The sequence below is a fragment of the Schistocerca gregaria genome, chromosome 2 (assembly GCF_023897955.1).
Source record: "Schistocerca gregaria isolate iqSchGreg1 chromosome 2, iqSchGreg1.2, whole genome shotgun sequence".
Classification (NCBI taxonomy): domain Eukaryota; kingdom Metazoa; phylum Arthropoda; class Insecta; order Orthoptera; family Acrididae; genus Schistocerca; species Schistocerca gregaria.
This window is the reverse complement of record NC_064921.1, coordinates 735,703,486-735,847,664: the sequence shown is the minus strand read 5'-3', so window position 1 is coordinate 735,847,664 and position 144,179 is coordinate 735,703,486.

The window sequence follows — 144,179 nt, the reverse complement described above, 5'->3', positions numbered from 1 at the left end:
GGCTGGTCATAGAGGACTATATACATCGATAGTGACTAGTATCTTACTATTAATAAGCTGGGTGTTGTGTTCTACGATAAGTACATGTGGCGGCCATAACAGATATTCTGTATATTTTATTTAATAGCAACCTACGCGTGTTACAGTCGCAGTTGCAGTGATAGAAAACAAAATGCATAGAAGTACAGGAACCTGGTAGTGGTGAGACGATTCAAACTGGTTGTGTAAGTAAAGAATCCCGCCAGCAGTTCAAGGCAGCAATATCACAATTTTTAATTACATGATTTCGTTAAAAATGCTCAACACTATCCTTTCCCCGATTACAATATCTTTTCTATCTGACTGCTACCAATAGTATAAATCTACACAGAAATAAAAAGTTAAACATTTTATGCTGAACATATTTCTGTCAGTCTTCTGACTGGCTTGATGCAGCCTGCCAATCTCTTCATCTCAGGCCTAGCGCCGGCCGGAGTGGCCGAGCGGTTCTAGGCGCTACAGTCTGGAACCGCGAGACCGCTACGGTCGCAGGTTCGAATCCTGCCTCGGGCATGGATGTGTGTGATGTAGTTAGGTTAGTTAGGTTTAAGTAGTTCTAAGTTCTAGGGGTCTGATGACCATAGAACTTAAGTCCCATAGTGCTCAGAGCCATTTGAACCAATCAAGCCTAAAACTTACACCACGTACTCACTTACTTGTTGGATCGATTCCAATCTCTCTCTTCCCCTCCAGTTTTCGTTCTCTATGGCGTCTAGTAAAACTGGAGTTATTCTCTGCTGTCTTGCCCCCTCTTCTGTTCTGTTTTGTTTTCTCATCGATTCTATGGACTACCGCCTCATTTCTGGTATTAAAAGTCCGCTTAATTTTCTGAATCCTTCTGTAACACCATATCTCAAACCCTGAGAGTCGGTTCTTTTCCGGGTTTGCTACAGTTAATGTTTCACTTGCATACAATGATGTACTCTAAACGTACATTCGCAGTAATTTCTACCTCGAATTGAGACCTATGTATGATACTAGCAGACATCTTTAAGTGAAGAATGGCCTTTTACCTTGCCAGTTTATTTACAATGCCGAACTACTTGTACTCTTAGGTACAGGACGTTATAATGGTCGCCTAGTCGTAGATATTGCTATAATCGCACTATTTCACTCCCATTTACGGAGCTTGTTAGCACTTGATTTTAGGTTGGCGCTATTAAAATGCATTGTGGTAATCACTGCTGCTTGTTGGATCGTTGCTGTGTCTCGATGCTAATGCTGCTCTAAATCTGGTTGTCTAGGGGTAAGAAGATGAGGTGCCGTGTTTCTCATGTGGTTTTGATGATAAATAATGAGCGAAGCCAACAAATATTTAAACTTCAAATATTTATTACTCTGGTGGCCATCTTAATTCCACTGTCCACCAAAGACAATGACACAACACAAAGTAACACTTCTTTTACATGTTCTTTGCAATGTTTATCCACCTCGAACAATAACACACATACACTTTACCAAAGTGACATTCAGGCTCCGCTCCCGACGCTTCTTGCTGCTTGTATTTATAACCTTGTTAAAGAACTACTAAAAAGAGATATAGTTTATAACTCATATTTAGATCTCTTATCATAATTTGTGCAGAAAAGTTATTAATTTATATCGAGTGACAAAATTTAACAGGTTATTAAAATGATATACAGATTTGTTGACTTGACAGAATAATTCTTTGTTACACAAGGGCCGTTATATAGAAGTTTGTCAATTGACTTCTCTAATTTAAATAAATAACTAAATAACATGAGTTATTAAGAATTACATTGGTTTTCGTCTAAAATAGGAGTGTTTACGTGAATACTGAGTGAAAACGGTCCTAGTGAACAAATAGGTTTCACTGGGTGATTTTTATTTAAGGAGATCCAAAATACGTAAGTTGGCAACTATTTTTCGTACTTGATATTAATTATTTAAGATGAACTTAGTGTTTTTACATGATGACATTTGCTGCGTCAGTGATCAAGTGATATTAACTTTTGTGTGGGTCAGTTACTCGGTATAATTTAATGGGTTGACTGTTTATGGAGACATGTTATGCAATCATTCTTAACATACACAATAACTTTTCTATATCCATACATACTTGTTAAACTGGTTGAATTTGGAGGGTATCGCATACTTCGGTAAAGTAAAGCCTTTAATAGGTTCCGTTACAACCTACTGGAGCCAACATTCGGTTTTAGGAATCTCTTGAAGGAGGAAAGAGCGTGGGTGAGTATTTTCTTCTTTGCTTGGGCAGCAAGACTGTACCCAGGAGAGAAAGACCGCGGGCTTGATTTGTCTACAAAGACGGATTGCGGGGAGCCTGGCGAGTGATAACCGCTCGTCCTTCTGGTTCCTCTTTTTCCTTTAACAGAAGCCTCCCTTCGCTAGGAATGGACGGGACTGGCTAATGTTAAGAGAGCTATGAAAGAGCTGCAATTCCCAGCCTGGAAGTTATGGAGCAATAAACCGCTAACACCGCACTGCCAAGAAAATGACACCCGTAAACCAGCGACACGTGGCCTGCATGCGCCCTCTCCAGGCCGCATGAGGCGCCGCTGGAGCACGAGTTAAATCACCCGGCCCTTCACTAAAGTGCGCAACCCTGTGAGGTACCCACACCGCTCACTGCTTCCCGTCCTTAACCAAATCAAAACGATATGTTGTTTCCCATTAGATTACAAAGCAATAAACAAGAGTTAACTTTAGCTCCAGCGGGATAACTTCTAAGATTATTCATGGGTATTTTCTTAGTATTTTCATATAAGGGACCTGCGGTCCCTGATGGCTTGGCATAGCGTAATATTGTAGGAGGTGCGTTCAGTTGAGCAACGCTAATCTTTTTTTTTTCGGCCAGTTTCCGTTGAAGAAATGTGGAATTTGTTGTAGAACATTGTGGAATATTTCCTCTTCGGTCTGTAAAGTTTGATAGGGTTCCGATAGGTGGCGGCGTCGCCATTCGTAGCCTTCAAAATGGCGTCTGTAACGGAGATGTGTTCCAAGCAGAAACCTGTCATTGAGTTTGTTTTGGCGGGAAGCCAGAGCATCGCAGATAACTTCCAGTACGTCTACGTAAACCTGGCAGTAATCAAAAGCACGACGAGTCGTTGAGCGAGATGCCTGTCATCATCACAGTAAGCCCACGCAAACCTGTCCAATCTTCTGCGTGCTGGCCGGCTGCACACAGCATTGACTCCTGCAGTGTTGGAACGTGCGGATACTCTCATTAGAGGTGATCGACGAATCATAATCAAACACCTCGCTGCTCAACTGACTTCTCTTTTGGTACTGACACTCTCGTTTACCATTTGTGTTACTCGAAGGTATGTGCCCACTTGATTCCTCGCCGTCAAACAGAAGACGCTAAAAAGCAGCGAAGGACCTTCTGTGGGGAATTGCTTGCCCTTTACGAGGCTCATGAGGAAAATTTTTTCTCGAACATCATTAAGGAAATGAAACATGGGTTCATCACTTCGAACGGCAGTACGTGGAGTGGCGCCACACCACTTCTCGTCTGAAGAAAAAGTTAACAAGCGCGCTCAGCTGGAGTAGTAATGGCGACGGGCTTCTCGAACTCTGAAGGCGTTAACCTGTTTGATAAAGTCCCTCACGGTTCAACGTTCAGCTCTGAAGTGTATTGAAACTATTTCAGCGTGTGCGTCGCCACAAAAATGCAAATCAGCTTCTCCTTCTAAATGACAGCGCAAGGCCTCATACGAGTCAGCGCGTCCGAGAGGAGCTCAGAAAACTTCATTGGATTGTTGTTCTTCATCCCAGACTTCACAGCTTGTGACTTTCATCCGTTTGGCCTAATGAAGGATGCTCTCTGCGGTGAGCAGTGTGTGATGAGGAGGTTACTGACGCAGTAAGGCTTTGGCTCCGACGTCGACCAGTAGAGTGCTACCATACAGGCCTCCTCAGTAAGTTGGTGTAAGGCCGTCGCAGTGAACGGACATTATATTGAAAAATAGGGGTTCGTAGGCGAAAGAGTGGGGGATAATATGGTGTATTGTAATACCGAATAAAGCTTACCTGCTTTTAGAAAAAAAAGGTGTTGCATTCCTTACAGAATTTGCGCCATAGGCTGGTGGGGTTTCGGGTTCCGCTGGATAGGTCAGGAGTCCACTACACGCAGCAAGCGGCTACACGGGTAGCAGGGGCTGTGTGGCGTGGACTGGGCGGTTTTTTAGGTTAGATGGCCTCGGGCAAGTACAGAAATGGCAACAGCTTCAAAGGGTGCGGGGCAAAGTCAGGACATGCGGGAACCAAGCAGCAATCGGTATTGTAATTGTAAACTGTCGAAGCTGCATTGGTTAAGTACATGAACTTCAAGCGCTGATAGAAAGCACCGAAGCTGAAATCGTTATAGGTACAGAAAGCTGGCTGAAGCCAGAGATAAATTCAGCCGAAATTTTTACAAAGGCACAAAGGTGGTGGCGTGTTTGTCGCTGTTAGTAGTAGATTATCCTGTAGTGAAGAAGAAGTGGATAGTTCCTGCGAAATATTATGGGTGGAGGTTACACTCAACAACCGACCTAGGTTAATAAATAGCTCCTTTTACCGACCTCCCGACTCAGCAGCATTAGTGGCAGAACAGCTGCGAGAAAATTTGGAATACATTTCACATAAATTTTCTCAGCATATTATTATAGTCTTAGTTGGAGATTTCAATTTACCAGATATAGACTGGGATACTCAGATGTTTAGGATGGGTGGTAGGGACAGAGGCTCGAGTGACATATACTTAGTGTACTATCCGAAAATTACCTCGAGCAATTAAACAGAGAACCGACTCGTGGAGATAACATCTTGGACCTACTCATAACAAAGAGACCCGAACTTTTCGACTCTGTAAGTGCAGAACAGGGAATCAGTGATCATAAGGGGGTTGCAGCATCCCTGAATATGGAAGTTAATAGAAATATAAAAAAAGGGAGGAAGGTTTATCTGTTTAGCAAGAGTAATAGAAGGTAGATTTCAGACTACCTAACAGATCAAGACGAAAATTTCTGTTCCGACACTGACAATGTTGAGTGTTTATGGAAAAAGTTGAAGGCAATTGTAAAATGCGTTTTAGACAGGTACGTGCCGAGTAAAACTGTGAGGGACGGGAAAAACACACCGTGGTTCAACAACAAAGTTAGGAAACTACTGCGAAAGCAAAGAGAACTTCACTCCAAGTTTAAACGCAGCCAAAACCTCTCAGACAAACAGAACCTAAACGATGTCAAAGTTAGCGTAAGGAGGGCTATGCGTGAAGCGTTCAGTAAATTCGAAAGTAAAATTCTATGTACTGACTTGACAAAAAATCCTAGGAAGTTCTGGTCTTACGTTAAATCAGTAAGTGGCTCGAAACAGCATATCCAGACACTCCGGGATGATGATGGCTTTGAAACAGAGGAAGACACGCGTAAAGCTGAAATACTAAACATCTTTTTCCAAAGCTGTTTCACAGAGGAAGACCGCACTGCAGTTCCTTCTCTAAATCCTCGCACAAATGAAAAAATGGCTGACATCGAAATAAGTGTCCAAGGAATAGAAAAGCAACTGAAATAACTCAACAGAGGAAAGTCCACTGGACCTGACGGAATACCAATTCGATTCTACACAGAGTACGCGAAAGAACTTGCCCCCCTTCTAACAGCCGTGTACCGAAAGTCTCTAGAGGAACGAAACGTTCCAAATGATTGGAAAAGAGCACAGGTAGTCCCAGTCTTCAAAAAGGGTCGTCGAGCAGATGCGCAAAACTATAGACCTATATCTCTGACGTCGATCTGTTGTAGAATTTTAGAACATGTTTTTTGCTCGAGTATCATGTCGTTTTTGGAAACCCAGAATCTACTCTGTAGGAATCAACATGGATTTCGGAAACAGCGATCGTGTGAGACCCAACTCGCTTTATTTGTTCATGAGACCCAGAAATTATTAGATACAGGCTCCCAGGTAGATGCTATTTTCCTAGACTTCCGGAAGGCGTTCGATACAGTTCCGCACTGTCGCCTGATAAACAAAGTAAGAGCCTACCGAATATCAGACCAGCTGTGTGGCTGGATTGAAAAGTTTTTAACAAACAGAACACAGCATGTTGTTATCAATGGAGAGACATCTACAGACATTAAAGTAACCTCTGGCGTGCCACAGAGGAGTGTTATGGGACCATTGCTTTTCACAGTATATATAAATGACCTAGTAGATTGTGTCGGAAGTTCTATGCGGCTTTTCGCAGATGGTGCTGTAGTATGCAGAGAAGTTGCAGCATTATAAAATTGTTGTGAAAGCAGCGGATAGGCACTTGGTGCAGAGAGTGGCAACTGACCCTTAACATAGACAAATGTAATGTATTGCGAATACATAGAAAGAAGGATCCTTTATTGTATGGTTATATGATAGCGGAACAAACACTGGTAGCAGTTACTTCTGTTAAATATCTGGGAGTATGCGTGCGGAACGATTTGAAATGGAATGAACATATAAAATTAATTGTTGGTAAGGCGGGTACCAGGTTGTGATTCATTGGGAGAGTCCTTAGAAAATGTAGTCCATCAACAAAGGAGGTGGCTTACAAAACACTCGTTCGACCTTAACTTGAGTATTGCTCATCAGTGTGGGATCCGTACCAGATCGGGTTGACGGAGGAGATAGAGAAGATCCAAAGAAGAGCGGCGTGTTTCGTCACAGGGTTATTTGGTAACCGTGATAGCGTTACGGAGATGTTTAGCAAACTCAAGTGGCAGACTCTGCATGAGAGATGGTCTGCATCGCGGTGTAGCTTGCTGTCCAGGTTTCGAGAGGGTGCGTTTCTGGATGAAGTATCGAATATACTGCTTCCCCTTACTTATACCTCCCGTGGAGATCACGAATGTAAGATTAGAGAGATTCGAGCGCGCACGGAGGCTTTCAGACAGCCGTTCTTTCCTCGAACCATACGCGCCTGGAACAGAAAAGGGAGATAATGACAGTGGCACGTAAAGTGCCCTCCGCCACACACCGTTGGGTGGCTTGCGGAGTATGAATGTAAATGTAGATGTAGAATGCCTATCATGGTTAATTGGTTTGTTGTCCCAATTACATTTGTTGGTGTGAAACTATCTTAACAGTAGCAACGCCTCTAATATTCCATCAGCAAAACGTGCAATAATAAACACAGAGTAATGCAATAACCCTTATACTTAAAAGTGCTGTAATGTAGTCGCCACCCCTCCGGTAACTGCTCATCATAATTTCGTTGTGGTGATGTTCCATTCTGTCCAGTGATTCATCTAGTGAGACGAGAATATTGTTGCTATTTCAGTCTAACGGATCCTGTCCTATAGGAACATGCACTAATGCTACTAGGAAATTACAACCCCCCCCCCCCTCCTGCCCCCGACCACCTAAACATTTCCACAATAAGCAATAGCACTTCTGTGAATTTTCGAAGGTAAGAGGAGAGGTGCTGGCGGAGGTGAATCAGTGACGGCAGGTTCAAAGTCATTTTGGAAATCTCAGAAGGACGGGCACTTGCCAGCAAAAGGCAAAGGCCCCAGGCCTGAGACCAAGTCCGACAAACAGATTTGATCTTCCAGGAATTTTCAAATCAGGGCCCAATCCCTTCTGGGCCCTAAATTGTTAATCAAGTGTTTGAACGACTTTAGAAGATAGATGGAATGAGTGTAACTTACGAATAATATACACTGGTACAATGAAGATCTGTTAATAAAAGTTCAGTTTATTTACCAAGTATGTCTACGAAGTTCCTATACCAGCGAAAAGAAAAGTATTGTCTATTAATGAAGGTGGTGAAATGGTTCAAATGGCTCTGAGCACTATGGGACTTAACATCTGAGGTCATCACTCCCCTAGAACTTAGAACTACTTAAAACTAACTAACCTAAGGACATCACACTCACCCATGCCCGAGGCTGTATTCGAACCTGCGACCATAGCAGTCGCGCGGTTCCAGACCGAAGCGCCTAGAACTGCTCGGCCACTGCGGCCGGCGAAGGCGGTTATCAGCGGAAATAAAATATTGTGATACGTTTTTAAATAACCGTAGTCAACTTGAGAGTTGCGAGAAGACTGTCAACTTCTATTGTTTTGTAAAATTTACGTTTTAAAACTGCTTTCGAGATCACTCAAAATGTAAATATAATCGTTTAAACTGCAGCCTCTTGTAATGAAGTTTGAGTGAGACACAGGCACTACACCAAAACCCACTTCGCACCTGAGATAACTATGAGGGACGTTCAATAAGTAATGCAGTATTTTTCTAATCGTCAAGTTTCGGTTGTAAAATTACGAAATTTGATGTGGAACATCGTGAAACATTCCCCCTTCAGCCACTGCAGCTTCATGAAGTTTGAATACCTGGCGGGGCTATACACGGCCTTCAGAATGACTGTTGGAACGAAGGGCCATTTCAAGCACCGAGATCAGTCATTGAATTTCTTTTGCAAGAAAACCAGAGCATCACAAATTTTCATAAATGCTTACAGAATGCCTTTGGAATCTTGGCAGTAAACAAAAGCGCGACGAGTCGTTGAGCGAGATATGTGCCATCATCGCAAAGAGCCCACACAAACTTGTCCGATCTTCCGCGGACCGGCTGGCCGCTCGCAGCTGTGTCTCCTGCATTGTCGCAACGTGCGGACACGCCCATTCTCGAGATGAAGGACGGATCACAACCAAACAACTCGCTGCTCAACTGGACGTCTCCGTTCGTACTGCTGAGATACTCGTTCACCAGTTGGGGTACTCAAAGGCGTGTGCCCTCTGGGTTTTTCGCCGTCTAACAGAAGACCGTAAAGAGCATCGAAGGACCAACTTAGAAGAATTGCTTGCACGTTACGTGGCTGATCGAGACAATTTTTTGTCGAAGATCGTCACAGGCGACGAACTAAGGGGTCATTGCTTCGAACCGGAAACAAAACCGCAGTCCATGGGGCAACGCTACGCCATCTCTCCTGCGAAGAAAAGGTTTGAAGTCGCATCCCCCCGCCGGTAAAGTCATGGCGGTGGTATTCTGGGACTCTGAGGAGGTTATTCTGTTTGATGTGCACCCTCATGATGCAACGGTCAACTCTGAAGAGTACTGCGCTACCCTCAGGAAATTGAAGAAAAGACCTCAGCGGTTTCGTCGCTACAAAAGTATAACGAACTTCTCCTTCTCCAAGGCAACGCAAGGCCTCACACAAGTGTGCGCACCAGTGTAAACCTCACAAAACTTCACTGAACTGTTCTTCCTCATCCACCCTGCAGCCTGGATCTGGCACCGTCCGACTTACATCTGTCGGCCCAATGCAGGATGCAGTCCGCGTGAAGCATGGGGAGGTTACTGAGACAGCAAGATGTTGGCTTCGACGTCGATCTTTTGAGTCGTACTATGCGGTCATACAGCCCTTCTTAGTAAGGTGCCGTAAGGCCGTTGGGTTGAATGGAGATTATACTGTAAAGTAGGGTATTGTAGCCAAATGAGTGGGGAATAATCCTGAATAAAACAAATTGTTTTCAGAAAAAATGTGCTACATTACTTATTGAACGCCCCTCGTACTAATTACCGGGATAAGGCGCTCTAAAAGGAAAGAAAATGAGAACACCATTTTGTCCGGTAGCACAATAATTTCAACCCCTACTTACCCCATTTGTGAAAAGTGCTTGGGGAGCACGACTACTGGTAACACTCCCTGTGAGACTTAATTTCTCTGATTTTATCGCTGTGATCGCTTCGTGAGACGTATGGATTTGGAAGTGATAGTTGCCGGTCTCTTCTTGAAACGTGCACGCTCGGAATTTCAATAGTAAACCTCTCCGTGGAGCGCAACATCTGTTTTAGCGTCTATAAGTGAAATTTGTCGAGCAGCTCCATAACATCCGCGCACGTAGGACTCCTTGACCGAACTGTTGTGTCGTTTAGTGATATGTGTGTTCTAAGGCAGAAAGCAGAGAATGAGAGACACAACAACAGTTAGGTAAAGATCTTGTACTTCAATGGGTTGCGAAACACAATTGCTGTCAGATTCAAATACAACTGAAAGTATCCAAGTCCTTAGCCAAGTCCAGAGAATGAGTATTTGCAGGCGCATATCACAAGACCAAAACGGGCTGTTGATGGCTTGTGGCGGCCTCTTATTGACTTCGATAGCGGCTCTGCTTTAAGAAACTGCAAAAAGGTGGGACTTTAAGGAGATGGGACCTGGATAAGCTGACTAAACCAGAGGTTGTATACAGTTTCAGGGAGAGCATAAGGGAACAATTGACAGCAATGGGGGAAAGAAGTACAGTAGAAGAATAATGGGTAGCTGTGATGGACGAAGTAGTGAAGGCAGCAGAGGATCAAGTAGGTAATAAGACGAGGGCTAGTAGAAATCCTTGGGTAACAGAAGAAATCTTGAATTCAATTGATGAAAGGAGAAATTATAAAAATTAAGTAAATGAAGCAGGCAAAAAGGAATACAAGCGTCTAAAAAATGAGATCGATATTAAGTGCAAAATGGCTAAGCAGGGAAGGCTAGAGGACAAATGTAAGGATGTAGAGGCTTATCTCACTAGGGGTAAGATAGATACTGCCTTCAGGAAAATTAAAGAGACCTTTGGAGAGAAGAGAACCACGTGTATGAATATCAAGAGCTCAAATGGAAACCCAGTTCTAAGCAAAGAAGGGAAAGCAGAAAGATGGAAGGAGTATATAGAGGGTCTATAAAAGGGCAATGCATTGAGGACAATATTACAGAAATGGAAGAGGATGTAGATGAAGATGAAATGGGAAATGCGGTATTGCGTGAAGAGTTTGACAGAGCATTGAAAGACCTAAGCCGAAACAAAGTCCCGGCAGTAGACAACATTCCAATAGAACTACTGACGGCCTTGGGAGAGCCAGACCTGACAAAACTCTACCATCTGGTGAGGAAGATGTATCAGACAGGCGAAGTACCCTCAGACTTCCAATCCCAAAGAAAGCAGGTGTTGACAGATGTGAAAATTACCGCACTATCAGTTTAATAAGTCACACCTGCAAAGTACTAACGCGAATTCTGTACAGACGAATGGTGATGCCTCAGAACATGTCCTACCAACCGATCCCTTCTTCTAGTCAAGTTGTGCCACAAACTCCTCTTCTCACCAATCCTATTCAATACCACCTCATTAGTTATGTGATCTACCCTTCTAATCTTCAGCATTCTTCTGTAGCACCATATTTCAAAAGCTTCTATTCTATTCTTGTCCAAACAATTTATCGTCCATGTTTCGCTTCCATACATGGTTACACTCCATACAAATACTTTCAGAAACGACTTCCTGACACTTAAATCTATAAACGATGTTAACAAATTTCTCTTCTTCAGAAACGCTTTCCTTCCCATTGCCAGTCTACATTTTATATCCTCTCTACTTCGACCATCATCAGTTATTTTGCTCCCCACATAGCAAAACTCTTTTACTACTTTAAGTGTCTCATTTCCTGATCTAATTCCCTCAGCATAACCCCACTTAATTCGACTACATTCCATTATCCTCGTTTTGCTTTTGTTGATGTTCGTCTTATATCCTTCCTTCAAGACACTGTCCATTCCGTTCAACTGCTCTTCCAAGTCCTTTGCTGTATCTGACAGAATTAAAATGTCATCGGTGAATCTCAAAGTTTTTATTTCTTCTCCATGGCTTTTAATACCTACTCCAAATTTTTCTTTTGTTTCCTTTACTGCTTGCTCAATATACAGATTGAATAACATCGGGGAGAGGCTAGTACCCTGTCTCACTCCCTTCCAAACCACTGCTTCCCTTTCATGTCCCTCGACTCTTATAACTGCCAACTGGTTTCTGTACAAACCCTTCGCTCCCTGTATTTTACCCCTGCCACCTTCACAATTTGAAAGAGAGTATTCCAGTCAATATTGTCAAAAGCTTTCTCCAAGTCTACAAATGTTAGAAATGTAGGTTTGCCTTTTCTTAATCTAGCTTCTAAGATAAGTCGTAGGGTCAGTATTGTCTCACGTGTTCCCATATTTTTACGGAATCCAACCTGATCTTCCCAGAGGTCAGCTTCTACTAGTTTTTCCATTCGTCTGTAAAGAATTTGCGTTAGTATTTTGTAGCCGTGACTTATTAAATTGATAGTTCGGTAATTTTCATATCTGTCAACGCCTATTTTCTTTTGGATTGGAATTATTATATTCTTCTTGAAGACTGAGTGTATTTCGCCTCTCTCAAACATCTTGCTCACCAGATGGTAGAATTTTGTCAGGACTGTCTCTCCCAAGGCCGTCAGTAGTTCTAATGGAATGTTGTCTACTACCGCGGCCTTGTTTCGACTCAGGGCTTTCAGTGCTCTGTCATACTCTTCACGCAATATCGCATCTCCCATTTCATCTGCATCTACATCCTCTTCCATTTCCATAATATTGTCCTCAAGTGCATTGCCCTTGTATAGACCCTCTATATACTCCTTCCACCTTTCTGCTTTCCCTTCTTTGCTTAGAACTGGGTTTCCATCTGAGCTCTTGATATTCGTACAAGTGATTCTATTTTCTCCAAAGGGCTCTTTAATTTTCCTGTAGGCAGTATCTACCTTACCCCTAGTGTTACATGCCTCTACATCCTTACATTTGTCTTCTAGCCATTTCTGCTTAGTCATTTTTCACTTCGTACCGATCGCATTTTTGAGACGTTTGTATTCTTTTTTGCCTGCTTCATTTACTGCATTCTTGTATTTTCTCCTTTCATCAATTAAATTCAATATTTCTTCTGTGACTCAAGGATTTCTACTAGCCTTCGCCTTTTTACTTACTTGATCCTCTTCTGCCTTCACTACTTCATCTCTCAAAGCTACCCATTCTTCTTCTACTGTAGTTCTTTCCCCCATTCCTGTCAGTTGTTCCCGTATGCTCTCCCTGAAACTCTGTACAACCTCTGGTTTTGTCAGTTTATCCCATCTCCTTAAATTCCCACCTTTTTGCAGTTTTTTCAGTTTTAATCTACAGTTCACAACCAATAGATTGTGCTCCACATCTGCCCCTGGAAATGTCTTACAAATTAAAACCTGGTTCCTATATCTCTGTCTTACCATTATATAATCTATCTGAAACCTGTCAGTATCTCGAGGCTTCTTCCATGTATACAACATCCTTAGGTTAGTTAGGTTGAAGTAGTTCTAAGTTCTAGGGGATTGATGACCTCAGATGTTAAGTCCCATTGAGCTCAGAGCCATTTGAACCATTTAGACCGCCCGCCATAGCAAGCCATCCTGGGCATACATTTCAGCAAGATAATGTCCATCCGCAAATGACGAAAGGCGCTACTTCTTCTCTTTGTGTTTGCCAAAACGTACCTTGTTCAGCAAGGTGGCGGCTCTCCTCAGTTCGTAACGTGTAGAGAATTATGGGCAGGGTCTTTCGACTAGCTGGTGATTTTGACGATCTAACGCGCCAGTTAGACAGAATTTGGCTCGATGCCCCTTGTGAGGACACATAACTACTCCATCAAGCAAAACTATGCCGTAAAATTCTTGCTTAAGGGCCAGAGGTAGACCAACGCGTTATTAATTTGCTCAATTGGTGAAGTTATTTCTCTTGAATGAATCATCCAGTTTTCCTGAAACTGTAATCGCTTCTTTGGCTGTAGATGTACATCACACCTACCGATTTCTGTCACATCCGGATAATGTAGAATTTTAGAACATGTTTTTTTTTCGCGTATCACGTCATTTCTGGAAACCCAGAATCTACTCTGCAGCACTCAACAAGGATTCCGGAAACAGTGATGGTGTGAGACCCACCTCGCTTTATTTGTTCATGAGACCTAGAAAATGTTAGATGCAGGCTCCCAGGTAAACCCCATTTTCCTTGACTTCCGGAAGGCGTTCGATACAGTTCCGCATTGTCGCCTGATAAACAAAGTAAGAGCCTACGGAATATCAGACCAGTTGTGTGGCTGGATTGAAGAGTTTTTAGCAAACAGAACACAGCGTGTTGTTATCAATGGAGAGACGTCTACGGACGTTAAAGTAACCCCTGGCGTGCCACAGGGGAGTGTTATGGGACCATTGCTTTTCACAATATATATAAATGACCTAGTGGATAGTGTCGGAAGTTCCATGCGGCTTTTCGCGGATGATGCTGTGGTATACAGAGAAGTTGGAGCATTATAAAATTGCAGCGAAATGCAGGAAGATCTGCAGCGGTTAGGCACTTGGTGCAGGGAGTGGCAACTGACCCTTAACATAGACAAATGTAATGTATTGCGAATACATAGAAAGAAGGGTCCTTTATTGTATGATTATATGATAGCGGAACAAACACTGGTAGCAGTTACTTCTGTAAAATATCTGGGAGTATGCGTACGGAACGGTTTGAAGTGGAATGATCATATAAAATTAATTGTTGGTAAGGCGGGTGCCAGGTTGAGATTCAATGGGAGAGTCCTTAGAAAATGTAGTCCATTACCAAAGGAGGTGGCTTACAAAACGTTAGACCTATACTTGAGTATTGCTCATCAGTGTGGGATCCGTACCAGTCGGGTTGACAGAGCAGATAGAGAAGATCGAAAGAAGAGCGGCGGGTCTCGTCACAGGGTTGTTTGGTAACCGTGATAGCGTTAGGGAGATGTTTAGCAAACTCAAGCGGGAGACTCTGCATGAGAGATGGTCTGCATCGCGGTGTAGCTTGCTGTCCAGGTTTCGAGAGGGTACGTTTCTGGATGAGGTATCGAATATATTGCTTCCTCCTACTTATACCTCCCGAGGAGGTAAAATTAGAGAGATTCGCGTGCGCACGGAGGCTTTCCGGCAGTCGTTCTTCCCGCGAACCATACGCGACTGGAACAGGAAAGGGAGGTAATGACAGTGGCACGTAAAGTGTCCTTCACCATACACCGTTGGGTGGCTTGCGGAGTATAAATGTAGATGTAGATAATTTCGTCGTATTTTTTTGTCTTAGAGCGTATTTTTAACATACGTACTCATGACGCATTAACGTGACGATGTGCCAAAATCTTGAATAACCACTTTCTGCAGTGTAGGGGTACAGGAAGACAGCCAGTGAACTTTTAGATGGTACCAACACGGATGTGGACCCACGCTGACTCCAGTGCCGTGGCCAGCTGGGCTAGGTTTCTCGACTGAGGCTCCGTGGCCCGAACAGCCCGATCGAAGTTGTTCCATATATTCGCCACTGGGCTTAAATCCGGGTACTTTGATGACCAGGGGACTACGGTAAATTCATCCTCGTGCCCTTCGGACTATGCAGGTGCACTGAAAGCTGTGAGGCACTTTGAATTGCCCTGCTGGTGACTGTGATCGTGCCGATGAAAATACAAGCTGCATACATTGGAGGACACGATTGCACATTTGCGTTGATCTATTGTGGCTCCCTGAATGATGAAATTACCCAGGGAACTCCACGAAAACATTCCCCAGACCTCAATGCCCCCTCCTCCGGCCTGGACCCTTCTGATGATTGTTACAGGGCCATACACACCAACAGCTGCCTGTCCCATGGAGCACAGAACGTGATTCACCTGAAAAGGCCACCTGTCGTCACTCAGTGGACGTCTAGTTTCGGTATCTACGTCCGAATTCCAGCCTTCGTCGCCTACGAGCAGCAGTCAGCATGGACTCGCGAACCAGACACCGTTGCAGAGGCCCATACGCAGCAATGTTCGTTGAGGATACACTGTTGGTAGCCGCTTTGTTCATCTGGGCGGCCAGCTTCTCAACAATTGCACGTCTGTTCGCCCTGACACATCTCCGCAGCTGTCGTTCACCGTGTCATGGCGCACCACAGTAGCCTCAGCACCGGTTTTGGACGGCGCCATTTTGCCATGTGTGGTGTACTTTAACCATGGCGGAACGCCAACAGTTTACAAACTTGGTCGTTTCGGAAATGCTTCCACCTTTGATTCGTCAGCCAAAGATCATGCCTTTTTTGGACGTCAGATAAATCGGTCCGTTTCCATATTAAGACAAAGACTGCACTGTTTTCCGCGTTCCCCAGCTCCACTAGTAGTGCTACGACCTACCGCCTATGAGTGGTAAATGCACGTTGATGTCGAACATAGACGATGGGATCATTAATGTGACTGGATCGTGTATTTAAAAAGTCCATCATTAAACGAGAGCCCAAACTGAGGTTTTGCATATTTGTGTGAGTACTCACAGAGATAACGTGTTTGTCGTGATGTGGAGTCTCTGCCTCATGCTGCAGTGCAGTGATATGTTCGAATTATTCACTCTCTGTTGGAGCAAACCGACGTGCAGCAAAATCCGACAATTCTAATGAGATGTCCTCGTTCACAGGTGCTGCTGTGCAGCGTTACCAGTGGACCCACAATGCATAATCTTAATTAACTCGTCCTTGATGATTCAAAATCCCACACTGATTAACTGACTCGGGAATCATACAGACCTTAATTACCTGAAATGCGCATTTTTCCTCTCACCTGCAATTATTAAAGCAGAACAGTCTAGCGGTTTTGAACGATTTCAGCACTTCAGACCTTTTGTGCAGTAGATAGAGAAAACAACATAAGCTGTTTTTTACGCGATATAAAGTTCGCAGTTCAGTGCAGTCTTCTCTTCAGTATTTGACAGCGGTACAGGAACAGAATTCTCCTCCAATTTCTTCTCTATCCGTGTCAGTTTAGAGTGTCTATTCCTCCTCTCTTCTCCCTTCCTCTCTGCCGTATTACATTAATTTTCCCTGTTTACTCATTGAAATCACAAGTAAAAATTAAGCTCGATTAAGACAACTGTAAACAAGTGATGTATTAAAATCTCATAACCGCTAAAACCATTTTAAATAGTTATTAGAATTCTAAGTAAAAGCACGATTCAGATATGAAACGAAACATCGACACAATGATGGAGAGAAAGCTTTCCAGATTACAGTCACGTAACCTCTTAAAATTTTCGTCATACCAGTTTTTTATTGACATCTGTTGTTATTGACATCATGTCGTAAGATGTCATTCGGTAAAATATTTTCATGGTCGTTTAATACAACCTCTGATAAGCTACCTACCCTATCACAGAAGCCATGTTGTCTAGTTCCAACCTTACTTTTTACGATATTTACATTCTGAGGTTTGATCAGTTTACTCAACTTTGTCTCTTTGAGATTTTCTCAGCAGTACTCCTGACCATATTAGAAAGCTCTTGCTATGCAAAATGAAACTGAGTACAAGAAGTTGATTAACTGGCTGCAAATTTTCTAAATATGTGTTACTTAACAAGTCTTTATGTTCATACTTTATGTACAGACGCCGATGCAAGGGAAGGCCCATATGCCTCAGGTAATTTGGTCTTCTCCAAAACGTACATCCGCGATGTTTAACTATCTCAACATATATCTAATTACAGTCTTATTTAGGGGATTGAACAGTCTGATCTTGGCGTCTTCCATGCTTGCTGATTTACATTCATTCCTTTAATAGTTCTTCAAGTACTGGATTCCTGCATGTCTAAGATTTAAAAAAATGACTTCATACAGAGCTGATTTGAATTGCATGTTCGATAAAGTATTTTTATTTAGAATCTTTATAGTTACAAGGAGGATTAAATTTAACATGCATGTCGGTTATGTATACCAGACCCAGCAAAACACGGCTCGCTTGCCGTCACACTCCATCGAGCACTTCTCCCTCCAACTCCTCTCGGCCTATGTCGTCACGGCATGGCCGCAGCCTCAGATACGCTTCTGCGACGTTTTACTCGCGACAGACGTGCAACGGAAATGGCAAAAGAGAAATGGCAATGTTCAACAATGAGCGAAGTATTGGAAATATCCCCTCCTGAGAACTGTGGTTCTGGAAACATAAATATCTACAGCCTCCTTTTAATTGGACATAATTTTCCTCGTAAAAAATCCTTTCATTCCCCTTACGGCTATCGATTCGCTGAAATCGCAATTTTCCACGTGAAATCCAACTCTTCTCTACGACAGGACATGATATTTTCTTTGAACTTGTCGGAACAATGATTAGAGTAACTTTACTCCCCAACACATGCTTTATAAGCCTGCTTATCACTGTGAATCTGTCACACATCCCCTGCTAAGTATTATACTTCGCCAGTAACGCTGATGACACGAACCAATACCGAGCGAAAATTCGCAAGGGATGGACATGCCTCATTTGTTCTTCTTGCGAGTAGTACCAGTGCGTCTTCGGAAGGAAGACATAATCCTCTGATAAGCGACGAGGTATTAACAACACGATCGCAATGGCTGTGTTACTGTCAACCTGCACAAAAAAACGGTTTTGCTTTTACAGGCACGTACAAATGTCGCTAACGATTTTCATCCGAATGAAGTGGTCTTCCGCAAAAAAAACTACGACATTGAACATTGACGGTGATTGCTGGGGTGTGTATTAATAGAGCGAAAGCGCGGGTGCACTTCGCCGGCGGGGTGACCTCGTAACAAAATCACTATTCTCAGCGAAATTAGAAAGGAGATTCAGTTAAGCAGCGTGGCATGAAGCCAGTATTTGCAACTCCCTCATGTTTCTGCTAGATATTTCTTACGCTAACAAACAGTATTTGTAACTCATTCTATCTCGATGTCATGTCAGAGGTTCTGCGATATATCCACTGGTTATAGTTGAGGGTGGCTGATGTTTGATTGACGATGCACATACAGTAGGTGGTGTGATATGTGATGAATCACTTTAAAAAATGCAACGCTATATTAAGATCATAAGAAAGGTACAAAATCCTATGACCAATTCAATGACTGTTCAGATCTATCAGATACTGGGGCATAAAATCGAGTCTTCAGTTTCATAACTACAGTGGAAAATTGCAGTTTCAGCACATCGATAGCCGTAAGGGGAAAGAAAGATTTTTTAAGCGACAAATTACATCCACTCACAAAGATATTTGTATTTCCAGAACTACAGTCGTCAGGAGGGGGTATTTCCGATACTTCACTCATTGTTGAATGTCATGAGATTGAGGCTCCAATCGTAATATTTAATTGTAATTACAGTGATAAATATGTGGCCGGTTTCCTAGGATGATTCACGGGAGTGCGTTGTGGAGGTTGCCTGTGGCCAGAACGATTGACATTTCTGGCTTACGGAGCGAGCCGTCTGTGAGCCATCTGAACTGGAGCGGCTGGGGTACAAAAATGCAGCTGACCTAGCCGTGTCGCCCTCTAAGCGGCTGAATAGCGAACTAATAGTATGTATGGGACCGCATTTGTGATCTCGTATGTTGCGAGAATTCTCCATATAAATGTGAGAAGATTCAATATGGGCAAGTGTGGTCGCTGAAGAGTTATTCAGTCCTATGTAAAGTGAATGGTTGACTGCTTGTACAGCCATTCTGCACATTTTCTGTCTTTATTTGATTAAGAGAATATCGACTGTAATGTGCGTTGTCAGACGGTTGCTAGTTCTCTGGTCATGACAGACACAAAGGATTATATATATTAAGACCTTAGTTGACTTTGAAAAGCCGATGACACCGCCTTACTTGCCCTTGCCCCCACCCTGCAGCGCTCCCAACACCTTCTCCAATCCCATCTTGACCGGTTCACCGCTTGGTGTAACCAGTGGTTGCTCAAGGTCAATCCCTCCAAAACCCTGGCGATCATTGTAGGCAAAACCACCCCTTCCTTCCGCCTCCTCGATTTCTATCTAACCATCTATGGCCGTCCTATCGCCCTACCCCCACCCTTAAGTACCTTGGCGTCACCCTCGGCTGTTGCGGCTCCTGGACCCCGCATCTCCAGACAATCCAAGCCAAGGTTTGCTCCCGACTCCGCTCCTCAAGCTCCATTCCGGCCATATGTGGGGTCTGGACCCCTCCAGCATACTCCACACCTATAAATCCCTCATCCGCCTTATCCTTTGTTACGCCCATCCGGCCTGGATCTCTGCCCCCCATACCTTTTATAAATCCCTTCAGATCCTTGAACATCATGCTCTCTTCCTCGCCTTTCGCATCCGTCTCCTCTCCCCCATGCGGATCCTATATGACCTCATTCCGTTCCCCCACCTCCTCCTTTTCCTTGAAAGGATACAGATCCTGTACACCTCCCATAAACTCGATCCTCCTCACCCACTTGTCTCACCCATCCTCTCCCACCCCTGCCCGCTGCCGCGCCTGTATTCCCACGTCCCACCCGGTCTCCATCTCTCCACCCTCCTTACCATCTCCCAAGGTGGCTTCCGCCAGCTCCCTCTCCGTGATGATGTCCTCCTCCCCTCCATCTACCCCCCCTATCAACTTTGATCCTCCCCTCCCATATCCTGTGTCACTTTTCCTTTGGGCACCCTCCCTCCCTTCTCTCTTCTCTCTCCTTTCCCCTCTCCTTTCTCCACCCCTCTTCCCCCAGGATTCCCCTCCCCCTTCCTCCCTTCCCCCTCTCTCCACTGCCTGTGGCATCTCTGCTCTCCCCACTCCCATCCCCCCTCCTCCTCCCTTGGCAGGTCACTGGACTCGTACACACTTAGTGACCATTCGTGCGCCGGATATCAATGCCTCATGTTACTGTGTGTGCCATCATTTGTGCTTAAGTGGTTCAGTGTTATTCATTTTGTGCAGCTACATGCGCATGTGACAATTTTCGTCTATGTGTGTGTCCAAGTGTCTGAACAAATTTTATCTTAGACTCTACGCCCATGAACGGCTCCATGTATTTTAAAAAGTGTTTGTCTGCATTTGTATGTCCACCGCTTTTTTTCTCTAATTGTCTTCATTTGTATCTTTTGTGTTTTTCTGTGGCCAAAGAGCGGCGTAGTATTCTGCTGCTAGCCTGCCTGTAAACAGGTTTAAAAATAACAATAAAGTAAAAAAAAAGGCTTTGTAAATACCCTCTCCCAAGGTGGCTTCCACCAGCTCCCCCGCCCTGATGATGCCCTCCTCCCCTCCATCTACCCCTCCTGTCAACTTTGATCCTCCTCTCCCACTTCCTGTGTTTATTCCTTGGGGCACCCTCTCTCCCTTCTCTCCCTCCTCCCTTCCTTCCCCTCCTACCCCTGGGCTTCCCATACCCTCCATTCCTTCATTCCTCCCCCCCATCTCCTCTGCCATTGGCATCTCCGCTCTCCCCTCTCCCTCCCCCCCACCTTTTTCCCCTCTTGGCAGGACATTTGCGCACTGGAGATCATCGCTATTGGTTTGTGTGTGTGCTGTCGTGTTTGTGCTTTAGTGTTTTTTGTCACTCACGCTCCATCGTTCACGTGTCTCGTCTCCATCATCAGTTTTTGTGCACAGTGTTGAGGGTCTTTTGTATTCTTCGCGTGTGAATGTCTCTGTGTTCTTTATTTACTGTGTCCACTGTTATTTTGACCAACATTATGTTCTGTTACTTATGTGTCTTCATTGTTTATCTCTATTTGTACAGTCTGAGGCTGAAGAGCGGCGTAAAATTGCCGCTGCCAGCCCACCTTGTATAAGGTGCAAAATTACAATAAAGGAAAAAAAAGACTTTGTAAAGGGCAAGGATGACCTGGTAACCGCTATATGATTTACATCAGTATTCGCTAAAATATGAGTGGAACTACCAGTTTCCTCTATGTTCGCGTTTTCTCGTAAATATCTTCGCAGATGAGATAAAGTTCTAGTTACTCACTGGTTTGCAGCATGTCAGACATAATGACCTCGCTAAGTTTATATTCGGATTGTACTGTGCTAGCGATCGGTAACACACTGATATGCGGCTGATATCGAGAACCATCGCTCGAATGGTATGATATTCTGGCAACTCTTGTAATATCAGAGCCTGGATATGATCGCAACTCGTTGAAGAAACAACGACAGCAAGCAGATCAGAATGGAAACAATACTCTTGGAGGGTGTCTTTGTGACGGGGGAACCAGCAAAGCCGTTGTACACAAGCTGAGAGAGTGACTGTGTCCATGGAGGGCGCTCTGATTGCGCATCAGACAAGCGTGTGTTGTGTGTGTGGAGGGGGGGGGGGGGGGGCTGTTATCTCGTCACCATTCATCGCGGTGGATGGCCGTCCAACCATGCATGAAATATCTAGTGCTGCGACTATATACGGTGCATAAGCCTATGGTTTTCTTTGTTTTGATCTATCTGTCTTCTCAGTATATGTATGAGTACAAAATTCTTAAGGCTTTCGTGGCCACTTGTTGACAAACTGCCTATTGGCTTCTGTCTCGGGTTCTTCAACCGATGTTCATCTAATGATTTTTCTGAGGTTTCGCCAGCACGAGTGGCTGGCATTGTCAAAGCTTCACCCTCCATTGCCGGTGGTGAACTGGAGCCGAGCTCGCGGACGCAGACTGTATGTACCTGGTGCTCCAACGTCCCAGGGCTTCTCCGCGGTCATTTGCGTTGCGGTTCTCCTCTTGCTACCTGCAACGGTCGTTCGCTGCAGTACGGTAAGCCAGGATCCGTTGACCTTAAGGCTTTCCTCTTTCTTGTTCAAACTGTTCGCGTGTTTTTGTATTTCTACAGCTTCTCTGAACAAGCGGGTGTGATAGTGCTTCTCTACACCCAGAACTTCAGTGTCGGCGAATTTTATTACGTGGTCGGTCTCATTCAGTGCGTGCTCTGCCACGGCCGATTTCTCCACCTGCCCCAACCTGCAATGTCTGCGTCCGCGAGTTCGGTTCCAGTTCATCACCGGCAATGGAGGGTGAAGCTTTGACAATGCCAGCCACTCGTGCTGGCGAAACGTCAGAAAAATCATTAGATGAACGTCGGCTGAAGAACCCGACACAGAAGCCAATAGGCAGTTTGTCATATGTATGAGTGTCTGATGGTCGATAACTATACGCATGTTGCGCAGTGATGATTTTGTATGGTGCAGAGCGCTTGCGTCAGAGTGGGTCAACGTCATGCCTCTAGCTCTTCAGAAGACTGACTGGACTTTTTCAAATGCTCTACAGTTATTACACACGCATTTATGAGCATGTGTGACGAAGTGTAATGTAGTCTGTCCCCGCTGCATCTTCATTATTTGATCAAGCAATTCGTCTTCTTCATACATTCCCCAAATATCATTGCTTTCCAACCATTGTACAGGTATCTATGGACGCAGTACTCAGTTGCGTGATATAGCTAATATACCCATTAAACTCCTGCTTCTGCATCACAGACATCTCATACAATGAACACAGTTATACAATAAACAATTATGTACGTTCTCTCGGAAACCTCAGCACAGACTGAGTGAATTTTCTGCCATTTTTCCTGGACTGAAAACTTGGATTACGTAAAAGGAGGGGAGAGAGTGAGGGCCAATTGCATTCCCTGGTATTTTTGTTGTGAAATAAGTCAGTTGGTCTCTGGACCTCAAGGAGAACACACTATATGGAGACACTGTCTAGTGCTTGATCAATGACAATTCAAATTGTTTAAATAAACAACATACTGCAGGAAGACAAAATAAAGTCTTATGTCCATCCTATCTGGCAGCCCAACACAGGCTGAGTCATTTTTCTGCCAATTTCCAGATGGAGATGGAGTGGGGAAAGGAGGGGAGGGGTGGAAGTATAGCCCTAGGTTTGCGGAGATAGCCCAGTTGACCCATTTTAACGTCCCATCATGACGTCATGGTGACATTCCCACTTGTATGGCCGCCATCTTTGATCCGCCCTCTTTCGTAAATTTGGCAAAAATGCGGAGTGGGGTGATGCCGCCATTGTCCCGCTCTCACAGCTTCAGTTGCAGGTACCCTATCTAGCGCCTTTCAGGGTCAACAAAAATTTGATTCTGAATATTTCGAATAATTATTTTCTAATTTAAAAGTTTAAAATTCAGTCATAATCTAATGACTAAGAGGTAATTTTATGTCAAATATTAAACACAGTAATACAAATATTAAGAGTTGGAAACTTGATATACTCGTACACTGAGGTGAAAAAAGACATGGGATTGGTGTATGCGCATATTCAGATGTCAGTGGTATACCGAACGCAAGGTATAAAAAGGCAGTGTATTGGCGGAGGTGACATGTGTAGTCAGGCGATTGTTTTGGAAAGGTTTGTGACGTGGTTATGGCTTCACGACTGGAATTAATAGACTTTGCACGCAGAATGGTAAATGGAGCTATACGCATGGGATATTCCATTTCGGAAATCGTTAAGGAACTCAATATTCTGACACCCACAGTGTTAATAGTGTGCCGAGAATACCAAATTTCAGGCTTTACCTCTCACCACAGAAACGCAGTGGCTGCCGGGATTCACCTAAAGACAATCTGCAGCAGCCATTGTGTAGAGTTGACAGTGCTAACAGGCAAGCAACTCTGCGTGGAACAACCGCAGAAATCAACGTGGGACGTACGATAAATATATCCGTTAGCGCAGTGCAGCGAAATCCGGCGTTAATGGACTGCGGCAGCAGACGACCGACGAGAGCGCCTTTGAAAAGAGCACAACATCGCCTACAGCGCATCTCCTAGGCTCGTGACCAAGTTGGATGGACACTAGACGCCTGGAAAACGGTGGCCTGGTCAGGTGACTTCCGATTTCAGTTGGTAAGAGCTGATGGTAAGATTCAAGCGTGGCGCAAACCCCTCGAAGCCACGGACCCAAGTTGTCAACAAGACACTGTGCAAGCTGATGGTGGCTGTCTAACGGTGTGGGCGGTGTTTACATGGAATGAGCAGAGTCCTCTGGTCCAACTAAACAGATCACTGACTGGAAGTGGTTATGTTTGACTACTTGGAGACCATTTGCAGTCATTCATGAACTTGATTTTCCCAAACATCGATGGAATTTTTATGGATGACAGTGCGCTATCTCATTGGGCCACAGTTGTTCGTGATTGGTATGAAGAACAGTCTGGCCAGTTCATGTGAATCCAGATCGCCTGACATGAATCCCCTCTAACATTTATGGGAGATAATCCAGAAGCCAGTTCGTGCACAAAATCCTGCACTGACAACAATTTCGCAATTACAGACGGCTATGGAGGTGGCATGGCTCACTATTTGTATAAGGGACTTTCAACGACTTGTTAAGTACATGCAACGTCGAGTTTCTGCACTACGCAAAAGGAAGTCCGACCCGATATTAAGAGGTATACCACGACTATCGTCAGCTCAGTGTAAGTCCTGAGGCAGTGTAACTCACTCTGTGCAAATACCCAGGATAAAACCATCCAGTATTTGAAAATGAGAGCACAGAGTGACTTTCAAGAAACTTCACACATAATTTCAAATATTTTCTGGCACAAAATAATGAACGGAAAAATATTTTTCGCTTACTACAGTTTCGTTGTTCATGCAGCAACATCTTACCATCTGGCATAACGTTTTAATTTGCTACTTCTTTACTACTAAATCCATTCGCAGCACATTTTGCAGACAGTACCCACATATTTTATTGAATGTACCTGCGAAATTATATCACTGATGACATATAGTACAGGAGATATACATCATAAACATTGAGATGCGTTTTATACATCGGATTCGATTTTTTAAGCAGACTCGTCACGTTAGCCGACAGAGATAACGCACTGTTTCCCGGACTCGGGTAGGCGCGCCGGCCGCGGATCGAATCCGCCTGGCGTATTAACGACGTGGCCAGCCTGGATGTGGTTTTTACGCGGTCTTCCACATCCCACTAGGTGAATACTGGGCTAGCCCCCACATCCCGCCTCAGTTACACGATTCACAGACATTTGAAACACGTTCGCACAATTCCATGGTTTACACTGGACGCAGACACCTGCAGAACAATGATTCCATCCCAGGGGGTATGGGGTGGCGGCAGGAATGGCATCTGGCCACCCCTTTAAATTAACCATGCCAAATCCGTCGTAACCACGCCGAACCTGCGAAAACTGAGGGACAAAGGCGCAAGCGAAAGAAGATTCAATTCTTTAAGGAGTCAGAGGCGGGGGGGGGGGGGGTCATGGTCAATGGTATGTATATAATTCGGTTATTATCCGCAAGCTAGTCTTCAACGTACTGGAAGAAGTGCCCGATCTGTGATAACAAAACGTCTTGAGGCATGGACCCCTGAATGAAATCGGATTTATGCCAGGAAGAAACAAGTTGTTTCAGTAAATATATCATTACACGTAGTGTATTGGAAACACGTGGCTCGATAGTTAGACGGAAATGAATTTCGTATGAGTGAGAACGATTTGAAGACAATGTCTCAGTTCCATTCTCGGTATTAATCTTCACCACATGATTCACTTTATGCATTCGTTTACAGTATCAGGAGATAAGTTCTGGTTTAGTTTGCTGTACAGTACTCCGGCGAAGTTGAGACCTGTCCCGTGTGTGTGTGTGTGGTCAATAAATCGAGCCGAGTAATCAGGCCAAGTATCGACTGGCGTTGAAATGGCTCCTGCTACGGGAATTTATGCTCCTCTGAGACCGTTCTCGGCTGCAAGGCCGTGCGCTGAGGAACGCTGCAAAGTGCTCGCACGACTCTAGAGGCGGACTTTAAATCCTAATCCTGTTTGAGATCTAGGTTATATACGAAGCATAGTTTCAGGGTATTGTTATAACAGGAGCATTCTATTTCAGTCTAAATCCCCGCACACTATTATTGCATCTCTCGGCGTATTATATTCGGCTGACTTTCTTATTACTTTTAGTGTAGATTGGTTTTATCTCTGCAGTTATTTAAGAGGTACGGTTGTTTTGTAGGTGATACCCTCTCTCCTTTCTGCGCTCCTTGAAGTGACGCAGTCAGTTACAGAGACACTTAGCTTAACGTTCGAACAATGGCATTAGTTTGCATTTTTCATGTATACAGATCTCTGCCATTCACGGAAAAAGTGACAGATAAGATAAAAATTTATTAGGACAAAATGTGGGTTGATATTTACATATAATGGGGAGTGTTGTACCTAGAAGATATTGTGCCTACGAATACACGACGTTTTCCGGTCGGTACTTCAATCCACTCCTAGACATGAGGTTGCGTTTTACGCAGCATTTGTAAATGTTTCGTATTATACCCATTTAAGTGCTGTATAATACATTAAAGCTACATGGAATATATTGCTAATTTTGTCGTTACAGATTTTATGGTGAGCAAACAGGATCTTGTTCAGAAACTAAATGCCGCTTTATTTACCATTAGAACAGTATCTGAAATAAGTGACATTTCAACACGAAAAGTAGTCTACTTTGCATATTTTCATACGCTTATGTCATATGGTATTATTTTTTGGGGTAATTCTTCTGATTCAAAAAGGGTATTTTTGGCTCAAAAACGGGCTGTTCGAGCTATGTGTAGTGTAAGTTCGAAAACCTCTTGTCGACCCCTATTCAATAGTCTGGGAATTTTGACATTGCCCTCACAGTATATATTTTCTTCAATGTCGTTTGTCGTTAGCAATATTAGCTTCTTCCCAAGAGTTAGGAACTTTCACTCAGTTAATACTAGACAGACATCAAATCTGCATGTGGAATGCACTTACTCTTGTGCAGAAAGGAGTGCAGTATTCTGCTGCATCCATTTTCAGTAAACGACCACAAGAACTAGAAACTCTTAGCAGTAGCCCAAACACTTTTAAGTCCAAACTGAAGAGCTTCCTCATGGCTCACTCCTTCTATTCTGTCGAGGAGCTCCTGGAAGAGCTAAAAAATTAAGCAAATTCCAGTGTTACATTCTTGGTTTTCTTTATTTAAACTAACGACTTGTCGCCTGAATATGTTTCTTATATTTCATTTTATCTGTTTCTACAATCTACAACTGAATATGTTTCTTATATTTCATTTTATCTGCTTCTACAATCGTGTTATAATTTCATGTATTGACTTGTTCCATGACCATGGAGACTTCTCCTTAATACGGTCCCACCGGAACAATTAATAAATAAAAAAACTCCTACATATTTTAGAGCTATTTATGTAGCACATTGACAGGTAAGGCATACTTTGACGAAGGTGCACTATGATGTACCTTGGAAAAGAACGTCTATTACCACGGAACACAGCATCATAATACTGGCAAATAGACCGAGTTTCATCAATGACTTAACTATTTTACTTACCTTGACCATGGAAATTTGTGTTACTTTCCAGTGGCTTCTATTTTAAAAGGTGTTTAAGTTCTAACTTTTTTTGATAGTTCTTCTGTTTAATTTGATTTCACCTACTCATTATTGGTGTGTAGTAGAGTAATAATGTAACAGATTTGCTATTAAATATGGCAATGATAAGATTTCCTCGATTGCGAAGCATTTAAATTTCACTTGAATCCTTTTTCCTTGGTGCATGACCATACTGTACATCAGAACATGTCTTCTCACTCGAAAAAACCTTGAAAACTTTAGGCTTAATGATTCTGATATCCTTGTAAGCTTCGACTTTTCGCTCTTTTTACCAGAGTGCCCTGACAAGTGTCTTTGCAACGTTTTGGTCCGAAATTTGACATAGAGACGACCAACCTTTTTAGGCATATCTTGAAGTCGACACACTTTCTTTTCGACAGTAGTTACTAAGCACTAAGAACGGAAGCAGTGGGTAGCCATGGGGACTTCACTTTCGTCAGATGTGGTCGACATGTATATTGAGAATTTCGAGGCGGAATCTTAGGAATCTACTTGTTTCTTCAGGTATACCAATGACACCTTTCGGCCTATGGCTACATGGAAGAGCAAGCTGAATGATTTCTCGTACACCTCAGTTCTATACAACACAACATACAATTTAATATGGAAGTCGCAGTGGACGGAGTGCTCCCCTTTCTGGGAGTCCTGGTAAAAAGAAATGCTGCGCCACGTTACACCGCAGCGCATACCGTAATAACACTGAAGCGCCAAAGAAACTGTTATAGGCATGCGTATTCAAGTACAGAGATATGTAAACGGGCAGAATAGGGCGCTGCGGTCGGCAACGCCTATATAAGACGAATAGTCTCTGGCGCAGTTACATCGTTTTCTGCTGCTACAATGGCAGGTTATAAGTATTTAAGTGAGTTTCAACGTGGCGTTATAGTGGACGCACGAACGATGGGACACAGCATCTCTGACGTAGCGATGAAGTAGGGATTTTCCTGTACGACCCTTTCAGAGTGCACGGTGAATATCAGGAATCCGGTAAAGCATTAAATCTCCGACATCACTGCGGCCGGAAAAAGATCCTGCAAGAACGGGACCAACGACGACTGAATATATCGTTCAACGTAACAGAAGTGCAACCCTTCCGCAAATCGTTGCAGGTTTAAATGATGGGCCATCAATAAGTATCAGCGTGCGAACCATTCAACGAAACATCATCGATATGGACTTTCGTAGCCGAAGGCCCACTCGCGTACCCTTGATGACTGCACGACACGAAGCCTCACACCTCGCCTGGGCCCGTCAACACCGACATTGGATTATTCACAACTGGAAATACACTCCTGGAAATTGAAATAAGAACACCGTGAATTCATTGTCCCAGAAAGGGGAAACTTTATTGACACATTCCTGGGGTCAGATACATCATATGATCACACTGACAGAACCACAGGCACATAGACACAGGCAACAGAGCATGCACAATGTCGGCACTAGTACAGTGTATATCCACCTTTCGCAGCAATGCAGGCTGCTATTCTCCCATGGAGACGATCGTAGAGATGCTGGATGCAGTCCTGTGGAACGGCTTGCCATGCCATTTCCACCTGGCGCCTCAGTTCGACCAGCGTTCGTGCTGGACGTGCAGACCGCGTGAGACGACGATTCCCAAACATACTCAATGGGGGACAGATCCGGAGATCTTGCTGACCAGGGTAGTTGACTTACGCCTTCTAGAGCACGTTGGGTGGCACGGGATACATGCGGAAGTGCATTGTCCTGTTGGAACAGCAAGTTCCCTTGCCGGTCTAGGAATGGTAGAACGATGGGTTCGATGACGGTTTGGATGTACCGTGCACTATTCAGTGTCCCCTCGACGATCACCAGAGGTGTACGGCCAGTGTAGGAGATCGTTCCCCACACCATGTTGCCGGGTGTTGGCCCTGTGTGCCTCGGTCGTATGCAGTCCTGATTGTGGCGCTCACCTGCACGGCGCCAAACACGCATACGACCATCATTGGCACCAAGGCAGAAGCGACTCTCATCGCTGAAGACGACACGTCTCCATTCGTCCCTCCATTCACGCCTGTCGCGACACCACTGGAGGCGGGCTGCACGATGTTGGGGCGTGAGCGGAAGACGGCCTAACGGTGTGCGGGACCGTAGCCTAGCTTCATGGAGACGGTTGCGAATGGTCCTCGCCGATACCCCAGGAGCAACAGTGTCCTTAATTTTCTGGGAAGTGGCGGTGCGGTCCCCTACGGCACTGCGTAGGATCCTACGGTCTTGGCGTGCATCCGTGCGTCGCTGCGGTCCGGTCCCAGGTAGACGGGCACGTGCACCTTCCGCCGACCACTGGCGACAACATCGATGTACTGTGGAGACGTCACGCCCCACGTGTTGAGCAATTCGGCGGTACGTCCACCCGGCCTCCCGCATGCCCACTATACGCCCTCGCTCAAAGTCCGTCAACTGCACATACGGTTCACGTCCACGCTGTCGCGGCATGCTACCAGTGTTAAAGACTGCGATGGAGCTCCGTATGCCACGGCAAACTGGCTGACACTGACGGCGGCGGTGCACAAATGCTGCGCAGCTAGCGCCATTCGACGGCCAACCACGCGGTTCCTGGTGTGTCCGCTGTGCCGTGCGTGTGATCATTGCTTGTACAGCCCTCTCGCAGTGTCCGGAGCAAGTATGGTGGGTCTGACACACCGGTGTCAATGTGTTCTTTTTTCCATTTCCAGGAGTGTATGTTGCGCGGTAAACGAGTCTCGTTTCAAATTGTATCGAGCTGATGGACGTGTACGGATACGGAGACAACCTCACTAATCCTTGGGCCCTTCGTGTCAGCAGGGTATTGTTAAGGCTGGTGGAGGCTCTGTAATGGTGTGGGGCGTGTGCAGTTGGAGTGATATGGGACTCCTGATACGTCTACATACGACTCTGGTAAGCTTCCTGTGAGATTACCGGCATTCATTAATGTCTATTGTGCATTCCGAAGGACTTGGGCAATTCCAGCAGGACAATGCGACGCCCCACACGTCCATGGTTGCTACAGAGTGGCTCCAGGAACAGTCTTCTGAGTTTAAACACTTCTACTGGCCACCAAACTCCCCAGACATGAACATTATTGAGCATATCTGGATGCCTTCCAACTTGCTGTTCATAAGAGATCACCACCCCTTCGTACTCTTCCGGATTTATGGACAGCCCTGTAGGATTCATGGTGTCAATTCCCTCCAGCACTACTTCAGACATTAACTGAGACCATGCCACGCAGTGCTGCGGCAGTTCTACGTGCACGCGGGGTCCTGAACACTACTAGGCAGGTGTACCACCTTCTTTGGCTCTTAGGTGTAAGACGCACACCGACTTATATTTACATGCGGACAGCTGCCATCATACGGCGCAGAGGAACTGTGTGCTCGAAACGTTGGTACGTAGGGCTCGCGTCCTCTCCGACGATCAGAGCCTCAACCAAGAACCTCAACCAAGAACCTGAATATCTGAGACCGTGTTTCGGAAAAATGGTTACACGAAGTGGCAAATTCAGTGAAGTCTATGATCTGCATCGGCTGTACAACTGGCGGAAAAAAGGGAAACCTGAGGAGGATGCGGTTATTGCATATGTTCAATTTTGCGGCTTATTATGTGGAAGATTGGACGAATTGTTTGAAAACGTCAAGGGAATTCTGCCATCCAACCCATTGGCTACTACTCAGGAACTGCCAGGTAGTGTCAAAGATGACCTCGAACTACTGAAGTAAGGTGTCTATCAGATCCCATATCGATGTGGCATCACTTACACAGGCCAAACTGTGTGTACTGTCAAAATTCTTTGCCGAGAACACCAACAAGACAACCAGATTTCAGCATCCCAACAATTCGACAGTCACGGATCATCGCCTACCGGAATTACATCGAACGGATTACGACTGTGCTATAGTTCTGAGACAGACATCTAACGTCTGGGACTTCGTAACTAAAGAATCAAAGTAATGGAGCGGCTGATAAATAGTGACAGTGGCAGCATCCTTAATAAGGCCAGGGAAACCGCATCGAGTCTGATTAAGAAGAGGAAAGAGATACCCCACAACGAAGTGTTTTGTTTTGTTTCAGGGCGCAAAAACAGCTAAGATCACACGCGCCCATGCCAGAACCGTAGAAAGTGAAGACTAAAAAGGAGTTAAAAACGCTACACGCTAAGCCCAATCGACGGAAGGAAAGACGGCTAAAAATATGCACTTGGAGGAAGGTCCATAAAGTACTCCACAGAGACAACGGAGGTCCAGAACTAAAGTGTAAATGTTCTTCGCCATATTGCTACGACGGATAAAAATGGCGCGAAAAGTGACAGTTGACCCTAAATAACGAAAAGTGTAAGGTCATCCGCATGAGTGCTAAAAGGAACTCGTTAAACTTCAGTTACACGATAAATCAGTCCAATCTAAAAGCCGTAAATTCAATTAAATACCTAGGTATTACAATTACGAACAACTTAAATTGGGAGGAACACATAGATAATGTTGTGGGGAAGGCTAACCAAAGACTGCGTTTTATAGGCAGGACACTTAGAAAATGTAACACACTTACTAAGGAGATTGCCTACACTACGCTTGTTCGCCATCTTTTACAATACTGCTGCGCGGTGTGGGATCCTTACCAGATAGGACTGACGGAGTTCATCGAAAAAGTCCAAAGAAAGGCAGCACGTTTTGTATTATCGCGAAGTATGGGAGAGAGTGTCACGGAAATGATACAGGATTTGGGCTGGAAATCACTAAAAGAAAGGCGTTTTTCGTTGCAACGGAATCTTCTCACGAAATTCCAATCACCAACATTATACTCCGAATGCGAAAATATTTTGTTGGCACCGACCTACATAGGGAGGAACTATTACCACGATAAAATAAGGGAAATCAGAGCTCGTACTGAAAAATATAGGTGTTCATTCTTTCCGCGCGCTATTCGAGATTGGAATAATAGAGAATTGTGAAGGTGGTTCGATGAACTCTCTGCCAAGCACTTAAATGTGATTTGCAGAGTATCCATGTGGAAAACGCGGTCGACAGTCCGTGTGTCGTTCGCTAAAACGGCAGATAACTCTGTCGGCAAACATAAATGAGAACGTAGGTGGTTAAAAAAAGGCCATTCCGTCAGGAAATGGGGAACCGTCAACGGTTGACGACAGTGAGCACAAAGTGGTGGGGAATCACCTCTTAACAAATGACGATGGATGAAAAGAAAGTGCCTAATACGCAACCTAGGTGAAATTTTATCGCGGGGAGAGGCCCGAGAAGAGGTCGGCCAAGCCGCTGGGAGAGATTTAATTCGCCGGATCTTGTTCCCAATAATGGAAGACCAGTGGTGATGCCAAAGCGGCACCACCTGCTGACAGAGGGCAACAGAGCGATCATCTGAGGGAATGGAAGAACTAGCGAGCCGAGGTTCAAGGACTGCAGCCATGGCAGAAGCATCAGCAGCCTCGTTGCCCATCAGACCGATGTGACCAAGGACCCACATAAACATCACAGTGGCTCCATCAAGAGTGAGCAATTGAAAGCATTCCCAGACCCGTTGTACAGAACACGGTGTACAGCACATAGAAGCTCTGAAGTCCATTGAGAGAGACGGAGAAAATGACACAATTTGAAAGGCTAAGTCGCGATACTGAGCAGTGTTCCGGTAGCCGATACCGAAAAGTGTCGGTGCGAACGACGAAGGCACCGTCGACACCACGGTTAGTCCGAGAGCCATCAGTGTACACAAAGGCATCATGGCCAAGTTTCGTGAGAAGATCCAGAAACTTACGGTGATAGATACGACCCTGCTGTAGTATTCTTACGAAGCATGTGAGTACAAGGTAAACACAGGCTGGTGCACGAACCCAAGGTGGTGGAAGGTTTTCATCCGCTGGGAAAGTGGGAGGTAGCATGAAGTTATGCCTCCGGAGCAATAGCTGAAAGCGAACTCTAGGAGGTAACAGAGAAGAGAGATACTGGCGATCAAAGGAGTCACTGAAGAAGAAAGTTTCGAACGGACAGTCCCCAGGAAGTACCGCTGAGGACACGTAGGACCTTGAGGTACCTGGTACAGTGGGCGGCCAAGTAAGACACGTGAAAGGCCCATGCAAGTTTCCTATCGAGCATGAACTCCAGGAATTTCGTAGTTTCAACGAACGGAAGAGCAACAGGCCAAGATATAAAAACGATGGAAGAAACCAACTGCATCGCCAGAAATTAACACAGACGGTTTTGTCAGTGGAAAAGCGAAAGCCATTGTCGATACTCCACGAGCAAAGACGATCGACACAGTGCTAAGACACCGCTCAAGGAGATAAGTCCGTGGAGAACTGCAAAAGATGGCAAAATCGTCAACGAAAAGGGAGCCAGAAATGTCCGGTAGGGGAAGGGGCATAATAGGGTTAATGGCAATAGCAAAGAGGACAACGCTCAGGACGGAACCGTGAGGCACACCGTTTACCTGGATAACGGTGTCTGACGAGGCAGAACCAAATCGTACCTTGAAAACTCTATCTCCTAAACATTTATGAAGGAAACGGGGCATGTGGCCTCGAAGGCCGCATGTGTAGAGAGTATGGGGGATACCATTCCTCCAACAGTGGGCGCCGGTGACATGGAGGTCGGCCAGGTGAGGGTTTCACGTGGCGACCCCATCGAAGAGGATCGCTGAGTTGGAGATGGCAGATTACAATACAGGTGTTTTTTGGCAGGAGGGACGTAAGAAGACATCGCAGGAGTATTCCTTCTGTCCTTTCTGGCGACAGGGTGGTGTAGCAGGTGAGGCGAAAGTTTGATTACCTGTCGCACAGCTGGAGGAGGAGGAGGAGGAGACAGGGATGCTACAGTGACAATGGGCGATCTTACAATCACGGTGCTGAATTGGAGATCGCATGACTGCGTGGTCACGTCCTTAGTGGAATGAGATGTCACAAGGACAGTATTGTAAGTGATGGATGGTAAAACGCAAGGTTTCCAACTAGCCAACAACTTGCGAGCAACAGGGCAATGTACCTTTTTCTTCACCCAGATCTCCTGGACGGCCCACTCGTCGAGATCCATAGGACAATGTCGGGAGGAGGCTGAAAGGTCGCCATTACAATTGATGCAGTGGGGAGAAGGAGGTGGACAATCACCTTGTTGAACATCTCTACCACAGGTTACACAATTGGCCAGATGTCGAGAGGACATTCGAGTACGGTTGTAAAAATGACAATGGTAGCAGTGCATTGGGTTCGGAATGTATGGCCAGACTTTGGTAACTTCATAGTAAGCTTGGATCTTAAAAGGAAGCACTAGTCCCTCAAACGTCAGAAAAAGAGTGCGTGTGGGCATTGAGAATGCATCTACCTTTTTCATCACCCAATGGACTATAATGACACCCTGATCAGAGAGGTACGTTTGGATTCTGCCTTCGTCAGGCCATCGAGTAGCCTAGTGTAAAAACACTACGTGAAGAATTCAACGTACGATGGGCCTTGACACGAACAGCATAGCCATGAAGGAGCGAAGCTGTAAGCAGTTGTGCTTGAGAATCAGAAGTCGTCTCCAAAAGCATAGTGCCATTGCATGAACGAGAACAGAATTTCACAGGGCCTGCAATTGCATCAACATCTTTTTGAGTAATAAACGGATTTACTATTGAAAAGGACTGACCGACTTCAGTATGTGAAACCACAAGGAACCGTGCTGCAGCTGGGACAATCTTTGAATCGTTAGCCTTATTTCGTTTTCGTTTAGTAGACGTAGAGTGTGAAGAAGAGGATTGGCTCACTGCAAAAGAATCTCCCATGATTACCAGCGTCTCCGATGGAGCGCCCGTTCCAACTGCCCCCCTCCCCCTCCTCAGGAGGAGCACACCCATCTCCCGACTTGTGGAGTCGCGAGGGAACAATTGGCGATTTGGAAAGGTAGCAGCTCAGGCAATCACTTCTCACTGGGTCTGGCCTGTACCAGGGGGTACGTGCGAACCTTACCTGTTAACCTGGGGCTGGGAATTATGCGTTACCCAGTCACCTGTTATTCATCAGACGCATGGGCTGGCCTTCAGGAGCGCACAGGGAGGAAGAAGAAAAAGAGGAGCCCCAAACGCCGAAGCGAAGGAAGGAAGGGAGAAGGGGAACAAAGAAAGGAAAAAGGAACAAAAAACAGTGGAGAGACTGTTCCGTAATCGGTTACTGGATATGCAGAACACTATTCCAAAAAATCCCAGATATGTTCTACGAATACGAAGAGGATAGACATGCAACACGGAAGGGAAAAGATGCTGCGAAGGCTAGGGGTCCGTAGTAGCCAAATACGAACCAGCCAAGAAGCAACGAGCCCCTGTGAGACCCACAACGAACTGATTTCAGGGGCAGGCAGAGCAACAACAGAGACGCGGCCAGCACGCATCACCCGCCTTAGTGGTGGGAGGAGCGGGTAGGAGCTGCAGGACACACGCCCGGCCGTGGGCGCAGTCGTCGTTAGAAGGCGCTGTAGGAAGAGGGGAGGGGGGCAGCGACAGAAGACAAGACATAAGGCCTACTGCAGCTCAGGGACACTCAGTTAGTCAGCGAATCTTACGTTGGCAACGTGGACGTTTGCCGTAATATTGTGCTTTTTTGACACTGGCATTCAGCCGTTCACCCGTGAACTGTTTCGTCAGCCTTATACAGGGTGGTCGGAAATTCCCGTTACAAACTTCTGGGACATGTAGAGGACAGTGAGTACATAACATTTTGAATACGAATCCATGTCCGGAAACGTATCGTTTCCGTTCTACGACAGTTTCAATGCAGATAGTTATCTCATCCACACCCACATGAGGAATGTACCTAGACGTGAGTCAGTACAATTGTTGCAATCCATTTGAAAAGAATACTGACTCGTTCCGTTATTGCATTACAACTTACCCCTTACGGTTTACATTAGTCGACAACAAGAAGAATCCAGCATCTACGGCACCAACCGCAACGTACCGATGCATTACAACAGCGGCTCGATGTGGCGACCACCAACGTTGTTACACACATTGTACCTCCGAAGCATGTTCTGGTACGCTGTCTCCATCCCACTTGGTGTCTCTTTAATGTCTTGTGCAGCAGACAGAACTCGTGCCAGCAGATCTTCCTCTATCTCTACAGGTCTCTCATAAATTAGGCTCTTCATATGACCCCACAAGAAGTAGTCCATAGGCGTTAAATCCGCCGATCGTGGCGGCCATGCGGCTGGACCACCACGGCCTATCCATCTTTCACCATACCGTCTGTTGAGATGTCTCCGGACAACCAGTGAAAACTGAGGTGACGCTTCACCATGCTGAAACTACATTTACTGACGGACATTCAATGGCACAGCTTCCAAGAACGGGTCCATTACGTGTCGTAGGAACACTAATTATGCGGGACCCGTAAGCTTGGATGGAAGGAGGTATGGTCCAATCATATGACCGTCCAGAATACCTGCCCTTACGTTAATTCCAAACCCTGAACATGAGCGGTATGAGGGTTTTCATACGCCCAGACATGGCTATTTCGAGCATTCAGAACACAATCCCTTGTGAACCTACATTCATCTGTGAAGAGAACTCGACGTGGAAACGGGCGCGTCGATGCAACGGTGCAGGAACCATGTGCAGAAGGCGACGCGTTGTGGAAAGTCTGCTGGACCCATAGCGTGTACCCTTTGTAAGTGGCATGGACGTAATTGCTGCTCATGATGGACGTCCAAGACGGTACTGTGACTGACAGCCATTGCACGCGCAATTGTTCGCGAATTCGTTGACGGGCTATCTTCAATGGGACGCAGTACACCTTCAAATTAGGAAGTGCAGCGTTGCCGTGGAGCACCACAGTCCTGCCTCCTCACAGTGAAGGTACCGGTTTCTCGTAGCCGTTGTGTAACTTGGGCAAACAGTTTGTGCGATGGAGTGTGACGGTGTGGAAAACGTTCGTGATACAGCCGCCCCAACAGCTCTTCCGTTACCTCCAGCTTCGCCATACACAAGGAGCATGTCTGTATATTCCGCAAACGGGTACTGCACCATGTTTCCTCTGTCGGTGATGCACAGGTATTGACTCGGTCTGACAGCAAAGCAGACAATAAGTGACATCTGGGGATCGTTTGACGTAGTACATGTCTACCTTTCTGCATACGAGGACAGGGAACTCTGAGACGTTTTTCTTGCCCCAAGCAAACGTTGACTTGGTACACATCTGAAATGAAACTGTCGTAGACAGGAAACGATACGATTCCGGACATGGGTTCCTATTCAAAATGTTCTGTACTCACTATCCTCTACAAGTCCTAGACGTTTGTAACGGGAACTTCCGACCACCCTCGTGGTGGAGACCTTGATAAATCGTTCATGTACATTGTAAACATTAGAGGGAACGGTATGCTTTGTTGTGGCGTACCTGTTGTTACTTTCGTTTCTGCTGAATATTCGACATTTAAAAAAACCTGCTGGGTTGTGGATCTCAAATATTCATTAATGCAGGGTGTAACGTTGCAATTACGTTACGTAGTAGTGTACAAATGTCCCCTCACCTATCTTATTACTTTCACTGAAAACCGCAAGTAATTTTTTTGGTAATAATAATAATTGAAAGGCTTCACGAAAATTCAAAGAGAAGAATTTCATACCACTCGTAAGGCTACGTGAATAAACTATTTACTCTGTGTGGTGTCTTTTGAAGAGCAGGGTACCAAAACAAGGTTAGCATCTACCGCTGAGGCCAGACAAGAGTGCAGTAGCTGCAGGCCGTACCAACGAATGAACAACGCCGGCGTAGTCACGCCTCGTACAGATTCGCTACGGCACTGCAGTCAATGGTCTACTTACGGATGAGCAGAGAAATGTACGCCCCAGCTCACAGTCAACGATCAATAATACAGCATCATCAGAGACAAGCCACCAGAGTATTAGATGTCTTAGGCAGAACTCACGTGAACATTATGCCACTTATTCGTCAAGGAAGAGACTTATAAAATTGTATGTATTAAGTGATACTTTAATATTCAGTTACAAGTGTAAATTCGCAGAACATTCATGTGGAAATGGGCTGTACAAATAAAGAGAACTAATATTTCAGATGGTGTAGTTCCACTGTCCCGTCCTGGAGCAAACCAGAGAACCCACCGCTGTGCCGGCTAGTGCAGTTTCGTATGGCACAACTCTTTGTACACCAATTAAAATAAAAGGAGCACTTGAAATGACTGTAAGCGAGTAGACGCTGGACGTTACGTATTGTTGGCGGTGAGTTGCGAAGAGCGGGAAAGTGCGATAGTAACGCCAGCAAAAGTTATGTGGGTGTATAATTTGCGCACGAAAGCAGAGAACATCTCGAATATTCTTGAACAATATTCTTGTAGGTGGACCTTTCCATCAGCTTAATAGCATGCGGAAATGATATGTCAGATGCGAAGCCCTGTACTGGTCTGCTATCCAATGGCCCGACCTGTCGCAAAAGACACAAAATAGTCCCTAGAGTTCTTAACCTTTCAGGATAATAACTATTTATTTCAATAGTAATCTAAAGCAGGCGGTAGGGGTCGTTACCTAAAGAGTTAGATTACTCTGTTACAATTCTTAGGCTTTCATACACTTCCACTCCTTCCATCTTTACACAATCCCTCTCGAAAAAAACAGTTTGCAGTGCAATGTGAAAAAGGACGGCGCTCTTGACAAATTTTCTCACTGCAGACACCCCAGGACGATTCAACCCTTTTCTAAGGACATCCCAGTGCTGCAAGACCGTTGAATGTGATGTTACACCTTTGGAGAGAGGCGCCACTGTATGTTTTGGTTTTATATACAGACTGGAACAACTACGGGCCGTTGAAAACCATTCTACGAAATTTTAATGTGATCAACAAAGAAAAGTGTGTTTATGCTATTTCATTCTTCCTTTTCTCCGCCCTCATTGACATGTAAATAGAGGGGTGCGACATTGACACACATGTGAGTGAATGAAATGGCAAAGGGTCTCTCTAAAACCTGCGTTTGGCGACACCTTTGGTGCTATTCGATAAGCTTCGTTGGGCATTTTACAAATGTCGCTGTAGAAAAATTCTCATTCATCGATACCTTTCCGCGGGGTGGACAGGCAAACTACTCCTCACTAGCGCCTGCTGGTCACATTCGAAATCACAGAGCTGTCGAAAGGGTTACCTACCTGGACGGCTGGTAGAGACCGGTATATGGATGTGAGGCCCTCTTTGTGTTACCCTTCACCGTTTTATTCACGTCTGTGTCAATGCCGCATCTTCCCGTACACACGCCACAGGAGGGCGTGAAAGAGGATAGGTGAAAGTCACGCTACACTCTGAAGGAATGAGATCACATCCACTGAGGCTGCAGCCCCACGATGTCCTTAGAATACGGCTGAATCATCCTGGGGGTGTCAGCAGTGGGAAAATTTATCAAGAACGTCTGCTTTACGTTTATCGCAGTGCAAACTGTCGTTTTAGAACGCGAAATCTGTGAAAACGAATACCCCTAAGAAAGAAAAATGGTTCAAATGGCTCTGAGCACTATGGGACTTAACATCTGAGGTCATCAGTCTCCTAGAACTTAGAACTACTGAAACCTAACTAACCTAAGGACATCACACACATCCATGCCCGAGGCAGGATTCGAACCTGCGACCGTAGTGGTCGCGCGGTTCCAGACTGACGCGCCTAGAACCGCTTGGCCACACCGGCCGGTCCCTAAGAAAAGGCTGGTTTCATTGATGCCCTTTAAGCCATCTTGAAGCTTTTGGTATCCGCTATGAGCGGCGGTCTGTTTGAAATAATTTCCTCGGTCGCCAAGGAGGAGTCCACGTGATTTCAACTCTAGGCATCGCGGTTCTCACCTTCATCGCAGAGCCGTCAACAGATGCATCAAACGAAGGGGTGAAATGTGCGTAAGAGCGGATGTGAAGTTATTCCCATCGTGTGCAAGGCCACGGTGGCGTCGGGCAGAACTGTGGAGAAATTTGGTGACAATGCGATATCATTAACCCGCCTCACAGTTCACATGAACTTCTGAAATCTGGTGCTTTTTTTTTCGACACGTTGCTGTTTAACGTATTGCAGGAGGTTGACGTCGCAGGGCGACACTCTTTTGCATCGTTACAGAGGAAGGTTGTGGACATCTCTGAGCCATGTTTGTATCTTCTGCGTCCCAATGAGAGACAATTATGGGGTTTCAAAAAAGTGATCCTTTAATTGTGTTGATAAGTGTAACTATATAACACAATTCTCGCGTGTCCAGAAACGGCATTTGTTTCCTGTCTAGCAGTGTAGCAGAGCTTTTGTAGTCTACGACACTTTACTAGGAATTAGTTTTAATAAATGCTGAAAGTGTGAAAAAACTGTGCCCAGTAGCTTTTTTACCAGAAAATGATGTACACACCATGGCGTGTTGGTACAGGAACCACTATGTAGAATGTGGTGAATGAACAGTCTTGGTTGCAGAACTGATTTTTTTGCTTTATTTATTTATGACACGCCTTTCACCTAATACAAGGCAACTTCAGAGTGACCAACATAGCGCTGGTAAGTGGGCTTTGTATGAACGATTATGGCATCGGCAAAAATATACTGCCCACGAAATACATAGTAAAATAAATCTAAGTACGTATGTGGCCACGTCAAATGTTAAAAGCGTAACACCCAATAACCTTGCAGGCCTCTGTAGCATAGACCAGTGAATACAAGGCAGGATCAAGCCTGTGCGTACTCCGTCGCGTGGTGAATGAGCTGAAGGCACCGTTCTTCGCTCTGATACACTATGTTTTAACGTATGATGTGAGCACAGCCTTGCTTCGATTTATTTTCGCTATATACGACGAGGGCAGTCTATATTTGCCGATGCCCTAATCATGGCACTCAAAACCCACTTATTAAAAACATACTGGTCAATGTGAAGAGGCCTTGTTTTAAGTGAAACGCGCATCGCATATACACTCCTGGAAATTGAAATAAGAACACCGTGAATTCATTGTCCCAGGAAGGGGAAACTTTATTGACACATTCCTGGGGTCAGATACATCACATGATCACACTGACAGAACCACAGGCACATAGACACAGGCAACAGAGCATGAACAATGTCGGCACTAGTACAGTGTATATCCACCTTTCGCAGCAATGCAGGCTGCATTTTCCCATGGAGACGATCGTAGAGATGCTGGATGTAGTCCTGTGGAACGGCTTGCCATGCCATTTCCACCTGGCGCCTCAGTTGGACCAGCGTTCGTGCTGGACGTGCAGACCGCGTGAGACGACGCTTCATCCAGTCCCAAACATGCTCAATGGGGGACAGATCCGGAGATCTTGCTGGCCAGGGTAGTTGACTTACACCTTCTAGAGCACATTGGGTGGCACGGGATACATGCGGACGTGCATTGTCCTGTTGGAACAGCAAGTTCCCATGCCGGTCTAGGAATGGTAGAACGATGGGTTCGATGACGGTTTGGATGTACCGTGCACTATTCAGTGTACCCTCGACGATCACCAGAGGTGTACGGCCAGTGTAGGAGATCGCTCCCCACACCATGATGCCGGGTGTTGGCCCTGTGTGCCTCGGTCGTATGCAGTCCTGATTGTGGCGCTCACCTGCACGGCGCCAAACACGCATACGACCATCATTGGCACCAAGGCAGAAGCGACTCTCATCGTTGAAGACGACACGTCTCCATTCGTCCCTCCATTCACGCCTGTCGGGACACCACTGGAGGCGGGCTGCACGATGTTGGGGCGTGAGCGGAAGACGGTAGCCCAGCTTCATGGAGACGGTTGCGAATGGTCCTCGCCGATACCCCAGGAGCAACAGTGTCCCTAATTTGCTGGGAAGTGGCGGTGCGGTCCCCTACGGCACTGCGTAGGATCCTACGGTCTTGGCGTGCATCCGTGCGTCGCTGCGGTCCGGTCCCAGGTCGACGGGCACGTGCACCTTCTGCCGACCACTGGCGACAACATCGATGTACTGTGGAGACCTCACGCCCCACGTGTTGAGCAATTCGGCGGTACGTCCACCCGGCCTCCCGCATGCCCACTATACGCCCTCGCTCAAAGTCCGTCAACTGCACATACGGTTCACATCCACGCTGTCGCGGCATGCTACCAGTGTTAAAGACTGCGATGGAGCTCCGTACGCCACGGCAAACTGGCTGACACTGACGGCGGCGGTGCACAAATGCTCCGCAGCTAACGCCATTCGACGGCCAACACCGCGGTTCCTGGTGTGTCCGCTGTGCCGTGCGTGTGATCATTGCTTGTACAGCCCTCTCGCAGTGTCCGGAGCAAGTATGGTGAGTCTGACACACCGGTGTCAACGTGTTCTTTTTTCCATTTCCAGGAGTGTAAATAAAGCAATAAAACCAATTCTGCGACCACATTATATTATGATATTTAATTTTATTTTATAAGTTTCATGCTGGTTTGTCGTTTTGCTGGGAAGGTCTAGCTTAGACTCACAAAGAAAACGAACGTGAAAGCGAAAAACGGGGTATGGTGACGTAGCTTAGACCGAGGTCCAGGTTACGTCGTAATGTGACAGTTCGTAAGTTCGCGAAGCCAACAATGTGAAAACAAAAGCATACCTGCACTGTCTTGGGCTCTGCAGAAATGTCAGCACATTCCTTATCTGAAAAAGTGTCACTCGACACTCTTGTCACAGACTAGACATGTAGAACATGACAGAATTGTCACATCCGCAATGTGATCACTAGAGTACATCGCAGTAACTGCACTACATTAGTGCCGGCGAAATAAGATCCCTGAGAACTTCTGGCGCACTGTTACCAGCTTTTAACTGCAAAGCACAAACTGCTGCATGTGAAACAATAATCTTCTATAGAGCTGCCACAACAATGAAATGTTGCCATAGAGACATATACAGAAAAACGTTACGTGTTTGGTTGGGGTACGCGAGCGGATCAACTGTCAAAGAACTTCTTTCTCTGGCTCTACCATAGGTGTCCACAGCTGATGGAGAGCTAGACACCTGATGGAGAGCTAAGCAAGTTCATTCTAGCATACTGATGTTAATTTCTGTAAGCGTGTTTGAGAGCGACTCCATGGAAGAGAACCGAACGATGTTACAGTGTTATACAAATTGCTTAGCATTTGGTGTTTTAAGACCTGAAGCAGCGACGTTGTCGCGGCAACTGGCTGCAGAAAGCCATTTCAGCGCTCAGCTCTTCACGGTGGTAGAAAATCGATTCAGTCTCCTACAAAAATCACAGAAAAATGTCTGAAATTCGAGTATGGTATATATCTCCACACTACCTCTATTCGTGTCAAAAATCTTAATTTGAATTAGAGATGATGCTACGCTAATTTCCTTTGAAACTGATGACTTTTCAGGTTCGGCCAACTGTTTCAAACTTATCGAATCGTATCCATAAAGTAATTAAAGTCACGGAACACTTTTTTCATTGAATATGAAAGTGTTGCTCTTCAACAAATCTTCCCAAAATTACTAATCCCATCGCCTTTGCTATACATAAGCATCGCTAAATGGTTTTGTTTTGTAATTTTCTTGATTTTTAAGTGTAGCAAATATGTACTTAAAATTGTTTGTGTCTTACAAAAGGAGCCAGGATGGCATTGGTAAGAGACAGAATTCGTTATACTAGGTGAGAATTAGAGTTTCCAGCAGCTTGCTTTCACTAGATGTGAATATCTCACCGCGTCTGTCAGAGGATTCCTGGGAGTGGGTGGACAGCTACGTGGCCGCTTTCGGACTGAACGCAGCAGCAGGCCGTGGCTCGTCAAATTTCCAAGTGCCCCCAAGAGCACGCCAATCATCGCAAGAATATAAACCACGGAGACGTACTATGTTTAATTTCACAGATAAACAACTGTGGTACTCTGCGATACCGGTATTGGAAAAGGGACTAAATTTCTGGCCCACTCCAAAGATCTTGCCTATCAAGGAGAGTTTATCAGCGCTATTGAGCAAGATGTCTAGAAACTTCCGAGTGAGACTGCTGAAGAAATACGGCGAGAGATTTGCAGACCCACAATCAGTTTGCCCGCACCTATGCAGAACATCAACACTGAAGAAGGGAAATCTCTCCATGCCTTAAAAAAAGACACAGAAAATGTGATTGTGCCTAATAACAAGTGAAACGCTACTGTTGTTATGCGTGCAACATCTTACTTCGACAAGGTGAGGGATTTACTGGAGAACTCAGAGTGTCGTCGTCTCCAGAAGGATCCAACTGATACAGTACAACGGAAGACAACCGCGCTCCTAAAATCCAGCTAGTTTCCTGAACACCTTAAAAAGAACTTAGGAGTACAAGCGCCATATCCAGCATGACTTTATGGGCTACCTAAGATCCATAAGGAAGGGATGCTGCTTCGTCCCATTGTGAGCAATACAGGAGCCCCAGCACATTATCCACCAACACATGTGGCTTCTCTTCTGCACCGTTTGGTAGGAAAATGCGAACATCACATTCGATACTCAGAAAATTTTACACAACGACTGAAGACTTTGCGTCTCTAACCGGCTGACGTATTAGTGAGTTTCGGTGTGGTCTCTATGTTCACACGAGTACTTCTGGTGGATTCATTGCAGCTCATAGGAACTGAGATGGAGGATGCCATCTTATATCTATTCAAACATGTACTTCCCCCGACTTACTTTATTTAATGAAAAATATTTTGAGCGAAATGACGGTGTTAGTATGAGTACCCCTTTGTCTCCCATAGTAGCTAATTTTTACATGGAAGGCGTCGAGGAAAAAGCACAGCAGTTAGCATTGTTGAAACCTAAATGTTGCTAGTGATATTTGGACGGCATCATCGTACTTTGGCCACATATAGCAGCAACGCTTCCTGCATTTCTGGAACACTTTAACTCCCTCCATTTGGTTCACCATGGAAATGGAGAAAGGTGGAGATCTCCAGTTCTACATCTATATCTACATACATACTCCGCAAGTCACTGTATGGTGCGTGACGAAGGGTACACTGTGCCACACTTTCCTGTTCCACTTGCAGATAGAGTAAGGGAAAAACGACTTTCTATATGCCTCCGTATGAGTCCTAATATCTCGTATCTTATCTTTGTGGTCCATACGCGAAATATATGTTGGTCGTAGTTGGATTGTTCTGCAGTCAGCTTCAAATGTCGGATCTCTAAACATTCTCAGTAATGTTCTTCGAAATCAATGACTTCTTCCCTCCACGGATTCTCACTTGAGCTCCCGAAACAAATCCGTAACACATGCACGATAATCGAACCTTGTAATTTTTCCTCCTATCTATGTAATTATGTCGTTATCTAGTTCTCAATTCGTTCGAGCAATCAATCATTCATAAAAGGAAACACAGTTATAACTCAGTCACTCAAAATGATTCAGAAATTTTACTTGTTAGAATGAAATCAGGCGATGATTCTTCTTTTCTGCAGGCTCGTGCTTTGCGGCAGTCTGCTAATCTGTACAAATAAAATGTCTCGTATTTTTGGGAGCGTTGTATAATCAGTCGGGAAACCTCAGATCAAGCGGATATTTGACTCTGATGAAGTTTAACCTTCCGAAGAAGCAATGGAGCTATTGGATTATTAAATGCAGGTTCGTATCCAGTCTTTCGGAAGTTCCCTTCTGATTAACAACTACGCAATATATCGATGAATATCATTAATTCTCAAATGTCAAATAATGTAAATTATTACAGACCTTTTGTATGAAGGAGCATATATATGTCATTCAACGGTAGAATCGTATCAGAATAATTCATCGAATATAAAGGGATATTACACGCTAACAAATCTAGCAGCTCGCCTCTGAATTTCTTCGATGTCTTCTTTTAGTCTGACTTGGTGCGGATCCCAAACACTCGGTCAGTATACAAGAATAGGTCGCACTGGTGGCCTGTATTCGGTCATCTTTACAGATGAACTACACTTTTCTAAAATTCTCCCAAGAAGGCGAAGTCGACAATTCGCCTTCCCTTCTACAATCGTCATATCGTTTCGCAACGTTACGCCCAGATATGTAATCGATGTGACTGTGTCAAGCAGGACACTACTAATGCTGTATCCGAACATTACGGGTTTATTTTTCCTACTCATCCACATTAACTTACATTTTTCTACATTAAGAGCCAGCTGCTATTCAACACACCAACTAGAAATTTTGTCTACGCCATCTTGTATTGACTCACAGTCACTTGTCTTCGAAACCATCCTGTACACCACAGCATCATCAGCGAACAACCGCAGACCGCTGTCCACCCTGCCTGCCAGGTCATTTATGTACGTAGAAAATAGCAACGGTCCAATCATACTTCCCTGGAGCATTCCTGACTTATCTGTTACCTCTGTCTCCGAAGAACACTCGCCGTCGAGGATAACTTACTATATTCTATTACTTAAGATGTCTTCGAGCCAGTCCCATGTTGGGAGCCTGTTCCGTATGCGCGTACCTTCGTTAACAGTCTACAGTGGGGCGCCGTGTCGAACACTTTTCGAAAATCTAGAAATAGGGACTCTCCCTGTTGTCCTTTATCCATAGTTCGCGGTATATCATGCGAGAAAAGAGCACGCCAGATTTCGCACGAGCGGTGCTTTCTAAACCCCTTGCTGATTCGCTGACGTGAGCTTATCAGTGCAAAGGAAATTTGTTGTATTCGATCTCAGAATATGCTCTAGAATTCTGCAGCAAACCGATGTGAAGGATATCGATGTACTTTTGCGGGACTGTTTTATATATACACTCCTGGAAATGGAAAAAAGAACACATTGACACCGGTGTGTCAGACCCACCATACTTGCTCCGGACACTGCGAGAGGGCTGTACAAGCAATGATCACACGCACGGCACAGCGGACACACCAGGAACCGCGGTGTTGGCCGTCGAATGGCGCTAGCTGCGCAGCATTTGTGCACCGCCGCCGTCAGTGTCAGCCAGTTTGCCGTGGCATACGGAGCTCCATCGCAGTCTTTAACACTGGTAGCATGCCGCGACAGCGTGGACGTGAACCGTATGTGCAGTTGACGGACTTTGAGCGAGGGCGTATAGTGGGCATGCGGAAGGCCGGGTGGAATTACCGCCGAATTGCTCAACACGTGGGGCGTGAGGTCTCCACAGTACATCGATGTTGTCGCCAGTGGTCGGCGGTAGGTGCACGTGCCCCTCGACCTGGAACCGGACCGCAGCGACGAACGGATGCACGCCAAGACCGTAGGATCCTACGCAGTGCCGTAGGGGACCGCACCGCCACTTCCCAGCAACTTAGGGACACTGTTGCTCCTGGGGTATCGGCGAGGACCATTCGCAACCGTCTCCATGAAGCTGGGCTACGGTCCCGCACACCGTTAGGCCGTCTTCCGCTCACGCCCCAACATCGTGCAGCCCGCCTCCAGTGGTGTCGCGAAAGGCGTGAATGGAGGGACGAATGGAGACGTGTCGTCTTCAGCGATGAGAGTGGCTTCTGCCTTGGTGCCAATGATGGTCGTATGCGTGTTTGGCGCCGTGCAGGTGAGCGCCACAATCAGGACTGCATATGACCGAGGCACACAGGGCCAACACCCGGCATCATGGTGTGGGGACCGATCTACTACACTGGCTGTACACCTCTGGTGATCGTCGAGGGGACACTGAATAGTGCACGGTACATCCAAACCGTCATCGAACCCATCGTTCTACCATTCCTAGACCGGCAAGGGAACTTGCTGTTCCAACAGGACAATGCACGTCCGCATGTATCCCGTGCCACCCAACGTGCTCTAGAAGTTGTAAGTGAACTACCCTGGCCAGCAAGATCTCCGAATCTGTCCCCCATTGAGCATGTTTGGGACTGGATGAAGCGTCGTCTCACGCGGTCTGCACGTCCAGCACGAACGCTGGTCCAACTGAGGCGCCAGGTGGAAATGGCATGGCAAGCCGTTCCACAGGACTACATCCAGCATCTCTACGATCGTCTCCATCGGAGAATAGCAGCCTGCATTGCTGCGAAAGGTGGATATACACTGTACTAGTGCCGACATTGTGCATGCTCAGTTGCCTGTGTCTATGTGCCTGTGGTTCTGTCAGTGTGATCATGTGATGTATCTGACCCCAGGAATGTGTCAATAAAGTTTCCCCTTCCTGGGACAATGAATTCACGCTGTTCTTATTTCAATTTCCAGGAATATATATATATATATATATATATATATATATATATATATATATATATATATATATATATATATGCAGGAGTCACTTGCGCATTTCTGAAACTTTGCGCTGATCGATAAATTCGCGGTAAATGCAAACTAGGTAAGGGGTCAATTACGTAGAGTACTCTACATAGAATCGAAGTGGGTTTCTATCCGTACATGGCGACTTATTTGTATCCAACTCTCTGCGCCAAGGATGCTTATTACCACGTCGTCCATCTGTGCGATGGTGAAACGACGGTACGTTTGTGCGATCCTCCTGCGTGAAGGATTTCTTAAACTTGGAATTTAAAACTTTGGCCTTCCTTTCGTTATCTTCTACTAGCAAACCAGATTGGTCAACGAGCGACTGGGTGGAAGCCTTAGACCCGCCTAGCGATTTTACGTAGGACGCGAATTTTTTTCTCGTGCTCCGCGAGAGCTTTAGTCAAGGTAGCTGTTGTATGCTTCGTGCATAGGTCTTTTTCACAGGCGCACGAATCTCTAGTAAACTTTGCCTGTCGTCATTTCCACGTCCTCTTTGGAACCGAGGGTGCAATAGCCTTCGCTTTTCAGCACTTTCGAAATTCCTTATTAAACTACTGTGTGTCTTTTCTGTGTTTAATCCACTTAATAGACACATACTCGTCCAGAACACGATTTACAGTATGTTTAAACTTTCCCCATAATTCCTCTATGTCCATCATTCTGGAACTAAGTGATCGCGGTTTGCTTTTTAAGTGAGATGCTAACAACTGATTATCTGCTCTTTCCAGCAAAAACACGCTCCTATCCCTCTTGGCTGATTTATTAACTTTCGTAAACATAGTCACTATAATGGCATCATGATTACTAATCCCCATCTCTATACTGATACCATCGATAAGATCCGGCCTGTTTGTTGTTCCAAGGTACAACGTGCTTCCACTGCGTGTGGGATACCGAACTAAGGGCTCAAGACAGTTTTCGGTAAACGTGTTCAAAAGTACTTCACAAGACTGTCTGTCTTTGCCCGCTGAAAAGAAGCCGGTTTCTTGGATGACAGTGTGTTTCGTGAATCATCTCACATAGACCTGCATCTAGGAGCTACGTGCTGCCATCAGCCATCTCTACGCAGTGGCGTAGATTCCGTTCATGGGGGTAGAGTTCTCATGTGCAGGGAGCTTAGCCATCTTCACTCTCTGTTTGTACAATACAGGTGCTCTGACAAACAGATCCGTTATGGATTTCAACTTGCACGCACTAAAGCTCGAGAACAGCCAGAATGCTTCAAGAGGATGGCTTTTCTACCGTATTTTGGTGGTGTGTCCTTTACGATTGGCAGGTTGATCAAGAAACATCAAATAAAAGGTATCTTCCGCACTCTTGCACGATTGCAAACTACGCTGGGTTCTGTTACAGACTACGTAGGAATAAGGAGGCTATGGATATATAAAATCACGTCTCGATGTGCGAAATCATAGGTTGGTCAGACATGTCACTCCTTTAGAGATACACTACTGGCCGTAAAATTGCTACATCAAGAAGAAATGCAAACGATAAACGGGCATTCAATGGACAAATATATTATACTAGAACTGACATGTCATTACATTTTCACGCAGTTTGGGTGCATAGATCCTGAGAAATCAGTATCCAGAACAACCACCTCTTGGCCGTAATAACGGCCTTGATACGCCTGGGTATTGAGTCAAACAGAGCTTGGATGGCGTGTACAGGTACAGCTGCCCATGTAGGTTCAACACGATACCACAGTTCATCACGAGTAGTGACTGGCGTACTGTGACGAGCCAGTTGCTCGGCCACCATTGACCAGACTTTTTCAATTGGTGAGAGATCTGGAGAATGTGCTGGCCAGGGCAGCAGTCGAACATTTTCTGTATCCAGAAAGGCTCGAACAGGACCTGCAATATGCGGTCGTGCATTATCCTGCTCAAAAGTAGGGTTTCGCAGGGAATGAATGAAGGGTAGAGCCAGGGGTAGCAATACATCTAAAATGTAACGTCCACTGTTCAAAGTGCCGTCAATGCGAACAAGAAGTGACCGAGACGTGTAACCAATGGCACCCCATACCATCATGCCGGGTGATACGCCTGTGTGGCGATGACGAATACACGCTTCCAATGTGCGTTCACCGCGATGTCGCCAAACACGGATGAGGCCATCATGATGCTGTAAACAGAACCTGGATTCATCCGAAAAAATGACGTTTTGCCATTCGTGCACCCTGTTTCGTCGTTAAGTACACAATCGCAGGCGTGGCTGTCTGTGATGCAGCGTCAAGGGTAACCGCAGCCACGGTCTCCGAGCTGATAGTCCATGCTGCTGCAAACGTCGTCGAACTGTTCGTGCAGATGGTTGTTGTCTTGCAAACGTCCCCATGTGTTGACTCAGGGATCGAGACGTGGTTGCATGATCCGTTACAGCCATGCGGATAAGATGCCTGTCATCTCGACTGCTAGTGATACGAGGCCGTTGGGATCCAGCACGGCGTTCCGTATTACTACCCTCCTGAAGCCACCGATTCCATATTCTGCTAACAGTCATTGGATCTCGACCAACGCGAGCAGCAATGTCGCGATACGATAAACCGCAATCGCGATAGGCTACAATCCGACCTTTATCAAAGTCGGAAACGTGATAGTACGCATTTCTCCTCCTTACATGAGGCATCACAACAACGTTTCACCAGGCAACGCCGGTCAACTGCTGTTTGTGTATGATAAACCGGTTGGAAACTTTCCTCATGTTAGCACGTTGTAGGTGTCGCCAACCTTGTGTGAATGTTCTGAAAAGCTAATCATTTGCATATCGCAGCATCTTCTTCCTGTCTTTTAATTTCGCGTCTGTGGCACGTCATCTTCTTGGTGTAGCAATTTTAATGGCCAGTAGTGTAGATGGGCTGAACACAGACCTCACACAAGACTGGGTCAGCCAGAAAAGGCTGCTGTGGCTGAACACTGTCTTGACACGGCACACAACATGAACTACTGTGAAACAAACATCCTTTCGTCCGCTTTCACGTACTGGGACTCCATCATTAAAGAAGCAGTCGAAGTAGGGAGAAGTAACGACCTAATTAACAGAGATACGGGATCTCAACTCAGCAAGACATGGGAGCCAGCATTAGCGGTACTAAAGCACCGTCGGCCGAATCTGAATCCATGCAGACGGGGAATCGGAGTTTGCACACTTCAATTGGGCGCCAACCCTCTGTACGCACGCGGAAAAGACCGCTATTTGTGGCCGCGGTTTCCTCGCGTCTCGCTTGGGAAGACCGTGGTCTGTTTCTTCGGCAGGTAGCACAGGATGTCGCTGTGCTCTATGAGTCGTCTACGATAATTTTATAGCCCCAGCCTTTGGCGCATGCGCTTTTCTAGCAAGACAGAGTATATATTGGCGAGCTACTGCAGCAACACGTCAGTAACCATCTGGAGATGACTAGCAGCAATCCCGTTGAAATGTAGTGCAGCTTCCACGACAGTATCCGACGCGATGGCCGTGAACCGATGAAACTATAAGGCAGGTATCTCTCTCCTATTGAGCTGGCGTATCTTCTGTGTTACATTTTCAGTATGGGGTCGTACGTTATCACCGAAGCAGCAATAGGGAACAAGTCGCACCATACCACAACGATGATTTTCAACAGACGTGCTGCCTCATGCACATTCTTCGTTCTCCGACTGATGTCTATCGGTGGCAGGATTTCGACAGCCAAGATAAGAACAGCGTGTTGACCCTGTTTGAACGTATTTGGTAATAACATCGCCATACTTCACCTGTCCTCATTTACCTCAGGCACGTGGGAAAGACAGGAATGCCACACTAACCCCCTGCCTGTATGTCAGTAATTATTGTGTACCCCCGTCGGAGTCGCGCTACGTTGGGCATACGCTCCAGCACGCCCTCGAACGAAAACTTTCTGATCGCCTCTTATATATTTGACTGCGATTCATCGTCCCAGAATAAAATTAAAAATAGTTCATATCGCCTGGTTCTGTCTAGATCTCCATGAGGTTTCACGTGGTTGTAAGGCAGATGCCAGAACCAGATAGGCAAATCACAGATGGAAACATTTGTTTATTGAAAAAATCGTCTGTTCCCTGGGGGTTTTCACAGCTCTCCTGAGCAACGTCAGTCCGTCATGGAACGTTCCGTTGCTCGGACGCTGGCTTGAATCTGCCGCCACATACCCTCGATTAGATCATCAAGTCAGCCCTGGTCCAGATTCTCTCACTTTTCAATGGCAATTCTACGTAAGCCGTGCAGAGAACGTGGTCGTTGTTGACATCCAGAAACACGTCGTTTAAATTGATCCCACATATCATCGAGTGTGTTCGTGTCCAGGAAACAGGCAGGCCACTCCATTCTGGAGATCGCAGCTTGCCGAAGGAACGTTATCACGAGGTTGAGAAGACTGGTTATCATCCATCATGATGAAATTGTCATCAACCTGTTGGTGAGACGATATGACTATTGGATGCAGAATCTAGTCTCTGTACAGTTCAACAGTGACATTCCCTCAACAACCACTAAAAGTGCATGGTGGCGGCATATAATGCCATCCCAGAACATCACTCTAGCACCACTTGTTGCACAAGAGGGACACAGTGTTGGAAGCATTCAGTATTACCGAACTTTGTCAAAACACGTTGTCTGCGATTATTAGGGCACAAACAGGCCCGAGTTTTGTCTGCAAACTACACCCGGCACCAATCCTTGGGCGTCCATTCTGCGTGATTTCTTGTCTATCCGTAACGGAGGATATGGTGTGCTCGAAACGGTCGTGTGAAATGGAGATTCACATCATGAAATAATTTTCTAACAGTTCGGTGCGATTCACGAAGCCCTGTGGCCTCTTCGAAAGCCGGATTCAGTTGTGGAGTGCCCAGCCCACAGTTCCTGTGAGTCTAAAATCGTAAATATCAATCTTCCGGAGGACCTGTCGAAAATGTGGATTACCAGTGCGGTGTAAGTTCTCAGCACTAAATGTCAATTGGAGCCGATTTCATGTCCGCGCCACATCGCTTTGATGCTGGTGCACACGTCGAGCAACTTCCCTGGTTGATAAGCCTTCTGCGCGGAACTTGTCTACCCGATTATTGGTCGCAAATTCCTTCGTGGCATGATGAATGTTCCCTCTACTGTTTCACAGACGTCTCTGGTGGACCCCTATTGATGCTTAACTTCCAACTGCAACGCTGCAGTCCATTTGAGTGCGGAGTCATACCTGAAGGAAGCGCTCACGGAAACTGTGTCGTGTTTACAAACTATGTCGGAGGTGACTTTCAGATCGGTACAGGAACAGTCACAGTAGCAATACACCTGCAAAACATATCGAGGTGGTGCAAGACTTCTGCTGATGTGTATAAAAGACATGTCAACACTTGGTCACCAAGAATAATGAAACAGACACCCATATTCATTTTCATGGAAACGTGATTGAGTGGGCCGAAGTCATGGTGCGTAAAACATCTCCAAAATATTAGAAACTCCCCTGAGACCTGAACTACACTCTCCTTATATTCCGTATTAAGCATCCCATCTACCCCTCACCGCACTCGACACATTTCCTCATTTGGAAAGAGGCAACATAGCGTCTCGTCAGAACACAACACACGCCACCAATGAGTTACTGTCAAGTTTGTGAGTTTTGGATTCATTGAAGACATGCCATTTTATGTGCCCAGTGTAAGCAATAGCCTCATGCGAGGTATCTGTCTTCGAACACCCACTGCGTGCAGTTCCTCTTGAGACATCCGCTCGGAAGTTTCTCTCAGGTTTGGAACGCATTATCGTTAACAAGGAATGACATTCGTTTTCACCGGCCGCTGTGGCCGAGTGGTTGTAGACGCTTCAGTCAGGAACCGCACTGCTGCTACGGTCGCAGGTTCGAATCCTGCCTCGAGCATGGATGTGTGTGATGTCCTTAGGTTAGTTAGGTTTAAGTAGTTCTAAGTTCTAGGGGACTGATGACCTCAGAAGTTAAGTCCCATAGTGCTCAGAGCCATTTGAACCATTTTGACATTCGTTTTCGATGCCTGTCAGTTAGATTCTTTTCAAGACCACTATTCTTACGCCGTATTAGCGCGTCTGTCCAAAAAGTATCAAGACTGGATGAATGAAAAATACAGAAACGTTAACATCTTGGTCTTAATGCTTCAGGTGTCCCAAACGGCTCCTCCACTTGAGCACAAACGACAAAACGTCCATATAACTACGTGAAACTGTCAGAAATTTTGAATTTTGTTCAACTGTCACGTCACATCCACACCTCTTTCGGTCTGGGTGAACTATCAGAAACACATTCTGCACTTTATCGTTTTGTAGTACATTCGTATTGATAACACCAAGCTTCGCCATCGGTGAGCATTTTTCCAGAAAAGAAATATCCCCATTTGCCACTTCAGTCTAGTCACCTCGTTGCTTTTGTTCGGGAATCAAAGTGTGCTGCACAGATTCTGCATATGCTTTTCTGTTCTTCCAAACATTCTGGAGGTAGTCTTGAACACGTGATTTAGAGACGTTCAGTCCGTTGCACCACTGCGATTTGTGACAACAGCTGCACGTCCACTACTTAACGCTGCGTGCTCACATCTGCCTTGTCAAATGCACATCTGTTGTTTGCAGTTGTCAGTTGAAACTGCCACCATAGCTTGTGCGCCAGCAAAGAATCACTCTCAGAACTTTTTGGACGGACAGTGTACCTGGCTGCCGATTTTACACTATTGTTTGTCGACACTTTGGACAGCCCGAATTGATACAACGTCAAACCGATCAACTTCTTGGACGGTTTTGGCTAAACACAGTAGCTTCTTTCTGCCATTCTGTTCCGTCTCCACGCCGATCCTTCTTACTGTGTAGATTCCATTCTACCGACTGTCTCACACACACCACTTCACTGCCATATCTTAGTCGACGTTGGAAGATCACGTGACCGCCTCGGACCAGATCTACAACGAATACAGCTCTCCGAAGAGGCCAGTGCGCTCTTTTAAGGCAGTGACTAACATTTTGACGGTGAGCGTATTTCATGGCGCTGCTTCAGGAAGCTATAACAAGTCACCTCACACTAACAGGCTGGAGTTGTTACTCTGCAGACTAGACCGTTCCGCGCTCATATGCGCTAGCCAGTGACATTGGGCGCTACTGTGTCTAACTGGATTCTGTGACGCCGTCTCTGAGATCGGGAGCACGTGGCTGGCGGCAATAATCCCGCCACGTCCTTGTCGCCGCTTTAGTGCGCAAGTTTCTTTAGTGCCACATCTTAGCGGGATATTGCTTCATAACTCCGCCACAGAGAATTACGATTGCCTCGACTCGCCTTTAGTGCTGGCGCTGTACGGCTGATAACGCGACGAAGAGAAAGCAGGGCCGCGATGAACAGCCAATATGTGTCACAACCGCGCATCTCTTTTATTAGGCGCTCCCCTAATTCTTCCCAGCCGAAATAAGACAGACATCCAACAATTAGGTACAATCGGCAAATGATCGAAAACATGTTGCTAATTATTGTTGTAGTCACATTTTCTCGCAAGTCATCGGACACCACGTTGTATATTGCCTGTTTAATTACGAGAGTTCCAAAACTATTTAGTTCTGTGTTTCAACAGTAGCCTCTTACTTCCCTCATAGTTCTAGTTCTTGAATGGAAACAAGTTTTATTTCCGTCTGTTTGGCAGAGATACTAACGGACTACAGGACGCCACATCTACTCTAATTTTACACCATTCACATAATTTTACTGTCCATAAAAACCATTAAGTCTCAGTAAGTTTTTCCGTGCCTCCTGCTTTCAAACTAAACTCTGGACGCAGTTCCAGCCATGAACGGAAAAAACATTCTGTCGAAACCGCACGTTAACTGGACAATCTCCTTTTGGATGCTTTAAACTGAAACATGAATCATCGATCTTGCCGAGGTGGGGCGGCTTGCGTGCTTCAACAATACAGGCAGCAGTACTGTGGGTGCAACCACAACGGAGGGTTATCTGTGGGGAGAACAGATGAGCCCGTAGTTCCTGAAGAGGAACAGCAAACTTTTCAGTAGTTGCATGGGCAACGTTTGGATGGTTGACTGATTTGGCCTTGCGGTTTTGGTACTTTGGATAGCTGAAAGAAAAGGTAAACTACAGTAGTTGGTGTGTGTGTGTGTGGGGGGGGGGGGGGGGGGGGTGAGCGCGCAGCTGTAGTGCATGGCTTAAAGATGATGACATACTTTTGAGTAAAATATTCTGGAGGTAAAAGAATCCTCTGCTCGGATTTCCGGGCGGGACTAATCAGGAGGATGTCGTCATCAGGTTAAGTAAAACTGGCATTCTATGGGTAGAGTGTTAGATCCCTTAATCGGGTAGATTGGTTAGAGAATGGACATGCTGAAGTTAGATATAATGAGAAATAGTTACGTGTAGTGGAAGGAGAACAGGTCTTCTGGACACGTCAGTACAGTGTTACCAGAACAGAATCAAATAGGGATAAAGCGGGAGCAGACCTAATAACGAATAAGAAAGTCCGGCTATTGGTAAGCTACAATGGATAGCATAGTCAACGCACTATCATAGTGAAGACAGACGTAAAGCCAACACGCACTTTCCTGTATTCCAGCTAGCTCTGCAGGTGATGAAGAGATTGGAAGAATGCATGATGACGTAGAGGAAATATTCAGATAATTAAGGGAGACGTGAATGTAGTTGTCAGGCTCGCTGTAAATCGGTAACAGGAAAAGGAAGAGAAGGAAGAATAGCAGGAGAACGTGGATAGGAGGAAAGGGATGAAAAAGGAAGCCGCCCGGTAGAATTTTGCGCAGAGTGTAATTTAATCGTCGCTAACACTTGGCTTAAGAATAATGAAGGAAAATGGCAAACATGGAAGAGGCTTCGGGGCACTGGAAGGTTTCAGACAGATTATATAATAATAAGACAGAGATTTCAGAACCACATTTTTATCTTTAAGCTATTACCAGCGGCAGATGTGGACTCTGAAATAATGTTTGTTGGGTGTGAACTGGAGAGTAAAACTCAAGAAATCACAGAAAGGTAAAAAAGTAAGATGAATTAGTGGTTGTTGGGAGTTTCGCAGAGTGCTTTAGGTAATGTTGAGCTGATACAGGAGGAAGGAATACAGAAGAAGACGGGTGGCTAGCTCTGAGAGATGATATAGGGCAGGCAGCACAGGAATACATAGACAAAAAGACAATATCCAGCAGAAATTCCTGGATACTGAATTTAATTGATGAAACGAAAAATATTAAATTTTTCACAAATGAAGCTGACGAAAGGAAATACAACGAATAAACATTGACTTTGGCAGAAAGCATAACATGGCTAAGTTGGAAAAGGAAGGGCACAAATGCAAGACTCTGCAAGCATAGATAAATAGGGGAGAGACATATGCCACCTATAGAAAAATTACAGAAAAATGGAGCAGCTGTGTGAATATAAAGAACTCTGATGGCAAGCTAGTACTAAACAAAGAAATAAACATCGGACGAATGATGGAATGTGTAAAGGTTATATATAATAGAAAATGGCTCTGAGCACTATGGGACTCAACTGCTGTGGTCATTAGTCCCCTAGAACTTAGAACTACTTAAACCTAACTAACCTAAGGACATCACACACATCCATGCCCGAGGCAGGATTCGAACCTGCGACCGTAGCAGTCGCACGGTTCCGGACTGCGCGCCTAGAACCGCGCGACCACCGCGGCCGGCCTATATAATGGAAACTTGAAGACAATATTATAGGAAGAGAACAGGAAGTAGAGGAAGATGAGATGAAACGTATCACACTGCGAGAAGAACTTGACAGAGCACTGAAAGAGTTAAGTGGAAACAAAACCTTTGGGATAGACAACATTGCCTCAGATTCATTGGTATCCTTGGGAGAGCCATTAGTGACAAGAGCTTTGCACCTAGTGTGTAAGAATATGAGGTAGGCGAAATACCATCATATTTCAAGAAGAATGTAATAGTTTCAGTTACAGAGTAGGCAGATACCAGTATCTATGAATGTTATAGAACCATCAATTTAAGAAATCGTGCTTGCATAATATTGATACAATCTTACTGGCCGCTTGGCGCTATGCTATCGCAGTGGGTAACGAAAACGAGACAGTGTCGCGACTGTTAGACTGTGATAATACCGCTAGTATTAATTTAAAAAAAAACTTGTATCTTTGGTTTTGTGTTTCCACACACAAGTCCTTGGGCGGAGAAGTTTTAGAAGCAACCCCGTAGCCTAATCTAGCACTAATCGTAACGGTGAAATTCTCTTTTGGTAGAAACCGACTGTGAGAGAGAAGGCGCCCAAGAACGATCAAAGAGACCTAGATTTTGGGAGCGAGCAGAGGTGGACGTCTGTAGGCACGTTGTGCACACAAAGGTATACTTAGTTAGATCAGTTAGGAGTTAGCAAACTATTCTGTGTCCGGCCCCAGGCGCAGGAATTTTTTTTAATTTATTTTGTGCGCCTTCACATGTTGATTCAGTATCTGGAAATATGTTTCGCACCCAAGCAAACGTGAAAAAAATGCCTGTAAAAGTTTTCCTGTATGTGTATCGCACTTGGGTTGTAGAGCCCATAAATTAGAGATGCAGTACACCAGTGCTCGAGCATTGTCGCGGTGTGCTACAAACTCTCACCGCGCTGTCCAGAGACCTTATAGCCGACCGTTGGAGCTAGCCGCTGAGAATGAAGCCGACGGCCATCATCAACAATATTAAGATCGTTATAAGGAATACTGGTCCTATACATTTGTCCTAATTAATGGTTCCAATTAGTTTTTAACATTGTCCAGATAGAAGTGGTGTTCGGGTGAATCTTGAAGTGAGATTGTCTTGAAAGGGGAAGGTATTGCTTAAGATCGCTATCGGGAGTGAACTATCGCGTTCGGGTAATCACACAATAACAAGAGACTACCGACGATATTTAAAACTTCTCTCATTGTACAAGATAAATTTTTGTAGAAATATATTTCTTTTTCTGTGGTTAACAGATTCCGGATTCACCTAACGATTCGTATGGCAACACGTTTGTTGTCGCGTTGATGATCTACCTCTCCTCTTTCCATCCGAAATGGATCTGGTTCTGAAGGGTTTCTATTGCCATCGGAGTATTGTTCGCTCTGGTGCAGCTTCTCTATGAAATCGTGCAACAAAATCACGATGCATATCTCTTATATGGTTTTCCCGACCTGTGCACGTTCATGTGCCCATGCACTTGCCAGAACACGTTCTTCCACACTATAGGTACTTTTGCCCGCTCTCTGAAAAGTAGGAAAGGCATATGGAGTATAAATATACGTTATGACCAAAAAAGAGAGCGGTGACGGGACTTTCGGACCTTACTGTATATTGACCCAAGTGGTCGTAAATCAATTTGAACATCCTTCAAGTCGAGAAAACGTTTTTCATAGTTCTTCTTTCAGTCTTTCAGTTGTTTTAGGAACGGTTCACCACTATTTTCTGTATATTGCCGGTCAAATTGTGTGATTTCGTGATATTTCCTTTGTGTATTTTTCCACGTCGCCGTAGCTCAGTTATATGTGCCGCAATAGTGCTATTTGTTTTTATACAGTAAGAAATTTGAGTCTTACATAAAATCAGATATGGTTCGAAATGTTCCATTCAGTCACTGACTGACCATACTAGCACTGAAACGATTTTTGGTAGATCACTGGACAGGCAGTCTCTTGGCTGCACCGAGCGCGTCAACTTTGCCTATGCTTAGTAACCTATAAGGAAAGACAACTCACTCTTAAATTTAGAGACGGCTAAGTGATTGGTAGTCGCATATTAACTATTCGTGACCTTCTATTGCTGATCTGGGACCTTTCCGTGTCGTGGATCCAGGTTCTGATCCGGTCATGAAGGTACTTCACCAAGGTATACCTGCCGTGAGTTCGTTGAAACAGTCATCACCAGCATTTGACAGAAGTTAAGCTGAGCTTCTGTTGGCCGAGTCACATCGTTATGGTGTTTGGCTGTACCTAAGCGAGTGAACATACTACTTAAGTAGGTAGAATTTGACAGTGCTTGTGCATAATCGACTGTCCCATCGTTCACGTGTAGCTTAAGGGTGGTGCTGTCCTTGATGTTTGCAAATCAAGATGTATATACTCTCCGTGTTTTACCCCTGCTCCCTTCAGAATTTCAAAGAATGTATTCAGGTCATCATTGTCAATAGATTTCTCTAACTCTGCAGATACTATAAACATTGGTTTGTCTTTCCTTTCCTTCATCTGTCCTGGAAGATATGGCTCAGAGTAAGTATTGCTTCGTGTGCTCCTACATTTCGGCAGGAACTTGTAAAAGGGAAAGCTAATAGTAATTATTTGTATTGGCTTCTAGTATGGTTTTTACAAATGGGAGTCTGTTCAGTGCAGTTAACTGCAGCAACAACAAGAAGAAGGCACCCCATTTTGTGTTTCTTTAGTTTCCGAAGGACTCTGAAGAAGTATGAAACTGTACGTTACAGGATTCTCTCGTAAGGCACAGATATTTACTGAAGATTGTATTTTTTTTAACAGAAAATAGCAACTAAACAGCAAAAGACCTGACCTTTTGCAGAAAGACGTCGTATATGTACTCATACTCGTGAAATTTTGTTCACTACACTTCCAAACGAATCAGTGAATTGGGAACGTAGGATGCTTGAATGGAATGCAGTTCCTGCATTATTTAATGTACCAAATAAGCTACCATAATTTTATACGAAGGAAAACCACTCATACTGATAACAGAACGACTAGAACAGTAAAACTGTTTTCCAACACAGAAGAGACCAGTTACCCAACTATTGCTACATTTGAGCGACAAACGGCGAGAATCTTCAACACAATAGGTTTTGAACATTTACAAAAACATTCGTGTATTAGAAAGTAGAGAGACATGTAAGAAAAAGCGAATCATTAGACATCACAGAATATCGTTTTGTGTCACGAAAAGTGCCTGCCATAATAATAGAGATACCAATGGGAGTATATGCTTTTCACGCGTGAAATACTGTGTTTATATTCTCTTGATTTCAGCAGAGCAAGCTACAATTACACACATAATCTAAAATATTTCTTCCTGAATAACTTGTAGCTTATGTCAGTGAATCACTGAAATCCGGCTTGTTTGATGTTTATTTAACGATCAGTACTGTATCCTGTTAGCTTACCGATGCTCGGAACGCAAAAATACTGTATAATTACTATTTGTTTAATTAAGTAGAAGTATAATTAAAAACAAACATTAATCTTACAGGTTGCCTTCTCGCCGCTTGGGGCATTAATGTCGTTTCAACTGTCAGACGGTAATAGTTTTCACAGCAGTGTGTGTCGCAACTGTGTACATTAGACTGTGGTTTTACTGGAGATAGCTAAGGCAGAATTTCAGCTACGATAACAGGATCGATAAGGACAGAAAAATGGTGAGGAATGACTTCAGGTTCAGAAAGTACCCGTATATTTCAACTTTGGTAAGTCTGGTTCGTCTTTATAATGAGCGCTTAGTGTGAGCCAAGTTATGAAACGTGTCAACATACTGCTGGCTGACGCATTTCAGTGGAAAAGCTATACCCTTCTAAAATCGGATGGCTCTTATGTTAATAAAAACTTTTGAGTCTTACACTTAAATCAAAGTTAATCTCCAGTTTTCATCTTCATTCAGATGGCAGATAGAGTCTTATGAAATCAGATGAATCGGCTCTTTGCTATGGTGGTTTTGCATCGCACATGAGGCCCCCCCACATCATTGCTTTTCGTCCAACCTGACAATCTGATTATCATGTTTCATTATGTTTTAGTATGGTAAGTTGCTCCTCGTTTTTTTCCATATCATATGGCGAGCTGACGTGGGAAGGCGAATTAAGGATCATCATCGTAGACTATTGAAACTCATGTAAGTACGGCAGCGCGGTTCCTTCCGTCCCTCTACGACGGACCTGCAGCTATCCGTGAACATTGTCTCAGCAGATCATCAACAGGGAAACCGAGCGAAACCTACTGTACTTCGACGTGAACCAGGCTGCTATTAAAGTCATTAATCTACGTTTCGGGAAAAAGTTTTCACACGAAATGAAAGATTGGAAATTTTGTCCTTAATTAATATATTCTGAAACTTTGGTGAACAAGTATCACTGCCAAGCCCGTGCTAGTCTCAACACAGTCACTAACAATCCCTTTCACTCACGTTAGCATTTCTCGAAAACGTAGTAGCTACAAAAATAAGGATTGTTTTTGATTGAGAATGCTCGCAAAATATTAAGTCTGTCGGTACCTAATGCAGTCACAGTTTTTAGCCACCGATCTGCTCAATACGCCACGCGGAATTTATGTCTTTTCTCGTCACAAAATTCACTAAAAATTCCGAAATTTCTACACACCCATCGGAATAATTATGCGGTCACTTTACCACACTTTTGATGTATGAAACACTGTTAGATCCGGCAACTTATCATTTCCATCAGAACTACTGCTACACACGTCCGAACTGTTTCATGGCTAGGCTCCGACTCTCTCTGGAATACTCAAAGTCTTCTGTACCAGCAGAGAAAGGCGCGCGAAGAATATTGCTTTACCAATGATCAGTTTATTCAACAGCCAATAGCAAAGCAACATTCTCCCGCGTCAGTCCGCGCTTTTCATCAATAACCAATCGCAAAATAGTAAACCTAAGGACTGCACGTAATTATGTAATATGCTGAAGTTTTGTTTATCCACACAGTTATTTACTATTGTTATTTATACCTGAATTAACTTTCCCTTTACCATGAAGTTACTTTACAAATCTATTCTACAAAAATCCCCTTTGTCCACATCCATACTTTTTCGCAATGTTCTCACACTAAATCCCACCACATAACTCGTTAAACAATTATCTTCATATTAACCTTAAACCACACCCACGCATCATTCATACTGCTAAAACATATTTATAATATTTTACATAAACAAAAAGATATAATAACACTTTATGAAAATACTAGAACAGTTTATGAAAAACGTTCTATTACTGTAGTGCACTCTAGTGGGCACAATCGAAACTAAATCACAGTCCACTATTCAATACTGTCCTCTATCGGCTGATACATAAACTACGTGCGCGTCCAGTCTCGCGTCACCATCTGTCACTATCCGGCTCTGAGACACATCTCCCACTTAACCACCTCCAAGGCAGGATCGGTAGACGGCACTATGCCTCATAAGCACCTCACCCTTCTCAACTACCGTACATCCCAGTCACAATGCTCAAAATATCACTGTAATTTCAGAACAGGAAAAGAAAATAATACGAGGGGCGTTCGATAAATAATGAAGCACATGTTGATTTTATTCTGGACTCCAGTAGATCATATCATTCCTCACTCTTTTGGCTACAAAATCCTATTTTTAACACAACCTCCGTTCAATGCGACGACCTTACATCACCGTACAAGGAGGATCCTTATGGTACTACTTTATTAGTCGAAGTCGGAACCAACGTCTGGCGGCATCAGTAGACTCTCCATCATCCACGTACTGCCTCTCGCGGCAGAAGACGGAAATGGGAAATTGCAACTTGAGGGCTGTAGGAAGGACAGTTCAATGAAGTTATATGAGCTCCTCTCAGGTGCGCACACTTGTGTGACACCTTGCGTTGCCATGAAGAAGTTCGTTTGCCCTTTTGTGACGACGAACACACTGAAGTCATTTCTTCAATTTCTTACGGGTGGCACAGTACACTTCACAGTTGATCATGAGGGAGAACATCGAATAGAAAATAAAAATAAATAATCAGTCACAGAAGACCGTTGACATGACTCAACCGACTGTGGGTGCGGCTTTGAAATTTTTCTTCGGAGGAGATGTGATGTGACGCCACTTCATGGACTGTTCTTTTGTTTCCGGTTAGATGTGATGAACCCCTGTTTCATCGCCTGTAACGATGTTGTTGTGGTGGTCTTCAGTCCAGAGACTGGTCTGATGCACCTCTCCATGCTACTCTGTCCTGTGCAAGCTTCTTCATCTCCCAGTACTTACTGCAACCTACATCCTTCTGAATCTGCTTAGTGTATTCATCTCTTGGTGTCCCACTACGAGTTTTACCCTCCACGCTGCCCTCCAGTACTAAATTAGTAATCCATTGATGCCTCAGAACGTGTCCTACCAACCGATCCTTCTTCTAATCAAGTTGTGCCTCAAACTCCTCTACTCCCCAATTCTATTCAATACCTCATCATTAGTTATGTAATCTACCCATCTAATCTTCAGCATTCTTCTGTCACACCACATTTCGAACGCTTCTGTTCTCCTCTTGTCTAAACTATTTATCGTCCACGTTTCACTTCCATGCATGGCTACACTCCATACCAATAAATTCAGAAATGACTTAATGACACTTAAATCTATACTCGATGTTAAAAGATTTCTCTTCTTCAGAAACGCTTTCTTTGCCATTGTCAGTCTACATTTTATATCCTCTCTACTTCGACCATCACCAGTTATTTTGCTTCCCAAATAGCAAAACTCTTGCTATTTTAAGTGTCTCATTTCCTAATCTAATTCCCTCAGCATCAACCGAATTAACTCGACTGCATTCCATTATCCTCATTTTGCTTTTGTTGATGTTCATCTTATATCCTCCTTTCAAGACACTGTCCATTCCGTTCAGCTGCTCTTCCAAGTCCTTTGCTGTCTCTGACAGAATTACAATGTCATCGGCGAACCTCAAAGTTTTTATTTCTTCTCCATGGATTTTCATTCCGACTCCGAATTTTTCTATTGTTTTCTTTACTGCTTCCTCAATATACAGATTGAATAACATCGGGGAGAGGCTACAACCCTGTCTCACTCCCTTCCCAACCAATGCTTCCCTTTCGTGTCCCTCGACTCTTATAACTGCCATCTGGTTTCTGTACAAATTTTAAATAGCCTTTCGCTCCCTGCATTTTACCCCTGCCACCATCGGAATTTGAAAGAGAATTCAAATGGCACTAAGCACTATGGGACTTAAATTCTGAGGACATCAGTCCCCTAGAACTTAGAACTACTTAAACCTAACTAACGTACGGACATCACACACATCCATGCCCGAGGCAGGATTCGAACATGCGACCGTAACGGTCGCTCGGTTCCAGACTGTAGCGCCGAGAACCGCTGAGCCACCCCGGACAGCTTCAAAGAGAGTATTCCAGTCAACATTGTCAAAAGCTTTCTCTAAGTCTACATATGCTAGAAATGTAGGTTTGCCTTCCCTTAACCTATTTTCTAAGATAAGTAAAAAATTGCCATGATCAGTCTCGTAACGCTCAAGAAATTCCGCACAGATTGTTCTTCGCTGCTCAATAATCTTCTGTTGCGAAGCGAGGAACCTAATATAGTACAAACTGAGACATCCAGCTGAGCAGCGAGGTGTCCGATTGTCATCCGCCAATCACCTAGAATGTGAGTGAGATTACAATTAAATTAATACCATTAGCTGCTGACAAGCATTGTGATACATATCAACGGGGACAGTTGAAAATGTGTGCCCCGACCGGGTCTCGAAGCCGGGATCTCCTGCTTGCATGGCAGACGCTCTATCCATCTGAGCCACCGAGGGGACAGAGGATAGTGCGATTGCAGCGACTTATCGCCCGCACGCTCCCCGTGAGACCGACATTCTCAAGCCGGCTGGGGTGGTTGAGCGGTTCTAGGCGCTACAGTCTGGAACCTAGCGACCACTACGATCGCAGGTTCGAATTCGGCCTCGGGCATGGATGTGTGTGATGTCCTTAGGTTAGTAGGGTATAAGTAGTTCTAAGTTTTAGGGGACTGATTACCTCAGAAGTTAAGTCCCATAGTACTCAGAGCCATTTGAACATTCTCAACTTACAGTCCACACACTACACTCGTAGTGCCCGAAAGAACAGAAACCATCTTCATGTAGAATGAGAGTGTCTGCACGATCCAAAACTGCAGGATTTACAGGTGTGAGCTGCTGGCCGACACGCGGGAGATCGGACAGGATTGCGCTAGCTTGTTGTGATGAAGGACGCCTCGCACAGCAACTCACCTTGCTTTTGTTCGCTATTAGGTCCATAGATATCCTGCGAGCGCCCAAGAATATCTGCGACGCCCTGGTTTTCCGCTAAAAGAAACTCAGTGACAGCTCTCTGCTTGGAACGGACTTCTGTTACAGACGCTATTTCGAAGGCTAGGAATAACGCAAAGACCAGTCGGAACTTCATGAAACTACAGATGCTGAAGTGACAGTATTTCACTATGTCCCACAACATATTGCGCATTTTGTCAACCAAGTGGCGAAGAAAAGAGACTGTTACGTTACTTAGTGAAGGCAGTTCGTGTAACGAAAACGTTCCCATTTGCTTATATTTATCAGTAGAAATAACAGCGGCCCATAAATACTTGATTAAACAAATTTAGATTTAAGAAGATATTGAGACCTTCTCATATAGCATAAAGCAAGTGCTCTATCTTGGGAGACAGGGAGATGAACCAAATCTAAATCGAATCCGTGCGGTAGATACTACACTGGCGATACGGAGTGTGTCTTTTGGGAGGTACTCGCGCTCATTTGGGCAAATGGTGGCTGGTTCCCAAACTCTGCCTCTGAGAATACGATTCATAACAAGTAAAAATTGGTAACACACAAAACAAAGTAGACACGTTTCACAGTCAGATGGTCTACACGAGTTTCCTCACTTAGCTTACCTTCACGACTTTGATGACAGGAAGGGCATTCACCCGCAAAGTCGAAAAAAAGACACCATCGTCGCGTACGTAAATGATATGGGTTGCTGTTCTCTGTGACAAGTGGAACGGTCACTAGATTGCATCAGTGATGTTTCCGTTTAGTGTCGTTAACTGGCCAGGTAGGGCGGATAAGGGGCGTGGACAGTTCAGATATTGAGGGATCACTATGAGGGACATAGAGAGCTGCTGCGTCCTCTTGTGAGACAGCGTTATCAGCACCTGACATAGTTTGAAAGGGGCTTCCATTTGGCCTGCTGGTCGAATCGTGCAGCTCCCAGACTTTTGGGGCATTCAGCTGTGACAGTGTGCCCAATGTTGGACTTCATGGGAACGCAATGACAGGCACACTCGTCGATATTCTGTTCGACCACGTCTGACCACCACCTCAGGCAATGAGTACTGAGCCCACTGCTGTGTCTACTGTATGTACCCGTACCATTGGTCAGAGAAAAGCACCAGCCGGATTGGGTATCGTCGTCGAATGCTTAGGCTGCCTGTTTTGAGTCATCGGTCTTCTGACTGGTTTGATGCGGCCCACCACGAATTCCTCTCCTGTGCCACCTCTTCATCTCAGAGAAGCACTTGCAACCTACGTCTTCAGATTATTTGTCTGATGTATTTCAATCTCTGTCTTCTTCTACGCTTTTTGCCCTTTGGAGCACCCTCTACATATTCCTTTCGTCTCCGATTCTGTGCTGAACCTCCTCATTCCTTACCTTACCAGTCGACCTAGTTTTCGACATTCGTCTGTAGCACCACATCTCAAATGCTTCGATTCTCTTCTGTTTCGGTTTTCTTACAGTCCGTGTTTCACTGCAATGCAGTGCTGTGCTCCAGACGAACATTCTCAGAAATGTATTCCTCAAATTAAGACCTATATTTGATACTAGTAGAATTCTCCCCCTAGGAATGCCCTTTTTGCCAGTGCTAGTCTCCTTTTAATGCCCTCCTCGCTCCGACCGTCATTTGTTATTGTGCTGCCTAGGTAGTAAAATTCCTTAACTACATCTGCTTCGTGACCATGAATCCTGATGTTAAGTTTCTCGCTGTTCTCATTTCTGCTACTTCTCATTATTTTCGTCTTTCTTCGATTTACTCTCAGTCCATGTTCTGTACGCATCAGACTGTGCATTCCATTCCGCAGATCATGTAATACTTCTTCACTTTCACTAGGGATAGCAATGTCATCAGCGAATTGGTATCCTTTCACCTTGAATTTTAATAACACTCTTGACTCTCTTTTATATCCATCATTGCTTCTTCGATGCACAGATTGAAGAGTAGGGGTGAAGGATTCCATCCCCTCTTACACCCTTTTTAATCGGAGCACTTCTTTACTAGTCGTCCACTCTTTTTATTCCTTCTTGGCTCTTCTACGTATTGTATATTACCCATCTCTCCCTACAGCTTAGCCTTAATTTTCTCAAAATTTCGAGCATCTTGCACCATTTTACATTGTCGAACGCTTCCAGGTCAACAAATTCTATAAAAGTGTTTTGATTTTCCTTTAGTCTGGCCTCCACTATCAACCGCAAAGTAGGGATTCTCTGGTGCCTTTACCTTTTCTAAAGCCAAACTGATCGTCATCTAACACATACTCAATTTTCTTTTCATTTCCATTAACACAACGCAGACCGCTGCATTTGAAATGGTGTCGCAACCAGGTATATGGACTACTGATGAAAGCCGTCGCATTGTGTTCAGCCGTGAACGCGGTTCTGCACTATCCCAGATGACCATTGTGGTCGAACATGGCGGGGACGTGGAGAGAAGTCCCATTCTTCGAAAATCAAAGCAGTAACAGCCCTCGGTCACAAAAACGAAGTCTTTTGACCTGGTTTTGGCACTACTATGAGTGCCTTCATCAGAAGTAAAACATTCAAATTGCCCAATAAGCATAAAAAGTAATGGGAACACTTTTTTTAAGTGTAAGTTCTGACTAACAGTAAAAAAAAGGAAACAGTACTTACATGTCTACATCTACATATACATCTACATCCATACTCCGCAAGCCACCCGACGATGTGTGGCAGAGGGTACCCTGAGTACCTCTATCGGTTCTCCCTTCTATTCCAGTCTCGTATTGTTCGTGGAAAGAAGGATTGTCGGTATGCTTCTTTGTGGGCCCTAATCTCTCTGATTTTATCCTCATGGCCTCTTCGCGAGATATACGTAGGAGGGAGCAATATACTGCTTGACTCTTCGGTAAAGGTATGTTCTCGAAACTTTAACAAAAGCCCGTACCGAGCTACTGAGCGTCTCTCCTGCAGAGTCTTCCACTGGAGTTTATCTATCATCTCCGTAACGCTTTCGCGATTGCTAAATGATCCTGTAACGAGGCGCGCTGCTCTCCGTTGGATCTTCTCTATCTCTTCTATCAACCCTATCTGGTACGGATCCCACACTGCTGAGCAGTCTTCAAGCAGTGGGAGAACAAGCGTACTGTAACCTACTTCCTTTGTTTTCGAATTGCATTTCCTTAGGATTCTTCCAATGAATCTCAGTCTGGCATCTGCTTTACCGAAGATCAACTTTGTATGATCATTCCATTTTAATTCACTCCTAATGCCTACTCCCAGATAATTTATGGAATTAACTGCTTCCAGTTGCTGACCTGCTATTTTGTAGCTAAATGATAACGGATCTATCTTTCTGTGTATTCGCAGCACATTACGCTTGTCTACATTGAGATTCAATTGCCATTCCCTCCACCATGCGTCCATTCGCTGCAGATCCTCCTGCATTTCACTGCAATTTTCCATTGTTACAACCTCTCGATACACCACAGCATCATCTGCAAAAAGCCTCAGTGAACTTCCGATGTCATCCACCAGGTCATTTATGTATATTATGAATAGCAACGGTCCTACGACACTCCCCTGCGGCACACCAGAAATCACTCTTACTTCGGAAGACTTCTCTCCATTGAGAATGACATGCTGCGTTCCGTTATCTACGAACTCCTCAATCCAATCACACAATTGGTCTGATAGTCCATATGCTCTTACTTTGTTCATTAAACGACTGTGGGGAACTGTATCGAATGCCATGCGTAAGTCAAGAAACACGGCATCTACCTGTGAACCCGTGTCTATGGCCCTCTGAGTCCCGTGGACGAATAGCGCGAGCTGGATTTCACACGATAGTCTTTTTCGAAACGCATGCTGATTCCTACAGAGTAGATTTCTAGTATCCAGAAAAGTCATTCTACTCGAATATAATACGTGTTCCAAAATTCTACAACTGGTAGACATTAGAGATATAGGTCTATAGTTCTGCACATCTGTTCGACGTCCCTTCTTGAAAACGGCGATGACCTGTGCCCTTTTCCAATCCTTTGGAACGCTACGCTCTTCTAGAGACCATGTCACGTATAAAATAAAAATCAAGCGATACAGCTTTAGTCACAAAATTTTAAAAAAGAATACATGGAAGGCAAGCTACTATGGGCTGCTTACACGTGTCGAGCCACAGTAAGCAACTCAATGAGGCGCCTGCGTTAGCAATTGCGTGCAGGTGAACATTACACCAAGAGTGCCATCTAGTAGCCGCAAATACAAATAGGCTACTTAACATTCAAAATATTAACAGGAGAATATTATGATGAATATTATTTAGTACATAAAGTAGAAGGCAATATTATATCTGACAGCAGCAAACATGGTAACATTTTGTCTAGATTAGAAGTAGAGTTTAAAGGCTGAAAACGACATTATAGAATTACAAAGGGGGCTGAATGACTCACGATATAACATGAAATTCAGCCAACATAAAACATTAATAATGAAAAAAATTATGAGTCGACATAGATATAAAAAAAAAAATTTCGGTAACTGCACGAGGGGACACGAAATTAAATATCAGATGACGGCTTTATACCGTTGAAGACCTTTTTTATTACGTAATTGTAGCTGCTAATTAAGAATGAGGCCACCATTTCGAGAAAGATGTTTTGTAGTTTTTGTAATTCTTCGACATCTAATCTACGCCCTTTCTTCTCGGTGTGCAAAACGTTGATACCGTGAATAGCGTTAGGCGCGTGACCTGTAATCAGAAGGTGGCCAGCAAAAGACGATTTTTGGGTGCTAGTGCCATTTTTTCCTAACAGATGTTCTTTGTATCTGACTGTAAAGGCACGTGCTGTTTGTCCTATGTAGTCAGAAGAGCAAGTGTCACAGAAAAACTTATATACACCAGAGTTTCCCAAAGGGGAGAGTCGATTTGAAATTATGAATAATTTTTTTTCGTACTACGGTTGATTGAAAAGGCGACATTGCAGTTATATTTATTACGAAGAAGGCGTTGAATCTGATAGGAGATGTGCCCCAAGAAAAGAATAGAAAAAAGTTCTTTGGGTTGGATTCAATGATAGAGGTTCCACGTGTAGTAACTCTTTTAACAGTTTTCTTTTTAAGGATGTCATCCACTATGGAAGGTTCGATGAAGAAATTAATTTAATCAAAACGATAGCAGTCAATAACGAATATGAACCTGTCATAGAGGATGACATCCTTAAAAAGAAAACTGTTAAAAGAGTTACTACACTTGGAACCTCTATCATTGAATCCAACCTAAAGAACTTTCTTTTCTATTCCTTTCTTGGGGTCCATCTATCAGATTCAACGCCTTCTTCGAAATAAATATAACTGCAATGTCACCTTTTTAATCAATAATAGTTTGAAAAAGAAATTATTCATAATTCCATATCGACTCGTTCCCCTTTGGAAAACTCTGGTCTTTATAAGATTTTATGCAACACTTGCTCTTCTTACTACATAGGAAAAACAGGGCGTGCCTTTACAGTCAGATACAAAGAGCATATTTTAGGAATAAATGCCACTAGAACCCAAAATTCGTCTTTTACCAACTACCTTCTCATTACAGGTCATGCGCCTAAAGCTGTTCACGATATCAACATTTTGTACACCGAGAAGAGAGGGCGTAGATTAGATGTTGTCGAAGAATTAAAAACGTTATTAAACGTCTTTCTCGAAATGATGGCGTCAATCTTAATGTCAGATAAAATATTGCCTTTTACTTCACGTACTAAACAATGTTCATCATAATATTCATCTGTCTATATTTTGAATGTTTAGTAGCCTTTTTGTATTTGTGGCTACTAGATGGCACTCTTGGTGTACTGTTCATCTGCCCGCAAGTGCTAAAGCGGGCGCCTCTCAGTTGGTTACTGTGGCTTGAGATGTGTAAGCAGCCCCTAGCAGCTTTCCTTCCATGTATTCTTTTTTTTAAATTTTGTGGCTACAGCTGTATCGCTGGATATTTATACTGTTTACTTCTTGTACTGTTAGTCAGAACTTACACTTATATAAAAAAGTTTTCCTATTATTTTTTATACTTATGTTATAGGCCAGTTTGAATGTTTTACTTCTGATGAAGCCACTCGTGGTAGTGACCGAGGGGTGTTACTGCTTCAGTTTTACTTTGTAAACGGTCTCTGACCACGCAGCGATGTTTAAATCCCATTCTTCTGTTGTTTTGGAGCTGAAGAGCAGTGTTACTCCTGGTGACGTGGTATTGAGTGCCTTCGGTATCACTTATGGACACGGCTGCTAGTGACTGAGGGAACTCTGGCGGGACGAAGGCACGTCACGGACATCCTGCGTCCTCATGTGTTGCCTTTCATGTGGCAGTACCGTAGTCCCATTTTCCAACAGGAAAATTCTCGTCCACACAGGACACGTATCTCTATGAAGTGTTTGCTTGATGTTGAGGTACTGCTGTGGTCAGCAAGATCCCTAGATTTGTTCCCGGTAGAACATGTGTGGGGCCAGTTCTGACTATATCTCCGTCTCATAGCCAGTATCCAGCATACCACAGAGTAGTTTGCAATGATTGTGGGCGTGGTTGCCTCAGGAGACGATACAACGGCCTTATGATTCGCTTCCCAACCTAATCAGTACACGTATCAACGACGCGGGTGCAACGTCATACTGATGACTGCGCCCATACTGCCAAATTATTTGTAAATTTGACTAGAGTTTGTAATGAATGAAGCAACATTACATACCCATTTAATCAGTGAACGTTCATTACGTTTGGTCCTCTAGTTCAGGATGTTTCAGTTCTTTACTTCATTGTAAAATTTAACAAATCCTGAAAAAGTGGTCAGGTCACACACTAGGGAAAAGCTAGAAAAGAAAAGCAAAGAAAGGAAAAGCGGTGTGGAGTAATTCAGCAATTCCTTAGAAGCGGATTGGCATCGTTCACTTCTAGAGGCAGATTTTCTCGTGTGTCGCACATAAAATTTCAAGTCACATATTAAATTTTAAGTGCATATACCTTTTTCTTGTAAAGTCATACAATGCATATTCCGCCAAATTTATTTCCCTTTCTTATACATTTATTTACGTTTTGAGGTGCCATGTCAAAACTGTTTGGTTGAAAATAGACACAGTTTTAAAAACGAACAGAGAAGTTGATCACTACAACAACAAATCTCTAGGTAAAGAATATTTAACTATTATTTCTTATTTATTTGTTTCTTCTGCGATTGAAGCTTAAATACGCAGTTTTCAGGTTACATTAATACATTTGACACCAATTATATGCTTGCTTCATCCAAACGTTTATATTTAAATACATTAATTGCAATAACTGACTTTGAAAAGGATCTTTGAGATACCTTTCATATAATTAGGCCTCGATGTTGAGTTATTTCTGTGTTTCATTGCCTCTAGATGCCTTTATGCAAAGAAGCAAGCCTCAAGATAGGAAAAAGAGTCGTTGTTCACAGATGTTGCTCCTAAATTTTGTGTACCAGCATTTTGCATGTGTCCTAATTCTGTGATTAAACCAAGAAGACATGACTGTATTTGATCTGAATGTGTATTTCTCCAGTCTGGACCCGCGCGACCGCTACGGTCGCAGGTTCGAATCCTGCCTCGGGCATGGATGCGTGTGATGTCCTTAGATTAGGTAGGTTTAAGTATTTCTAAGTTCTAGGGGACTGATGACCTCAGCAGTTAAGTCCCATAGTGTTCAGAGCCATTTGAACCATTTTTTTGTGTATTTCTCGCGGGTGAAAGAATTCTGTGGTCTGCAATAACAGCTATGCGAACTTGAGGTAGTGTAAGTAGAGAGACAAGAAGGTTTAACTGTATCGACAGGTTGTTGGCCAGGAATTTGCCAATTACTTTGTTTTAAAGTAGGACCGCTTGTCAGCATTTTAGAAAAGGACAGCCATGTGCTGATAGATACGGCCATGGCATGGTTCCAAGCATCTGAATATTTTATGAGTTATGGGTGTGTTTAACAATTTTGTTTCGGCTTTTGGATGTTAGTGGGAAATAATGGTAGTCAATTTAGGTGTAATTTTAAGTGTGCACGAATAATTTTGCCATCTATAGGAACACTTTCTGTGAAAATAGAATTGCTACCATGTGCGATGGTAGCAGAAACAAATAATGTTCTTTTGATCGACTGATAACATAAATTCAGTACCAATGTAATGAACACATTCAAGTGAAATATTTACACTTAATACTGTACTACGTTTGAAATTTTCAACGATTTGTGGGAACTCGAAAGTTTGTGCCTTTGTCAAGCCACATTCCGACATGGTTCAGTGGTAGGAATTGAGTCTTTTGCTTCTAGATCAGTAGTAACTATCTGCTCATTCAGCGCCTGTTCTGTACACATGTGGACGTATGAATTACAGCTTCTTTTGTGGTGAAGTAGACTTTTTTCGTCCGTGTGACTGCTATTTACATCAATGTTCTTCTCATTAATTAATGAATAGTTCTAAATTTTCGCTTTCGAAAGAAAACCTACACGTGTGTGGACAAATTTTAACCATTTTCCATAATTTCATTTAACAATATTTTCCGTGGTTTGCCACCTGTCCATTACTGAAGTGCCAATTCTCTGCCAAGCAAGAGGCAATTCTTGTAAATATTGTTTCGAGTGGAGAATACTGTTTGATATGCTTATTTCATGAACCATGGACCTTGCCGTTGGTGGGGAGGCTTGTGTGCCTCAGCGATACAGATAGCCGCGTACCGTAGGTGCAACCGCAACTGAGGGGTATCTCTTGAGAGGCCAGACAAACGTGTGGTTCCTGAAGAGGGGCAGCAGCCTTTTCAGTAGTTGCAGGGGTAACTGTCTGGATGATTGACTGATCTGGCCTTTTAACACTAACCAAAAAAGCCTTTCTGTGCTGGTACTGCGAAAGGCTCAAAGCAAGGGGAAACTACGGCCGTAATTTTTCCCGAGGGCATGCAGCTTTACTATATGATTAAATCCGCGGGGCTGTAACGGATCGTGCAGCCACGTCTCGATCCCTAAGTCAACAGATGGGACCGTTTGCAAGACAACCAACATATGCACGAACACTTCGACAACGTTTGCAGCAGCATTGACTATCAACTCGGAGACCATGGCTGCGGTTACCCTTGACGCTGCATCACAGACAGCTACGCCTGCGATGGTGTACTCAACGACGAACATGGGTGCACGAATGACAAAACGTCCTTTTTTCAGATGAATCCAGGTTCTGTTTATAGCACCAAGATGGTCGCATCCGTGTTTGGCGACATCGCGGTGAACGCACATTGGGAGAGTGTATTCGGCATCGCCATACTGGCGTATCACCCGGCGTGATGGTATGGGGTGCCATTGGTTACACGTCTCGGTCACCTCTTGTACGCATTGACGGCAGTTTGAACAGTGGACGTTACATTTCAGATGTGTTACGACCCGTGGCTCTACTCTTCATTCGATCCCTACGAAACCCTACATTTCAGCAGAATAATGCACGACAACATGTTGCAGGACTTGTACGGGCCTTTCTGGATACAGAAAACGTTCGACTGCTGCCCTGGCCAGCACATTCTCTCAGATTGAAAACGTCTGGTCAATGGTGGCCGAGCAACTGGCTCGTCACAATACACCAGTCACTACTCTTGATGAACTGTGGTATCGTGTTGAAGCTGCATGGGCAGCTGTACCTGTACACGCCATCCAAGCTCTGTTTGACTCAATGCCCCAGCGTATCAAGGCCGTTATTACGGCCAGAGGTGGTTCTTCTGGGTACTGATTTCTCAGGATCTATGCACCCAAATAGTGTCAAAATGTAATCACATGTCAGTTCTAGTATAATATGTTTGTCCAACGAATACCCGTTTATCATCTGCATTTCTTTTTGATGTAGCAATTTTAATGGCCAGTAGTGTACTAACATAAGGAAGAGAAGGCAATACTTGAGCCCAAGCAAAGCAGCAACTCCTTGTAGAAAGATCTGCTCGCATCCACAGAATATCTTGTTATGCATCTTGTGGAACAACGACGATGTGATATACAATGAATTGCTTCTCCAAGGTGTGACGTATATTGCCAACATCTGAGACGTCTTTCAGACGCAGCCGATGAACAACGACCAGGAAGACTGCGTCAAGTGCTGCTACTCCACGATAACGCCCGCCCGTATTGTGCTAGGTACTTTGCTAGGCTGACAAAAAACACTGTACAAGAGTCGGGTTGAGGAGTCATTCCGCACCCATTTCATTCACCTGAACTTTAGCCCTCAGATTTTCACCTTCTCCGCTCTCTGTCGAACAAATTCCTTTTCCCGATGAAAATACGCTCCGAACATGGCTCGACAGTCTAGATGATTGACTGATCTGGCCTTGTAACACTAACCAAAACGGCCTTGCTGTGCTGGTACTGCGAACAGCTGAAAGCAAGGGGAAACTACAGCCGTAATTTTTCCCGAGGGCATACAGCTTTACTGTATGGTTAAATGATGATGGCGTCCTCTTTCGTAAAATATACCGGAGGTAAAATAGTCCCCCATTCGGATCTCCGGGCGGGGACTACTCAAGAGGACGTAGTTATCAGAAGAAAGAAAACTGGCGTTCTACGGATCGGAGCGTGGAAAGTCAGATTCCTTAATCGGGCAGGTAGGTTAGAAAATTTAAAAAGGGAAATGGACAGGTTAAAGTTAGATATAGTGGGAATTTGTGAAGTTCGGTGGCAGGAGGATCAAGACTTTTGGTCAGGCAAATACAGGATCATAAATACAAAATCAAATAGGGGTAATGCAGGAGTAGCTTTAATAATGAATAGGAAGATAGGAGTGCGGGTAAGCTACTACAAACAGCATAGTTAACGCATTATTGTGGCCAAGATAGACACGAAGCCAACGCCTACTACACTAGTACAAGTTTATATGCCATCTAGCTCTGCAGATGACGAAGAAAATGATGAAATGTATGATGAAATCAAAGAAATTATTCAGATAGTGAAGGGAGACGAAAATTTAATAGTGATGGGTGACTGGAATTCGGTACTAGGAAAAGGGAGAGAAGGAAAGTAGTAGGTGAATATGAATTGGGGGTAAGAAATGAAAGAAGAAGCCGCCTGGTAGAATTTTGTACAGAGCACAACTTCATCAAAGCTAACACTTGGTTCAAAAATCATAAAAGAAGGCTGTATACATGGAAGAAGCCTGGAGATACGGCCAGGTTTCAGATAGATTATGTAATGGTAAGACAGAGATTTAGGACTGGCTCTGAGCACTATGGGACTTAACATCTGAGGTCATCAGTCCCCTAGAACTTAGAACTACTTAAACCCAACCAACCTAAGGACATCACACACATCCATGCCCGAGGCAGAATTCGAACCTGCGACCGTAGCAGTCGCGCGGTTCCGGAGTGAGCGCCTAGAACCACGATACAGCCACGGCCGGCAGAGATTTAGGAACCAGGTTTTAAATTGTAAGACATTTCCAGGGTCAGATGTGGACTCTGACCACAATCTATTGGTTATGAACTGTAGATTAAAACTGAAGAAACTGCAGAAAGGTGGGAATTTAAGGAGATGGGACCTGGATAAACTGAAAGAAGCAGAGGTTGTACAGAGTTTCAGGGAAAGCATAAGGGAACAATTGACAGGAATGGGGGAAGGAAATACTGTAGAAGAAGAATGGGTAGCTTTCAGGGATGAAGTAGTGAAGGCAGCAGAGGATCAAGTAGGTAAAAAGACGAGGGCTAGTAGAAATCCTTGGGTAATAGAAGAAATATTGAATTTAATTGATGAAAGGAGAAAATATAAAAATGCAGTTAATGAAGCATGCAAAAAGGAATACAAGCGTATCAAACATGAGATTGGCACGAAGTGCAAAATGGCTAAGCAGGGATGGCTAGAGGACAAATGTAAGGATAGATACTGCCTACAAGAAAATTAAAGAGACCTTTGGAGATGAGAGAACTACTTGTATGAATATCAAGAGCTCAGATGGAAACCTAGTTCTAAGCGAAGAAGGGAAAGCAGAAAGGTGGAAGGAGTATGTAGAGGGTCTATACAAGGGCGATGTACTTGAGGACAATATTATAGAAATGGAAGAGGATGTAGATGAAGATGAAATGGGAGACATGATACTTCGTGAAGAGTTTGACAGAGCACTGAAAGACCTGAGTAGAAACAAGGCCCCGGGAGTAGACAACATTCCATTAGAACTACTGACAGCCTTGGGAGGGCCAGTCCTGACAAAACTCTACCATCTGGTGAGCAAGATGTATGAGACAGGCGTAATACCCTCAGACTTCAAGAAGAATACAATAATTCCAATCCCAAAGAAAGCTGGTGTTGACAGATGTGAAAATTACCGAACTATCAGTTTAATAAGCCACAGCTGCAAAATACTAGCGCGAATTTTTTACAGACGAATGAAAAAACTAGTAGAAGCCGACCTCGGAAAAGATCAGTTTGGATTCTGTAAAAATATTGGAACACGTGAGGCAATACTGACCCTACGACTGATCTTAGGAGCTAGAATAAGGAAAGGCAAACCTACGTTTCTAGCATTTGTAGAATTAGAGAAAGCGTTTGACAATGTACACGGGAATACTCTCTTTCAAATTCTGAAGCTGCCAGGGGTAAAATACAGGGAGCGAAAGGCTATTTACAATTTTTACAGAAACCAGATGGCAGTTGTAAGAGTCGAGGGACGTGAAAGGGAATCAGTGGTTGAGAAGGGAGTGAGACAGGGTTGTAGCCTCTCCCCAATGTTATTCAATCTTTATACTGAGCAAGTAGTGAAGGAAAAAAAAGAAAAATTTGGAGTAGGTATTAAAAGTCATAGAGAAGAAATAAAAACCTTGAGGTTCGCCGATGACATTGTAATTCTGTCAGAGACAGCAAAGGACTTGGAAGAGCAGTTGAACGGAATGGATAGTGTCTCGAAAGGAAGATATAAGATGAACATCAACAGAAGCAAAAAGAGGATAATGGAATGTAGTCGAATTAAGTCGGGTCATGCTGAGGGAATTAGATTAGGAAATGAGACACTTAAAGTAGTAAAGGAGTTTTGCTATTTGGGAAGCAAAATAACTGATGAAGTAGAGAGGATATAATATGTATGCTGGCAATGGGAACGAAAGAGTTTCTGAAGAAGAGAAATTTGTTAACATCGAGTGTAGGTTTAAGTGTCACGAAATTGTTTCTTAAAGTATTTGTATGGAGTGTAGCCATGTATGGAAGTGAAACATGGACGATAACTAATTTGGACAAGAAGAGAATAGAAGCTTTCGGAATGTGGTGCTACAGAAGAATGCTCAAGATTATATGGGTAGATCATATAACTAATGAGGGTACTGAATAGGATTGAGGAGAAGAGAAGTTTTATGGCACAACTAGAAGAAGGGATCGTTGGTAGGACATGTTCTGAGGCATCAAGGGATCACCAATTTAGTATTGGAGGGCAGCGTGGAGGGTAAAAATCGTAGAGGGAGACCAAGAGAGGAATACACTAAGCAGATTCAAAAGGATGTAGGTTGCAGTAGGTACTGGGTGATGAATGTGCTTGCTCAGGATAGAGTAGCATGGAGAGCTGCATCAAACCAGTCTCACGACTGAAGGCCACAACAACAACAACTGTTCCCATGTGCTACCATGTGGACTTTCAGACCTTCCTGATACAATGCTGTACTGTGGACATTCATGAATACAAAGAAGTTTGTAGCTTCCTTGTAGTAATGTGCTACTGTTTTCTTTTATCACAGATTTATTTTCTGAGAGTTTATACTTTATGTCCACTATGAACTGCCTTACTTATGAATAATCTGTTTCCTAGAAAATTTAAGAAATCAAGATATTTGATCTTACAAATGTCCAACGGATCCTAATTTAAGTACATAAATACAGATATTGTTTGCTTTGTTTGTTAAACAAAATTTTAAACTTGCTTCATTATTTCTGCCAGGATACCTCTCCATTTATGTTTAACCTCCCACAGTAGAAGTAGAAACCATTTACACAACTAACAGGACAGCTCTAAATATGACCACACTAATAGTACTAAAGGAACCAACTAAACGTCTCTGGCGGCCTGTAACTACACGTTTGCAAATATCTCTTATGTGGCTCGGCAGCGGATTCAAATTTGCTGGAAGATGAACCACAAATTTTGTAATTTATGCAAATCCCAATAGACGAAGTTCATCCATCGATTCTTAATCAAAGAAATTTTCAAGCCCCAGATTTAAACAATCATTTGTTAAATTCAAATACATTGAGGTGACAGGGATAGCGATATGGACATAGTCGTACATAGATGGCGGTAGTATCATGTACACAATGTATAAAAGGGCAGTGCATTGGTGGAGCTGATATTTGTATTAAGGTGATTCACGTGAAAAGGTTTTCGACATGATTATGGCCGCGCGACGGAAAAGATAATTTCAGCTAAACGCAAGGGACATTCCGTTTCCGAAATCGTTAGGCAATTCAGTATTCTGAGATTCACCGCGACAACAGCGCGGCAATAATACCACATTTCCGGCATTACCTCTTGTCACAGGCAATGTAGTGCCCGACAGCCTTCACTTAACAACCGAGAATAGCCACGTTTGCCTAGAGAAGTCAGTGATAATATACAAGCAACACAGAGAGACATAACCGCAGAAATTTGGGATGTGCAACGAACGTATCCGTTAGGTTAGTGCGGCGAAACGTGACGTTAATGGACTATGGCAGCAGACGACGGACGCGAGTGCAAATGCTAACGGCACTAAGTCGCCTGCAGTGCCTCTCTGGGGCTCGAGGCCATATAGGTTGGACTCTAGACATCAGGAAAATCGTGGCCTGGTCATAAGAGACCCGATTTCAGCTCCTAAGAGCTGATGGTAGGGTTCGAGTGTGGTGCAAAACACACGCCATGGAGCCAAGTGGTCAACAGTGCACTGTGCAAGCTGGTGGTGGTGCCTCCATAATGGTGTGGGCTTTGTTTATATGAAATGGAATGTGTTCTCTGGTTCAACTAAACCGATCATTGACTGGAAATGGTTACGTTCGGTTATTTGGAGACAATTAACAGCCAAACAACAATGGGATTTTTATAGATGACAATGCGCCATATTACTGGGCCACAATTGTTCGCGACTGATTTGAAGAACGTTCTGAACAGTTAGTGAGAATGATTTGGCCACCCAGATCACCCGACATGAATCCCTTCGAACATTTATGATACACAGTCTAGACGATAGTTCGTGCTCAAAATGCTGCACTGCCAATCCTTTCACAATTATGGACGGCTACAGAATTAGCACGGCGCAATACGTCTGCAGGCGACTTCCAACGACTTGTTGAGTCCATGTCACTCCACGTTGCTGCACTAAGCCAGGTACAAGGGAGTCCGACACAATATTACTAGGTGTCCCATAACTTTTATCACCTCCGTTAGTCCAAGTTGTCTGGACTTTTCGTCTTTTTAACTAACAACTATACACTATGAGTTAGTGACTTTGACAATAACTTGTTCTGAAAACAAGGGCGACATGTTTAGATGACTCCTGAATTTGGTGGCAACAACAGCAGCACCGACACCAACATTCAGTTAATGGAAATGTAGAATACTGGCCATGAAAATTGCTACACCAAGAATATGACGTGCTACAGACGCGAAATTTAACCGACAGGAAGAAGATGCTGTGATATGCATATGAATAGCTTTTCAGAGCATTCACACAAGGTTAGCGCCCGTAGCGACACCTACAACGTGCTGACATGAGGAAAGTTTCCAACCGATTTCTCATACACAAACAACAGTTGACCGGCGTTGCCTGGTGAAACGTTGTTGTGATGCCTCGTGTAAGGAGGAGAAATGCGTACTATCAGGTTTCCGACTTTGATAAAGGTCGGATTGTAGCCTATCGCGATTGCGGTTTATCGTATCGCGACATTGCTGCTCGCGTTGGCCGAGATCCAATGACTGGTAGCAGAATACGGAATCGGTGAGTTCAAGAGGGTAATGCGGAACGCCGTGCTGGATCCTAACGGCCTCGTATCACTAGCAGTCGAAATGACAGGCATCTTATCCGCATGGCTGTAACGGTTCGTGCAGCCATGTCTCGATCCCTGAGTCAGCAGATGGGGAGGTTTGCAAGACAACAACCATCTGCATTAACAGTTCGACGACGTTTGCAGCAGCATGGACTATCAGCTCGGAGACCATGGCTGCGGTTACCCTTGACGCTGCATCACAGACAGGAGCGCCTGCGATGGTGTACTCAACGAGGAACCTGGGTGCACGAATGGCAAAACGTCATTTTTTCGGATGAATCCAGGTTCTGTTTACAGCATCATGTTGGTCGCATCCGTATTTGGCGACATCGCCGTGAAGGCACATTGAAAGCGTGTACTCGTCATCGCCATACTGGCGTATCACGCAGCGTGATGGATGGCGTTCCAATGGTTACATGTCTCGGGTCACCTCTTGTTCGCATTGACGGCACTTTGAGCAGTGGACGTTACATTTCAGATGTGTTACGACTCGTGGCTCAACCTTTTATTCGATCCCTGTAAAACCCTACATTTCAGGAGGATGATGCACGACCGCATATTGCAGGTCCAGTACGGGCCTTTCTGGACACAGAAAATGTTCGACTGTTGCCCTGGTCAGCACATTCTCCAGATCTCTCACCAATTGAAAACGTCTGGTCAGTGGTGGCCGAGCAACTGGCTCATCACAATATGCCAGTCACTAGTCTTGATGAATTGTACTCACCATCCAAGCTCTGTTTGACTCAATGCACAGGGTTATAAAGACCGTTATTACGGCCAGAGGTGGTTGTTCTGGGTACTGATTTCTCAGGATCTATGCACCCAAATTGCGTGAAAATGTATCACATGTCAGTTCTAGTATAATATATTTGTGCAATGAATTTCCGTTTGTCATCTTCATTTCTTCTTGGTGTAGCAATTTTAATGACCACTAGTGTACTTTTATTAATGTAATTAGCTCTCAAAGAGCTTAGTAGCCACCTGAACATTCGGAGTCACCGAACTTTACCAGGTGAAGCAAAGTCTTCACACGGTGCTGGCCAGTTTAAAAGGTGAATTAGGTCACCGATATACACTAATAGAGAGTGGAAGTTAGAGAGGTGCTCCAAAAGGCACCCAGTATTGTTCCCATTGGAGGAGGGAAAGATACTGTCCTGTGTCCGACCTTCACTACGGAACGCTTCCGTCACTAGAACCTCGGAGTGGGTATGCGCAGCTGTACGAGTCACAGAAGGGACGATACGAACACATTCCCGGCACGTTTTAATAGAAAAGCACCGACATAGCGATGAAGCTTATGAGAGTTTCATAGGACGTAACTTACGGAATAGGTTAGCACCCCGTTGCATTATGGATTCCCAGCGACGCCAGGCGACCGCTACAGCTGCGACTCATCATGTCAGCGGTCGTGCATGTGCGCCTCTCTCTCTCTCTCTCTCTCTCTCTTTGTGTGTGTGTGTGTGTGTGTGTGTGTGTGTGTGTTTGTGGAGGGGAAGAGGTGCGTGTGTTGTCTCATGTTGAAGTGCGTATGCCAGTGTACAAAGCCTTCGGCAACCACTGTTAAAAAAGGCTTCTCACAGATTCTTGATACAGACTGATTCCGTGTAAATACACTCTGTTACCATTACCTGGTTGATCTTTTGTTGAGTTACTTCAGCTGGCAACTGCTCTTTGCCGTAAACCACATACTCCTTTGGACGAGAAGCGTCATAGTCACAGCAAAAATCTGCAGCGATCCAGGAAGGTATTTATGGACCAAAATACTTTATTCCAGGCTATTAGTTTCGGACTATGATGACCATCTTCAGACACAACTACAAACTATTTTTCGACGGAAAAACCTGGTATAAAATATTGTGGTCCTTAAGCGCAATTGTTGTCGTCGTGGTCTTCAGTATACTCCTTGGTACTTGTCGGAAGCGAACCAAGTCCTACGACAGGATCTATCCTGCCCTCGCGTCTAGTGAATTAAAGACGCAAGTTAGTAAATGAAAAACTTGCCTAGTGAAGACATTGTTTCTAACGGAATCTTCCAGAACAGGTAGACAGCGACCATAGAACTGCACTAAATGCGCATAAAGAAACATCCAGACAGTTCCGTACGTCGTTAAATGAACAAAATGCGAGCATACGCAGTATCGATCAGCGTTGCAAATTGTTTGAAGAGTAAAAGGAACATAGCATGTCAGTTGAGAGAAATCTTTAGACGTAAAGGAAAGTCGGGCGCTACCCGAAGGCGTGGGTTAAGGCTATCATATATAGGGTGAACCAACTTTCAGAGGTTGTTTAGGGAGATTTTCTGAGTATTTTAGGGTAAGGAACCCACGGTCTCCAGCGGCTTGTTGCAGAATTATTGCATTTCGTTTGCCTTCTTGCCCCAGTTAGCGTTGTATCTGTATTTGTTACGCATGTCTTTTTCCTAACCGCTCCCGGTACTTGCTGTAGACAACAGTCATGTTCTCTTAAACTCATTGCCCTCAATTTTGCATTGAGTACTGCCCGGTTCTGTCTAGGATTTTGTTTTCGGGCAGTGTTTGTTGTGCATTAATAGCAATACGCAGTAGTACTATGGATAGGTTTAGTGGTGAGTAGTTAGCCGAAATACACCCCTTGTAAGGGTTCACTGAATGAAATGGAGAAGCAGCGTACAGACGCCAGGCGGAGCTGTTCCTGCACCGATGGAAACCAAATTGCACTACTTTTGAATCTGAGAAAATGGTTTAACTGTCTCTAAGCACTATGGGACTTAACGTCTAAGGTCATCAGTCCGCTAGAATTAGATTTACTTAAACCCAACTAACCTAAGGACGTCACACACAGCCATGCCCGAGGTAGGATTCGAACCTGCGACCGTAGCAGCAGCGTGGTTCCGGACTGAAGCGCCGAGAACCACTCGGCCACAGCGGCCGGCTTTGAATCTGAGAATTTAGCAGTATTCAGTTTTATATGTTGTGCGTTTTCATGATTGCATGTTACAGACTTTTTTTCTGTTGTGGAGGCATTTTTAAGAGCATAAAGATAACTCGGGTAACTAAATGAATAAATCAAAACTACATTATTACTCTGTAATGTCCCTTACATAAAAACACGTAGAAGCTCTACCTGAACCACCTCTCAAAGTTTGTCGGTGGCCTTCTGATTCATCTTGCACATGCCAGGTTATAATTAAGTTCGAGGTACTCACGGAAGCCCATTGTGGGTTGTAATTGTCATATGGCGGCGATACTTGGTAGATTTGCTAATATATTAGTGCGGAACAGATTTACGCTGGAAAAGTTGTGGCCACCAGGTACAAGTGTGGCGATGTACAGTATCTTGTCGATGTCTCTGGTGGTCATATTGAACACAGTGTGTAAGCAGCGGTTAATATTAAAATCCACATTATGCCTTTCTCATTTGTTCGACCTTTTATGTCATGTCCCGTTTCGAATCCATTACATACGGAAATATCTCTATACGTTTCGGTTGGGTTCACAGCGCCAGATATGCACCTACTGGCCAAATTGGAACTACCTTTTTCCAGCATAAATGAGTTCCGCGTTCCCGTATTAGTATATTTACCAAGTTTCGCTGCCAACGATAATTACAGCTCACGCGGAACCTCTGTGAGTAGCTGCAGTTTAATTATAATCACCCGGTATAACCTAGCGGATACAGTATGAAGTTCCATGAGGATTTTTGCTGATGACACGGTTGTACGCAAGGATTCGCAACAGTTGAACATTATATCGAAATATAAGAAGACGTGGAGAGGAGCGACACTTGGTGCAGAGGTAGGAAACTCATTCTCAAAATAAATAAATGTAACGTACAATAGGCGATCAAGAAGTTTCCATTCGAAGACCGTAGGAAAAATCGCCGTGAGCATTGAGACAATCATCACACCGACGCACCAGTTTTATGATACCAGTTTGGCACCGAGGCCGTGATAATCACATGGGGAGAGATCAGGAACAGTCCCCTAGAACTTAGAACTAGTTAAACCTAACTAACCTAAGGACATCACACACATCGATGCCCGAGGCAGGTTTCGACCCTGCTACCGTAGCGGTCACGCGGTTCCAGACCAACAGGGAGATTGCTCGAATGTCTCCCACCTGAATGGCCTGCCTTCTGCTGGCCTCCCAGACCAACCGGCGTCTTGTTTTGAATTGCGACCAGCATGGAATTTGTCGCACCATTCCACAACGGTGGTTCTAGACAGACGAGCTGCCCTATAAACGCTCTTCATTCCCCAATGGATGTCTAACAGTGTTTGTCCTTCGGCAGCCAAGAAAGGAATAATAACACGTTGGTCCTATTTGGGCGCATTTAGTAATAACATCACCATAGTTCACGTTTCCGCATTTACTGCATACACGACGATAAGACGCGAATCCCACACTAATCGCTTGCCTAAATGTCAGTGCTTATATACTCGCTTCGGAGTCGCGCTACGTTGCATACACGCTGCAGCAACGCTCTGAAACGGAAAATTTTGGTCATCACTTGCGTTTTACATACGTAGTCGGAGATTCTCATTATTGTGTGATTATACGACTGCAGAACAATCGCTGGAATCATATGGAAGTATCGGAAAGAACGATTTAAAGGTGAGCGACCACATAAAACTAATGGCAGATGAGGGAGATCATAGATTGCATGATTCATTGGAGGTATCATCAGGACGTGTAGTGTGGCCACGAAGAAAGTAGTTTAACAAAATCCTCGTCCGACCGTTACTACAGCATTTCTCGTCAGTCTCCGATTCTTGCGAGGTAGGTTTGATAGAACAAATAGAGAAGATTCAAGAGAGAGCAGCGCGTTTCTTCACTGGCTCGTTTAGTAACCACGAGAGCGTCAATGGGATGCTCAACCAACTCCAGGGGTAGAAGCTGCAAGAGAAGCGTTGCGAAGTACGGTGTTGTTTAGTGTTAAAATTCCAGGAGAGTACCTTCTTAGAAGAATAATATGATATAGTGCACTTTCCTACGTACATGAGGGCAAAACTAGATAAATGCGAGTTCACATCAAGACCAACCGACGATCGCTCTTTCCGCGCAGCAGTAGCGGCTGGAACAGGAAAAGGGCAAAATGACAGCTGCACACAAAGTGCCCTCCACCACACACCATAAGGTGACGTGTGGAGTACAGATGTAGATGTTAATAACAGTACCATTCAGGAATGCAGCGATGCGGGCAGCCCTTGACATAAATAATTATTAACTTTTAGGACAGTGAGGGCAATGATGACCTCAGATGTAACAGAGTAACAGAGACGCTAAGGATATATACACTACTGGCCATTAAAATTGCTACACCACGAAGAAGATGTGCTACAGATGCGAAATTTAACCGACAGGAAGAAGATGCTGTCATATGCAAATGATTAGTTTTTCAGAGCATTCACACAAGATTGGCGCCAGTGGCAACACCTACAACGTGCTGACATGAGGAAAGTTTCCAACTGATTTCTCAAACACAAACAGTAGTTGCCCGGCGTTGTCTGGTGAAACGTTGTTGTGATGCCTGGTGTAAGGAGGAGAAAAGCGTACCATCACGTTTCCGACTTTGATAAAGTTCTGATTGTAGCCTTTCGCGATTGCGGTTTATCGTATCGCGACATTGCTGCTCTCGATGGTCGCGATCCAGGGACTGTTAGCAGAATATGGAATCGGTGGGTCCAGGAGGGTAATACGGAACGCCGTGCTGGATCCCAACATCCTCGTATTACTAGCAGTTGACACGACAGGTGGCATCTTATCCGCATGGCTGTAACGGATTGTGCAGCCAGTTCTCGATACCTGAGTTAACAGATGGGGACGTTTGCAAGACAACAACCAGCTGTACGAACAGTTCGACGACGTTTGCAGCAGCATGGACTATCAGCTCGGAGACCATGGCTGCGGTTACCCTTGACGCTGCCTCACAGACAGGGGCGCTTGCGATGGTGTACTCAACGACGAACCTGGGTGCACGAATGGCAAAACGTCATTTTTTCGGATGGATCCTGGTGCTGTTTACAGCATCATGATGGTCACACCGGCCGTTGTGGCCGAGCGGTTCTAGACGCGTCAGTCTGGAACCGCGAGACCGCTACGGTCGCAGGTTCGAATCCTGCTTCGGACGTGGATGTGTGTGATGTCCTTAGGTTAGTTAGGTTTAAGTAGTTCTAGGTTCTAGGGGACTGATGATCTCAGATGTTAAGTCCCATATTGCTCAGAGCCATTTGAACCATGATGGTCGCATCCGTGTTTGGCGACAATGCGGTGAACGTACATTGGAAGCGTGTATTCGTCTTAGTCATACTGGCGTATCACCCGGCGTTATGGTATGAGGTGCCATTGGTTACACGTCTCGGTCACCTCTTGTTCGCATTCACCGCACTTTGAACAGTGGATGTTACATTTCAGATGTGTTACAACACGTGGCTCTACCCTTCATTCGATCCCTGCGAAACCCTACATTTCAGTAGGATAATGCACAACCGCATGTTGCAGGTCCTTTACGGGCCTTTCTGGATACAGAAAACGTTCGACAGCTGCCCTGGCCAGCACATTCTCCAGATCTCTCACCGACTGAAAACGTCTGGTCAATGGTGGCCAAGCAACTCACATGTCACAAAACGCCAGTCACTACTCTTTATGAACTGTGGTATCGAGTTGTAGCTGCATGGGCAGCTGTACCTGTACACGCCATGCAAGCTCTGTTCGACTCAATGCCCAGGCGTATCAAGGCCATAATTACGGCCAGAGGTGGTTGTTCTGGGTACTGATTTCTCAAGATCTATGCACCCAAATTGCGTGAAAATGTAATCACATGTCAGTTCTAGTAAAATATATTTGCCCAATGAATACGCGTTTGTCATCTCCATTTCTTCTTGGTGTCGCAATTTTAATGGCCAGTAGTGTATGTATATGTATATAGAATTTTCTGGAGAAAGGCGACACTATTCTCGCTAAACCGGGTTAAATTTAAGAGATCCGGTAATCGGGCGGAATGTGTTCGAGTGTACTGCTGACACCATCGGAAAAAAAGGGCTCTGAGCACTATTAGACTTAACATTTGAAAAAGGCTCTGAGCACTATTGGATTGAACATCTGAGGTCATCAGTCCCCTAGAACTTAGAACTACTTAAATCTAACTAACGTAAGGACAGCACACACATCCATGCCCGAGGCAGGATTCGAACCTGCGACCGTAGCGGTCGCGCGGTTCCAGACTGTAGCGCCTAGCACCGCTCGGCCACACCGACCGGCACCATGAAAATCTCGCATTGGCATCACGAGAATAACACAAAAGATAACTGGGCGCGCGCTAAGCATATACATATAGTCATTTTCTCCCGTTTAGTATGCGAGTGGAATAGAACACAAATCATCTAATGACATCTCTTCCCCGAAGCATTCTGCAGTAACTTTCAGAGAGGCGCTGAGAACCATAGGGGTCCAAAGCACAGTTTTTGAAAAGAATAGATATTTGTGAAAGCCAAAACTGTACACAAATCACCAGTCTCATAGGTCTGACTAGTTTTGTAACCAAGTCTGAGTTTCCCATATTACCTATATAAAGCAATGTATCTCCTTTATATTATGAAATATTAATTAATGTTTAAGATCACATTTATTATTAATGTTAAATTACAATATACACTCTTTAAACAAAAAGAAAAAGGTGCACTGCAAAGGAATTAGCCAATTGGGACGGAAATCGGTAATGTGATGTACATGTATAGACACTGCTGTCAGGGACGTCTCCAGACTCATCCTCGGTGGACATCGGGGCTCACTTCGAAGCGGAACTCATCACTTAAGAGAATTTATTCTACTCCAGTCAATGAGACTCTAGGCCGAAGCAGTGTTTGGAGAGACGTCCCTGACAGCTGTAGGATACCAATCTGACTGTCGCCCGCCATATGGCCCAGACAACAACGAGTGATATTTATTTATTTATTTACACTTCTCGTTCCGGAGGACTAAATTGAGGAGCAAATCACCAGGGTCATGGAACGTGTGAGTAAATGAAATTACAACATAAAGGTAACAACAGATTAAATAAAACGTTTATGAACCCAAAAAAAGTCAAGCCATAATTTTAAGTAAATGCAAACAACAATATAACAAAAGAACCCCCTCAACAGAATAGAAGCATTGACCTATGAGGAAACCCTTCCGTTTCTATTTGAAGGCGCTTGGATTATGGCTAAGATTTTTGAATTATTGTGATATCTTATTGAAAATGGATGCAGCAGTATACTGCATACCTTTCTGCACAAGAGTTGAAGTACGATCCAAGAGAAGATTGGATTTCTGCCGAGTATTAGCCCTAATTGCTTGAAAGCTGCTAATTCTTGGGAATAATCTGATATTGTTAACAAGAAACGACAGTAAAGAATATATAAACTGATCAAAAATATCCGGACACCAACAGAAAGATACGTTTCTCATATTAGGTGCATTGTGCTGTCACCTACTGCAGGGTTCACCATATCAACGGCCTCAGTAGTCATTAGACATCGTGAGAGGGCAGAATGGGGCGCTCCCCGGAATTCACGGACTTAGAACGTGGTCAGGTGATGGGGTTTCACGTCTGTACCCGAGATTTCCACACTCTTATACATCCCTAGGTCCACTGTTCCTGATGTGATAGTGAAGTGGAAACGTGAAGGGACACGTACAGTACAAAAGCGCACAGGCCGACCTCGTCTGTTGACTGACTGAGACCGCCGTCAGTTGAAGAGGGCCTTAATGTGTAATAGCCAGACATCTATCCAGACCATCACACAAGAACTGCAAACTGCATCAGGATCCAATGCAAGTATTATGACAGTTAGGCTGGAGGAGAGAAAACTTCGATTTCATGGTCCAGCGCATGCACATAAGCCACAAATCACGCCGGTAAACGCCAAACGGCGTCTCGCTTGGTGTAAGGAGCGTAAAGATTGGACGATTGAATCGTGGAAAAACGTTGTGTAGAGTGACGAATCACGGTACACAATGTGGTCTAATGGTAGTTTTTTAATATTCTATATTGTTTATATGCTTTTTGATACTACGTAAGATAAGAGGTTAGCATTAATTTTTTTTTTTTACGTAGGTGAGACCTTATAGGAGGCCAAAATAAATGTTCGTTTTCAATTTAAATGAGTGCCAGGCTCCCTACAAGATTATCATAACTGGTTTTCATCTAAATACAGTCAAGGCCAAAGTTCACAGATCTACGACAAATGGTATCTCTGAAAGTATTTGAACTCTCGCAAAATTAACTCATGGAACTATTAAGATTTAAATTAAATAATATTTTAAAATTATTTTATCACTTCTGCTTTTGTGCAAAACTGTAAGAAAAGAATCAGAAACAGGAGAAGAGCGAGTAATAACTTATCTTTTCCATCTTCTATTGTTATACAAAGATATAAATATTTTATTTCATCCTATTCTTTATTGATATATTGTTTATCATCCTTCTGGTCTTTCCTTACCGTAGTATCGATGTTACATTTTTTGTAAATAATTTTATATTTTTTTCACAATTGACTTTCAGTCTGGTCTGTTTGGTCTTATTCAATATTTTTATTCACACTTCACACGCATTATTCTTAAACATCGCGGAAGGGACACTACATTCGCCATCCGATGGCAGGGTGTGCGTATGGCGAATACCCTGTGAATGTCATCTACCAGTGAGTGTAGCGCCAAAAGTAAAATTCGGAGGCGGTGGTGTTACAGTGTGGTCGTGTTTTTCATGGAGGGGACTTGCACCCCTTGTTACTTCGCATGACAGCACCATAGCACAGGCCTACATTGATGTTTTAATCACCTTCTTGCTTCCCACTGTCGAAGAGCAATTCAGGGATGGCGATTGCATCTTTCAACACAATCGAACACCTGTTCATAATGCACAGCCTGTGTCAGAGTGGTTACTCGACAGTAACATCGCTGTAATGGCCTGACCTACACAGAGTACTGACCTGAATCCATAGAATACTTATGGTATGTTTTGGAATGCTGACTTCGTGTCCGGCTTCACCGACCGACATCGATACCTCTTCTCAGTGCAGCGCACCTTGAAGAATGGGCTGCCATTCCCCAAGAAACCTTTCAGCACCTGATTGTACGTATGCCTGTAAGAGTGGAAGCTGTCATCAAGGCTAAGGGTGGGCCAACCATATTGAATTCCAGCCTTACGGATGGAGGGCGCCACGAACTTGTAAGCCATTTTCAGCCAGGTGTCCGGATACCTTTTATCACATAGTGTATATTGAGAAGCCAGTGTGAAAATACCCAGACTAATTAACAGGGGCCGCCAATACGTTCGCGAACTTATACAACTTATTGCCCGAACTGCCCGTTTCTGAGCCAAAAGTATCCTTCTAGAACGGGAATAGTTACCCCAAAATATAATACCATACGACATAAGCGAATGAAAATAAGCAAAGTAGACTAATTTTCGTGCCGAACGATCACTTACTTCAGATACCGTTCGAATAGTAAAAATGGCAGCATTAGGTCTTTGAACAAGATCCTGAACGTGGGCTTTCTGCGGCATTTTACTATCTATACGAACATCTAGAAATTTTAACTCTTCATTTTCACTAATAATATGCCATTTCTGTGAAATTAAAACGTCGAGTTTTTTTAATTGTGTGTTGGAAACTGTAAAAACTGGGTCTTACTGTGATTGAGCGTTAGTTTATTTTCTAAAAGCCATGAACTGCACTATTTGAAACAGGGCCAATGCTGCACACTACAGCCATCACTACCAAGCTAGTGTCATCAGCAAACAGAAATGTTTTAGATTTACCCGTTACACTAGAGGGCATATCAACTAGATAAATAAGGAACAGGAGTGGCCCCAACACTGATTCCTGGGACACCCCCAGTATGACAATACCACTCTCAGACCCCACATCACAGCCATTCTCAACACTGTGAATAATGACCTTCTGCTGTCTGTTGTTAACGTAAGAGGTGAACCAATTGTGAGCTACTCCCCGAATTCTGTAATGGTCCAACTTCTGGAGCAATATTTTGTGATCAACACAATCAAATGCCTTACTTAAATCAAAAAATATGCTTACCGTTCGAAACCTTTTGTTTAATCCATCCAGTATCTCCCAGAGAAAAGATAATATAAGATTTTCTGTTGTTAAATGGGTTCTAAAGCCGAACTGTACATGTGAGAGCAAATTATGTGAAATAAAATGATCAATTATTCTTACATAAATAGCCTTTTCAATAACTTAAGCAAACACTGATGGCATAGATATAGGTCTAAAATTGTCTACATTATCTCTTTCTCCCTTTTTGTAAAGCAGCTTTACTACTGAGTACTTTAATCGTTGAGAAAAATGACCATTCTCAAAGCAAAAATTACAAAGGCACAAGGCTAACATTTGCACCTCAGTACTTTAATATTCTGTAGGCACTCCATCATATCCATGGGAGTCCTTAGTTTTCAGTGATTTAATTATTGACTCAATCTCCCCCTTGTCAGTATTTCAGAACAGTACTTCAGACATCAATCTCGGAAACGCATTTTCCAAGAGAGTTATATGATTCTTTGTAGAAACTTAAGTTTTATTTAATTCACCAGTAATGTTCAGAAAGTGATTGTTAAATACCGTACATATATCTGACTTACCAATAACAGAAATGTTTTTACTACGAACTGAATTTATATTGTCGGCCTCCTTGCTGCTGACCAGACACTTCCTTCACAACTGACCATATGATTTTAATTTTATCCAGTGAGTTAACTATTCTATTTGCCTGCCTCATACTCTTTGCCTTCCTAATAACATTTTAAGCATCTTACAATACTGTTTGTAAAGGGCTACTGTAGCTTGATTTTGACTACGTCTAACATTCAGATATAATTCCTGCTTTGTTCTGCATGATATCCTTATCCCACTAGTCAGCCACCCAGGCTGCCTTTTACTGCTAGTGCCCCGTTTAGAACGTTCTAAAGGAAAACAACTCTCAAAGAGCATGCGAAATGTGTTAAGCAAAGCATTATATTTGTCATTTATGTTATCGGCACTATAAACATCCTGCGACTCTTGTTCCATAACGAGGTTAAAAAAAAAAAACCTCTATTGCCGATGGATTCGCTTTCCTGCATAGTTTGCCATTATATGTGACATTTGTTTGAATACAAAAGCCTTTTAGTGTTAAAATTTGTGCGTCATGGTCCGAAAGAGCATTCACCCTTTTACTAATAGAATGTCCATTCAGTAACGAAGAATGAATAAAAATGTTGTTTATGGCTGTGCTCTTGTTGCCTCACACCCTAGTTGGAAAAAGCACAGTCTGCATCAGATCATATGAGTTTAGGAGAACTACCAACATCGTCCTTCTTGCACAATCACACACAAAATTAATATTGAAGTCACCACGTAACTGATTTTTGGTGCTCCCTATTAAGTGAAACAATAACCTTCTGTAGCTTGAGCAGAAATGCTGTGACATCAGAGTTAGGGGACCTATAAACAACAACATTTAGAAGTTTAGTTTCACTAAATTCAATTCCCCCCACACAGAACTCAAATATCTGTTCAGTGCAGTCTCGTGATACGTCTATGGACTTAAATGGAATACTGTTTTTTATGTCCATGGCCCTTCCCCACTCGGGAAGGAACTCCTTCAAAAACAGCTAATCTGGATTCTGGTAAAGGAAGCCTCTGAATTTAGAGATTATTTGAGTGATGCTCCGATATACCAATAATGTCAACATCTATAAACAGTTCACTAACTTTATCTCTAATATCTCTTATATTTTGATGAAAGATGCTAATTCCTTCCCTACTTGGATACCTGACCACCTCTGAAGGTGATCCCTTAGTTAGAGAGAATTTCTTTGAGCAGATATACCTATCACCTGACTTCAATCTAAAAAAGGTTTAGCTTTAACACTAAATACTACAGGGATTTTTCCATGAGTTCCCACCACCATCCACTACACTGTCACCTATAAGCTTCGCCAGCCTCCCCTTCCCATACCTACTGACGTGCAGACCAAGCCTTGTGAAGGGTTCAATTTTTTTGTCATAACAAACCTGTTTGGTTGTCAACCACGGCACCCGTATAGCACATTGGTACGTTGACGATACTTGTTGCCCTTCATTCAAGCCATCCCGGGCTTATATTTCAGCAGTATATCTGTCTGCTCATCGCGAAAGTTTCTACTGGTTGTCTCCGTGCTTGCCAAACCCTATCTTGGCCAGCATGGTGGCTGAATCTCTCCCTAATTGAGAATGTTTGGAGCATTATGCGCAGGGCCCTCCAACTGGTTCGGTATTTTGACGATCTTTTACGCTAATTGGATAGAATATTGCACAGCATCCCACATGAGGACACCAAACAACACTATAAATTACAAAAAAAGTGTTCATAAGCTGGTGATTATAGTGTGATAGTGTGATTTGACAGTTTGTAATCAATGAAAAGGTAGAATCACAATACAAAGAATAGATAGTAATTGCAGAACACATGTAATTATAACCAATACCAAGGTTTCGTAATGTGGTGCTACAGAAGAATGCTGAAGATTAGATGGGTAGATCACATAACTAATGAGGAGGTACTGAGCAGAACTGGGGAGAAGAGGAGTTTGTGGCACAACTTGACAAGAAGAAGGGACCAGTTGGTAGGACATGTTCTGAGGCATCAAGGGATCACAAATTCAGCATTGGAGGGCAGCATATAGGGTAAAAATCGTAGAGGGAGACCAATAGATGAATACACTAAGCTGATTCAGAAGGATGTAGTGTACAGTAAGTATTGAGAGATGAAGAAGCTTGCACAGGATAGGGTAGCATGGAGAGCTGCATCAAACCAGTCTCAGAACTGAAGACCACAACAACAACCAAAATTTCAAGGTATTTCTCATCATCATTTTTACGAGTATTAAGCACAATCTGTGGCTTGAGGTTCAGATGAAAGTACCAGTCTACCTCCGATTACGAAGTACTCCTACTACATCCATAACTCAAACACTAAATTATGTTGGTAACCAAACAAAACGGTTGAGCAGTGCAGAGAAACAGGTATTACGCTTTGTGCCTGGGCCCACATGGAAATGAATACCAGAGAAATCGGTGAGGCACATTTTCGTGAATGTTCATATACACAGTGTGGTTCAACAGTATAGACAAACCTGGTTCACCATAAGATCCACAGATGTCATGAGCAAGCGTACTTGCTACCATCTCAAAATGGACGACGGAGTGGTTAGGACCTTATGTTTCTCAGCGCCTCATTCAGATTGTCCCTGTTCTTCTGAGATTAGTGAACACTATTCATCGAAAGCTTATTACAGAAACATGAACGCTCTGAATGGTGCTGCTTTTCTTGAATTGTTATCAATATTTCAAATATATTATCTCTTCAACTCAATATTCAATAAATGTCCTACTACTACAGTTCTACACCCAGTCACGGTTCCATGGTTGGGTTCTGGAGGGGGAGCAGTCCATTCCTTACGTTCACATCAATCCTCCCCTACCCGTTGTGGCGGTTCCACCTACTTTCTTCGTTTGTTGATGATTGTCCTCGGTGTTTATGTACTGCATTACTACACTGGCTGAAAACATACGTTGTGGATTCTGACACTGACTACTGCAAATCATGTAGCCGACAGGTACACAGTTGTGTTTCATAGTACTTTAATTTCACAAACCTCTAATAATGCACAGTTATATGACCAGTGCATATTGTTTAACTTGCGATAAGCCCCGTCAATAGTTTTCAGGCGAAACTCCACATACTGCTACAATAGTTTACTGTTGAACATACAGGGTGTTTCAAAAATGACCGGTATATTTGAAACGGCAATAAAAACTAAACGAGCAGCGATAGGAATACACCGTTTGTTGCAATATCCTTGAAACAACAGTACATTTTCAGGCGGACAAGCTTTCGAAATTACAGTAGTTACAATTTTCAACAACAGATGGCGCTGCAAGTGATGTGAAAGATAAAGAAGACAACGCAGTCTGTGGGTGCGCCATTCTGTACGTCGTCTTTCTGCTGTAAGCGTGTGCTGTTCACAACGTGCAAGTGTGCTGTGGACAACATGGTTTATTCCTTAGAACAGAGGATTTTTCTGGTGTTGGAACTCCACCGCCTAGAACACAGTGTTGTTGCAACAAGACGAAGTTTTCAACGGAGGTTTAATGTAACCAAAGGACCGAAAAGCGATACAATAAAGGATCTGTTTGAAAAATTTCAACGGACTGGGAACGTGACGGATGAAAGTGCTGGAAAGGTAGGGCAACCGCGTACGGCAACCACAGAGGGCAACGCGCAGCTAGTGCAGCAGGTGATCCAACAGCGGCCTCGGGTTTCCGTTCACCGTGTTGCAGCTGCGGTCCAAATGACGCCAACGTCCACGTATCGTCTCATGCGCCAGAGTTTACACCTCTATCCATACAAAATTCAAACGCGGCAACCCCTCAGTGCCGCTACCATTGCTGCACGAGAGACATTCGCTAACGATATAGTGCACAGGATTGATGACGCCGATGTGCATGTGGGCAGCATTTGGTTTACTGACGAAGCTTATTTTTACCTGGACAGCTTCGTCAATAAACAGAACTGGCGCATATGGGGAACCGAAAAGACCCATGTTGCAGTCCCATCGTCCCTGCATCCTCAAAAAGTACTGGTCTGGGCCGCCATTTCTTCCAAAGGAATCACTGGCCCATTTTTCAGATCCGAAACGATTACTGCATCACGCTATCTGGACATTCTTCGTGAATTTGTGGCGGTACACACTGCCTTAGACGACACTGCGAACACCTCGTGGTTTATGCAAGATGGTGCCCGGCCACATCGCACGGCCGACGTCTTTAATTTCCTGAATGAATATTTCGATGATCGTGTGATTGCTTTGGGCTATCCGAAACATACAGGAGGCGGCGTGGATTGGCCTCCCTATTCGCCAGACACGAACCCCTGTGACTCATTTCTGTGGGGACACGTGAAAGACAAGGTGTACCGCCAGAATCCAGAAACAATTGAACAGCTGAAGCAGTACATCTCATCTGCGTGTGAAGCCATTCCGCCAGACACGTTGTCAAAGGTTTCGGGTAATTTCATTCGGAGACTACACCATATTATTGCTACGCATGGTGGATATGTGGAAAATATCGTACTATAGAGTTTCCCAGACCGTAGCGCCATCTGTTGTTGACAATTGTAACTACTGTAATTTCGAAAGTTTGTCTGCCTGAAAATGTACTGTTGTCCCAAGCATATTGCAACAAACGGTGTATTTCTATCGCTGCTCGTTTAGTTTGTATTGCCGTTTCAAATATACCGGTCATTTTTGAAACACCCTGTATATGAGCAATAAAACCTAACCACAAGTTCACAGTTCTTGAAGAATAATCGGGTACGTATGGAGCAGGCACTGTCACTGTTTAACGCTTATTCGACAGTTAATTTGAAGCATTGTTGTTGTTCTAACGAGCACAGGTTTCTCGTCAGAAACTCGACTATGGACTGACTGACTCGTGACCAAAAATTGGGTCCTTATATATAATTACAAAAATAGGTGCTGAAACTGCACATTGTTTAAAGTTAAATTTACAGAAAGTACAATCAAAACTTACTTCATTAAATTAACTGAATGCTTCGAAAAATTGCAGCTCTTTAACAGTTTCTTCTACTATAAAAGTTAGGCTGAATCATTCGATTGTATCATGAAATTAACAAATATAGTTAGGAAAAGAACACTTTTGAGAAAACTGTTAATTATTTTGGGTTGGTTTAGCTAACATGCTTTCGAAGAGAGCCAGATAGATACTTCGAAATAACTAGCTTTTCGTTTTCCAAATATTTACAAGTATTACTGAATTTATATTTTTTTATACATCAACAATAGAATTTAAGTTACGAAACGATTACTGATTTCGCCCTATAATGAAAGTTACTAACTAGGAATAACCAAAATAAATTAGAAAATCAAATACATACATAAAACTAAGCACATAGTTAGATCTGGTGTTAAATCTTTTAGAACTGAGGGCCAACCTTTCTCTTTTACGAAAATTAAGATTATATTCACGTATGTTACCGGTAAACTGTAAAAAGGGAAAAAACGAATTTATGGAGGCAGATGGCAAAACAAGAAGGGAATTAAAATAATCCCAGGTTCATTCGCCATACCCTCCCCCACCCCCGCCCCACCCCCCCACCCTCGTATATATTTTGCTGTCGCTCTCACTTTTGAAGTGCCACAGATCCCAAGAGTTTAACAATAAAATTTAAAAGAAGTTTATTAATATAATAATAACAATTTGTTAACTGTACTGCTTACTACATTACTTTAGCATAACTTAATAATAATAATAATAATAATTTCACTTTTGTTTGAGAAATCAGAGTTTGTGTTTTTTTTTCGTAATGTGCGGGACTATCACTTTATGCAGGACTACTGTTAATGATTCATTCGTTCTCAGAGTTCTGTATTTTCATGTACGAAGATGACTGAAGCATAAATAGAACTGTGAACTCACTGAGTTCACACTGCACTCACCAGTTGGCGGCACAGGCGCAGATCTTTGACAAAATGGCGACAAAGTAAGAAAACAACATCCGAGATTTCACCTCTACGCTAGGCGACAAAGCAACCTTAAATTTATCTGGATAAGTAAATTGACACAATGTGAGAATTTTGGACACTGTACATCTTTACTAAGTTGTGGCACATGAACAACATTCGCCTAAGGGTTTTCGCGCAATGCCACAGACCAAGCTGTATGGGCCATTTTTCTTCCATGAGAAGGCCTTAATATGTAGCAGTTGTGATAGTTTCTACAACTGACTGCTGCTTCTGAGGATTTCATCTACTAACAAGAACGGGCACGCATCATCAGAGCACCAAAGTCCGTCACGACTTAATCGCGAACTTCGTCATCGCTGGGTTGGGGATAGTGGTGAAGGTGATGCGGCTCTGCACGCTTGGTTACTACCGCATTGTGACTTTTTCCTTTGGGGATGCGTTAGAGAGCATGTTCCCACTGCCAAGAACACTGGGAACACTGGAACAACTGCAGTTCTGACCACTGCAGGATGTTACTACATAAGGTATCGAAAGAACTTGACTACCACTTGGACGTGTGTCGTGTGAGCTGAGAAGCTTTCACAGAGCATCTGTAGTGTGCAAAATTCAAACTCTGTTAGTTTACGGTTCTATCCACTGGTCAGTCATATTTCTACATATAATACTTTGGAAAATATAGAGATTTAAAAAAAAGGGTCAGTAATTTATAGTAGCCCCGTGTCTAGTTTTCTCATTTCCCTGACCTTTGCCACTGCTACCTATGACTAAGCATAAGTTTGTAGTATATTTCCGTAAGTTTAATAAACACGACAAATAGACATAACAGAGATTTTAGTCATCAGTAATCTCCTTCAGTACTTAAAACAGCCTGCCAACGCTATGGTAACTTCAGATTCCACGACCGTAGAAATCACGTGGTTTTACCGTGAAGAACTCGTCGAGCCATGTTGTTGTTGTGGTCTTCAGTCCTGGGACTGGTTTGATAAAGCTCTCCATGCTACTCTGTCCTGTGCAAGTTCCTTCATTTCCCAGTACTTACCACAACCTACATCCTCCTGAATCTGCTTAGTATTCATCTCCTGGTCTCCCTCTACGATTTTTACCCTCCACGCTGTCCTCCAATACTAAATTGGTGATCCCTTGATGCCTCAGAACATGTCCTACCAACCGATCATTTCATTTAGTCAAGTTGTGCCACACACTCCTCTTCTCCCCAATTCTATTCAATACCTCCTCATTAGTTATATGATCTACCCATCTAATCTTCCACATTCTTCTGTAGCACCACAATACATGGCTTCATTCCATACAAATACTTTCAGAAACGACTGCCTGACACTTAAATCTATACTCGATGTTAAATTTCTCTTCCTGAGGAACGCTTTCCTTGGCATTGCCAGTCTACAATTTATATCCTCTCTACTTCGACCATCATCAGTTATTTTGCTCCCAAAATAGCAAAACTCCTTTACTACTTTAAGTGTCTCATTTCCTAATATAATTCCCTCAGCATCACCCGACTTAATTCGACCACATTCCATTATCCTCGTTTTGCTTTTGTTGATGTTCATCTTATATCTTCCTTTCAACACACTGTCCATTCCGTTCAACTGCTCTACCAAGTCTTTTGCTGTCTCTGACAGAATTATAATGTCATCGGCGAACCTCGAAGTATTTATTTCTTCTCTATGGACTTTAATACCTACTCCGAATTTTTCTTTTGTTCCTTTACTGCTTGCTCAGTATACAGATTGAATAACATTGGGGATAGGCTACAACCCTGCCTCACTCCCTTCCCAACCACTGCTTCCCTTTCATGTCCCTTGACTCTAATAACTGCCATCTGGTTTCTGTACAAATTGTAAATAGCCTTTCGCTCCCTGTATTTTACCCCTGCCACCTTAAGAAGTTGAAAGAGAGTACTCCAGTCAATATTGTCAAAAACTTTCTCGAAGTCTACAAATGATACAAACTAAGGTCTGCCGTTCCTTATTTTGTTTTCTAAGATAAGGCGTAGGGCCAGTAGTGCCCCACGTGTTCCAACATTTCTACGGAATCCAAACTGATCTTCCCCGATGTCGGCTTCTACCAGCTTTTCCATTCGTCTGTAAAGAATTCGCGTTAGTATTTTGTAGCTGTGACTTATTAAACTGATAATTCGGTAATTTGCACATCTGCCAACACCTGCTTTCTTTGGGATTGGAATTATTATATTCTTCTTGAAGTCTGAGGGTATTTCGCCTGTCTCATACATCTAGTTCACCAGTTGGCAGAGTTTTGTCAGGACTGGCTCTGCCAAGGCTGTCAGTAGTTCTAATGGCATGTTGTCTACTCCCGGGCCTTGTTTCGACTCAGGTCTTTCATTGCTCCGACAAACTCTTCACGCAGTATCATATCGCCCATTTCATCTTCATCTACATTCTCTTCCCTTTCCATAATATTGTCCTCAAGTACATCGCCCTTGTATAGATCCTCTACATACTCCATCCAGCTTTCTGCTTTCCCTTCTTTTCTTAGAACTGGCTTTCCATCTGAGCTCTTGATATTCGTACAAGTGGATCTCTTTTCTCCAAAGGTGTCTCTAATTTTCGTGCAGGCAGTATCTATCTTACCCGTAGAGAGATAAGCCTCTACATCCTGACATCTGTCCTTTAGCCATCCCTGCTTAGCCATTTTGCACTTCCTGTCGATCTCACTTTTGAGACGTTTGTATTCCTTTTTGCCTGCTTCTTTTACTGCATTTTTATATTTTCTCCTTTCACCAATTAAATTCAATATTTCTTCTATTACCCAAGGAGTTCTACTAGCCCTCGTCTTTTTACCTACTTGATCCTCTACTGCTTTCACTACTTCATCCCTCAAAGCTACCCATTCTTCTTTTACTGTATTTCTTTCCCCCCATTGCTATTTCACCATCAAATCGGTTATAAACAAAAATCTATTGTAGCCCACCTCCTCTTAACTATAAGCTGCACCTTGACCTGAAATATTTTATAATTATAAATGTTGAGAATTATAAATCTAAAAAGGTTCTCTGATGTCAGTTGTTCCCTTATGCTGTCCCTGAAACTCTGGACAACCTCAGATTTAGTCAGTTTATCCAGGTCCCATCTCCTTAAATTCCCACCTTTTTGCAGTTTCTTCAGTTTTAATCTACAGTTCATAAGCAATAGATTGTGGTCAGAATCCACATCTGCCACTGGAAATGTCTTATAATTTAAAACCTGTTTCCTAAATGTGTGTCATACAATTATATAATCTGTCTGATACCTTCTAGTATCTCCAGGATTCTTCCACATATACAACCTTCTTTCATGATTCTTGAACCAAGTGTCTGCTATGATTAAGTTATGCTGTGTGCAAAATTCTACCAGGCGGCTTCCTCTTTCATATCTTACCCTCAATCCATATTCAGCTACTACGTTTCCTTCTCTTCCTTGTCCTATTATCGAATTCCAGTCACCCATGACTATTAAATTTTCGTCTCCCTTCACTATCTGAATAATTTCTTTTATCTCATCATACATTTCATCAATTTCTTCGTCATCTGCAGAGTTAATTGGCATATAAACTTGTACTACTTTGGTAGGCGTTTGCTACGTATCTATCTTGGCCACACAAATGCTATCACTATGCTTTTTGTAGTAGCTTACCCGCACTCCTATTTTTTATTCATTATTAAACCTACTCCTGCATTACCCCTATTTGATTTTGTATTCACCTGACCAAATGTCTAGTTCCTCCTGCCACCGAACTTCACTAATTCCCACTATATCTAACTTTAACCTGTCCATTTCCCTTTTTAAATTTTCTAACCTACCTGCCCGATTAAGGGATCTGACTTTCCACGCTCCGATCCGTAGAACGCCAGTTTTCTTTCTCCTGATAACGACGTCCTCTTGAGTAGTCCCAGCCCGGAGATCCGCATGGAGGACTATTTTACCTCCGGAATATTTTACGCAAGAGGACGCCATCATCATTTAACCATACTGTAAAGTTGCATGCCCTCGGGAAAAATTACGGCTGTAGTTTCCCCTTGCTTTCAGCCGTTCGCAGTACCAGCACAGCAAGGCCGTTTTGGTTAGTGTTACAAGAACAGATCAGTCAATCATCCAGACTGTCGAGCCATGTTCGGAGCGTATTTTCATCCGGAAAAGGAATTTGTTCGACAGAGAGCGGAAAAGGTGAAAATCTGAGGGCTCAAGTTCAGGTGAATGAGATGGGTGCGGAATGACTCCTCAACCCAACTCTTGTACAGTGTTTTTTGTCAGCCTAGCAAAGTACCTAGCACAATACGGGCGGGTGTTATCGTGGAGTAGCAGCACTTGACGCAGTCTTCCTGGTCGTTGTTCTTCGGCTGCGTCTGAAAGACGTCTCAGATGTTGTCAATATACGTCACACCTTGGAGAAGCAATTCATTGTACATCACATCGTCGTTGTTCCACAAGATGCATAACAAGATATTCTGTGGATGCGAGCAGATCTTTCTACAAGGAGTTGCTGCTTTGCTTCTGCTCAAGTATTGCCTTCTGTTCCTTATGTTAGTACAATACTGGCCATTAAAATTGCTACACCAAAAAGAAATGCAGATGGTAAACGGATATTCGTTGGACAAACATATTATACTAGAACTGACATGTGATTACATTTTAACACAATTTGGGTGCATAGATCCTGAGAAATCAGTATCCAGAACAACCACCTCTGGCCGTAATAACGGCCTTGATACGCTGGGGCATTGAGTCAAACAGAGCTTGGATGGCGTGTACAGGTACAGCTGCCCATGCAGCTTCAACACGATACCACAGTTCATCAAGAGTACTGACTGGTGTATTGTGACGAGCCAGTTGCTCGGCCACCATTGACCAGACGTTTTCAATCTGAGAGAATGTGCTGGCCAGGGCAGCAGTCGAACGTTTTCTGTATACAGAAAGGCCCGTACAGGTCCTGCAACATGCGGTCGTGCATTATTCTGCTGAAATGTAGGGTTTCGCAGGGATCGAATGAAAGGTAGAGCCACGGGTCGTAACACATCTGAAATGTAACGTCCACTGTTCAAAGTGCCGTCAATGCGTACAAGAGGTGACCGAGACGTGTAACCAATGGCACCCTATACCATCACGTCGGGTGGTACGCCAGTATGGCGATGCCGAATACACTCTCCCAACGTGCGTTCACCGCGATGTCGCCAAACACGGATGCGACCATCTTGGTGCTATAAACAGAACCTGGATTCATTTGAAAAAAGGACGTTTTGTCATTCGTGCACCCATGTTCGTCGTTGAGTACACCATCGCAGGCGTAGCTGTCTGTGATGCAGCGTCAAGGGTAACCGCAGCCATGGTCTCCGAGTTGATAGTCAGTGCTGCTGCAAACGTTGTCGAAGTGTTCGTGCATATGTTGGTTGTCTTGCAAACGGTCCCATCTGTTGACTCAGGGATCGAGACGTGGCTGCACGATCCGTTACAGCCCCGCGGATAAGATGCCTGTCATCTCGACTGCTAGTGACACGAGGCCGTTGGGATCCAGCACGGCGTTCCGTATTACCGTCCTGAACCCAACGACTCCATATTCTGCTAACAGTCATTGTATCTCGACCAACGCGAGCAGCAATGTCGCGATACGATAAACCGCAATCGGGATAGGCTACAATATGACCTTTATGAAAGTCGGAAACGTGATGGTACGCGTTTCTCCTCCTTACACGAGGCATCACAACAACGTTTCACCAGACAACGCCGGTCAACTGTTGTTTGTGTATGAGAAATCGGCTGGAAACTTTCCTATGTCAGCACGCTTTTGGAATCGGCACCGGCGCCAACCCTGTGTGAATGCTCCGAAAAGCTAATCATCTGCATATCACAGCATCTTCTTCCTGTCGGTTAAAGTTCGCGTCTGTAGAACGTCTTGTTCGTGGTATAGCAATTTTAATGGCCAGTAGTGTAAAAAGACACCGTTTCTCGTCACCAGTAACAGGAATGGCCGATATTGTTCACGAGCCAATTGATGGCGAGCAATCCGAGATGCAAATATGGCCACCGGCTGCTTTTTATGTTTTGGCTTAGAGCATTGACTACTCACATACACACGTTGCTCGATCCTTGCCCACTGTATGCAAATGTCAGAGGATGACGGAATGATCGCATTTCATCAGGTTAGCCAGTTCTGGAGTTCACTGATGCGCACCATTGTGGGTTAATGCATTTAAATGATCTTCATCAAACCCCGAGGGCCTTCCTAACCGTGGAGAGCCACTAATGTTAAAACAATCCTCCTTAAAACGAGAAAGCTATTTTCTTGCCGTATTCTGTCCAGCAGCAGTATTCCCATTCATGGCGCAAATATTTCTACCTGCCCCCGCTGCTGTCGCTCCTATGCTGAATTCAACAGATGAATATGTTGGAGATGTTCCGATTTCTGCACTTGGCGCTCTATTTTCTAGAATACACAGCTCCGTTCACTATCTCCAAATGACTAAACGATTATATGTAAATTCAGATAGCGACAATGAACTAAAAATATAAATGACAATCGATAAATAAACGCATAGCAACCTGAATACCAACAAACTAAAACGCTACGAACTTATGCGCCAACCTGATATATCCGATTTACTTCTGACAGCTCACATTGCCAGGCTGTGAATGTTGCGCCTCTCCCTGACGACAATTGTCCTTGCAGTCGGTAGGTGCAGAAGGACATCCACGTAGGCTAGTCCTCAAGGGAGTAGCTGAAAATTGTCCTGTTTAACACAGAATTTCATTTTCTAGAATTCCTTGCTGTGTTAGACTGCTTTAATGTTTCTTTATTTTGCAAAGTTATGTAGCAAACTAGGAAAGTGATACTCGTAATAATAAAATGCCTTTAGTGAAATATTCTCTGTGAATTTGGGTGAGGGGGCTTCATCATACACATGAACCCCTCTTCCCCCGCCCCCCTCACCCCCTCTCTTCCTCGGTCAGCACCCAGGAGAGAAAAGCACGCACAAAAAGGAAAATATCATCTCTTGCTCCAGCATTCCAGATCGTTGTTTCTCCGAAGCACCTGTAGGGACTATACGCAGGCGGAATGGAATCTACCGATTCCTTTGTACAATTCCGGCTGGCATGTTGGTAACCAGCGGGCGCACCTCTCGTAAATTCCGTTCTGGGAAGTGCTCCAGGCGGCCAGGGGCACGTGCTAACGTGGCAGTGCCTCATTGCCGCCTCTCCTGAGCTGTGTACTGTAGCAACTGAACTACTGTGTGCTCTGTTTCCATAGTGATCTTATTATGCAGGAGTATAAGACCTCAGTAAATCTTAGGGATTCTGTTTTGTGCCGGTAGTACGGCTACCATTTATTTATTTATTTATTTATTTTTATCTCGGATGCGTCAACTAGGGACTACGCGCCAATTTCAGCTCCTCATTCGTCGTTCTGTCCTTTTTTTCTGCTCCCTCTTACATCTACTTGGATGCCGTATGGAAACATGTGGTAGGCGACTGTATTTATTTCATGTAATAAAGGGTACATCAATCAGTCAGAAGTAATGTTTATTGGAAATCCATATTTCGGTTCATTTGTGGCCATTTCCAGTGCAGAGAGACATACAAAAAACCAGTTATGGTAATGTAACATGCATGCCTCATTACATGTACAGTTGTATAAGTTTTGAATGTGAGCCAGTGATAAAGTACATACCCATAAATTTAAGTCAAAACATTAAAACCATTGACATATACACATAGCCGCTGTTTACAGTTACAACATAGCTGCCTTCCGCGCATGTCATACAGATTTCCAGCGCCCTCTTTACGAGTGTGATGCACTGAGAACATGAATTAACTTTATTTTACATCCCTTTATTTCTTTCTTGGTATCATTTTACGTCTTTCTGTTATTTTATACTTAAAACAAAAAAAGATTGTTGTAATTAGAAACAGTGACTAACGTTTTACAGTTATACACAAGCGGTGGTAATTGTGTGAAATAATCACCGTCGTCGGGTATTGCTGCACAGTTTACAAATGAACATAGTTTAAAAACATGTAACATTTCTTCAAAAGACCTCAGTTAACGAATTTTTTGTACTAAAACACTGTTATATTCTAATAGCAGTCGGAAGAATTGGAACAATCAAGAATAGTGTTATAATTTATCGTGGCAACAGCGGTACGTCGAAAGGATGAGAAATCTTTCTTTTGTGTCCTCTCTTAGGTTCCACATTAAAGTACATTATATTTTTCATAGTTCTATGTTAACACTAATAAAATTTCAACTATATCACGTAATGACACTGAAAATACATTATATTTGCTCTGAGAAACTGCGTACTCATACGCGATCTACAAAGGACTGTGATCATAATAAGTCACTATTTTTAGATCAGCGCATCTGTTGTAATCGGTCCATAATAGCCCCATCCCCATGATTTTTAAGCAATTCCCAAGGCAGAGAGCTCCTCGTGGTCACTTGCTTATTACTCAGATTCATTTCAGACGACGCCTTATGGTAAAAATTTTCAAACTCATCCAATAAGTCCATTCGTCTACCCTTCTCGCATCGATCGAGCGTACTCATATGTGAGGACAAAACTGATACTCCGTGCCCACTTTCAGAGAGATGGGCAGCTAAATTAATTTTTCTGTCGCGTTTTTAGCGGCTACTGCGACATGTTTGCTAAACTTGGCTTCAAGTCGTCTACCAAGTTCTCCCTCGAAGCAAGTATCGCAGTCGGGGAATTCAGTATTATTGAAGCCTGACCCACGGTTAATACATGTTGGGAACGCGTCACACATGTAAAGAGGGCCCTAGTACAGCGTACACTGAAACCAACTTTGTTTTGACTGTAAACATCAGCTTCACTGTGAACTCAACCTTTGCCATGAATGGTCCACTATGGACTATATATACACTCCTGGAAATTGAAATAAGAACACCGTGAATTCATTGTCCCAGGAAGGGGAAACTTTATTCACACATTCCTGGGGTCAGATTCATCACATGATCACACTGACAGAACCACAGGCACATAGACACAGGCAACAGAGCATGCACAGTGTCGGCACTAGTACAGTGTATATCCACCTTTCGCAGCAATGCAGGCTGCTATTCTCCCATGGAAACGATCGTAGAAATGCTGGATGTAGTCCCGAGGAACGGCTTGCCACGCCATTTCCACCTGGGGCCTCAGTTGGACCAGCGTTCGTGCTGGACGTGGAGACCGCGTGAGACGACGCTTCATCCAGTCCCAAACATGCTCAATGGGGGACAGATCCGGAGATCTTGCTGGCCAGGGTGGTTGACTTACACCTTCTAGAACACGTTGGGTGGCACGGGATACATACGGACGTGCATTGTCCTGTTGGAACAGCAAGTTCCCTTGCCGGTCTAGGAATGGTAGAACGATGGATTCGATGACGGTTTGGATGTACCGTGCACTATTCAGTGTCCCGTCGACGATCACCAGAGATGTACGGCCAGTGTAGGAGATCGCTCCCCACATCATGATGCCGGGTGTTGGCCCTGTGCGCCTCGGTCGTATGCAGTCCTCATTGTGGCGCTCACCTGCACGGGGCCAAACACGCATACGACTATCATTGGCACCAAGGCAGAAGCGACTCTCATCGCTGAAGACGACACGTCTCGATTCGTACCTCCATCCACGCCTGTCGCGACACCACTGGAGGCGGGCTGCACGATGTTGGGGCGTGAGTGGAAGACGGCCTAACGGTGTGCGGGACCGTAGCCCAGCTTCATGGAGACGGTTGCGAATGGTCCTCGCCGATACCCCAGGAGCAACAGTGTCCCTAATTTGCTGGGAAGTGGCGGTGCGGTCACCTACGGCACTGCGTAGGATCCTACGGTCTTGGCGTGCATCCGTGCGTCGCTGCGGTCCGGTCCCAGGTCGACGGGCACGTGCACCTTCCGCCGATAACTGGCGACAACATCGATGTACTGTGGAGACCTCACGCCCCACGTGTTGAGCAATTCGGCGGTACATCCACCCGGCCTCCCGCATGCCCACTATACGCCCTCGCTCAAAGTCCGTCAACTGCACATACGGTTCACGTCCACGCTGTCGCGGCATGCTACCAGTGTTAAAGACTGCGATGGAGCTCCGTATGCCACGGCAAACTGTCTGACACTGACGGCGGCAGTGCACAAATGCTGCGCAGCTAGCGCCATTCGATGGCCAACCCCGCGGTTCCTGGTGTGTCCGCTTTGCCGTACGTGTGATCATTGCTTGTAAAGCCCTCTCGCAGTGTCCGGAGCAAGTATGGTGGGTCTGACACACCGGTGTCAATGTGTTCTTTTTTCCTTTTCCAGGAGTGTATAAAGTCGTTTTAATATTTTAACTTATATTTTATCACTGACTCACATTCAAAGCTTATATAATTGTGCAAATAATTATGCATTCATGTTACCTTACTGTTACAGGTTCTTCGTATGTCTTTTAGCACTGAGGATGACCACACAGTTGAGCGAAATCAGGATTTGCAATTAACTTCATTTATGACTGATTGCTGTACTCTTTGCTACTCTTTCATTTTTCCATTATGATTTTGCTTCCTGTCATCTGATCACTTCGGTTCCTTCACTCCCTTACTTGGAATCCTTCCACATTCGATACGTTTTCCCTAAACACGTCTGTCCTTTGTATCTTCATCTTTTGTATTATTTTTTTCGAAATCTTGTTTTACTTCATGGTTTGTTGTTGGCTTCTCATCCCACAAATAACTGAAAATCTTTTTGCTTAATCTACTGCCTTATACCTGAAATAAATGTAAAAAAAAATAGTAGTCTTCTTTTTGGCATTACCTCTGACATTTTCTCTATGTTTCGATGAATCTCATCGTTGGTATGCAGTATCCAACCTTCGTTAGCTATCAGAATGAGATTTTCACTCTGTAGCGGAGTGTGTGCTGATATGAAACTTCCTGGCAGATTAAAACTGTGTGACCGACCGAGACTCGAACTCGGGACCTTTGCCTTTCGCGGGAAAGATACTGGCAGAAGTAAAGCTGTGAGTACCGGGCGTGAGTCGTGCTTCGGTAGCTCAGTTGGTAGAGCACTTGCCTGCGAAAGGCAAAGGTCCCGAGTTCGAATCTCGGTCAGGCACACAGTTTCCCCGGCACGGTAGCTCAGCGTGTTCGGTCAGGGGGTTAGATGCCCTCTGTAATAAAAAAAACTGAGTGAATGGATCAATAACGAACTTCAATGGGCGTCAGGTGAAGTCCACCACGAACAAATGAAACGAACAATAACGAACAAAATGAGATTACAAAAAATAAAAAAAATAAAAAAAAGTTGGTAGAGCACTTGCCTCCGAAAGGCAAAGGTCCCGAATTTGAATCTCGGTCGGGCACACAGTTTTAATCTGCCAGGAAATTTCGTTAGTTATTATTGGCCCTATATTTTCCTAATGATTCGCTTTTCTAGTATTTGTAATTGCGACGGTATCTAACGGCTACCGCTGAGTGTAGTTGCTCTTACAAACAGCAGTCCATACAAGCAAACCAGTTGCGTCCTTACCTGCGGTTACTCGTACTTTAGATACTGGGTGTATATACGGATCTGTTTAAAAAGAATAGCTCGATGTAGTCACAGGGTCGAGTCATGCACGTCTGCTTTCATGCCCCGCAGCCAATTATTTGTAAATAATAACCTGTAGCTGTAATCCTACAGTCTATGCATTGGTTATAATTGCGAACTGCTAAAATACACAGAAATATAAGATAAAAGATAAATGAATAACTTAATTACAAGGGTTCTATTCTAACGTCTGTTATTGATGTAGACGACAGCGAATTATACTAAATAATGTTTATTCAAGAAGAGACATCTCTAATAAACTGGAAGTGGTCTTAAAATATTCAGTTAAAAAACCGATAGAAAATACCATTTCAAATGTAGTAATGTTACACTGATAGCGATACGAGAATTTTAACAAAATTCCCGAACTACATAGTCATCAAAGTCTCGGGAAAACTAAGTCCATTTCGTGATCACAATAGACGAAATATTCACCAGTTCAAAACAGTTCAGGGTTCAACATGATGGTTCACAAATTAAGACACGCGATACGAAGAATATTAACTTACACACTGTCTACCCTCAGTTCCGTAAATCAAGGGGCAAAAGTTCTACTCTTGAGCACATTCAGACCTCTCGAAATATGAAATCCCTTTAGAAGCTAAGATATCATAGCGGCCGTTCATCACCCAGCATCTGTCACCTATGCATCCGAATCACGCACGTTACTTCAGACAAACCTGTCTTCTTAAGGAAATGGGTATAAAGTGTCCAGAACCACTCCCTTGAGCTCTTCACTCAAGAAGCCCCCGCCTACCCTGTCTCCCTTAGTGTTCCACTACTATCTGCTTTCCCATTGGATGGAGACCATCCCCACCAAAACTACATTGTCCTTAAGTCCTACAGACATGATCTGATTCAGGTTGACCACTTCCTGGACCCAACTGATATAAACACAGCAAAAAAAAGTTCTGCATTTCCCCGGTTCCCAGAACTCCTGAAGATACACGTTGACTGTGGATGTTGTATCACAGACACAGTCCCTTTGAATGTTTAGAGATGTCACTAAACTCGCCCAAAGATATGAACAACCACGCATGAGCAGCGCCTATTAGACGGAGAGGGTCCGACAGCTGATCAGTTCCAGTCATTCCACCAGGAAAGAGGTACACGACTCGTGTTGTCTGTAGTTCAACCATGCCTAGACGGTCAATACCGCAGTTCGATCGTGTCCGTATTGTTACTTTGTGCAAGGAAAGGCTCTCAACAAGGCGCCTCGGAGTGAACCAAAGCAATGTTGTTCGGATACGTAGGAGATACAGAGAGACAGGAACTGGCGATGACATGCCCTGCCCAAGGGTTACTACTGCACTAGATGACCGCTGCCTATGGATTATAGCTCGGAGGAACCGTGACAGCAACGCCACCATGTTGAATAATGCTTTTCGTGCAGCCACAGGACGTCGTGTTACGACTCAAACTGTGCACAATAGGCTGCACGATGTGCAACTTCACTCCCGACGTCCAAGGCTAGGTCCGTCTTCACATCATGCAGCGCGGTATAGATGGGCCCAACAACATCCCGAATGGACCGCTCAGGATTGGCATCACGTTCTCTTCAACGATGAGTGTCGCATATGCCTTAATGAACTTATGGATAGGATGCCACGACGAATACAGGCATGCATCAATGCAGGGGGACGTGCTACTGGGTATTAGAGGTACTGGTGTGTACAGCAATCTGGACAACCACTTCTGAAGGTCTCGCTGTATGGTGGTACAACATGCAATGTGTGCTTTTTATGAGCAATAAAAAGTGCGGAAATAACATTTATGTTGATCTCTATTCCAAATTTCTGTACAGGTTCCGGAACTCTCGGAACCGAGGTGATATAAAACTTTTTTGATGCGTGTTTTACAACAGTATTTAAGTAAACAAATGTTATAAATATTCGGTCACACTCAGATCATTTACAATAAATGCAAGTAATAGTTCCTACATAAATAAGCCAGCACTGTTACGCAAGTGTGCTCACGATAAATGACAACAGATTGCCCTTAAATGTAGTTTAAAAAATTATTTATGCCTTCTTGACAGAAGCGTCCTTTGGTTCTCTGTTCAATTGTGGTGTCCGGTAAAACATGTGATTGATCATTTTTAAATTAGCATTGTTTTTTTAATAGCACTTGCAGTCAACATTTAAATAAAGTGACTGGCAAAGTAGTAAACTATTCATTGAATAAATACACAAGTATGACAAAAAGTGAGGTATTCATGCTGTATTCGTCAGACGTGTGAATGTGGAGAATACGATGTTCTGTGCAAATATTTACATAATGAAAGGGATATAAAAGACGTCGAAAATAAATAAATAAAATAGATACAGATATACAGCTTTGAGGGTTGACGGCTATAGTATAATGCTATCATCTGAGATATCGTATGTTGAAACTGCATGAAGCGACTAAAAGTTGTCAATTCAGAGGTTCATTGTGTAAACGTTTATTCCTGTGAAATATTAAGTTCACTATTTTGAAATATATTCAAAGTATTGTTGTGTAACTGTATGCGCCTCATTTTTATGAGATTGCGAATGTATTCAGATCTGCATTACTATTTGATGTGAGATTTTACCGAATTTCAGAGCTGTAAGAAGCCATCTTTCAGTTTGTCTCAAAGCCCGCCATTGCTGGGAGCATAGCTGGCCTTACTAAGCCATCGACGCGTCGTCCAAAATTCCCGTACAGTGATTAACCCACATCCAGACCTTTGCTGACGCTCTTGCACCTGGTTCGCCTGGAGCCGTCGCCTAGCTGGAATTGCCGCTTCGCGCTTTGAGGTCTGGACCCGCTAGCGTTCAGGCATACAACAAATAGACCTTACCTCGCATTCTGGGCGTCTGATTACCTGGCCTAAATACGAGAAACGTTACATAACTTATCGAAACTATAATTTATGCTAGACATTCACTTACATACAAGCACTGTGGCTCCACTACTTGTATTGTAATATGCTGCTTTTGTATTTTTAGGCAGGCATTTTTTGTTGTAAGTCTTTAGTTACAACATACTCCCTTTCCATTTTCTGCATGTTTTCCTCTATAGCAACTTTTTTCAAACCATTTTCTTGAATGCTGTCCCCAAGACTTTTAAATGTTTAACCTTTACAAGTTAGCCAATATATTTTTTCAAAAATTTCGGTGAGCTTCTAATGTTTGTAAATTTTACTGAAGAGGAAACACCTGCCTAATATCGTGTAGGGTCCTCGCGAGCACACAGAAGTGCCCCAACACGACGTGGCATGGACTCGACTAGTGTCTGAAGTAGTGCTGGAGGGAACTGACACAATGAATCTTGCTGCAGGGCTGTCCATAAACCCGTAAGAGTATGAGGGGTGGAGATCCCTTCTGAACAGCACATTGCAAGGCACCCCAGATATGCTCAATAATGTTCATGTCTGGGGAGTTTGACGGCCAGCGGAAGTGCTTAAACTCAGAAGACTGTTTCTGGAGTCACTCTGTAGTAATTCTCGATGTGTGGGGTGTCGCATTGTCCTGCTGGAAATGCTCAACTCCATCGGAATGCACAATAGACATGAATGGATACAGGTCATCAGACAAGATGCCTAAGTACATGTCACTTCTCGGAGTCGTATCTAGATGTATCAGTGGTCTCATATCACTCCAGCTGCACACGCCTCACACCACTTCAGAGCCTCCACCAGCTTGAACATTTCCCTATTGACATGCACGGTCCATGGATTGCTGAGGTTGTCTCCATACCCGTACACGTCCATCGACTCGATACAATCTCAGACGAGATTCGTCCGACCAGGCAACATGTTTCCAGTCATCAGCAGTCCAATGTCGGTGTTGAAAGCCCAGGCGAGGCGTGTCGTGCAGTCGTCAAGGGTACACGAGTGGGCCTTCGGCTCCGAAAGCCCGCATCGATGACGTTTCGTCGAATGGTTCGCACGCTGACACTTGTTGATGGCCCAGCATTGAATTCTGCAGCAATTTGCTGGAGCGATGAACAGTTTGAATGAACAGTTTACTACTTTGCCAGTCACTTTATTTAAATGTTGACTGCAAATGCTATTAAAAAAAACAATGCTACTTTAAAAATGGTCAATCACGTTGAGCGATAATCTTCAGTCGTCGTTGGTCCCGTTCTTGCAGGGGTTTTTTCCGGCCGTAGCGATGCTGGAGATTTGATGTTTTGCCGGATTCCTTATATTCACGGTACACTGGTGAAATGTTCGTACGGGAAAATCCCCACTTCATCGCTACCTAGAAGATCCAGTGTCCCATCGCTCGTGCGCCGACTGTAACACCACGTTTAAACTTACTTAAATATTGATAACCTACCATTGTAGCAACAGTAACCGTTCTATCAACTGCGCCAGACACTTGTTGTCTTATAAAGGCGTTGCCGACCGCAGTGTCGTATTCAGCCTGTTTACATATCTCTGTATTTGAATACACATGCCTATACCAGTTTCTTTTGCGCTTCAGTGTATTTGTCTTTTTCTTTCTGCAGAGATTCTTAAGCTGTTCTTATTGGCTGTTTCTGCTAAAATATTAACTTGTGTTAAAGCTGACGTTACATTTTCAGCTAGTATAACAAAGTCATTTGCAAATGCGAGATTATTTCAATAGTTTTTTCTATTTCTACATCTACATATACACTTTGTGAGCTACTGTAAAGTGAATGGGAGTGGATACGTCACACTGTACCGGTTATTAGGGTTTTTTCCTCCTTCATTCACGTACAGAGCGCGTGAAAAACGAATGTTTAAAATGGCTCTGTGGGTACTGTAATTAATCTAATCCTATCCTCTCGATCGCTAGGTGAACGACATGTAGTGGATTGTAGTACATTTATAGAATCATCATTTAAAGCTAGTTGTTCAATCTTTGTTAATAGACTTTTCGGGGTAGTTTCCGTCCATCTTCCACAGTGCGCAAGTTCAGTTCATTCAGCTTTTCAGTGACACACTCCCGCTGGTCAAACAATCCTATGGTCACTCGTTCTACCCTCCCTGTATACGTTTAGTATCATCTGCCAGTCCTATTTGGTGCGGGTCCCACATACTTTAACAGTACTCTAGGACGGGTAGCTCCAGTGATTTTTAAGCTATCTCCTCTGGAGATAGATTGCATTTCCGTGGTATTCTACCAATAAATCGATTTCTACCACCTGCTTTACCAACGACTAAACAAAGAAAAGTGCGAGGTCATCCACATAGGTACTAAAATAAATCCGATAAATTTCGGGTATACGATAAATCGCACAAATCTAAGGCCTGTCAAATGGTTCAAATGGCTCTGAGCACTATGGGACTTAACTTCTGAGGTTATCAGTCCCCTAGAACTTAGAACTACTGAAACCTAACTAACCTAAGGACTTCACACACATCCATGCCCGAGGCAGGATTCGAACCTGCGACAGTAGCGGTCGCGCGGTTCCAGACTGTAGTGTCTACAACCGCTCGGCCACCCCGGCTCGCTAAGGGCTGTCAGTTCGACTACATACCTTGGAATTGCAATTATGAGCAACTTAAATAGGAAAGACCACATAAATAATATTGTGGGGAAGGCGAAACAAAGACTGCGCTTTGCTGGCAGAACACCTAGAAGATGCGACAAACCCACTAAACAGACACCCTACATTACACTTCTCTGTCCTCTGCGCGGTGTAGGATCCTTACCAGGTAGGATTGACGGAGGACATAGAAAAAGTGCAGAGCAGGCCAGCCCATTCCGTGTTATCGCGCAGTAGGGGTGAGAGTGTCACTGATATGATAAGCGAGTTGCGGTAGCAGCCACTGAAACAAAGGTGGTTTTCTTTGCGGCGAGATCTATTTACGAAATTTCAATCACCATCTTTCTCTTCCGAATGCGAAAATATTTTGTTGACACCCACCTACGTAGGGGGAAATGATCATCATAAAAAAATACAAGAAATCAGAGCTCGAACGGAAAGATTTAGATATTCCTTTTTCCCACGTGCCATTCGAGAATGGAATGATAGAGAAATAGTATGAAAATGTATCGATGAACCGTCTGCCAGGCACTCAAGTGTGAATTGCAGGGTAACCATGTAGATTTAGACTATGCTTATGCGATCCCGTGCCCCCACTAAGTGTTACACGCAAGTATTTGTATGAGCTTACAGATTCCACCTGTGACTCACTAACATTATATTCACAGAATAAAATCTCCTTCTCTTCTGTGAAGCGCACAACTTTACATTTTTGAACATTTAAAGCAAGCTGCCACTCATTACATCAGTTTTAAATGTTGTCAAGGTTTGACTGAATATTTGTACAGCTTCGTTCAGACTGTATTTTCTTGTAGGTAACTAAATCACCTGCGAAAAGCCTGAGGTTACTGTTAATTTTATCCGCAAGGTCATTAAAATAGAATATAAACAGCTATGGCCACAAAATACTTCCCTATGTCACACTCGAAGTTACTTCTACAGCTCTCATTGTCTCTGAATCGAAGGTAACATGCTGCGTCCTCCCTACTAAAAAAATCCATAGTACTGCCACAAATTTTGTTTGGTACGCCATAAGATCGTACTTTTGATAATAAGCTTAGGTATCGCACTGAGTCAGACGCTTTTCGGAAATCGAGAAATACTGCATCTAACTGATTGCCTCACCCATGGCTTCGAGAGGTCATGTGGGTTTCACATGTTCTGCGCTTTCGAAATTAATGCTGGTTGTCATGGAGGTGGTTGTTCCGTTCTAGATACCTCACTATGTCAGAGGTCAGAGTATATTACAAGATTCCAGAAGAAATGTATATCAAGGATATTGTACGGCAGTTTTACTGGTCACGTCTACTACTCTTCCTCTATACAGGTGTGACCTATGCTTTCTTTCATTTATTGGGGATCTACGACTGATTATAGTTAACAGAGAGGCTCAACTGAGCTGCAAATTGGGTATAGAATCCGGAAGGGATTCCATGTGGTCCGGGGCCTTGTTCAGTTTTAATGATTTCAGCTGTTTTCGAAGGCCACTGACACAAACATCTATTACGTTCGTCTTTTCTGTGGCTCAAGAATTAAGTTGCAATAGTTCTGTGTGTTCCTTTGTAAAGGTTTTTACTTTTAATTCCTTGCCTAGAGGGCAGAACGGCGTGTTTGAGGTCCTGCCCATTGAAGATCTCGATTCATTTCAAGAAAATCTCAGCGTGTTGAGTGTGATAAAGTTCTACTAAAGCCGCTACTCTTTTTCATAAGTCAGACTGCTGTGTAAACTATAATCTGAATTCCTACGTAGTAAAAGTTGGTTCCGATGGAAGATAACAAACGCTTTCAGCCACTAGATAAAATTACTTGAAATTATCCGTCCCTTTCCGTATCGATCTGATAAGGTAAATACCTTATCAGTTTCACTCGTGCAGTTGAACGTTTCGCATTTGGTTTCTGCTATAGAAACTATCCCCAGCTTTATGAGCATATACTGAAAGTCAGAGCCGCCTTTTATTCGCAGAGACATAATAGGTTTTTGTGCGCATAGGGCTCCCATCACTAAATCCTGCAAAAGCACTGCTCACATTAATTTTGACACTTTCTGTTTACAAATACCATTTGAAGCAACTGATGTATTTCAGTCTAAGCACGATGCAGAAACCCATCGATCCTTGCGCTATTATGCCAAAACTGTCTGGCACATCCCTCGTAATCCCAGGCTACATTATGAAAAGAACTCACTGCAGCTTGCGGGTGATATAAATATTAACAGGCCGCCGCCATTTCTGGTTTATTTTCGATCCAGTATCAGACGGTCGAGGGCACAGGTTACGTCCATACTTGCAGGCGGCCGCTGATTCGCTTTGGTACCGGAGAAAGGTGGTAGGATTCGGAGTACTAATAAGAAAAAGATTTATAAATGATAAAAACCGATATGTAACCTGAACTTGAAAAAAGAAATTTCCCATTTTTGTTACATTGGAGCATTGAAATAATCAAGGGCGACTGATGAAAATTTGTGTCGGACCGGGATCCGAACCAGGTTCTCCACTTTACACGAGCGGTGAAAACTGTGTTTCTATCCCGGTCGGGCACAAATTTTCACCTGTCGCTATTGAGTTATTACAGTGCCCCAGAGTAGCAAATGGCGGAAATTTCTTTATATATATATATATATATACAAGGTGTACAACCTTGCTTCCTACGTTTGCGGATAGGTGGCATCAACGGTAAGAAGCGGTCGAAAGGAACAGATCGCACACGTCAGGCAGTTAGCTTGGACCTCGGTCAACATAACCTCATACAAACAGTAGTCGATTTGCGACTGCATCATAAAGTTGTTCTTGACTGAAAATGTCAGTTTACGAGTCTAATTCTCGTAATCTGCAGGCGGTGTAACTGTTTTGATTCAATATGAAGAAAACAGCGGCTGAGTCTCATCGAATGCTCTCAAGTAAGGATCGTAACGGCGCTATTAGTGAAAGAACGTGTCGTGAGTGGTTACAACGCTTCAGGAACGCTAATTTTAACGTCATATATCGGCATAGTGGTGGAAGAGAAAATGTTTTCGAATATGCAGAATTGGAGACATTGCTGAGTGAAGACTCGCGTAGGGTCTTGTGTGAGCTGAAACCAAGAGACGTTGAACGGCGTTTGAGCGTTTGTCAACAGTTGCTTCAGAGGCAAAAACGGAAGGGATTTCTGCATCACATTGTGACCGGGAAAAAAATGGGTCCATTACGATAACCCTAAACGCAAAAAATCATGGGGATATCTCGGCCATGCTTCCACGTCGACGGCCAAACCGAATATTCATTGCCCCGAGATCATGCTCTGCATTTTGTTGGACCAGCTCGGCCTCGTGTCCTAAGAAGTGTTAAAACCAAGTGAAACAATCACAGGTGCTCGTTATCGAACGCAATTAATGCGTCTGAGCAGAGTATTGAAAGACAACCGGCCGAAATACAGCGAGAGGCACGATAAAGTGATTTTACAGCACGACAACGCTTCAAGTGGTTCAAATAGCTCTGAGCACTATGGGACTTAACATCTTAGGTCATCAGTCCCCTGGAACTTAGAACTACTCAAACTTAAATAACCTAAGGACAGCACACACATCCATGCCAGAGGCAGGATTCGAAGCTGCGACCGTAGCAGTCCCGCGGTTCCGGACTGCAGCGCCTAGAACCGCACGGCCACGGCTGCCGGCGACAATCATTGATCCCACGTTGCAAAAGAGGTCAAAGCGTACTTGGCCGTATTCTCCAGACATTGATCCCTCTGTCTGTCACCTGCTTAGATGAATGGCGCATCGCCTGGCTGACCAACACTTCCGATCTCATGAAGAAGTCACAAATTGGATCGATTCGTGGATAGCTTCAAAAGATGAACAATTTTTTCGACGCGGAATTCGTACACTGCCCGAAAGATGAGAGAAAGTAATCGCCAGCGATGGAAAATACTTTGAATTAAACATGTGTAAGCAATTTGTTTCATTAAAGCCTCAATTGTTGGGAGAAAAAACGGCGGAAGCCAAGTTGTACGCCTTGTACATACATATACAGGGTGGTCCCTTGATCGTGACCTGGCCAAATATCTCACGAAATAAGCGTAGACGAGAAAACTACAATGAACAAAATTTGTTTAGCTTGAAGGGGGAAGCCAGATGACACTGTGATTGGCCCACTAGATGGCACTGCTACAGGTCAAACGGATATCAACTGCGTTTTTTTTAAAATAGGAAACCCCATTTTTATTACATATTCGTGTAGTACGTAAAGAAATATGAATGTTTTAGTTGGACTAGTTTTTTCGCTTTGTGAAAGATGGCGCTGCACTAGTCACAAACATATGGCTCACAATTTTAGACGAACAGTTGGCAACAGGTATGTTTTTGAAATTAAAATACAGAACATAGGTACGTTTGAACATTTTATTTCAGTTGTTCCAACGTGATACATGTACCTTAGTGAACTTATTATTTCTGAGAACACATGCTGTTACAGCGTGATTACCTTAAATACCACATTAATGCAATAAATGCTCAAAATGATGTCCGTCAACCTCAGTGCATTTGGCAATACGTGTAACGACGTTCCTACCAACAGCGAGTAGTTCGCGTTCCGTAATGTTCACACATGCATTGACAATTCGCTGACGCATTTTGTCAGGCGTTGTCGGTGGATCACAATAGCAAATATCCTTCAACTTTCCCCGCAGAAACAAATCCGGGGATGTGCGGTGCTTCGACGAACAATCCACCTGTCCTGAAATATGCTATTCATTACCGCTTCAACCGCACGCGAGCTATGTGCCGGACATCCATCGTGTTGGAAGTACATCGCCATTCTGTCATGCAAAGAAATGTCTTGAAGTAACATTGGTATAACATTACGTAGGAAATCAGCATACATCGCACCATGTAGATTGCCATCGATAAAATGGGGGCCAATTATCCTTCCTCCCATAATGCTGCACCATACATTAACCCGCCAAGATCGCTTATGTTCCACTTGTCGCAGCCATCGTGGATTTTCCGTTGCCCAATAGTGCATATTATGCCGGTTTACGTTACCGGTGTTGGTGAATGACGCTTCGTCATTTCCCGTAATTTCTCTTGTACCCAGTGGCAGAACTGTACACGAAGTTCAAAGTCGTCGCCATGCAATTTCTGGTGCATAGAAATATGGTACGGGTGCAATCGATGTTTATGTAGCATTCTCAACACCGACGTTTTTGAGATTCCCGATTCTCGCGCAATTTGTGTGCTACTGATGTGCGGATTAGCCGCGACAGAAGCTGAAACACCCACTTGGGAATCATCATTTGTTGCAGGTCATGGTTGACGTTTCACATGTGGCTGAACAGTTCCTGTTTCCTTAAATAATGTAACTATCCGGTGAACGGTCTGGACACTTAGATGATGTCGTCCAGGATACCGAGAAGCATACGTAGCACACGCCTGTTGGGCATTTTGATCACAATAGCTATACATCAACACGATATCGACCTTTTCCGCAATTGGAAAACGGTCCATTTTAACACGTGTAATGTATCAAGAAGCAAATACTGTCCGCACTGGCGGAATGTTACGTGATACTACGTACTTATACGTTTGTGACTATTAAAGTGCCATCTACCACAAAGCGAAAAAAATGGTACAACTAAAACATTCATATTTATTTACGTACTATACGAATATATAATAAAAATGGGGGTTCCTATTTTAAAAAACTCAGTTGATATCCGTTCGACCTATGTCAGCGCCATCTAACGAACCAAACATAGCGCCATCTGGCTTCCCCCTTCAAGCTAGACAAGCTTCGTTCTTTGAAGTTTTTTCGTTTGATACTTATATATATATATATATATATATATATATATATATATATATATATATATGTGTATATGTGTGTGTGTGTGTGTGTGTGTGTGTGTGTGTGTGACTTTCGGACATGCCTGTAAAACATATTCTACAATTCGAACAGGATGGGATAGTATTTAACACTATTTAGACAAGGGCAGACTTCACTGACATATAAACGCAAAATGACATAGAAAATAAGTATTGAACTATAACTATACACACACAATTGAGAACACGTCGGATAGAGAACACTGAACCATGAGAAGCATACCTAGGCGACAGAAGTGGGGGGAGATTTGGGGAATCTTATCGCACGGCTGACGCCGCTGCCATGCCGCCGATGTATCACACAATAGTCGCGAGCACCAAGTGAACGAAACAGTGATCGAGGCCGAGAGGCATCCGTTAGCTCTGTTCAAAGTAACGAACTGTGAACTGAACTACAGTATGACTGCGACTGCCTCTACAGCAAAGTCGCGGTCGTGGCCTCGGCGATAGCTGCTGGTCCTTCCAAGAAAATCTCACAGAATGGGGCGATGTGGCGGAGGCCAGGGCTTTTAAAAGCAGAGCAAGCAAACGGCTGCTTCTTACCACCTGTGACATAGAAACTGGCTACCTCCTCTCTGCCCTAGAGCGTGGTACAGACGTCTCACGAACAGGAAGCCGCTCCTTTGAACTTGAATCTCCTTTGATGGTCGCTGCCATCTTGAGTAAATCTGGAATGGTAGGAAGCTAGGAAGTGGGAGTACTAAGGTGCTGAGCATAAACGACATTGTCTTTAAACAAGTTGATTTATTTACCACATAGGCCAAATTCTGAACTACAAACACAGGTAATATCTACTCGACACGCAATGAAAGTTAAAGATAGTAAGTACGAATCACTAATTGCAGGGCAATGCCGCAAATAAGTTAGCAAAATTTTAGGAAAAGCAGTTTCTATCATAGAACAGAATCCTTTCTTAAATAAAAAAAACCAAAGAAATCTTAAACTTTCTAAGTGTTTTCAAATCGCCCCAGAGACACTTACGAAATTTGACAACGGTTTTACAATGTCAATAAAAAGGCCAAGACGCTAGAGATAAAAGAATAAGTGACTTCTAAAATTACATACATGAGGAACAAATTTCAAGACAGATAGACGGGCTGAAACGTTTGAATTAGGCAATACGCTGGATTTCGGCCGCGGCTCCAGACAGTTGCTCTGTTCAATACAGTTTTTAAAACATGCGCACAGAAAAATAAACGAAATTTAAAATAAATAAATGGCAAATAGCACAGTTGGCCCAAACGTGACGGACGAAATGAGGGCAGACAGCTGAGTTCGTTTTACCCATAAGTACTTGGTGTTAATAGAGCAGATGTTACATAACTTACAAGACAGCCCCTTTTAACCTTAACTGTAAATGAAAAATATTAAGGAAAATTTAACCGCGGCAAGCGTACAGGGCAGTGGTGCAGGTAAGGTTAACAGGCAACGGAAAAATTTAAAAACTTAAAGCTAGAAAACAGACTCGTTCGTAGCGTGGGTAAACATAAAAGATGTTGCAAACGGAACATGATAAAATGGAAGTACTTATACACTTGAGTAAATGTTTAACTCGGTTGCGCCCCGATCACCAAGATGCTCTTCCACGTTACGGCTTTGGTGAAACAGTGCAAGCTAAATCAGCAAATCGAAGAACATCAAAATGGTTCAAATGGCTCTAAGCACTATGGGACTTAACATCTGAGGTCATCAGTCCCCTAAACTTAGAACTACGTAAACCTAACTAACCTAAGGACATCACACACATCTATGCTCGAGGCATGATTCGAAGCTGCGACCTCAGCAGCAGTGCGGTTACAGACTGAAGCGCCTAGAAACGCTCGGCCACAACGGCCGGCGAAGAACATCGAACTAAATTCAGTAGCAAAGCACAGCGATTTTCACGAACCGCGGGGGATACTCAACTGCATACGAGATTGGTAAGGCGACCGTAGTGATAACCGGAAATCCGGGTTCGAGTCCCGGTCGGGCAGCAATTTTCATTGTAGTCATTCCATTATACAGATGATGCCAGTCCACGTTCGCAACTGCGAATACATTTCTTATATTTAACTGCACAGTGCTCACCTGTTGTTGATGTATCGGGCCGAGGAGAATAAACGTACTGTTTATGTGGACACGTCCACTACCCAAGGCAGCGGGAAACAGGTACTCCAACTCCAGAGTATGGCTCAGCGCCGCGCAGGCTGGGGAACCGACAACTCTCGAGCAAATGCAGGTACGCTACCCAGAGTAAACATGACCCATACATATTCGGCCAGCGGATGCTACGGCTGGCAAAACCAGGTCGCTATTTAGCAAGGCTTCATCCGAGTTAAGCTGTCGGCACACGGACCGTGCTGTCTAACGCCAACGTTGACCGTGCTCAGTTCAACGTGCTGCTGAACGCTCAGAAACGGTGCGACTTGTGCATAAGGTACGTGGGCCCCAAAGTGGTATACGCCACCACAATGCAGTCCAGCGCCAGTTACAGAAGATTTCTAGTTCGTAAATCACACTGTTTAATAAACTGGCGCGCGTAAAATTCCCACGATAGCTCTATAAAAATGCACATTTCCTCCTTTGCCCTTATGCTAGTCACTTTCTACTATATGTAATATACAGAAATAAAAACTTTAATATCCATGTACCTGTTTTAAGACGGAAAGGCAAGTACCATGCCCAATCAATAAGGACACAGGCTTATAGAAGTGTCATTACAAACAGTGTGATACAAATTTACAACAATTCTCCACATAAGATGAACAATATTTCATCATTCCCACATTTGCGTAAAACCGCGAAGTCAAACGCCAACGTCATTCTTACTTGATCACTGTTCTTATCCAGTAGCAGAATCTTTGCAAACATGTGTATTAGGAAACGTAAAAGAAAAAGGAGCAAATCATATTTATACAAGTAGCGCAAGCTGCCCTGTAGATTAAGACAATCGAAGAAACTCCTCAAAAAAGTTGAGCTTCTGTTTACATAACATCAAAAATTATAGTATATACTTATATTACACTAATAATAAAGCGTCATAACCTATTAAAAACGCGAATGTTATGAAAAACAATATTTAAAATTGGCGATACGCGAACAGCAGCCGTATCTCGGATAGTCAGTAATGCTACTCAGTACGCTAAACCAACACCTCGCTGCTTAAAGCCAAATTTCACCATTCTGCTACTTGCTAAAACCTTTAATCGTAGCTATGCTACTAACTGAAATTTTTGTTACAACAAATTTTACCAAGAACAATGCGCTGCTGGTGGGTTCTCGGTGTGCTATTGCCTTTAAATGGCATACTTTCATAATATGCAAGTTACAATAATTCTTTTGCCACGAATATGGTATTTCTCATTGTTTTATTGCAACAAATAACACAGCTGACAGCGGGTTTTCGAGTGATTCTCAATTTGCTGGTGCTCACAAACGGCATATGTACATATAGGCTTGAAACGGATGCCAATATGGCGTGCTAGAGGGAGTTTGCGTTGTGCCATCTCACTGGTCAACGCTCAGACTCCCGAACGTGCTATTCCACGGTATGGCGTCAGAAACCCGGCACGTTCAATTCTCAACGTTCGAATGCACGGACCGTGTGCCGACGGCTTTACTCAGTCCCCAGCAGACAGACGCTGATGTGAGTGCGCGCGAACGCCTAAATGCCGCTCGAGAAGTCGCTAATGCGCCACCTCGTGAGATGCCAGAGAAATAGTAGCTGGGCAACGAAAGCCGAGCAGGTTCCGCAAGCATAGGTACCGACATGAGAGAGCGCACGACTCAAATGATTAATTCCTCTCAGGATGAAGAATGCCAGAACTTGTTTCCAGATTTGCGTTTCTCCATATTTCAGAATTTATTATAATAAAGCTTTCTTCATCCCTGAAATATCTTTTACTGTTTAATTTGTGAATGAATTTTTAAGTACTTCAAAGTAAAAATGGCTCTCAGCATTAGGGGACTTAACATGTGAGGTCGTCAGTCCCCTAGACTTAGAACTACTTAAACCTAACTAACCTCAGGACATCTCACACATCCATGCCCGAGGCAGGATTCGAACCTGCGACCATAGCAGCAGCGCGGTTCCGGACTGAAGCGCCTAGAACCGCACGGCCACGTCGGGCGGCGTACTTCAAAGTAAAACTGATATTTAAATCACGTACGCGTAGACAGCAGGAGCTTGTTCTTCAGCAAAAGGTCCTGATTTTCTTAGCTGACTCATTATTACTTATTGATTTCTACTCTACTAGGTCTCTGATTTTAGCCTCGTGCAGCTGCCACCACCCGTGTCACACCACGTTGCGTTCTTGGGAAGGTTTTAATACATGGTTTTACTAGAAATTATTTAATTATTGTTCATTAATTGAAGTGTCGTTAAATATTAGACTATAACACTCTTAATACATTGACTAGAGAAAATACAACTTCCGGTCACTAATTCTCGTATCAAAAGGAATCGTTTGACATACACCGATCAGCCAGAACATTATGCCCACCTGTGTAATAGTCGGTATGTCCAACTTTGAAACGCAGCGTCATGGCATGGAAGCTATGAGGCCGTGGTGGGTCTCTGGAGGGTACTGGTACCACATCTGTGCACAGAAATCATCTAATTCCTGTAAATCCTGGGGAGGAGGGCTATGAGCTCTGACTCCACATTCAGGCACATCCCAGAGTAAATAGGCTGTTTAGGTTTTTATGTTGATGACGCCACGTAGCGCTCTGTATGAAAATCGCTGACTGCGCTGTGTGAAGTCTGTGGCTGGTTGGACTCATTGTTGGAATATTCGCTGGTGCAGCGTTGGGCAGTTGGATGTGAACAGCCCGTAGCGTTGGGCAGTTCGAGGTGGGCCTTCCAGCAGTGGTGGATGTGGGGAGAGAGACGCCAGAGTTTTGAGATGCTAATATGAGCGGACGATCTGGACGTGTGTCCCTCAGAAAAAGGAAATTTGTCAAAATAGATGTCAAGTATATATATATATATATATATATATATATATATATATATATATATATATATATATATGTAATGACTTTTGACCGCTATTAAGGTAAATACATTGTTCATTCTTTATCAAAATCTTTCATTTGCTAACGATATGCATATCAGTAGTTAGTGCCTTCAGTAGTTATAATCTTTTATTTAGCTGGCAGTATTGAAGGTCCCTGTATTGCAGTAGTTCGAGTCACGAAGATTTTTGTGAGGTAAGTGATTCATGAAGGGTATAGGTTATTGTTAGTTAGGGTTATTCTTTTGTAGGGATTATTAAAAGTCAGACTACCTAGCGCTAAAATATTGTGTGTCAGTTTAGGAATGATCAGAATAAGTAAAGAGAAAACTGTCTGAGTACGTTCAGTTTTGCTCAGCTGTTTCTGTATCAAATAATGTAGGAGTTTACCAGCACAGTCATTCTTTACATTCAAAGGGGGAGTTTCGCCAGATCTGTTCGATCGGGTTCATAACTGGCGAACTCGGGGCCGGCACCTCAACTGGGGAGTCACCACTGTGTTCAAGGGGTGTACGTGGTCTGCAACCAGCGTACAACAGTCCTTTGCCCGTCATGGTGCCTTGCACGAGCTCCACTTTGCCCACGTGAGTGTGTCCCAAGGCATAACGCAGCTGCCGCCAGCTCGTCCTCTTCCCGCAGTACAGATGTCAAGGAGCTGTTCCCATGGAGCTACCGATTCGGACCCTCCCGCCGTCATGATGAAGAAGGTATCGGGATTCATCAGGCCATGCAACGCTCTGCCACTGCGCCAATGTCCAATGCCGATGGTCGTGTGCCAATTTCAGTCGTAGTTTCCGATGTCGTGGTGTTAAGATTGACACATGCATGGTTCGTCGGCTGCGGAGGGCCATACTTAGGAGTGTTTGGTGCACTGTGTTTTCAGACACACACCTGCTCTGCCCGGCGTTAAAATCTGATGTTAGTTCCGCCACAGTTCGTCGCCTTTCCTGTTTTAGCAGTCTGCCCAGCCTACGACGTCCTACATCTGTATTGAGGTGTGGCCACCCAACCCCACGACGTCTGGACGTGGTGTGACCTTGGTTCCGTCACTTATAGAAGGCACTCACCACGTAACTCCTCGAACACCCGGCAAGTGCAGTTTCCGAAATGCTCGTGCCGAGCCTCTAGGCCGTCACAATTTGCCTTCAGTCAAACTCAGGCAGATCGCGCGCCTTCTCCATTCTGAACACTGAGAGCACGCGCAGTGTGCGTGTGTCTGTCTAGCAGTCATTCCTCGCGAGGTCACGCTACTGTCGCATGGACGGGTTTATATCAATAACAGGTCGGTGGTCATAATGTTCTGGCTGATCTGTGTACAACGTGATGACGCACTGATTTTTATTTAAGACTTTTTCTTGTGATTATTTTTTTGTGCGCTTTTAGCCCTTCCATACCCTTTCAGCACGGTTTAGTCTGTGTTATAAAATGATTTTCATGCGAACAGAACAGACAAAATGTCATAGACCACAACACTAAAAGAAGCAGCCTCAACTCAAACGGATGAGGGAGGGTGTGTCAGTAGTAGCAGTCTTGACACGCTACCATTGGCTGTATGCTATGGTCGAGCTGTTCTAGGAGCTTCAGTCCTTAAGCGCGCGGCTGCTACGGTCGCAGCTTCGAATCCTGCCTCGGGCAAGGATGTGTGTGATGTCCTAGGTTAGTTAGGTTTACGTAGTTCTAAGTATAGGGGACTGATGACCTCAGATGTTAAGTCCCATAGTGCTTAGAGCCATTTGAACCATTTTGATGTTCTTCGATTTGCTGATTTAGCTTGCACTGTTTCAGCAAAGCCCTAACGTGGAAGAGCATCTTGGTGATCGGGTCGCAACCGAGTTAAACATTTACTCGAGTGTATAAGTACTTCCATTTTATCATGTTCTGTTTGCAACATCTTTTATGTTTACCCACGCTACGAACGAGTCTGTTTTCTAGCTTCAAGTTTTTAAATTTTTCCGTTGCCTGTTAACCTTACCTGCACCACTGCCCTGTACGCTTGCCGCGGTTAAATTTTCCTTAATAGTTTTCATTTACAGTTAAGGTTGAAAGGGGCTGTCTTGTAAGTTATGTAACATCTGCTCTATTAACCACAAGTACTTATGGGTAAAACGAACTCAGCTGTCTGCCCTCATTTCGTCCGTCACGTTTGGGCCCCCTGTGCTATTTGCCATTTATTTAATTTAAATTTCATTTATTTTTCTGTGTCCATGTTTTAGAAACTGTATTGAACAGAGCAACTGTCTGGAGCGGCGGCCGAAATCCAGCGTATTGCCTAATTCATACGTTTCAGCCCGCTTATCTGTCTTGAATTTTGTTCCTCATGTATGTAATTTTAGAAGTCACTTATTCTTTTATATCTAGCGGCCCATAGTGCTTAGAGCCATTTGAGCCATTGGGTGTACCAAGGAGACGCTTTAACAGCTGCAGATGTGCGAATGTGCTGTATTGTTTTTGCCTAGCGTGAAGGTGGCAACACTGATGCGACGAGACAGTTGAGTGCATCCCACTAGTATCACTGTTTTCATTTTAGGAGCCATATAAAAAAATTCCTGAACTGATAAGCTATTGATTGTTATTTATAAAGTTAAAGAAACCTCAATCAATGTATGAAGGCATGTAATATGTACAGAGATTGCACAAAAAATTGAAAACACCAAAAACACCACACATTAAGATCCTAATCCGTTTAGAAGAACTATTGTCATTCAGATCAGCTTCCAGTAGTCTCAAGATGGATAAATACAAGTGCTGTGTGGTTAGGAATGTAATACCATTCTTCTTGCAAAAGAGTAGTAGGTAATTATGATGGAGGTGAAAAACGATCACGCGCCCTTCTGTCCAATGAATGGGATTCCACAATATGGCTGGCCAAATCATCACCAAACCATGCCATGGTTCACTCTTGGGACGTAAATTCGGCTTCAAGTTGGCAACAATGTGGAAAAAGGCACATCCGACAAAAACACTTCTCCCATTGCTCAATAGTCCGGGTTTTGTGGCCTCGGCACCACGTTTTCCTGTTACGGGCGTTTGTATCGCTGATGAGCGGTTCTAGAATCACAGCTGGCTCTGCAATTCCCTGCTTATGGAGCTCGTTTCGTGTTACTTTGGTGCTGACACGGTTCGCAAGTGCAACATTCAGTACTGCAGAGACTTTAAGAGCTGCTGTTTTCTTATTTTTTTGTCACAACCTTCTTCAATGCCCGCACGTCACGATCACTCAGCAGGCACTTTCGCCCATCAATATTCGATAGGTGCCTACGAAACATCTAACACGTCGGCTACCTTGGTTACGCACGCGGCTGGCCATGAGCACCAACAATTCGTCCACTTTCGAAATCACTTAGCTGTGACGTAATTTAGTCACAACTGCACTGTACTACTCTGACCACGATGGAGAGTTGCCGCTCGTGGGCAAAAACAAAGCGCAACCTAAGGCTTCGTTGACACCTGTATTTATGTTCAAGAAAGCAGTTCTCGTGGTGTTTCCAATTTTTGTCCTACCGCTGTAGATCGACGGGAATTGTTGATTTGGGATTCTACATTATAAGTGGGGGAATAGCAGTAATGTCATCTGAAATAAACCATAGGTAGATACCGCGTGGTGAATGTGTGCTGTTCCAAGCACTGCTGTATTAAAAATCTATAAAAAAAAAACGCTTTGTTTCTGGTGTAATTTGTTATAGCGGAAAGCTAGGAAATAGCATTTCCATGATTTCATTATCGAGGAAAGCTGAATTATGTTTACGACTTATTTTTGTAAATGTTAAGCGTCACTGAATCCATAGACTCCTCCAATGCCTTTTCAGGATTTTCTTCACTCGTCTTTGACAGTCAGTAATAAATTGATTTTCCTGATTTTTTCGGTGTGGTTCATTAATGGCGGGCTTTCGAATGCTCAGCCTAGTTGGTGCTTACATTTTATGCAAATTTTTTCGACGACCAATGCAGTCACGTTCTTAAGGTGCTGCGATTTTTCCTTTTATGAGTCATCGAAACATTATGCACGAAATGGAAACCTCATCGGGGCTGAACACTCGAAAGCAGGCTATAAATCACTAATTTACTTTCTCGGTACTTCTTTTTATCTCAGAGCGGAGACTTTCATAGCTTCAACATACACGTTCTTCAATCAATATCCTTCTCACAGTACTCCTCCTTTTACGAGCGACGCAAGAACACACACACATATGCGGTCTGTTGTTAATCTACGTTGGCACAGTAAAGGTACGCAGTTTAAATACAGTTCTATCATACGGGGTGTTCAAAAAGTCTCTCCGCAGTGCCGTATGATTGTAAGCCGCGCGTGCCGTGTGATTGTTCACCTGCCTGGGTTACCCCCCTTCAATTGGACTCTCCCAACACTTCACTTGTTCGTTTATCTCAGCCAGCGTCACTAGTGTCGTTGGGGTGTGTCGTTACGTGTTGACGTGAACGTTTAAGATTAGTTCCTTTGTTCGTTTGTTTCGTTTTTGTCAGTGTTAAAATGCTATCCATTGACGAAGTATGTTTTTAACTCTAACTATTGTTCAAAGCTGGCGGTAAATACACAGTTTCAGTTAGTCAAACATTTAATTCAGTTTTCCCGGAGACAACACTCCCATATCGCGATATTGTGGGACATTTGATTGACAAATTTTGAAGTACGGATTCAGTGACAGATGTACCGAGAAATGGTCGTCCTAGCGTTTTGTCTGAGGATAAACTACTTTGTGTTTCCGATAAAATGTCGATGAGTCCGAACATGTGAGCAAGAAAACTCGCGCAGGGAATCGATGTTAGTGTCGGAACTTCCCACACAGCTGTAAGGAAAAAAATTATAATTTTTCCCATACAAAGTGAAAGTCGTGCAAGAAGTGAAAAATACTGATCCTGGCAAGAGATTGCATTTCCTGCCTTAAAGTTTAAAATTGCCTTATATGTGTTAAGAAACTCCATACCTAATATAATTTGTGTACTGAGTAATGGAACAATAATAAAATTAGCAGAAAATTCACATCCTTGACAAATGAAATTTAAGGTGGTCTGTTGTTTGTCTTCCACTCTTTTTCCAGAAATAGCTCCTCGAATTGTAGTTTTAGAAACATGTAACACAGGACAAGCAATAGTTCTTACACAGATACGAAAAACTGATTCACTAATAACATTCAATTGGCTCCCAGAATCTACAACCGCAGTGAACTTATTCTTACTCACGCATACTTCAATAACAGTGTGTAAAAATGTGTCTACATTATTTTCCTTTTCGTCTAGCAAAATATCTCTCATGTCTTCCAAGCGTACGTAATTTAAAGTCGTAGCGTCATTACTTTCTGAACCGTCTATATTGCTGCCAGAAGCCGAAGCTGCAAGTCACTGTCGATTGTTTGCGTCACGTCTTTGATTATTCCCGTCATTTCGCGGATCAATTTCTACGATTTGCACTTGTCTCTCTGAATTTGTGTCACGTGGAGGATGCCAATTAGGTCCCTCCTGTCTGTTACATGTAAATTCTTGGTTATGTCTGTTATTAAAATTTCTATTTTCCTGGCTATCTGCATAAATAGTTCTTGTGTAATTTCGACTGTCACTTCTGAAATTATTGTTATATATACTACCCTGGTTATTTCCGTAGTAAGAATTCCTATTATTGTATGAATAATTTCTGTCTTAATGATACCGATTACTGTTTCCGTATGATTGATCATTCCGGTAAGAATTTCTGTTATCATACTTGTCTGTGTAATTTCTGTTAGACCGTCTGTTATTGTCGTAAGGCTGGTATCTATTGTCCTGTCTGTTTCGTCTGTTATTTTCAAAATTACCGCTATAACGTCTGTTCCGATCATTATCCCTTTTCTCTGAAAATCTAATGTGATTACCGTTACTGAAAAAATTACAAGAAGTGCCGTCGTCGTTGTCATACTCAAGTTCTTGTAGCAAAATCTTAAAAGTTTAGTCGGGCTATAAGGGTTGGAAAGAAATTGATTCTTTCGTATCATGTCTTCAAAGTATTCTGCCGGCTTGCGGAACTCAGACTGTTTAAAGTTACGGTGCATAATAAGACTATATTTGAATCTGTCTTGCGTGTTTTCGGACCAATATGCCGATAGAAATTCATGATAAAAATAATTTAAATTATTACAATCCATAATAAGTGCGCGCATGCGCGTCGCCCGTTCGTTTAAAATCAATATCCTGAAAACTGTCACGTTTGGGTAAAATAGTCATATCCGGTTATTCTTTCTGATCCTTTTTCTAGATAGATTGATAGTTGAAGAGTTGTTTTGATAGATAGAAAGAATAGTAGTAAAAGAGTAGGCAGCAGTGCAGAAAACTAAAAGGGAAATAGCACCACTACAGCCCGGGGCCCTGTGCACGCTACGGCACATATTCACTTAGTGTAGTGAATCCCCTGAGGACCTAAATATCCACACATAAATTCCAGTTTGTGACCTAGTGGCCAATTTGGTGGAAGTGCGTACATAAATTGATCTAACCATGAACATGGATATATGTCATTATTAGAATTGCGAAAGATCTTAAATTTCCGAACAGTTAAAAAGTGTTTATAGTCAAAGTTTTCGCGACAAAGACCTACCGCGTCTGTTCCAGTCCGAATGTCGATTATTGTCAAGTTCGCGCGCCTGGAGCTCTCTTGTTGCATCTCGCAAATGAAATGAATTGTTTTCTTCAAAACCCGCTGCTATTGGTGATTCCAAATTTCTTCTACTATCTTTTCCTACGATTTCGCTTTCAATTTGTTTAACTTGCTTTCGTAACGCCTCAAATTCCCTTTTAACGCGTTCATTAAATTTTCCCTGATTTTCAACATGTTTATTTATATTCTGGTACTATTCTGTTTCTGCAAATAGCAATGGAGCTGTATCATCTGAATCTCTGTCCCCATTTAAACTAAGACTTGTCAATTTATCTGAAAACTCCTCAACTCTTTCCGATAAGTCACCTATTTGTTCTTTCTGTTTATTTACGTCTATCGTAAGTGTCGCGACTCGGGTTTCAGTATTGACACATTTAGTAGTTAACTGTTCATATTGTTGTGTTAGATTATTTGTTCTGTCATTTGGTACGGATTCCTCGATTCTTTCAAATATTTCTTCCTTATCGTGTGCACGTTGTAAATTTAACTCTGAAAATTTGTTGTACTGTCACATGATCTCTTTCTTCCTGTTCTATATCCTGTTCCTTTTGTCTAATTTCTATTGAAATTAATCTATTATTGTGAGCATTCAAAATCGGTTGTACTTCTTCTCTAATTTCTTTCTTTAATTCATCTTTCATGTTTTTAAAACATGTCCCTATTCGTGAGTCTAACCGTGTTTCCATTGTTCCCATATCAGTTTTAATTGTTCCTATTTGTGAGTCTAACCATGTTGCCAATGTTCCCATATCAGTTTTAATTGTTCCTATTTGTGAGTCTAACCGTGTTGCCAATGTTCCCATATCAGTTTTAATTGTTCCTATTTGTGAGTCTAACCGTGTTGCCAATGTTCCCATATCAGTTTTAATTGTTCCTATTTGTGAATCTAACCATGTTGCCAATGTTCCCATATCAGTTTTAATTATTCCTGTTTGTGAGTCTAACCGTGTTGCCAATGTTTTCATATCAGTTTTAATTGCTTCTATTTGTGAGTCTAACTGTGTTGCCAATGTTCCCACATCAGTTTCTAACCGTGTTGCCAATGTTCCCATCTCTGTTTTTAATTCAGATCCTAACTGTGATCCCAAATTTAATATTGCACTCATCAACTGCTCCAAAACTGTTTCGTTATTTCGCCCCTAACATTTCCTGTAAAACTAACTTCCTTCGTCATAGCTGTAAAGCTATCTGTATTCGATACTATTCCAGAACCTTCTGTCGTTAATCTCGTATTCTGTGAATTTTTTGATTGTGAAAAATTTTGAACTGGTTCTGGACTATTTTCCCGGCTTATTAAATTGTTTTCTACTTCATTATTCATCATACTGTTCTCCTGTGTTGGCGAGTTCGCCATGTTAACAATTTCGTCATTTTGACTATCCATCATTTTTGCGTTTTCATTGATCGCGTAATCATTTACAAAACATACAAAACTCATCACTAGACGAAAATTACACACAATATAACACTTTATCACCAACAATACCATCCACACGAAATGCTTCCCGACAAACACGATTAACGAACAATTAAAACCTTCACAATTGCACAAAATTGTCAAACCCATATACAACTCATCAAAAATTAAATTCTACAAAAATATCATAAGAAGGATGACAAGACAACTACAAATGTTTAATTACAAAATCTATACGTGCAATATAGACTACAATTACTAAACTAGAAATTACTACAACAGTACTACTGTCTGCTATATTTACTATCAAAAGAATTCCAAGGGACAACCCGAAGCAGCGGTCGCCACGTGCATGGGGGCTTAATTAAAAAGAATAATGAATAAATGCAATAACTTTAGTAGCTGTGTGTCCGGTTATTTAGTCTCGTAACCGATTGTCCCTGAGTAGTATTAGCATGCAATCTGACTGCATAAAATAAAAATAAAGAATGACAAGAAATTTCCATTAACACAATTGATTAATTAAGTCCCCTGCAACTATAAAAGCTACGAAACAACAAAGCACAAGTGTAACTGTTCTGTGTGTGGTAGTGTGACTTAACGTACATGTATCTGGCTCGGTTCTTCCTCAATACGACAAGATATTTTAAACACCATTTACAATGAACTAATTGAAAAACCAGAAATACTATAATTGCACATAGAAACCAGAATTACAAGTCTAATACATGAACATGAGCCAGATGCTTTGTTGACTGAACCTGTGACCAAGAGACATTGTCATTAAAAAATGTGTAATACTTTTTTTTACCTCAATATATATTGACGAAAAATACACTGTGATCATTGCAACATCTATTATCTATACAATACACCAACCGAACAGCATCTACTCTCTTGCACAACAGAACAACAACTGCACTCGACATCTTCTGAACTACTACTGCTCTCGACATCCCCTGAACTACTACTGCATCAGTGGAGGCGTCGGAATAATAAACTTTGGCGCAATCTCTGGAGCTGTAACTCAATGTAGCCATCTTTCACACGTTTTGTACGAGAATTCTTATTTTTTTCTTTGCAATGCATGAAATTGAGAACTGTTTCTATGCCTCTTGGAGATCGGCGTCAGCGTTCTTCCGCCGTTACAACCATTTCGTCCACTTTTTCTACATCACCGGCATTACATTCGATATCACTGTAGAGATAATCTTGTTCTTCATTTTTGTGCAGCTTCCCAATACTTAATTCCTGTTCCTCGTTTCGATCCGGCAAGGGAATGTTAGAGTCACTCCTGAAAGTATAATAACGAAATAGTACCATTCTGATATGTGTTGGGACCAAACATCAAATTGATGTTCCATGAAAAAATTGTCTTACTTTATACCATACTGTCTTTGATAAATTATTAAATGCTGGTTTGTAACTGCAGATTGATTACTGATAATGACAAAATAATTTTTTACTAAATTCGAAAATGTCCGCAATACTTTTTTAAAAACTAAACCTTCATCACCAAGAATGAAGTTAAAAAAAAGAATAGTGTTCACTTTGTACAATGAAAGTTCGTTTTCTACCGTACAACTACGAGAAGAGAAATATTTCAGGTTTAGATCAAATTCCTGGTTAAAATAACTGTTTTACTAATATGATGTTTTTACTAATACGATGATGTTTGTACTTGCTAGTAGTTTCAGAGCACTAAGATAAAATATTTGTCAAATAAAAGAGTGTAATAAAACCTAATTTACAAATTATACTTACCGTCTATTCATCATTGTCTTAAGTACGAACTTCATATCAACCTCATACATCAATTTTTTTTATTTTGTTTGCGGCCTGCCCAGTCATAGTTCTTCTTCTATTCAAAGCTTGGCGGTGACAGTCCCTTAGCTTTTTTCCACTGATATCTTAAGGAGTCTTCTGAAACAATTTTTATTTTCAGATTTTTGGCAACTGGTGATACGTATACTACGATCAGCTTCACTACAGGGTTGGAATAAACACAGCTGTTAACATCGTGGAAGACGTCTGTGACGCATTATGGCAACAATTGCAACTACAGTTCATGCCAATACCAGATGAAGCTATGTGGCGTAAGACTGAGCGGGGATTTAAAGAAAAATGCAATTTCCCTCACTGTATTGCCGCCCAGAGACCCCCTCACTCTGGTTCTAGGTTTTACAATTACAAGCAGTATTATTCAATTTTACTACTTGGACTAGTTGATGCAGATTATAAATTTATAGCAATAGATTCTGGTTCATATGGTAAAAGATGTGATGGAAATATCTTCACAGAAAGCGCCCTTGGACAAACGATCTGCAGTTACAGTATTGCAGTACCTCCTGATGAGCCTATTATTGAAGGAGGAAGCAATCTCCCATATCTAATTGTGGGAGATGAGGGATTTCCTCTTAAGCGGTTTTTACTGCGCCCTTTTCCACGTGCCAAAAGAAAAGCGTGTATATAATTATAGGGTATGCCGTTGTAGGAGGGTAGTTGAAAACACTTTCGGTATACTGGCACAAAGGTGGCGGCTGTACTTTCGACCATTAACTTGTAGCATTGATACAGTAAACAAAATAATAAAGGCTGCAGCAGTCCTGCACAACTACCTTCAAAGCGGAGGTGACCCAGTACGTATGGCCTCTTCAGAGACCATCGTAGAATCCTACAAGAAATGCTGGAAGCCTGTGTCTCGATTTGGATCGCAAGCCTCCAATGAAGCATAAAATATTCGCGATGAGTTTGTGGCTCACTTTAATTCTGAGGACGATGAAGTGCCATGACAAGAACAACTAATGCAAAAGTAATCAATTATAAGGGCTAGTTTCATACTTTCATTATATACTGTATAATTCTACATATTTTTAAATGTAATGTTTATAGATTAACAATGTTATTACTTTGATGAAGTTTCGTATGTTTTTTTCTCTCTCTTTTAACTTGCTATTTTAGCTGACTTAGGACATTAGAAACATTATATAGGGTTTTCATAAAATAATGATACAGTTTCCACATGAAATAAAGAATAAACCAAAAAAGAATAACAAAAACATTTATCTTATTGAAATTCTCATGAAATACAATTGTATATGCAAGACTAGTGCCCATCATTTGCAGCTGTGCAAATATGTAAATGACGGTCTAATTCATCGCACACATGGTGCAACATGACTTTTGTTATTGAGGATACAGCCTAATTATTGCTCTTAAAAGAAACAGATTGCAATTATCCATAGCAAAGATAATTTAAATATCCTGTTCACATAGAAATAGCTGAAAAAGATAATTTACTCACAACAAATTTGTAATCTGGTTCATTTAAGAGATAGTCTGTTTTCTGTGGGTATTTCAATAAACTGCATATTTGTGTTGTACCTTTTTGGGTTTGTTTGTTATTTAATTTAAGAAACGCACCATTATTTTATGCAAACACTGGTTATTCCGGTTCCCTGTTATGAGTATTCACTGTCTGTAAACTCAATGAGCACTGAATGTTAATACGGGATTTTATTTATAATTACTGCATTTTCTCCGCTATTATTTGAACAGAATACAACAGTAGCTGGTTTTAAAATTTTCTTATGATTATTTCAGTTTATTGAAATATTATGGTTCAAATGGCTCTGAGGACTATGCGACTTAACTTCTGAGGTCATCAGTCGCCTAGAACTTAGAACTAATTAAACCTAACTAACCTAAGAACATCACATACATCCATGCCCAAGGCAGGATTCGAACCTGCGACCGTAGCAGTCGCCCGGTTCCAGGTTGTACTGCCTAGAGCCGCATGGCCACTCCGGCCGGCATTGAAATATAAGTTTCTTTAAAAATGTAATAATAAAAGTAAAAATACAAGTATCATTAAAAAATACGGTGAACAGTTATTGCGACTCGGTACTACATTTAACAATTTTGCGCGTTTTAATAAAATATTATACAAATTTATTTATAAGGTATTTAATAATACACTCCTGGAAATTGAAATAAGAACACCGTGAATTCATTGTCCCAGAAAGGGGAAACTTTATCGACACATTCCTGGGGTCAGATACATCACATGATCACACTGACAGAACCACAGGCACATAGACACAGGCAACAGAGCATGCACAATGTCGGCACTAGTACAGTGTATATCCACCTTTCGCAACAATGCAGGCTGCTATTCTCCCATGGAGACGAACGTAGAGATGCTGGATGTAGTCCTGTGGAACGGCTTGCCATGCCATTTCCACCTGGCGCCTCAGTTGGACCAGTGTTCGTGCTGGACGTGCAGACCGCGTGAGACGACGCTTCATCCAGTCCCAAACATGCTCAATGAGGGACAGATCCGGAGATCTTGCTGGCCAGGGTAGTTGACTTACACCTTCTAGAGCATGTTGGGTGGCACGGGATACATGCGGACGTGCATTGTCCTGTTGGAACAGCAAGTTCCCTTGCCGGTCTAGGAATGGTAGAACGATGGGTTCGATGACGGTTTGGATGTACTGTGCACTATTCAGTGTCCCCTCGACGATCACCAGAGGTGTACGGCCAGTGTAGGACATCGCTCCCCACACCATGATGCCAGGTGTTGGCCCTGTGTGCCTCGGTCCTATGCAGTTCTGATTGTGGCGCTCACCTGCACGGCGCCAAACACGCATAGGACCATCATTGGCACCAAGGCAGAAGCGACTCTCATCGCTGAAGACGGACTGGAGGCGGGCTGCACGATGTTGGGGCGTGAGCGGAAGACAGCCTAACGGTGTGCGGGACCGTAGCCCAGCTTCATGAAGACGGTTGCGAATGGTCCTCGCCGATACCCTAGGAGCAACAGTGTCCCTAATTTTCTGGGAAGTGGCGGTGCGGTCCCCTACGGCACTGCGTAGGATCCTACGGTCTTGGAGTGCATCCGTGCGTCGCTGCGGTCCGGTCCCAGCACGTGCACCTTCCGCCGACCACTGGCGACAACATCGATGTACTGTGGAGACCTCACGCCCCACGTGTTGAGCAATTCGGCGGTACGTCCACCCGGCCTCCCGCATGCCCACTATATGCCCTCGCTCAAAGTCCGTCAACTGCACATACGGTTCACGTCCACACTGTTGCGGCATGCTACCAGTGTTAAAGACTGCGATGGAGCTCCGTATGCCACGGCAAACTGGCTGACACTGACGGCGGCGGTGCACAAATGCTGCGCAGCTAGCGCCATTCGACGGCTAACACCGCGGTTCCTGGTGTGTCCGCTGTGCCGTGCGTGTGATCATTGCTTGTACAGCCCTCTCGCAGTGTCCGGAGCAAGTATGGTGGGTCTGACACACCGGTGTCAATGTGTTCTTTTTTCCATTTCCAGGAGTGTATTACTGTAGAATATGTATGTACTTTCTGACTTTTGATAACGATTCGGCAATTTCATCCCATGTTTTTTCCTTCAATGTCACATATCTGTAGACTTCTAATGTAGAGAGCCAAATCACTGGATGAGTACGTACTTCTTCAATCAGTTGCTCCATCTTGAAACCACGAAAGTCACTGAAAGCACAATCTCGTACCTGCTACTTGCAAATGATGCACAATAAACACAACAGCTCAGACAACAATGATGGCGCACTGTGTAATGCACAAGGCTTGGCTTGCACGAGGTTTAACCTTAGCTCTGCGCGGACTGAAAACGTGTCCGCCACGTTTAAAAAGATAGCTCAGGGAGCGAGCGGAAGCCACGCGTGTCCAGTATAGCTGGCGTAGCGCGTGGCCTTGGCCCTGCAGTGTGAACGATCTCATTTGATAACAGGGGAAGCGATATTTTTAAAAGTAGCTAGCGTACGTTCGGACACGCAGGCCACGTGCGTTGTGGAATGGCCTTAACAGACGGTGGCCACTTACGCAAGGTTTTACGGTTGGCGGAATGCCTTGGAATTTGCATTGAAAGTTGATAATTATGTAACACGTTTTTACGGCCCAGCAGCCAAGCACAGTAGCAGGATAAGTTTATATTACAGGATGCCATTCGAAAAAAACCAACACTTTACTTAAGAGCAGTAAACAAAGGCAGTAGCCTCTAAAATACGTACAATGAACACAGCGCAGCGGATAGCATGCCAAAATAAACAATCAAAAATAGTTAACAGACAAAACGCCAGTTAAAGAAACAACAAACGACGAATAATAGGGATATGAGGTAACCAGCTGGTTAGTTGCCTTGCCAAAATAGGTACCTTTTGTCAGTCATAGTGCAAGACTGCATGGTGAATGTCACAGTGAAGTTGCAAGCAAACGATTCATTAAATGGTGCCTAATTCTCTATCATTTATAAACAGGATTAAACATCAGTCAACTTAGATAGAAGCCAATACACAAGCTTCAGTTGGTCAAAATAAAAAAATGAAATGGACAAGTGTTAAGGGCTAAAGGTAAAACTAAAGCTAACAAGAGAAAAGATTGACTAATTTAACCCTGTTTTCGTTCAAATGCATGACACCCGGTAATAGGTAATAAATACAAGGCATGCTGTACAAAACTGGCAGGTGTGACATTTGAAAACATACATAACAAAAAATAAAAAAGGCAAGAAATTTACGAAGTGAAATCAGGAATAGCGCCTTAAAGACACTGCAAACCACTCACATGGGGTCTATACAACAGACTTGATGCACACTCATGACACTTTCTGAGAACATATGTAACAGCAACGAGCGCCTTTAGCTCACAACAGCAGACAGAGTAACAACAGAACTATCAACTAAGCGCGGAGGGAGTCAGGATCCCACAACAGACCGGAAAATTAAAGCATGTCACAAAAGAACTCACAATGGTCCACAGTACGGAGAGGCAACATTTCCGAAACTGGGTCACATCCTTCAAAAACCGGGTAGATGAGAGTCAAGTAACCAACAGGCGTGATGGAACCGATAACACATGCGAGATCGCCACGTTACAGCAACATTCACACGTTCACAATCAAAACGAAGCTCCAACTACCACCGCTGTGTGCCAATTACTGCCCCACAGCACGCCGAGAACAGGAATATATCCCGTCGGTGACCGCACACTTGTGCACTCTCGCGGCCCAATATCGTCTCCTTGCTCAGCAACAGCCTCAGCCAAACCTAGCTTGAGAACAGTCAACGCCAGCAAAGACATCACGCGCATAGTCATTGTGAACTTTGTGTGGGTAATATTATAGTGAGTTGATAGTAGCGTTGCTTTGGTGAGTAGTTGGTGATAGAACTGCTCGTAGATCTAAATTTGGTTGACTGTTAATGTAAGTGAGTGCTAATATGCTAGAAAGTTGTCTTCTGATGGTTTGATTATTCAAAGTGGTTACTTGTTTTATTTTTCATTTGCCATCTTGAAGTCTAGTCAAGGGCCAAATATTGTGAACTATTGGTAGGAAGGCAATGGCGACTCTGGCTCAAAACTGACCTTGAACCAAACAGTTCCAATCGCTTTCTCATGACACCACAGGCCTCACATTCCTTAATGTGATGTCAACGTTCATATCAGTGATGTCATCAAACCAAATCCTCTTTCCCCCTCCTCACCCATCTTTCACCCAACTACAGAGCAGTA